At 38.0% G+C, this 144,179-nt stretch overlaps 1 pseudogene; it reads left to right on the top strand.

Moving 5' to 3' along the window:
• The first annotated feature begins 19,004 nt into the window (after positions 1 to 19,004).
• Positions 19,005 to 103,696, top strand: LOC149230739 (tubulin alpha-1 chain-like; annotated as a pseudogene).
• Positions 103,697 to 144,179: the final 40,483 nt, after the last annotated feature.

Consider the following 144,179-nt stretch of genomic DNA (forward strand, 5'->3'; position numbering starts at 1 on the left):
TAAAATAATATATATATATATATATATATATATATATATAAAAGAGAGAGTTTTCATATATGTTAAAGAATATAGTGCAAATAATTACGAAGGAAATTATTTTTTTCATTTAATTTTAAATTCCACTTTTGTAACCTATAATGTCATAAAAACTTGTGAAAAAATTCTGGCAATACTATTGATAGTAGAACAGAAAATGAAATGAAATCCACTTTTGTAACATATAATGTCAAATTTCTGGCAATACTATTATTGATAGTAGAACAGAAAAGGAAATGAACCGATTCCAGTCATCCACCAAACGCATGGTATTGAAAGCGAGGATCTCGTGGTGTGAAAGACAGTACAAAGTGAGGTGAGGGGAGAGTGATCTGTGAACAAATGATGGCGGGGAGCAGCAAAGTCCACTCAAATTGAAATTTCATACTTTACAAAAGAATACAGTACCATAAACCTACATGCATCGACCATGCCGGGACCGGGCAGGGCAGGGCAGAATCCCGCCCCCGCGGTAAACAAGCATGGAAATTTACAAGAGATAGATGCAGGCTCAAGAGTTAGAAAGAATGGTACGATCACTAAACACTAAGTCTGATGAGCTCTGGATTTCGGCCTGATCAAATCAAAGCTCTTGCAATGATTTGGTCTTTCATAAATGGTACTTGCTTTTATCAATTTGCAGAATTTTCCCAACATAATCGCTCACTGCTGAATGGATGCGAGCTGGGATCCCATCATGTCTCTCTCGAATTTTTTAATGGATTGAGCAACAGCTTTCATGGTGCCATCATATACATACGGAATGCCTCCCACCCAACTCACGTTCTTTCTCATCGATGATTTCACAAATTCCCTGCACGGCTCTCCTCTACTGGTGATGGTGTCATGATAATGATAGAATCTCATCAAACCCTCTGTCTTGTGCTGTGTTTTCCCCATCACATTCTCAGACATGTGAACGCCAGTTGTGTACACATTTCTTGCCTGCACTGCATACTTGCGATCTCTCCTTATGCCTCTCTTCACATCCCTGAATAATAACTTTTCAAATCCCCATTCCTTGCGCAACAGAATTATCACATTGAATTTCAAACCCCAAAAACATATTCGAATTTTTTCTTCGGATTAATAGAAACCATAATGACTATTACCTGGAATAAGTACTGTTAGCCGAGATGCTGTGCAGTTTATTCTGCAAGCAGAGCTTGTTAGACATGGAATATTGCTCAATGGTGAATTGGGTATAGCCAGAGAGCTCATTCAACACATATTGCAGTGTTTTCCGCCGAGGAATATATAGATACTCATCTACATCGAAGAAAAAAGTCCAATTCGCCATGAATTTGTACCTGTGTAAACAAACGTTCACAATGAGGAACTGATTATGGTAATACCCGTCATATTGTTCCTGCTCTGTTACATCCTGTTACATCCTGCAACGTCACACGACCTGCTCGAATCCATGGCTCCAACACCTTTCTAACTTGGGAATGGACTCCACCAGCATCGTGAAAAACAAAGTGCGAACTAGGGCCAAAGAATTTGGCATGATAAGCCATCCACTCTCTCATTCTCTGAGGATTCAGGTCACCGTACAGCGAGGAACCACAGTAGAGGTAATCATATGGGGGAGCCTGACTGTAAACAGAGGCATTGTAGGTACCTTTTTGTTCTGTGAGAGCAACGATTCTCTCAGCTTTCCCAAATTTGTTGCCATGGAGTGCATGAAGAATGGGCGGTATAATCCAAATAAGAACCGATGTTCCTCAGATCTGAGCCAATCCACCGAGCATTAGTTTGATTCCAACTCCTCCGAAGCCTGTGGCCTTGTTATAACAGTGAACTCCTGTGAGGATATTGGCTTGACCTGTCACTGTAATCCCCACAGCAGCCGAAAAGATGACAACGTCCGTTACAACGTTGTGGTTGCCCATGAGGCTTATGCCCACGCCGCTGAATTTCTTCTCGTCCGGGCTTCCACCGGCGGTATTGCGCTGCCCCAGGAAGTAATTCTGGATATATGTCTCGTGCCCGCCCTGAACCATGATGCCAGACGAGCAATTATCGATGTTCAAATTTTGAATTTGGGCCGGGCGGGTTCACCAGTTCAAACTTCGAATTTGGCGGGGCGGATTCACCAGTTCAAATTTTGAATTTGAATTTGAATGGTTCGGTTAACATTCAGATGCCCCGTCCAGATGCATAGCATAGCATGGTATCAGCGCGTCACATCTCAGATGCCCCGTCCAGATGCATAGCATGGTATGGTCATGCGTGGTATGATTTACCGGAAAGCGCTTGTCCAGAAATAATCCGGGGTGTCAGCGTGATTGTACTACCGTCTATGCCCACGGAATGACAGTGATGTAAGGGAGCATTAATAATGCTATAGTCCATGAAATAGCACTTGCCACAGGAATATGGCCCGAGAGCAAGAGCTTCAGCGATCATGGCATGGAAGGGAGAGTGTGAAAGGAGTTGTCTATAATGCGACTTTTTGAGATTCCGGTGACGGAATCCGGCGGAAGAAATTGAGATGAAATCATGATTTGTTGCAGTTAAAATGGTTTTTTAAACTTGTAACAGTTGCATTTTTTTTTTTTCCGAAGGTGGTAAAACCTATCAACTCAGGTGTCAAACCAACAGTGAGGACAACCATCTCTGGCTGCTATCCGCGAATGTTGGGTTTGACTCATCACTGTTAAATAGGAAAACCACGCCACCTGGCATAACCCTGCTGGTGGTCCGTAATCGGGAGCAGGCTCTCACTCCTGCCAGATGCCTCTGGGTCTTGGGCCGTTAACCTGTTACTTGTCACATTTGTCATCACAATTTTTTTACTGGCTATTTTGCAACAGTATATTTTCATTTTACGGGCAATTGGTTTTGACAATTTTCGAGCACGAAGAAGATAATGGAGTGAGTTAAGTCTACAATAATTGGAAGTTGGAAGAACCAAAGAAGCGACTCCTTTCAGGGTCAGTCGCTTCTTTGGTTCTTCCAACTTCCAATTATTGTAGACTTAACTCACTCCATTATCTTCTTCGTGCTCGAAAATTGTCAAAACCAATTGCCCGTAAAATGAAAATATACTGTTGCAAAATAGCCAGTAAAAAAATTGTGATGACAAATGTGACAAGTAACAGGTTAACGGCCCAAGACCCAGAGGCATCTGGCAGGAGTGAGAGCCTGCTCCCGATTACGGACCACCAGCAGGGTTATGCCAGGTGGCGTGGTTTTCCTATTTAACAGTGATGAGTCAAACCCAACATTCGCGGATAGCAGCCAGAGATGGTTGTCCTCACTGTTGGTTTGACACCTGAGTTGATAGGTTTTACCACCTTCGGAAAAAAAAAAAATGCAACTGTTACAAGTTTAAAAGCTGCGAGCTTGACACCTTTGTGTACATGTCTCTATGTGGTTTCCGCCTTATATTTTTTCTCATACAGTCATCTTTAATTCGATTGCAAATTCCTGAAATATTCGGGTCATGTTCGTGGGATTCCTTAATATCCCGTAATTCTGCAATCGACTTAACCTCACGGCCTCTAATCTACCTTTCGATACGTATGGTTTTGACGGTTGATCTTTCTCATAAAACTTGACTTAAATTCCAATGAAAATTAAATTTCATACAAATCATTATTTATACTTTATAAATAATATAAAAATATAATTCATTGATAACTCAACAATTCTAAACAACCTCTACATATTTTTTATATATTATATCAAGATTTATTGATAGCATAAATAAGTTCTAATTTTTCCGAGGAAAATAAAAATTTCTATTCACGTTTAATTTTAAAATTTAATTATATATATTTTTATAGATAAATAAAAATTAATAAATTTAATAAAAGTATAATTAATAAAAAAAATCTCTACACTAAAATAAATAAATTATTGAATAAAAGGTATATTTTACAACCAAATGAAAATATGTGTAATATTTTTATGTTCAAAAATATCTTTTTAAAATAAAAATAAAATATTCACTCAATACCAAAAATAATGGTGGCATATTTGGTAACTTTTAATTCTGCCCTAAAAGGTTACTCTATAAAAACAACTCCCATTTGCCACTTTGTCAATTTGTAAACGTCGGATCTTATATGTTAAGCGATTAGAAGATTCCCTGCCACTGAATGATTTCAAGCGGTGGTGGAGAATGTTGCGGTGGAAGGTTGTTACAATGGAGAATGTTACGGTGGAAGGTTGTTATAAATCACCACACTGATAATTGATCTCAAAAGAGTTCACAAAGCAAACACCTCCTATGGATCCCTCTAGGCCACTGTGGAAAATTCATCTTAGAAAGTGGAAAGTGGTGGCACAGCAGAAGCACGCGTTACCATTCATTCCAACCCAGCCTCCCTACGTATTCGGTCTCTGCAATCAACAGAACAAAAAACCTCTTCAACAACACTCCTTAGTCGGCTTACCTCTGTGAGGTAACACTATTCTTAAGTTGGTTCGCTTTATCTGGTGTCCTTTCTCTCCATGAACTAGGAGTTTAGCTGTTTTTCCAAAAGGGCTTTAGAGTTTTGTAACTATGGCCTCGACCATTGTCCCGAATTTCAATTTCTGCTCTGTTGTACATGTCCATGGCATGCAACCTTGGAATTATTGACTATTAATTGTAATGTTGGAAACTATAAATTTTATTCCTGTTAAAAGATTGTGTCTGCCCTCTTAGGTGGCCGTTGGTTTTTGAAAAGAATCAGTGTCACCACTTTGGGTATTTTCTTCTGATTGAATTTAACTGAAAGGCCGACTCTCTGGGTGAAAGTGTATATAGATATATATCGTTGTTCTTTTTACTAAACAACCAACTTGGAAAGAAAAATCATTATGTTGAACTAACATCTCAAAGAAAGTCTAGTGGTAAGTTATGAACTCTCCAGAAATTCTTTTAGTACTTTTGAGTGTTTCAATCTACTGCTCATAGCTAAAATTACATTGTTTCAGAAAGAGAGTGAAACGTATTTGGAAATGGAGATAGTGCTAATTGTAACTGATTCTAATCTTGCGATAGGCAATGAACTGGAAAAATTGAGTGAACTATAGAACTTCTCTGTAACACCTTATGTCAGACAACAGAGTGAGAGATGTTAAAAAGCCTCTGTGTTGATCTTAATTGAGACTCGAAAACATTGATTTTGCTGTTGTTCGAAAGAAAGGATGAAACAATTGAACTACAAAGAATACAATCAATAAAACTATGTAAACTGGTCACATCCGAAGATTTGAAAATAATTCATAGATTTAACAATTTTATCGTTCGTGCTTACTTATCAGAGAGGAGAGAGAGTCTAACCTCTGAAGACAATTTTACACATGTCGGAGAAGTCGGTGCCATTCAAATCTCGGCACAACACAAGAAAGGAATTGTTGAAATTATAATTTCAACTGCAGTGAACAGAACAACAGCAGCTACTTTATTCATTTGTCGTGATTCGGCGCCCCACATTTTCTCCCGATCTTTTATGTCACCGCCATTACCATCTTTTCACTCTTTAATTATTTTTGAGTTCCCAAAGGATGGAGATCAGATACAGCACTACATCATTACTTCTCAACAACCATATTAATGAGAAGAACGGTTGAAAGAGAAAAGAACCAGCCTCGAGCCGACGTAGCATTTATCAGTCATAGATTTCATCACCACCGACTCAAGAAATACAACAAAAGATCAAATTTGTTAATCATGAGCAGCAGAGACTTCATCAGCAAGTTAAAGCGGTGAAGACCCTTTCCCGTACTATAAATAGAAACAGAAATAGAAGTAGAAGACAGAGGAAATAGATTGAAAGTCCTTTTGTAACACACAACAGTGTAGAACAAGAGAGTTTTTTCTTGTATTGCACAGCAGTGCTGAAATTTTCTGAGATAGTTGTTTTGTGGAACTGAAGCGTTCCTGTTGTAATCCCTCTGTCAAGAGGAAGATGCTTTTCAGCATAGTTTGGTGAATCCCTCTGTCAAGAGGAAGATGCTCTTCATCATAGATTGGTGAATCCCTCTGTTGAGAGGAAGATGCTCTTTAGCATAGATTGGTAAATCCCTCTGTTAAGAGGAAGATGTTTTGTAATAGAAGTTGTGAAATCCCTTTGTGTGAGGAAGATGAACTTATATCAGTTGGTTTACTATTTATGAATACAAGTTAATTTTTCCTGTTGCTGTTACACCGTAACTCAAAAAATACTTGACGTCAAAAATTTACGTTGCTGCAACACCACGAACAACGTTGCTGCAACACAAGTTACAGCAACTAAAAAAAAACTGTGTTGCTGCAACAGCGTTTCCAGAGAACGAATTTTTCTGTTTTTCTGAGTTAAAAACAGAGTATTTTTCTGTGTCAAAAACAGAGTATTATTTTGATCAGTTTTTGATCCTGAGGCAAAGTAGAGTATTATTTTATGCTCTGTTCTTGTGTTTTTGAATTATCAAAAAACAGAGTATTACTCTCTGTTCATATTTTTGTTGTTTCGGAATTTATCAGAAAATTCTCAACAGTGGAAACAGAGGATTTTTCCACTGTATTTTGTTTGGAATAACCAGAAATTCCCGACATGGTATCGGAGCTTGTCCAGGCTCTTTGAAGACATCAAAGAAGCTGAAAGAAGATTTGTTGCTGCAGTAAATTATCCAGTAGAGCGAAAAATCTGTCAAGGTATTTTTCAGATTAGTTTTTGTGTAGCTGTTGAAGACAATTAAGTGATTTTTTTACAGTCAAGTATTGCAAGAATGGCCAGCACCAGCGTGGGTATGTTTAATACCCAGCTCCCATAGTTCAATGGGAAAAATTATGACTACTGGGCAATAACCATGAGAGCAAGGTTTGCCTCACAAGATTTATGGGAACTTGTTGAATATAGATTTGAAGAACCAGCAAATGAAGAAGAGTTTATTGGATTAACTCAGGCATAGAAAGAGCTGTTGAAGAGCAATAAGAAGAAGGACTCAAAAGCCTTTGTAATTTTATATCAAGCAGTGCATGAGAGTGTGTTTCCGAGGATAGCAGGAGCCAAGACATCCAGAGAAGCATGGCAAACTCTCAAGACAGCCTATCAAGGCATGGAGAAAGTGAAGACAGCAAAACTACAGTTGCTGAGGAAATATTTTGAGAACCTGCGTATGAAGGAGTCAGACAATATTGACTCATTCTTCACACAAGCAATTGGTTTGGTCACACAGATAAGGTCTCATGGAGAAACTCTTGAAGAAAGGAGGATTGTGGAGAAACTATTGAGGTGCCTACCCTCAAAGTTTGATGTGATTGTCACCACCATAGAAGAGACAAAGGATCTCTCAAATTTTTCAGTTGATGAACTTCATGCATCACTGATAACACATGAGCAGAGGTTGAGTAGAAATGAAAACTCATCTCTTGAGCAAGCCTTCAAGACCGAGATGTCATTTGGAAGAGGAAGAGGTCAAGGCAGAGGAAACAAGAGAGGAAGAGGCAGAACCCAATACAGAGGCGGAAAAAATAGTCCAGCAAACGTTCAAGGAAGAGGCAGCAATCCAAATCAGAACCAAGGCCATGGCAGCAGTCAACAAAGTGGACAACATCATGCTCAAAGACAAAGGTATGAAAAATCCAATGTCCAATGTTATTATTGTAAAAAATATGGGCACTATGCAAATGAATGTAGGAAGAAGCAGCATGATATGAGTAATAAATCTAGTGCAAATATCACTAGAGAAAATATCAGTCAAGATAATGTGTTGTTAGTTTGTAATATGGCTGAAACAAACAGTGAAGATATATGGTTTCTAGATTCTGGTTGCAGAAACCATATGACAGGAAACATAACCCTGTTTTCTGTTTTAGATCAGAGTGTGCAATCACAAGTCACACTTGGGACTGATAGTAAAATTTCTGTTATGGGAAAAGGAGAAGTTAAAATATTTACAAAGAAAGGTGAAAAGAAAACCATAGCAGATGTCTATTATGTTCCTGGAATGAAGTGTAATCTCTTAAGTATTGGACAGCTTGTTCAGAAGGGTTACAATGTTTTCTTTAAGAATGATGTATGCACCATCATGGACAGATTACCCAGTAAACATTGTATTGCTGAAGTGAAGATGACAATGAACAGGATGTTCCCTCTCAGAATAAAAGCAGATTTGAAAAATAAAGAAGTAGTTGCAGCAGTGACACAAGAGGCTCTCCAAAGCGTACCAAAGGATGAAAATTGGTTGTGGCATTTGAGATTTGGACATCTCAACTTTGGAGGTCTTAATTTGTTGAGTAAAAAAGGAATGGTAAGAGGATTACCATTGATAGAAAAGCCAGATAGCCTTTGTGAAGGTTGTATATTGGGAAAACAACACAGAGAAAGTTTTCCAACTGGGAAAAGCATAAGGGCAAAAGCACCTCTAGAAATTGTCCACTCAGATTTATGTGGACCGATGCAAGCTCCATCACTTGCAGGCAACCAATATTTTCTAACATTTATTGATGACTTTACTAGAAAGACTTGGGTTTATTTTCTGAAGAATAAGAGTGAAGTGTTTGAAAAATTTCAAAATTTCAAAGCACTTGTAGAAAATCAGAGTGGGCTGCGTATCAAGGTTTTGAGAACTGACAGAGGAGGTGAGTATATCTCCAAAGAATTTTTACGTTTTTGCAGAGAAAATGGAATTCATAAGCAATTTACAGCAAGTTACACCCCGCAGCAAAATGGAGTTGCTGAAAGGAAAAACAGAACAATCATGGATATGGCGAGAAGCATGTTGAAGGCAAAGCATTTGCCAAATGATTATTGGGCTGAAGCTGTACACTGTGCAGTATATATTTTGAATAGATGTCCTACAAAAGCAGTGATGAACAAAGTGCCAGAAGAAGCATGGAGTAGGAGAAAGCAAGGAGTCACCCACATGAAAGTTTTTGGTTGTGTGGCTTATGCACACATTCCAGATCAGCTAAGGAAGAAATTGGACAGCAAAGGGGAGAAATGTATTTTCATTGGATACAGTGAAGAATCCAAAGCTTACAGATTATATATCCCATCCACCAAGAAGTTTTTTGTGAGCAGAGATGTTCAATTTATTGAAGAGGAAGCTTGGGATGGAAGCATAGAGAAAACAGTTAATGTTAACAACTATTTGTCTCATGATGATGATGAGGAGGAGTTGGCTGAAACACATCCCCAAACAGCAGCGCCAACAACAGAACAGCAAGAGACACCCTTAAGGAGAAATGAGAGTGCTTCTCCAAGCACACCACAAGGAGGAAATTCAAGTGCATCTACAAGCACTTGCACACCAAATGAAAGAGGTAAGAAATTCAGAAATTTAAGTGATATTTATGATGAAGGAATGAATTCCCTGTTTTCTTTGTATTGTCATGTTGATGACCCTGTTCATTTCGAAGATGCAATTAAAGATAAGAAATGGATAGAAGCTATGGATGAGGAGATGAATGCCATAGAAAGAAATAAGACATGGGATTTAGTTGATCTACCAAAAGGTAAAGAAGTCATTGGAGTTAAATGGGTCTACAAGACCAAGAGTAATGCTGAAGGCAAGATAGAAAGGCATAAGGCAAGACTTGTTGTCAAGGGATACAAGCAGCAATATGGGAGAGATTATGAGGAGACTTTCGCACCAGTTGCAAGAATGGAAACAGTAAGAGCAGTGCTGTCCATAGCAGCACAAAACAAATGGAAAGTTTACCAAATGGACGTGAAGTCAGCATTCTTGAATGGGGTATTAATGGAAGAGGTTTACATCGAGCAACCTCTAGGCTATGAGAAGAAAGGCCAAGAGCACAAAGTCTGCAGATTGAAGAAAGCTCTTTATGGGTTGAAGCAAGCGCCAAGAGCATGGTGCAGTAGGATAGATTCCTATCTACTGGAGAACGGATTTGAGAAGTGTGAGGGAGAACCCACTGTTTACATCAAAGAAAAAGACTGTAAAATTTTAATTGTTGTGTTATATGTTGATGATCTGATTTTTACAGGTAATGATTACTACCTCATTGAAAATTTCAAATCAGTCATGACAGAAGAATTTGAGATGACTGACATGGGTTTGCTGAGATACTTCTTAGGAATAGAAGTAGATCAAAATAAAAATGGAATTTTTATTTCACAGGCAAAATATGTAAATGAAGTGTTGAGCAAGGCAGCAATCACTCCCACAGTGATGGGATTAAAACTCAGCAAAGAAGACAGCAGCAAAGATTTTGACCCTAGTGTGTACAAGAGCATAGTTGGCAGCCTCATGTATTTGACTGCAACTAGGCCAGACATAATGTATGATGTTAGTTTAATTTCCAGATTCATGGAGAAGCCAAAAGAAACACATTGGCAGGCAGCAAAGAGAATTCTGAGGTATGTTAAAGGTACAAAAAGGTATGGCATATTTTATACTGTTTCAGAATGTTCAGATTTAGTTGGATACACAGATAGTGATTGGGCTGGAAGTGTAGATGACCGGAAAAGCACATCTGGTTACATTTTTCACATAGGTTCAGGAGCCATTTCATGGGCTTCCAAGAAATAGCCAATTGTGGCATTGTCTATAGCAGAAGCAGAGTATGTGGCAGCTACAGCAGCAGCATGTCAAGCGGTTTGGATGAGGAGAATGTTGAGAAGTCTATGCCAGGAGTAGGCAACAGCAACAGTTATTTTTTGTGACAATAGCTCAGCTATTGCATTATCCAAGAACTCTGTATTCCACAAGAGAACAAAACACATAGACACAAAGTTTCACTACATCAGAGAATTTGTGAATAATGGAGAAATCATTTTACAACATTGCAGGACTCAGGAACAGGTTGCAGATATTCTGACAAAGCCATTGGATCAGAAAAGTTTTGAGTTTTTAAGGAAACTTCTGGGTATGACTGATAACCCAGCAGTTGAAATTAAAGGGGAGTGTTGAAATTATAATTTCAACTGCAGTGAACAGAACAGCAGCAGCTACTTTATTCATTTGTCGTGATCCGGCGCCCCACATTTTCTCCCGATCTTTTATGTCACTGCCATTACCATCTTTTCACTCTTTAATTATTTTTGAGTTCCCGAAGGATGAAGATAAGATACAGCACTACATCATTACTTCTCAACAACCATATTAATGAGCAGAACGGCTGAAAGAGAAAAGAACCAGCCTCGAGCTGACGTAGCATTTATCAGTCATAGATTTCATCACCACCGACTCAAGAAATACAGCAAAAGATCAAATCTGTTAATCATGAGCAGCAGAGACTTCATCAGCAAGTTAAAGCGGTGAAGACCCTTTCCCGTACTATAAATAGAAATAGAAACAGAAGTAGAAGACAGAGGAAATAGATTGAAAGTCCTTTTGTAACACACAACAGTGTAGAACAAGAGAGTTTTTTCTTGTATTGCACAGCAGTGCTGAAATTTTCTGAGATAGTTGTTTTGTGGAACTGAAGCGTTCCTGTTGTAATCCCTCTGTCAAGAGGAAGATGCTTTTCAGCATAGTTTGGTGAATCCCTCTGTCAAGAGGAAGATGCTCTTCAGCATAGATTGGTGAATCCCTCTGTTGAGAGGAAGATGCTCTTTAGCATAGATTGGTAAATCCCTCTGTTAAGAGGAAGATGTTTTATAATAGAAGTTGTGAAATCCCTTTGTGTGAGGAAGACGAACTTATATCAGTTGGTTTACTATTTATGAATACAAGTTAATTTTTCCTGTTGCTGTTACACCGTAACTCAAAAAATACTTGACGTCAAAAATTTACGTTGCTGCAACACCACGAACAGCGTTGCTGCAACACAAGTTACAGCAACTAAAAAAAAACTGTGTTGCTGCAACACCGTTTCCAGAGAACGAATTTTTCTGTTTTTCTGAGTTAAAAACAGAGTATTTTTCTGTGTCAAAAACAGAGTATTATTTTGATCAGTTTTTGATCCTGAGGCAAAGTAGAGTATTATTTTATGCTCTGTTCTTGTGTTTTTGAATTATCAGAAAACAGAGTATTACTCTCTGTTCATATTTTTGTTGTTTCGGAATTTATCAGAAAATTCTCAACAGTGGAAACAGAGGATTTTTCCACTGTATTTTGTTTGGAATAACCAGAAATTCCCGACAGGAATTATCATTCATTTTAGCCATTGTCAATGGTTTTTGAGAACATAAACTATCATGTTGACATGCCACCAGTATGTGCATCTCTACAAATCATTCAATTGAATTTGTAATCTACGTGTGGTTTGACATAGCCATGCTCTCTAACTTCTGGAACTAATGTTAATTTTGTAATATGGATGAAAAGTGAAGGTTTGACTCAAGAGAGGTTACAACTCATTTCCAATGTAAGTGGTTCCCCAAGAAGCAAGAAACATTTGCTCGCATCTCATGGTACTGTGAAAAAAATGATATCCACTCTCCAAATGTCAGAGTCTTTGAATCACTTATGTATTCTGCATGGCTCCGTCTTCCTTGCGAGGTTGACGAGAAAACTAGAATGGTTGGTCTAAATTTCTCCCATTCGCATGCAGTTCTTCGGAGTGAAAATCTTATTAATGAGACTATGCAAGCAGCTTTTACTCACAGAATTTTGTTTCTACAATAAGTGCGGATGTTTGTGGCAGAAGTCATGGAGCTTGTAGAGCTCACTCCTCTAAGAGATGCTATTGTAGGGCTTCTTGGAGTGACAGGGATTTCTATAGAGCAAAGGAAGAGACTTACCATAGCAGTGGAACTAGTTGCCCATATTAATCGGTGCTTCAAGATTAATATGTTCACATTGTTCATGAATTTATATGAAACAAAAGTTATTTGAGAATTATTGTCAATTTGGTTCTCTCTGAGAGGTATCAACAATGCCTGTTCCATCCAATAGCATTTTTCCAAATGTGTTGATTTCTTTATAAGTAATATGATGAAAATCAGAGGACGATTGAAACGAGATGCTAATGTATCCAAAAAATTCAAATTATTTCTGCACAATCATTAGTTATGATAGAAACTAAAAATATTGTAGTGACAATTTATTAGATCAAAGTCAATGCCTTTAATATAATCATTCTAATGTTTTTATGGAAGTGGAAGTCGACAACAAAATCTTCAGCAACAAACTTTTCACATGGTTGGATTTGTAATTTATTTTGTGAATATTGGCTAACTTTATCAAGAAATATATGACACACAAACAGGCTTGCTTCACAAATAAGTTTTCACTTAAGAGGAGGATTACATGCCTTTAACATTTTCACTTAAAAGGAGGATTAATACCTTTAACATTTTTATCGAAGTGGAGATCGACAATAAAATCTTCATCACCAAACCCTTCACATGGTTGAATTTGTAATTTAGTTTTTGAATATGGACTATTCTTATCAAGAAATATATGACACACAAACAAGCTTGCTTCGCAAACAAGTTTTCACTTAAGAGGAGGATTGCATACTTTTAACATTTTTAAATCAATTGAACGAGAATTAATACCGCAATCAAGACTTTTTACTTTATTTTCCATTATGTTTTTTTTTCCAGGTGATGAATAAATGAATGGAAATACATTTTTATATATGATATTTATAATGGTTTTTATTTAGATGTCACATTGCACGAAGGGATATGTGAATTATATATATCTAGATTTGTTAAATGGATAAGTATAATGATATAAATACTATAGATCAACATTACTCTGAAAACATGGGCACGAAAAATTCTTTCGTCTTATTGAATAAAATAATCCCCTCACAGTACTTATATTTTTATATTAGGAGCACTGTCCAAAGAAATAAGATCTGTTTTTTCTGGAAATAAAACCTAAAAGGTACTCGATTGATTCGTGCAGAACTATCATTTTTCACCTATGCAAGTGTCATTGGAAATACCTAGGCTATGATTTCTTACAGACAGTTAATTCTAAATTCCGCACTAGGCTTCTCAAGATCTTCAAAACAAAAGAGGAGCATTCATGTAGCATGCAAGGAGGGGTGTCACGCCCCTACACCTGCGGTGATCTTCCAACAGCTTGTAGCGAGGTGCGGCACCACCGAGCGCTTTCTTTTTAACAATACTAACACCCGTAGACTACGCCTATTTCAACATGAACATACTTAACTTATGTCTTACAACTGAATAAAGCTTTATCCTTTATACTTTAGTGAAGACCATTCTCAATTATTAACCATGAACAATAAACCAAGAACATCAACAATAATCAAGTACAAAGGGAGGGGCAACTCCCAGAAAGTCTGCCCAACAATGTATTATAACAGCTTTTCTTCAATAGTACAAATACAAGTGATGCTTGACAATCTTGAAGCCAACACTTAGAATAATTTTACAACAAGGCATAAACCAGCCTTCTTACAAATTATGTGCACCTTTACACAAAGTGAAACGCTCACCCGAGCCTCCTAATTCACCTTGCCAAATCCTGCACACAATTGCCTGTCCAATCTCCACCTCTCAACCCGAGTCAAAATTCCATCTCCACACAAGGGAGGAACTACACATAAGACATGTGTATTCCCCTTTTACCCCTGCGCAGCCTTTTTACCCCTTTCGCTGATTTAGAAGTGTGAAGATTGATGTTTCAAATGAGGTGCAGCCTTCCTCATTTATACGCTTGCCATCATGTTACATAACCATGGGCCGACATGTTAAATAACATCATGAAGCTCTCACGTCATATCTTTTAAGATGTCGGCTTGGTATATGTTTATGCTCCATGTTTAATTCTTATAAACCTTCACATATCGTTATAACACATGCGTACAAGTGTGGAATGACACTTAGTCATTTTTCCACATGCTCCATAATGTCGCATGTTTTCGTCGCATTGTGTTGCACATCCACCGCCGCTCGTCGCAAACCCGTCGCACAATCGGTTGTCGCGCGCCCATCGTGCGCCCGTCGTGCGCCCATGCCCGGTGCCCGTCGCACAATCACCCGGAGGCCTTACATTCTCCTCCACCTGAAATCGTTGTCGTCCTCGACAACATACCATCTCGGTAGCTCTCCACCAAGATCATCATTCATCCAGGATGTCGACCTTTCTACACAAGGCAAACATCCTTGCAACATATGTAGAGACTCTTTCTCCACTATGTCTCGGCCTAGTGACCACTGCCACCAAGCTCACCATACCAAAGTATGTATCTCCATAATCCATGCTCAGGTCCATGGAAACTCCATCCATCTCATCTGCAACATGTCACGATGCTTGATGCCAAGCCATCCCTGCATCATCATCATCATTGTAACTTCATCACCTCAAAGTGCCTCTTATCGATCCTCTACATCAAGTCACTCTTCCAAGCCATGCCCATACATGCACTTTGAAAGTATGCATCCCATACTGCATCAAAGTCACCTGACCTCAGCTCCTCAATGCATCAGATCTTCTAAGTCCACTGTACATGAAGTCCCTAAAAGTCACAACAATCTCATGTCATCATGAGCTCCATGAGCCATCTCCAACCAACACCTCAACAAGCATACAATATGCCTCAGCTCCCCATGTAGTAGGAATGCTCCATAGCTGCTCACAACTCCATCCAAGTAATCAACTCTCGATGTGCCCCATTCAGGTCCATGAAGTCCTCTTCATCATCTGCAATGTGCCATCCTCAAGTCCCCATGTCACACTAGCAAGTCCTCCTGCATAACATTCCTGCCCTAGCACTCCTCTTTGGATGTCCCTTGACATCTCTACAAGTGCTTCCACACAGTGTCCTTGCATAGGTTTGCCATGCTCCATATCTTCAAGTCTCCAACCTGATGTCCATGACTAAGTTGGCCATGTAGTCCAACCAAGTACACACATCACAACATATGGCCATCCCATCCAAGTCTTCAACTTTCGGTTTAGTGAACTCGGTCACCCAACCATCTCATCATCATGTCATGAGTCCCTTCATCATAGCTCCTCCACCAAAGTGTCCACCAAGACTACCTCTTGGTCTCGGCCATGAGAAGTCCACCCAAGCATCATCAACCCCAAGAGTGTGCCCTCTAATCTGTCCATGAGTCATGCCGGGCACTTAGCCAATTCTCCATGTGGCTAAAGCATGACCCAATCATCCACAACGATCATCAAGTTCCATCCTTGTTCCGGGTCCTTGCACCTTTCATCACAAGGTCACAAGTAACCCCAACAAGCTTTCCAACAACTGACAATCCTTGCTCTTCCATACAAGGTTCCATCATAGTCATCCATGGTAAGATGTCCTCTTGCCTTGGAAAACTGGCTTTGCCCTTCCCTGCACATGGTCCATCTCCCAAATTCCCAAATGAAACACAAGTATCATCACTTACTTTATCATCATGAGGCTCCTCCATGTGAGTGACCTCATTCATACATGTTGACAAACTGCACGATCCTGGTTCAACTTGATCATCTTCAAGTTCATCCTCCATCGTAGTCATGCCTGCAACATCTTCCTCTATCATGGCTTCCTCTTCCTTGTTGGCACAATCTGCAACTTCACCTTGCTCCATTGCCCAACCGGGTTGAAGAAGCTCTTTCTCAGCTTCAGCCTTCTTCTTCAAGGCTAGGAGATGCCTCTCAAGAGCTAGGCAATCCCACTTCTTTTGGTTCAATTTCTGTCTTATCTTGATCTCCTTGAGTTCTGCTTCAATCAAGTCTACTTCCTTTGCAAGTCGAAGAGCTTCGTCTCTATTCTCATCAGAAATCCCTTCCTTAACCAAGGCACGAAGAGCATCTTTTGTTTCAAACAACCTTTTGCCCCATTCTACAAATCCTTGTTTTACTCCTTCTGACTCTTCATGTAGACTCCCTTCGAATTCTTCGAAGGATGTATAACCAAATTCCTGCAAGATAGACATCTTCACCTGCAACCTGAACCAGCCCTTGTCTCACTTCGTGTGAAACGGTCTCCTTCACCTACAAGTACCCTTGTCACTGTCACGAGCAACCTTTGCTCACCAGCTCCAACCAAGCTCCGATACCAACTGTCATGCCCCTACACCTGCGGTGATCTTCCAACCGCTTGTAGCGAGGTGCGGCACTACCGAGCGCTTTCTTTTTAACAATACTAACACCCGTGGACTACGCCTATTTCAACATGAACATACTTAACTTATGTCTTACAACTGAATAAAGCTTTATCCTTTATACTTTAGTGAAGACCATTCTCAATTATTAACCATGAACAATAAACTGAGAACATCAACAATAATCAAGTACAAAGGGAGGGGCAACTCCCAGAAAGTCTGCCCAACAATGTATTATAACAGCTTTTCTTCAATAGTACAAATACAAGTGATGCTTGACAATCTTCAAGCCAACACTTAGAATAATTTTACAACAAGGCATAAACTAGCCTTCTTACAAATTATGTGCACCTTTGCACAAAGTGAAACACTCACCCGAGCCTCCTAATTCACCTTGCCAAATCCTGCACACAATTGCCTGTCCAATCTCCACCTCTCAACCCGTGTCAAAATTCCATCTCCACACAAGGGAGGAACTACACATAAGACATGTGTATTCCCCTTTTACCCCTGCGCAACCTTTTTACCCCTTTCGCTGATTTAGAAGTGCGAAGATTGATGTTTCAAATGAGGTGCAGCCTTCCTCATTTATACGCTTGCCATCATGTTACATAACCATGGGCCGACATGTTAAATAACATCATGAAGCCCCCACATCATATCTTTTAAGATGTCGGCTTGGTATATGTTTATGCTCCATGTTTAATTCTTATAAACCTTCGCATATCCTTATAACACATGCGTACAAGTGTGGAATGACACTTAGTCATTTTTCCACACGCTCCATAACGTCGCATGTTTTCGTCGCATTGTGTTTCACATCCACCGCCGCTCGTCGCAAATCCGTCGCACAATCGGTTGTCGTGCACCCATCGTGTGCCCGTGCCCGGTGCCCATCGCACAATCACCCGGAGGCCTTACAAGGGGCATCGAAAGCAAAAAAGTGAAAGTGGGTCTATATTTCTTTGCTCCATGATCTTGGTTTCAAAGGCCAATTGGCATCAAGGATGGGCTACATAACACCTCATTTTTCATTGTAGCAGGGGACATAATGAATCATGCTTACTTATTATAGTTAGTGTGTTTAAAAGACATATAAAATTTAGTTGCAACTTACGACGTTTCTTGATGCAAGTGCTAGTTAAAACTATATCATTTTCATTGTGATAGTTATTGTTGCTATTACAACCCATTATGAAGTAGATGTCTAATTCCTTCACATTGAGGTCACTCAATTCACTTGTTCTTGTGCCCAAAGGTGCATTCTAGAGCCCAATATATGTGTAGTTTCTTTTATGGTCAACCTTGAGTGGGAATCTGTCTTTTAAAAATAAAAATAAAATATTCTATAAATAAAAAGACAATGTCAATTATACGAGGAAAATGATTATACAATTAGCTTCAATCAAAAGCATTATAAAACATCAATAATGTCACTCTCAAAAGATGTAGTAAAAATATTTCACTCACACTTTGAAGCATAAATAAATTATTTCAGTGTAGATGATAAGTGACACAATTTTATATGAACTTTAAAGAGGGATAAATTAATTGAAAAAACAAAAAGGAATCTTCATTTTTTATGTCAGTTGTACAATTCTAGATTCTTTAATATATATATATATATATATATATATATATATATATATATATAGCGAGAAAGAGAGAGAAAGAGAGAGAGAGAGAGTTGCAATGGTCACTTTAAATAAAATAGTATTAGCATATAAATAATCCATTCCTTAAAAGCACAATTCTCTCTGCATTTGGCTTTGCCATTGATTGAAATAAATGGATTAAGGAGTTAATCTCTTCAACCTTCTTCAATGCTCTTAAATGGGCCTCTCATTAAACATTCTCTCCTTCAAGAGGAATCCATCAAGCAGATTCCCTATCACCCTTCCTTTTCATTCTTGCAATTGAAGGATTAGGTCAAGCTCTGAAGGTAGTAGTTTCAAAGTATAAGTTGAAGGACATCAAGCTATTTAGATAAGACCTTCCCATTTCTCACGAATAGTTTGTGGATGACATTGTGTGTATGGAGCCCCAATGGTTCAAAAAGCTCGAGTTATTCACAAAGTATTAGAGGATTTCATGACTATCTCAGATATGGATATCAACCATACTAAATCTCATATTTTGTTTGTCAACACTTCTCTTATGCCCGAGATTTTTTTATTTTTTTTTGTTGATAATACTTTTAATATTTAGGTAAATATTAATGTTTAATAAGTAATATTAAATTTTAATAATTTTATTAATAATATTAATAACTCAAAAATATTATTTAAGCTTTAATAAATTTATAATTACGCCGTAAGGCATTCCTTTGAGAATAAATTCCCTCCCATGCCACCTGTGTTGTTGTGCGTTGTTGTTTTGGGTGTTAGACGATAGAAACAACACCTGCCATCGAATTGATTCCTCGGATTTAGAACGGTATTAGTCAGTTATAGAGCTTATATCAACAACTTTTTCACCCAGAGAAGCTGACCAGTGGAAAATAAGATGTTGCCAATAACTTTGCTTATGGCCATTATACCAGTAAGTTGATTCCCTCCTTATTCAACATTATCATTTCATCTTGTTCACTTGAATTGAAAATACATTAAGACATTTTTTTTTGTTAACAGTTGGTAAGGAAATTGTGAATCTGTGCTTGGATCGAATCCGGAAGTTGGTGGACAATTGTACAGTCCTGCAATATTTCCTAATCTTCCATGTAGTGGGAGGCTGTACCGGATCTAGTTTGGGGTCCCTTCTATTGGGGAGCATTTTTTTTTATTATGGAAAAAAATCGAAGTTGGGTTTCACTGTATCCATCTCCACAGGTTTCCATATCTGTAGTTGAACCCTACACCAACATTGTGTCAACACACTCATTTCTATCATGTGGTCGTGTTGTTGGATAATGAGGCCATCTATGACATTTGTCGTCGTTCCCTAGACGTCAAGCGTCCTACATACACTAATCTTAATAGACTTGTATCTCAGGTAAGTTGGGGTTTAGTTTCATTTGAAGTTATGTCTAATGGCTTATGTTATTTGAGTTTTGATGGTTACCTTATGATATTATAGGTCATATCTTCCCTAACTGCCTCCCTATGTTTTGATGGTGCTCTGAACATTGATTTGGTCTAGGGCCCCTTCTGTTCGAGAGGCTTTCTATTGATTATGGAAAAAATTCCAAGTTGGGTTTCATTGTGTATCCATCTCCACTAGTTTCCATATCCGTAGATGAGCCCTACAATAACGTGTTGTCAACACACTCATTGCTAGAGCATACTAATGTGGTTTTTTTGTTGGATAATGAGGACATCTATGATAGTTGTCGTCATTCCCTAGACATCAAGCATCATATATACACTAACCTTAATAGACTTGTATCTCAAGTAAGTTTGGGTTTACTTTCATTCCATCTAATGGCTTCTGTTATTTGGGTTTTGATGGTTACCTTATGATATTGTATGTCATATCTTCCATGACTTCCTCCCTGCATTTTGATGGTGCTCTGAACATTGATGTCACTGAATTCCATACAAACTTGGTGTCGTATCCTCATATTCATGTCATGTTTTCCTCATATGCCCTAGTGATTTTTGTTGAGAAGGCATACCATGAGTAGCTATGAGTGGGTGAGATTACCAACATTTCCTTTGAGCCACCGTCCATGATGGCTAAATGTGGTCCACACCATGAAAAGTACATGAATTGTTTTCTCATGTACCGTGGGGTCATTGTGCCCAAGGATTGAACATGATAGTGGATACCATAGAGACGAATAGGACCATTTAGTTCATGAATTGGTGTCCGATTGGCTTCAAGTGTGGTATCAACTATAAGCCTCCCATTGTGGTTCCTTGTGGGGACCTTGCAAAGGTCTAGAGGGTTGTCTGTATGATTTCCAACTTGACCAATGTAGCAGAGGTATTTAATATATATTGAAACTCAATCCAATCCTAATGGCATGTCATTCATAATCCTAAGTATTTTCAGTATACAAAAGATCTATTTTCGTAAATTTGATCAGAGTTCTCATCTAGAGTAATTGTATCTACGAATTGGGATATGAGCATTAAGAGAGCAGTCATAGCCCTAATTTTCCTATGAGAGTTTAAGGAGCATATATTTTGTAAAGGATCCTATGATAATTAATAATTAATATTTACTTTTTCCAGTAAAATGAGAATTCAGAGTTCATTTGTTGCTAGATTTTGTAGTTCCATGTCTATGTTTTGAATGTGAAATTTCTTGTCTAAGCAAGCTAAGTTTAAGATAAGTTCATCCATCACACCAATTGTGTGTGAATGTGAAATACACGTTGTGATTTAACCTGATTAATTATATATACACACACTGAAATTTAGTCTATAAAAATGAAAGGTGGTTAAAATGAGTATTTGGTCATAAGACAACTAGAAGAGAAACAATATGATGCAATAACAAGGGAAATAATTTTCTCAATGCTCCAATTGAGTTTTTAATCATTTTCACATTGGAAAATACTCGACATGTCTCTATGGTTGTTATGCCTCTTTCACCAAGGCCACTGGATGAAAATTCCATTGGGCGTATCTGTTCAAGTTAATATTGCTAGATGGAATTATGTTTCCATTCTAGATCTCGATAAAAGTTTTCTAATATATGCTATCAATAATGTGTGGAGGGTTGAAAGGAAATCACTGATATTATATGAGTTATTTGAACTGTAGTTATCAAGATCCATTGCGAGATGATGAATTCAATTAGAAAAATACTTTTTCTCATGGAGGTAAGTGAAAATCCCAAAAATGTCTTTTAATACAATCACTGGCACTCACTAATGGTAGATGTAATTGGTATTGTTTTTATTCCTTTTTTTTTGTAGAATTTGGAGGTGGTAGGGCAAGATATTGTGTCATTCAAAGAGGTATATTCAAGATTAGAGGTTGGGTTATATCAATAGGCTTTTCAAAAGTGTCCTAACTGAAAAATCTTTAAGTATTCAGGCCTAATATCATGTATTTGAAATTGGCTTTGAATGAAATTCCTTTGCATTATAGTTTCCATTATGATGCTTGGAATCAAGTGATGTTAGGACTATGTTGCTTTATATTTTTTAAATCATACTTGGCTCCGTGTGAAGTGTTGTGTCACTTTTATTTTGATTTCAGATTGGGGATTTGGTAGAGGAATGAGTCTTGCATGGGAAAGTGGAAAAGATTGAGAGAAATATGTGACAGATGATAATTGATGCTTGAGATCTTGATTTGGATGCAAGTTTTGGGTTCCCCTCTAGTTAATTTAACGAAAAGTTTGATTTCAAAAGTCAATATGTTCTTCAATTTCAAATTCTAAATGAACGTGTTAATATTTTGTACAACAGAAACATGAACAAAGTTAGTGTTTAAGCCTAATATGTATTTGAAATTGGCAACTGGATTTGAATGGAATTCCTTTGCACTATAGTTTCCATTATGATGCTTGGACTCAAGTGATGTTAGAATTATGTTGCTTTATATTTTTAAAATCATACTTGGCTCCATGTGAAGTGTTGTGTGACTTTTATTTTGATTTCAGATTGGGGATTTTGTAGAGGTATGAGTGATGCATAGAAAAGTGGAAAAGATTCAAAGAAAGATGTGGCAGATGATAATCGAGGCTTGAGTTCTTTCTTTGGATGAAAGTATTGGTTTCCTATCTAGTCACTTTAACGAAAAGTTTGATTTTAGAAGTCAATATGTTCTTGAATTTCAAATTCTGAATTAATGTGTTAATCTTGTGTGAAACATAAACATGAACAAAGTCAGTGTTCAAGCCTAATATCCTATATTTGAAACTGGATTTGAATGTGTTGGCTTTGTGGGGCCTGACTGAGGTTCAGGATTAGTTAGCCAAACAAATCCCTACACTATTGGCCCTTTTGACATCAGCCCATAGAGCACAGACCGAAGTCTCACCATAAGCAGTATGGGGGGATGCTGGAACCAAGTTTCTGCACCCTAAGATGGTCATGATGTTAGTTTATACCCTCTGGCCCTACTTTCGCGTAGGTCGCTAAGTCTTAGGGTTCTGTTAGTCTACCATTTATTCCATCCTTCAGTACCTCCGCGATGGTGTACGATTGACCTTCGTGCAGCCTCAACCTATGGTCTAGGTACTTTCGCACACCTATGACACTGTATTGTATAGGGTCCCAAGTTATCTCAAGTGTTTTACTTATCTTATTAATTAATCATAGTTAGTGCCGCATAAACTGATATCCTTAATTGCATTCAATTAACCAATACAATCACATATATTCACGCATCACATGAACATTGTAAATTAAACCCAAAACGCAATATAATCAGATGCATTAACAATAACTTAATACAAATAATTTTCAGAATACTTCTCTTTATTGATATCTTCCAGTTTAATACAGACTATGTCCACCTTGGGCACACAACTGCAAGGGTCTGCGCACTCAGCTGTGGACTTCCACCTTAGGCCTCTACACACTCAACTGCAGAGCCTCTACCTATGCCAAGACCCGAAACACTTAGACTTATCTACCAAAACTCCAATGCTTCAATCTTTGCTACTTAGAGCTTACTTACTTAGCTCCTTTTTATACAATCCCATGGTTCGCGGACCATGGGTGGATCTTTACAGCTGACTTGACACTTCACAAAATAAAGGTGGACAACCTTTTATGACTCTTGACACCTTCGCGCTCCGTGACCACAAAATGCGGAGACTTTACAACTTTATTACAAAATTATCCCAAAATTGCTCTTGGGGGAACTTGTTCCCAACAGGCCCCCAAAAAAAACATGGTGACTCATCCTCGAGTCACTCCGTAGGCGCGGAGATCTTAGCGTGAAGACCTCCCAACTCAACCTGTATGCTGGCAACCTCGGCAATGCACTGTGCGGCCACTTGCTTCACTTCTTCAACCAACTGCTATGTCGCCGGTCCTGAATTGTCAGCCTGAAGCTTTTGTTGAGTCACTTGTAGATTAGCAATCTTTCCTTCAATAGAGGGTATGACTGAATAAGCCTCATCCAACCAGGGCTTCAAGCATGCCTTCAACATTGCCTCGTTGTGGTGTGCTGCATCTACTGTTCTTTTAATGTGTTGGCCTCCTACATCTTCGCCAATCTCTGTGTGAGAGTGACGGTGTGTGTTGTACCTTTTACTTCGTCATAGCATTGTTGTATTTCTCATGCCTCTGTCTCAAGCCATTGTACATTAGGATCCTCTTGCAAGCTCGTTAGGACCTCGAACGATTGTTTAAAAAGCTGTGTGCAGTCTGCTACTGCACTATCTACCACTGTTATCGCCTCTGTGATAGTCATTGTGCACTACTCCTTTACTTCCAGTGGAGTTGAAGGTTGGGCCTTCAACTGTAAATCTGCAATCTATAGGTTCAGCTCCAGTTCCAACATCCCCCCATATTGCTTCGGGTGAGACTTCAGTCCGCGCTCCTTGGGCTGATCCCAAAAGGGCCAGTAGTGTAGGGATTTGTTTGGCTAACTAACGTTGAACCTAGGTCAGGCCCCACAAAGCCTTAGGGCTCTGTCAGTCTACCCTTTATTTTGTCCTTCAATACCTCCACGAAGGTGTACGATTGACCTTCGTGCAGCCTCAACCCGTGGTCCAGGTACTTTCGCACAGCTATGACAATGTATTGTATAGGGTCCTGTTGTGCTATACAACAACCACCCCATTTCAAACTTTTCTTCATTTTATGCTAAGATGCTAAATAAGAAATAGGGTCCCTTTAGTTTGTCAAAAAGCAATAAAACTTTACATAGAAATGAATTTCTTTTTTTTCTTTTTAAATAAAAAAGTGCTTCAAAAAACCCTCTAAAGAAGAAAATATCACAAATCGCATTCACTTTAAGCTAAGGAACATTCAATCCAAATATTCATGTTGCGATGTGAAGTTACTGCAAAAAATCTTAAATATAGAAGATTCTTATAATAATCCATTAACAAACTTTGCGATGTGATATCAATTCTCGCATTTCGCATATCGCGATTCTAAATGACATGTTTTAACATTCTGTTGAAACACGACACGATATTGTTCTTTCATTTCGCATATCGTCGAAAACTAAAAGAAGTTAGCCCAGAAAACTTGTGATGTGATATACAGCGATCGCATATCACAATCCCAGCCGAAGAAAGTGATACTTACCTCAAGGATGCACGATGCGATGTTAAAATATAATAAAGTGGTTCAATAATAATAAAGAGAAAATGTGACTCAGGCGAGTTAAATGAAGAATTATCCAACTCCATATGTCAAGTCATCACTTATCGCAATCGCGGAGATTTGAAAGACTATGAGAACATGATGCTTATAACTTCCAACTTGCGATATGCGATCGCTCTTTACATATTAAAATAATATATCAAAATCGCTCATCGTAAAACTAGAAAGTTTATGGCACACATTCTCATAAAACCTTTACAAACCTGCGTTACGATCTATTTATCGAGCATTAAAGATTCATGTCGCTAGGTTATGACAAAGCATTAAAAAATAGTTATGACCACGGTCCTTTGAAGATTTCGTCCTTCGCATTAATATCAAGTTATAATACGAAATCTTTCGCATCAAATGCGCCTGTTCCTATTTTCATCTGTACTTCTTTCAATACTATCTTTACAAAGCATTTAGTTGCTCCGAAAGTTTCAGCCTATTACTATCTTCTGTTTCATTTTCGCAATTTGAATATGGAAGTATGTAGCCAGCTAAAATGTCAAAGAAAGCCCGAAAGATGAAAGCTTCCCCTGCAGTAGCAGAAGGACCGGAAAAAGTTGTGTTGATCTCAGATACGACATGCCAAGACTGTGGGAAAATTTCATGGGAAGGCATATATGATATGTGGGAAAAGGAAAAGCCTAACGTAATTGAAGGACATGCAACAGCGGATGGACCTGCAGAGTCTGAGAACACACTTGGTGATTTAGCCGACTCTTTTCTTCATAGAATAGCGGCCTGACCAAATATTGTTCCATATAATGACATGGTAAAATGGGTAGTTGAGAGCATCAATATAACGGACAGGATGCCATTCATAGCCGATGGAAGAATGTTTGGATCCTTCAAGCCTAAAGACTTGAAGAAAATGTATCAAAACCAGCACGTTGATAGATCAAGCAGTGAATTCCAGGTTGGAATTCGAAGATGCAGATGACAAAATTATAGATTACATCTCTTGGCAGAACACAGGAAAGGGAAGGGCTACTAAATCACCAGTAACTGAAGAATCTCACAAAGAGATATTATTTTCAGAATGGGAGACACAGCTGATCAAAGTAGAAAGAGAAACTTCTAGGGCTAGGGCAGTGAGGAATAATATCATTGAACTGATAAATGATAACTTACACAATGCCAATTTAATTTTTGAGTGTTCCCCAGAAAACCTTCCAAAAGCAAAAGTGTTGGAAAAACAATGGAAGAAAGATTTGAATACCAGGGAGGAGCAAATCAAAAAATTAAAAAGTCTCAATTGGGATGCACATTGGTTCTACTTGGTCAAACCACATAGCCAACAAATGACAATCAAATGTCTTGCTGATGCAGCCGAGCACATGATGCCAGAACTCTCGGATGTAGTGTACACAGGTCAGTTGCATGCTAGGATGAGTCATCCACCAGAAGTCCAAACTATGCTCGAGATTTGTCAGTTGAAGCCACAGGAGGAATGACAAATGCAATGCATCTTAGCAAAAGTTATTGCAATTCTATTTTGAAACATGAAACCCCATATTTTGGGAAAGGCTGTTCCAACCACTTTAAGCACTTTTTACAAACAATTGGTTTTATTTTTACTATAAAGACCCTTTCATGTCATTTTAGAAAGGGTCTGAAAATTGTATTAAAATAGATTTAAGAAGATAGCACTTTTGCACTTCTGGAGTTATTTTTGTAGAAGACAAGGATCAAGGTTCAAGCTTGTTATAAAGGAGATTTCAAGAGGACTTGCATTTCTGTATCTTTTTGGAGTTTTTGGAAATAAGAAGAACGAACCAAACTTTTATTCTCGTAGAAGGATTCAAATACATATTTTACTTTTATCAAATGTATTTTTGTTACATGTTATGCAAATACATAGTCTTTTGATTCGACATTGTTGTTATATGTGAATGTTCATATAGTTCTGCATTACATCACTTTTGAGTACGTTAGAATTGATATTCTATAAACACATATGCTGACAATTAATGTTATTATATGATTTGATATTTTTTATATCACTTTGTGATCATCATTCATGCTTAACTTTTTGTAGTCAAGTGATTTATCTTTATTAACATTCGATTACCAGAAATCATTATAAATCACATTGATATTGTATTATGCAGGTTATTTATATATAGATTTATTTGTATATTTTAATAATTTTGCAACTCAAACCATCTATCATCTCATTATATACTTAAAACACTCATTCATCAAAACACATTTGATTAGGAAACTGGTCCCATATTATTCAGTCGGAGCCACCATCCCAAACAGAAAAGGAACTGCATTAAGGGCCAGATCGAGTGGTTATCCCCAATGTTGGTGCAATGATTTTAGAGGCATCAACATTTTTGGCGCTAGAAGGAGGGCTTGAGTATGAATGGCGAGTAAATATAAATATATAGGCCATTCTAAGAGTAAAACTCCCTCACCATCACCTCCAACTTCTCTTTTGCATTCCAAATCTCCTATTTTTAAGTGAGAGGTTGAAAATAAAAATACAAAACCCATTGCTGAAATCCTAAACAAGCCAGATAGTCCTTCTTCTGAAAACCCTGAAGTACAATCTTTGATCCACAAATTGCAGGGGATTTCAATATCTCAAGAAGAGTCTGAGTTATCCCAAGACAGTGTCACTTCTCAATATATTCCATCACAACCGCTAACTAGAGCAAAGATTGAAAAACTTGGAATCCCACTAGTTGAATTCCCTTTACCGAGACCAAAAAGGGCTAGGAAGACACCATCAGAATCTGACTGCGAGATTATATCATCATCATAATCTATTCCATCCATACCATAGCAAGATCACACACCCACTCCTCAACTCCAGATTGTGATTCACACAGGTACATGAGCGTCACTATCCTCTACCCAGTCACTTTCAACCGCTTCTTCACCGTCTTCTACTAATAGCTCAATAATGGCACATAATCAACCTCAACCAAGGCCATGGACCAACCCAGGAGCTGTTAGAATGCCTGCACCTTTGACCCAATTGCCATCACATCCAGAAAAATGGTTACCTAAATTCAATCCTGATAATGGCCTGTTAGCGGAAGAACATATAAATAATTTCATGTTGTCCATTAATTTGAATGGAGTAACAGAAGATGATGCAGTTGTAAGGTCATTCCCATATACATTATAAGGAGGAGCTAGATCATGGTACTTCTCATTACCATCAGGCTCGATTAATAGCTGGGACGCTTTTCAAGAGCAATTTTTAACTAAATTTGGAGATGATAGGTCTACAACAACTTTGATAAACGACCTCTCCAATTTGAAAGCCGAACCCAAAGAACCCATAAAGGATTTCAACTCAATTTTCAATAAGTTATTGAATAAAACACCTATGACATCTAAGCCTAGTGAAGAGGTTTGAAATGAATGGTACATTTTTGCTCTACCTTCAAACACATCCATCTTTGTTGATAGAGCTGCCAAACCGACGTTAGCAGAAAATATGAAAGAAGCAATAGTTGTTGAAAAATGTATCTTGGCCTTAGAAAATAAAAATGCATTAGAGGAAAGAAAGTCCAAGAAAGTAACTTTTAGAGATGAGTCAAAAAAGAAAGTAACCAAATATCCATATGACATGGAAGGCCTGCAAAAAGTTCTTAAAACTATGTCTAATGAAATGGTAGAAATTAAAAAGCAGGTAGTTGAAACTTCATCAAAAAACCATTTAGGAATTTTAAAAGAAATCAACCAACTGATCCTAAACCACCAAATGCTATATCAAATGCTGAATCTGATTTAGATGATGATGAAGAAGAAGATACAGCTTTATCAGCTGAAGAAATAGAGGAAGAAGATATAGTTGAATGTCATGGAATGTGGGACTTTATTTTACCCAACTCTGATAATGAAAGTGAACAGGAAGCCTTACCAGTAAACACTAGAAGTAAGAGTATTATAGAACCTAATTAGTCAACTCAAAAGAAGAAAAACTCAAATCCTATCACTAAAGAGAAAGATCCCACGAATAAAACTCCCATTGCATCTCCTCAAACAAAACCATCTTCATCCAATCCTTCATCATCATCAAAAACTCTAGTAGTTTCAGATTCCATGGATTATAACATAGTTTAAGATATGAAGAAGACTCGAGAAAACATTTCTCTGCATGAAATTAGCAAGCTCAAACATCAACAAAAGTTGTTGCTTAAGGAATTAAATGCAGTACCTTCTTGTCCTCTTCCAACTAGTGTATTATCCAAGGCTGCCAGAGGATTAGGTAAGCCACCATCTGATAAGGTGGATGCTACCGATGCCATTTTAATGGGAGATAGATCAAATTCTCATACTCCTTTTCTTTTGACTTATGAGATCTACAATAGAAACTTGCATAACTTCTTGATTGATTCAGGGGCTTCATCAAATATAATGGCTGCATCAGTTTGCTCCAAATTAAATATTGAACCCCAGAAGTCTGAAGTTCATATTGTTCAGTTAGATCGGACTAAGGTTCAAGTTTTAGGGTAAATAAATTTAGTTACTATTAGACTATCTGTTGATCCAAGGGTCGTTCAAATAATTGATATATTAATTGTTGACATCCCTGAATTTTATGGTTTAATTCTTAGCAGAGATTGGTCTGAGAAGCTTCACAGTTATATTTCAACTAACTAGTCTCACATGTGGCTTCCTTATAATGGGAAGCCAAATCAAATTAGAATCGACCGTGAAAAGCATATCACTCACACAGTAACTGAATTTGAAGAAGAAAATGAACCAGTAGCCTTCAATAATAATATTCTTGGAAAATATTCAGCTGGATCATTTTTTGGGAACTTCAATGCTCAACAATCACCTTTCTCAACTAGTAATGTCACCTCACAAGTTGAAAAATTTTCACAGACCGATACTTCTAAGTGTGTTAATATTGTAGATAAAATTGTAGATAAACATGTAAATAAGCCTTTATTTTGGTCTTTGTATTTCGATGGATCTAAATCCAATGACGGTGCAGGAGCAGGATGTATTTTAGTCAGTCCTAAAGGAGAAAAAACTATTTTATCATGTAGCTTATAATTTTAGTGTACCAATAATACTACAGAATATGAAGCCTTGATACAAGGTCTTTATAAAGCAATAAGTCTTGATGTGAAATATCTGAAAGTGTTTGGTGATTCTGAAATAGTGATAAAACAAGTAAGAAATACTATTCATTGTCTTTCAGGAAACCTCAAACATTATCAATCACTTGCTCAAGATCTTATTTCTCATTTTCTGGCATTTGATATCTCTCCTATTCCTAGATCACAGAATGCAGCAGCAGATCTCCTGGCTAATGTAGCTTCTAATCTCCTTCCATCTGAGGATTATAGTCCAGATAGATTTTCTATTGAGTTAATTTTTAGACCATCTATCCAAGATAATGTCACCAATTGGCGTGTATTCAATCATGATGAGGATATCTTAAATTTCTTGACATCTGAAGGATCTTATGACAACCAAATCATCGATGAAAGCGATCATGATCTTCAATTAAAGTAGAAACTCAATGAAAATCCATTCCTAAATTCGTGGTTAAACTGGAAGATCTTTATGATATCGAGGATAGGTTCAGAAAGGTTACTAATTCAAAGCTTCAAAGTTCCACTTTAAGGTTAGAATTAGTAAATCTTGGTACCGATGCCAAACCACAAAATGTCAATTTAGGACTTGGACTTTCACCTGATGAAAGATTTTCTTTCATCCAATTACTAAAAAAGTACAAGAATGTTTTCGCTTGGAATTATGAGGATCTGAAGACTTATGATACCTCTATTATTCAACATACAATCCCAATGATTTCTGATGAGAAACCTGTACAGCAAAAATTAAGGAAAATTCACCCTAATCTTGAAAGTCAAATCAAATCAGAGTTGAATAAACTCCTTAAAGCCAAAATAATTTTTCCTATCAGACATTCGAAATGGGTCTCAAATTTGGTACCTGTCAGGAAAAAGAATGGCGATATTAGGATTTGCATAGATTTTAGAAATCTCAACAAAGCATGCCAAAAAGATAATTTCCCATTACCAACAATGGATCAGATACTTCAATCAGTAGCTGGCTCAGAATTAATGTCTTTTCTTGATGATTTTTCAGGATATAATCAGATCTTGGTTCATCCAGATGATAGATTAAAGATTACATTTAGAACCAAATGGGAACATATGCCTTTTGGATTGATAAACGCAGGAGCTATTTTCCAACGAGCCATGGACATAGCTTTCAAAGGTTTGATCAACAAAACGTTCATTGTTTACTTGGATGACATAACTATCTATTCTAAAAAAAAATTCAACCATTTGCATGATTTAAAACAAATCTTTGAACGTTGCAAACAGTATGGGATCTCCTTAAATCCTAAAAAATAATTTTTTGCTCTAAATGAAGGTAAACTCTTAGGGTTTATTGTATCAAAAAATGGCATATATATTGATCATGATAAGATAAAGGAGATTCCTGATATCCCTTTACCACATAATAAAAAATCTATGCAATCATTCTTGGGATAGATAAATTTTGTAAAAAGATTTGTTCCTTATTTTTCTCACATTGTTCTACCCTTGCAATCCATGATTAAGAAAAATTCAGTCTTCAAATGGGGGCATAACGAAAAAGAAGCTTTTGACTCAATCAAACAAGCAATCATTAATGCTCCCACATTGAATACTCCAAATTTTTCTAGTCATTTTATTTTGTATACTTTGGCCACTCAATCAACTTATGTTGTTATTTTAACAAAAATCAATGATCAACAGGTGGAGGCACCCATATCTTTCTTTAGTTCCAATTTACAAGGTGTTGAGCTTAATTTTTCAGAAGTCGAAAAACAAGCCTTCGCTGTATTTAAATCTGTTAAACATTTTAGACCTTTCCTCCTGAAAACACATACAAAAGTGATAGTCCCATTCTCTACAGTGAGGCAATTGCTAATTCAAAGAGAAGTAGGAGAGAAAAGAGCTAACTGGGTAACAAATTTACAAGAATATGATATTGATATTAAACCAACAAAAATTGTTAGAGGACAAGGTTTTTGCAGGTTGCTAGCAGGAGCTTCCAATATACCAGATTATGAAGATTCATGTAGTACTGCACAACTAAATGAGGTAAGTATGATTGATTATGAATCTGAATATGCTGATCTTCTTTTTTACTTGAAAAATGGATATGCCCCCCCTGATTTCAGCTACAAAAACAAATGTGTCCTAAGGTTAAAAGCCAAACACTATGAAATCATTGATGATGTGTTATTCAGAAGAAACTATGATTATGTCCTGTTAAGATAATTGAAAGATATGAAGCGCAAACGGTTTTACAGGAACTTCATGATCGCCGAGCTGGCGGACACTTTGGAGGAGACACTACAACACACAAAATACTGCATGCCAGGTATTATTGGCCGACTTTGTTCGAAGATACACATGACTATGTGAGGAAATGTAAGATATGCCAAACTGCTAGTGGGAGACAAAGGAAACCAACCTTTCCTTTACAACCAGTTAACATCGAGCGAACATTTGAACATTGGGGGCTTGATATTATAGGAGAGATTATTCCTCATTCTTCCAAGCAGCACAGATACATCCTTACAGCCACGTACTACTTCACTAAGTGGGTAGAAGCAGTTCCACTAAAGGTAGCAAATGCTGATGCGATTATTGAATTTATTGATCATTTCATCATCACTAGGTTTGGTTTACCTAATGTGCTCATCTTTGACAATGCATCTTATTTTTTTGGAAATAGTATAGTTGAATTTGCTCTTAAGAGAGGTTTTAAGTTAAAATACTCTGCAAATTACTATCCCTAAGGAAATGGCTTAGCAGAGTCAACTAACAAAAATCTCATAAGGATAATTAAGAGAATTGTTGATCAAAGTGAAAAGAATTGGCATAAATCCTTAATATTCACACCATGGGTAGATTTATAACTCAGAAGGCCTCAATAGGTACTTCTCCTTTTAATTTAGTGTATGGGAAAGAAGTTGTCATTCCACCAAATCTAGCCCTCCCATCACTAGCCCTAGTACAATTCATTGAAGAAACTCCTTCTTCCTCTATTCAATTAAGGTTTGATCAAATTCTTAAATTAGATGAGGAAAGAGAAAAAGCCAAGATTACTCATGTTAAACATCAGCAAGTCATTAAATCCTCTTTTGATGCAAGTTCAACCGGCTCAAAAACATTACATATTGGAGATCTCGTTTTGAAATGGGACAAAGCACATGAAGAAAAAGGTAAGCATACCAAATTTCAGAAGATGTGGCTTGGACCATTTCAGATCGTTGAAAAGATAGGCTTATCAACATTTTTACTGCAAGACTTAACAGGAAAGAGAGATTCTCTTCCTGTGAATGGGATTATCTTAAAAAAATTCTTTCCCTGAGGAGGTAACCCCTTCTTATCTGTACATATTTTTTATGCAAATTTTAGATTTCTTTCAGAAATAATGTTGTAAATAGTATACCATTGGCTTTCTACTATTGAATCTCTTTGAAAACATGTTGTGAATATCCACTTTTGAAAAATACAAACTTTCAAGGAAATGTTTACAGTTTTGGGAAATTAGAAAAACATCATAAAACTCTGAGATGTTCTTTGGAATTGCGAAATCTTTCGAACCAAGAAAGCATAGTGAATCATTTTAAGTTTTATCAGTTACGAAAGGTTTTTTTTTTTTTTGAAAAAGTAAAGACTTTATGCAACTAAGCATCTACATCTCTATAATTGTCATCCAATAACTCTTAAGGAGTCAAAGATTCACCCCATCCACTAGGTTTATGATTTTTTAGAGTCTAATTCTAAAATATATTTGATTTAAAAGATAAGAGGTCTCATTATGAACCTGCTTGCCATGATCATAGGGAACTAATCAAACTGACATTACCAATACTGCATACCAAAATAGAGTAATGGCTTATAATCATAAGACAAGGGGTCTCATTACGAGCCACCTTGTTCAGTTCAATTACAACCAGTGAATGGAATTGTCATCTTCTCGCTCCCAAACCAGGACAATGGCTTTTATCCAGAAAAGAAAAAAGAAGAAAAAGTAAAAATAAGAAATGAAAAAATATATAGATATATCTTTCTAAATTTATCTTTAAAATATTACATTCTTAGATGGATGAGATAATGTTAGGCCCCTATACTACTAGTGTAACCCCCTATTGTTGTTAGTATAACCCACTTATTATATTGATGTACCCATGTAGTGCCCATATTGTTACTATTGTGCCACATAGAAGCCCACTATTGTTATTATTGTGCCCTTACATTATTATTGTTATGTCGGCTCTGATTATGTTATAACCCCTTAGACTGCTATATATAGAAATGAGGTCTTTTCATTTGTATCATCCAAGAATTGTTCATTTATGTAATGTAAAGGAGGTTGCCCCCTCAAAGAGGCTGAATTCTAAGGCGTGGATCTCTCTTTTCTATCTTTTTGTGAGCTGGTTTCATAACATTTGATATCAGAGCTTTGGATTCTAGGGTTTCGCTGCTCCAAACAGGTCATCGTGGAATTTTCGCTATAACTTATTTCCTGTGACGTTTCAGAAGTCGCAAAAAAAACTCATTTGAGAAGAAATCGCGTTGAACCTTCGGTCTGAATTTCAGATCGTTTCGTGCGATATTTGCGGAGATATGCTCTGAGGAAGTTGGTCTTTTTACAGACTCCTGAATTACATTCAAAACAGGTGACCTAGGGAAAATCGTCATAACTTTCTCTCTGGGGATCGGATTGAAATTTCATAAGAAGGTACAGAAAGAGGACGGACTGTAGTTTTCTTTTATATATTTTTTAGAGTCAAAGGTTGAAACAGTGACACGTGGAACTTCATACAAGTTCGCTCTACTGAACTAGTCTATAATCAGGTCATCTTGGGAGATTGTGCATAACTCTTTCTTAGAGAATCCAATTTGGATCAGACTGGTGGCATTGGAAAGAGGACAGGGAGGGCTACTACAGGTCACAATTTTAGAACTTAAAGATCCAAAATTACAAAGTTACAGTTGTTTCAAGGTAGAGCTCCTAAAATCAAGAAAAAGCAAGATGAGGAAGTTTGATGGCAAGGATCCGGTAAATTGGATACTTCAGATGGAGAAATATTTTGATCTACATGGTGTACAACTGTTACAAAAGGTATGTATTGCATCTTCATATTTAGAACCAGATCAATTTTTATGGTACAAAGGGCTTTGTTCTCGTAAACAACTTGTTACGTGGTCAATTTTCACGGAGGAAATGATAGCACATTATGAGGATACAAAGAGCAACACCTTCTTTAGAGAAACACCACAAAAATTGGAAAGAGTAAAAGGGCTTTGTGACATAGTGGAGAGAAAAATTATGGAAACAAGGAAGTGTACCCCTCACAACTATAAAGATGGAAGTGTTTTTTCTCCTAGCTTTCCACAACCTACAAGGGTTACACCACAACAATTGGAAGAAAAAAGAGAAAAAGGGCTTTGTTACAATTGTGATAGCAAATGCACTAAAGGTCATAAGTGTGCTGAGAAGAAATTATTTTACATAGAATATGAAGAGGAGGAAGAAAAGGATCAAGGAACAACAAAAGAAGAAGATATACGCCAGGACCCCACCCCAGAGAAAGAAGAAATGAATCAGACGATATCTTGTAAAGCATTGGCAAGAATTACCGCTCCTCAAACTCTCAAGATAGAAGGACATATCAAGAAGAAAAAGGTGCAAGAAGTGAAAGATCACATGGAGAAAGAAGAAATGAATCCAACCATACCTTGTAATTCATTGTTCGAAATTACCACTCCTCAAACTATCAAGATAAAAGGACATATAAAGAAGAAAAATGTTCAAGAAGTGAAAGATCACATCGAGCATCAAGAAATGAATCTGACCATATCTTGTAAAGGATTGGAAGAAATTACCACTCCTCAAACTCTAGAGATAGAAGGACATTTCAAGAAGAAAGAGGTTTAAGCAGTGAAAGATCACATCGAGCATCAACAACAAGTTCTCCAACTTTTAAAGGATAACGCCACTTCGGTGCAAAATCAAACGAAACAACAGGTAGATCAACATCGTATTGAAAAATGTTTTGATGTAGGTGATTGGGTATTTTTACTGCTACATCTCAAGCAAGCTATTTATGAGAAGGAAATGTTGGCAATATTACATGCACTTAAAAAATGGCGACCTTACCAAATGGGAAGACTCTTCAAGAATGAGGATGTGGAAGCATTGTTTTGTGCTATTTATATTATCCAACCAGATTGGATAAACGAAGCAAGGGATGAATGGAAGAAGGATGAAGAAGTATGGCCACTTATTCAAAAGTTGCAAAAGATCCCAATTCAAGCAATACTGTCAGAAATTGAAGAGGAAGGAAAAATCATATTGGAACCTGGAGCAGTCATAGAAACAAGAACCCAACAACTACGAAATCGATCAATTTCAGAGTATTTCATCAAGTGGAAGAACGTACCCGCTGAATATTCCACATGGGAGGACAAGAATTTTATACAGAAGCATCAACAACTACTCAAGCATTGAGGACAACGCTTTTTGAAGGAGAGGGGCATGTTAGGCCCCTATACTACTAGTGTAACCCCCTATTGTTGTTAGTATAACCCACTTATTATATTGATGTACCCATGTAGTGCCCATATTGTTACTATTGTGCCACATAGAAGCCCACTATTGTTATTATTGTGCCCTTACATTATTATTGTTATGTCGGCTCTGATTATGTTATAACCCCTTAGACTGCTATATATAGAAAGGAGGTCTTTTCATTTGTATCATCCAAGAATTGTTCATTTATGTAATGTAAAGGAGGTTGCCCCCTCGAAGAGGCTGAATTCTAAGGCATGGATCTCTCTTTTCTATCTTTTTGTGAGCTGGTTTCATAACAGATAATGAGTAATTGATGGTTAACAGGTAACCCTGTCGAGACTATAGATGTTTGTTGGCAGTGATAGCTCTATCTATGACAAAGGAGTAAATATTCAAAAGCTAATTTGGAGAAGCCCCCTACTTTATCTTTAACAACCAATCAAGGCTTAAAGAAACTATAAATGTTTTCATTGATAATAAGGGTTTGTAAAGAAATTTCAAAATTGATCAATTTTTCTTATTCAGAGTAATTTTGTTTACCTAACTAATTTCAAGATAGTTTTCTTTTCCTCAATTGTTTGTACTTGAGAAAGTGTTAGAAATTTCATTATTTTACTCAAAGATAACTGGTTCTTTCAGTGAATCGCCAATTGTTGTGCTATACAACACCCCCCCCCCCATTTCAATTTTTTCTTAATTTTATTCTAAGATGCTAAATAAGAAATAGGGTCCCTTTAGTTTGTAAAAAAACAATAAAACTTTACATAGAAATGAATTTCTTTGTTTTTTCTTTTTAAATAAAAAAGTGCTTCAAAAAACCCTCTAAAGAAGAAAATATCGCAAATCGCATTCACTTTAAGCTAAGGAACATTCAATCCAAATATTCATGTTGTGATGCGAAGTTACTGCAAAAAACCTTAAACGTAGAAGCTTCTTATAATAATCCATTAACAAACTTTGCGATGCGATATTGATTCTCGCATTTCGCATATCGCGATTCCAAATGACATGTTGTAACATTTTGTTAAAAATTTGCGATGCGATATCGTTCTCGCATTTCGCATATCGCCAAAAACTAAAATAAGTTAGCCCATAAAACTTGTGATGCGATATACAGTGATCGCATATCGCAATCCCAGCATAAGCAAGTGATACTTACCTTAGGGACGCGTGATGCGATGTTAAAATATAATAAAGTGGTTCAATAATAATAAAGTGAAAACGCGACTTGGGTGAGTTAAATGAATAATTATCCAACTCCATATGCCAGGTCATCACTTATTGCAATCGTGGAGATTCAAAAGACTATGAGAACATGGTGCTTATAACTTCCGACTTGCGATATGTGATCACTCTTTACATATTAAAATAATATATCGAAATCGCTCATCGCAAAACTAGAAATTTTATGGCACACATTCTCATAAAACCTTTGCAAACCTGCGATGTGATCTATTCATTGAGCATTAAAGTTTCACGTCGCCAGGTTATGGCAAAGCATTAAAAAATAGTTATAACCGCGGTCCTTTGAAGATTTTGTCCTTCACATTATCAAGTTATAATATGAAATCTTTCGCATCAAATGCGCCTGTTCCTATTTTCATCTGTACTTCTTTCAATACTATCTTTACAAAGCATTTAGTTGCTCCGAAAGTTTCAGCCTATTACTATCTTCTGTTTCATTTTCACAGTTTGAATCTGGAAGTATGCAACCAGCTAAAATGTCAAAGAAAGCCCGAAAGACAAAAGATTCCCCTGCATTAGTGGAAGGATCGGAAAAAGTTGTGTTGATCTCAGATATGACATGCCAAGACTGTGGGAAAATTTCATGGGAAGGCATATATGATATGTGGGAAAAGGAAAAGCCTAAGGTAATTGAAGGACATGCAACAACGGATGGACCTGCAAAGTCTGAGAACACACTTGGTGATTTAACCGACTCTTTTCTTCATAGAATAGCGACCTGACCAAATATTGTTCCATATAATGACACGGTAAAATGGGTAGTTGAGGGCATCAATGTTATATACCTAGGGGGGATAATATGGGGTACCAAGGGAGGTACCCAAGGTAATAATGTAATAATGGGATGGGCCATAGTAATAAATAAGGTGGTTAACCCATGTCATGTAAGGGACCACAAGTAGTTAATAATAATGTAATGGGCCCATGGTATTAGTTGATGGTATGGGGGAACCATGGTAATGACCCATGGTATTGTATGTATGAGGCCTATATAGAGGCTAGAGACTCCACATGGAGGGATATGAAGAGAAGGAATATTGTATGAACAGGCATATGGCTTGTGGACTGTTCTCCTTCCTTAAGGAGTGATTGTATGGTGTTGCCCTACCATAAGGGTTTTGGTCAATAAAGAATCATTTCATATTATTTCTGGGTTTCTTTGCATTATCTTATGTTTTGATATCAGATCTATAATATTTTTGGGTTAGATCTACAACAAGTGTTATCAGAGCTACAACAATTGGTATCAGAGCTAGAACAATTGGTATCGGAGCTACAACAATTGGGTTATTTCTATTCTCATAATATTTTGGATCAGATCTACAACAATTGGTATCAGAGCACTTTCTTGCGCAAACCGTGGAGAAAATCTGATCCAAAATATTATGAGAATAGAAATAACCCAATTGTTGTAGCTCTGATACCAATTGTTGTATATATGATAACATAAATATATTGTTGTAGATCTGATCCAAAAATATACGAGAACAGAAATAACCCAAGAACAATAAGATTGAAATAGATAGAAATGATTCTCTTTATTGATATCAAACCCTTAAGGTAGGGCAACACCATACATTCACTCCTTAAGGAAGGAGAGCACTCCACAAGCCATATGCTTGTTCATACAATAATACTTCTCTTCATATCCCTCCATGTGGAGTCTCTAGCCTCTATATAGGCCTCATACATACAATACCATGGGTCATTACCATGGTTCCCTCATACCATCAACTAATACCATGGGCCCATTACATTATTATTAACTACTTGTGGTCCCTTACATGACATGGGTTAACCATCTTATTTATTACTATGGCCCATCCCATTATTACATTATTACCTTGGGTACCTCCCTTGGTACCCCATATTATCCCCCCTAGGTATATAACATTCCACCCCCCTAAGCATGTTTCGTCCCCGAAACATGGGAAGAACACAAATAATAAGATCTACTCAAAAGAGTAGTCCATTGATACCATGCACGTGCATCTAGCCATCCAAGAGAAAGGTGAACCCTCGATCTCGCTGGTGCCTCGCTCGCTTGAGATGGAAGTTGACCGTGGCAGCTGTTCTGTGTTGATGTGCAGTGGGTGGATCTTCTCTCCTCGCGATCCGTCATGTGACGACTTGGTTTCCATCTTGATGGTTGTCTCGCTGGGTGATGTGGGTGATGATATGTTGAAGTTTTAACCCACGATGGCTGTTTCTTTACTTCACCCTGCTGTGGTGCCTGTTGTGGTGTCTTCTTTTTCAATATGACTTCAACCACTGAGCCCTCCTCTGATGTATCATCACCTGTAACCTTTTCTTCTGCAGCCTCTGTTTGTGTTTGATTGTCGATCATCAAAGGCTCATCATCTGATATGTCAATCCCTTGAACATCTTCTGCTTCAGCCTCCATGTGCTCTACCTGTTTATGGATGGAAATATCCTGTAATGTAATTTTCTTCTTTTTATACCATAGCTTCAGGAATTTCTTTTGCACATTAATATTGATAGTACCCACGGATTCCATCCAAGGATATCCCAAAACAACATCCATATTATCCATCTCTGAAGCATAAAAATCACCATGCAACACATATTTATCCAAAGAAAGCTTCAAATCCTTATAAATTTGAACATCCTTATCATCAACCTGTGTATGTTCAATTTGTTTTGCTGGGACTTGCAATTTTTTTGCCAAATTAACACTGATAAAATTATGTTTACAACTAGGATTGATAGAAACAATGATCTTCTCTTTCTGAATCAATCCATGAATCTGCAATAAGGATATACTAGTAGGAAATAACCCTTTAGGTTCCATGGTTTCCTTCTTTTCTGTAAAAATAAAATCTTTGCTATGCAATGTGACCTGACGAGCTACCTGGCAAGCCTCCTTCCACGTGGGAGGGTGGTGAAGTAGAACTTGAGCTTTGATGGCTTCTTTAAGACCGCTGATAAAACATTCCTTGAAGAATGTATCTGTGAGACCCTTAGTGCGGAAGGCTAAGGCTTCAAAAGTGGTAATATATTCCTCCACTATACCAGTCTGTCGGAGCTTAGTGAGATGACCCAAAAAAGAGTCTTCCTGTTCAAAGCGATCTAGGCCCGTCATCACAAAAATATTGGCAAAAAATTGAAATGGTCACAGATCCGTCAATATTGCTCAGAATCCCTATTATAACCTGTTTTTAGAAATGGAACAACTATTCCGCATCTGCCCATGTGATAGAAATCCTGATTCAGACACTAGAATTTTAGATCTGTGCTGCTACGCTCCCGGCGTCACCCAAAATTTCTACAAAAAGAGCTAATTTTAAATCAGCGATATCTCCCTCATCCGGACTCCGATTCGACTGAATTTTTTTTTGAAATCATGTGCGTTTTCACAAAGATTCTAGATCTATAATTAGATCTTGCAGATCTTGCACCAAGAATTCTAGATCTGCGCCGCAAAACTCGCTGCCCTGAAAATTGTCTGCAACCCCATTGATTTTTAGATCAGCGATATCTCCTTCATCCAGACTCCGATTCAAATAATTTTTTTTTTTGAATTTGGGTATTTTTTCACAAGGAATACAGATCTGCAATTAGATTCTATAGATCTTGCACCAAAACGTACAGATCTGACCTGCAACTCGCCGCCCCAGAAACCCTGCAAAAATGAAAAAAAATTCTCCACGGTTTGCCCAAGAAAGTGCTCTGATACCAATTGTTGTAGATCTGATCCAAAATATTATGAGAATAGAAATAACCCAATTGTTGTAGCTCTGATACCAATTGTTGTACATATGATAACAGAAATATATTGTTGTAGATCTGATTCAAAAATATACGAGAACAGAAATAACCCAAGAACAATAAGATTGAAATAGATAGAAATGATTCTCTTTATTGATATCAAACCCTTAAGGTAGGGCAACACCATACATTCACTCCTTAAGGAAGGAGAGCACTCCACAAGCCATATGCCTGTTCATACAATAATACTTCTTTTCATATCCCTCCATGTGGAGTCTCTAGCCTCTATATAGGCCTCATACATACAATACCATGGGTCATTACCATGGTTCCCTCATACCATCAACTAATACCATGAGCCCATTACATTATTATTAACTACTTGTGGTCCCTTACATGACATGGGTTAACCACCTTATTTATTACTATGGCCCATCCCATTATTACATTATTACCTTGGGTACCTCCCTTGGTACCCCATATTATCCCCCCTAGGTATATAACATCAATATAACAGATAGGACGTTATTCACAGCCGACAGAAGAATGTTTGGATCCTTCAAGCTTGAAGACTTGAAGAAAATGTATCAAAACCAGCATGCTAATAGATCAAGCAGTGTATTCCAGGTTGGAATTCGAAGATGCAGATGACAAAATTACAAATTACATCTCTTAGTATAACACAAGAAGGGGAAGGGCTACTAAATCGCCAGTAATTGAAGAATCTCACAAAGAGAAATTATTTTCAGAATGGGATACACAACTGATCAAAGAAGAAAGAGCAACTTCTAGGGCCAGGGCAGTGAGGAATAATATCATTGAACTGATAAATGATAACTTACACAACGTCAATTTAATTTTTGAGTGTTCCCTTGAAAACCTTCCAAGAGCAAAAGTGTTGGAAAAACAATGGAAGCGATATCTGAATACAAGGGAGGAGAAAATAAAAAAAAATAAAAAGTCTCAATTGGGATGCACATTGGTTCTACTTGGTCAAATAGCATATCCAACAAATGACAATCAAATGTATTGTTGATGCAGCCAAGAACATGATGCCAGAACTCTTGGATGCAGTGTACACAAGTCAGTTGCATGTTAGGATGAGTCATCCACCAGAAGTCCAAACTATGCTCGAGATTTGTCAGTTGAAGCCACAGGAGGAATGACAGATGTAATGCATCTTAGAAAACGTTATTGCAATTCTATTTTAAAACATGAAACCCCATATTCTGGGAAAGGCTGTTCTAACCACTTTAAGCACTTTTTACAAACAATCGGTTTTATTTTTACTATAACGACCCTTTCATGTCATTTTAGAAAGGATCCAGAAATTGTAATAAATTAGATTTAAGAAGATAGCACTTTTGCACTTCTGAATTTATTTTTGTAGAAGACAAGGATCAAGGTTCAAGCTTGTTATAAAGGATATTTCAAGAGGACTTGCATTTCTGTATCTTTTTGGAGTTTTCAGAAATAAGAAGAACGAATCAGACTGTTATTCTCATAGCAGGATTCAAATACATATGGTACTTTTATGAAATGTCTTTTTGTTACATGTTATGAAAATAAACATTCTTTCGTCGATATTGTTGTTATATGTGAATGTTCATACAGTTCTGCATTACATCACTTTTGAGTAAGTTAGAATTGATATTCTATAAACACATATGCTGACAATTGATGTTATTATATGATGTGATATGTTTTATATCACTTTGTGATCATCATTCATGCTTAACTTTTTGTAGTCAAGTGATTGATCTTTATTAGCATTCGATTACCATAAATCATTATAAATCGTATTGATATTGTATTACCCGGGTTATTTATATATAGATTTATTCGTATATTTTCATAAGTTTGCAACTCAAACCATCTATCATCTTGTTATATAATTAAAACACTCATTCATCAAAACACATTTGATTGGGAAACTGGTCCCATATTATCCAGTTGGAGCCACCATCCCAAAAGGAAAAGGAACTGCATTAAGGGTCGGACCGGGTGGTTATCCCCAATGTTGGTGCAATGATTTTAGAGGCATCAACAAGTCCCAAGTTATCTCAAGTGTTTTACTTATCTTATTAATTAATCATAGTTAGTGTCGTGTAAACTAATATCCTTACTTGCGTTCAATTAACCAATACAATCACATATATTCGCGCATCACATGAACATTGTAAATTAAACCCAAAATGCAATATAATCAGATGCATTAACAAGAACTAAATGCACAGAATTTGTAGAATATTTCTCTTTATTGATATCTTCCAGTTTAATACAGACTCTATCTACCTTGCGCACACAACTGCAGGGGTTTGTGCACTTAGCTGCGAACTTCCACCCTAGGCCTCTGTGAACTCAGTTGCAGAGCCTCTACTTGTGCTAAGACCTGAAACACTTAAACTTCTCTACCAAAATTCCAATGCTTCCCTCTTCGCTACTTAGAGCTTACTTACTTAGCTCCTTTTTATACAATCCCATGGTCCGTGGACCATGGGTAGATATTTACAACCGACTTGACACTTTACAAAAAAAGGGTGGATAACCCTTTATGAATCTTGACACCTTCGCACTCTGCGACCAAAAAATGCAAACACTTTACAACTTTATTACAAAATTATCCCAAAACATGGGCTTTTAGCCCCAAAACTGCTCTCGAGGGAACCTGTTCCCAATAGAATGGCATTCTTTTGCATTATAGTTTCCATTATGGTGCTTGGACTCAAGTGATGTTAGAACTATGTTGCTTTATATTTTTAAAATCATACTTGGCTCCATGTGAAGTGTTGTGTCACTTTTATTTGATTTCATATTGGGGATTCAGTAGAGGCATGAGTCATGCATGGGAAAGTGGAAAAGATTCAGAGAAAGATGTGATAGATGATATCAAGGCCTAAGCTCTTGCTTTGGATGCAAGTGTTGGGTTCCCCTCCAGTTACTTTAACATAAATTTTGATTTCAAAAGTCAATATGTTCTCGAATTTAAAATTCTTAATGAACGTGTCAATCTTGTGTGCAGAAGAAACATGAACAAATTCAGTGTTCAAGCCTAATATCTTGTAATTGAAACTATCTTTAAAAGACATTCCATTGCATTGTATTTTCCATTATGATTCTTAGACTCAAGCGATGTTAGAACTATGTTTCTTTATATTTTTAAAATCATACGTGGCTCCATTTGAAGTGTTGTGTCACTTTTATTTTGATTTTAGATTGGGGATTTAGTAGAGGCATGAGTAATGCACATGCAAGTGAAAAAGGTCCAAATAAAGATGTGATAGATGATATTGATACCTGAGATCTTTCTTTGGATGCAAGCGTTGGGTTCCATTCTAGTTACTTTAACGTAAACTTTGATTTTAGAAGTTAATATGTTCTTGAATTTAAAATTCTGAATGAATGTTTTAATCCTGTGTGCAACAAAAACATGAACAAATTAAGTGGGGCCTTTATTGAGGTTTTGATTACTTGTAGTCAATTTTATCAATGAGGATGAGGTCCAAACTTCATAGATCCTAATTTTAATATTTCAAGAAACATATTGGGATTATTTTCATTTATATGTACTGTGGAGTTTATTATTTTGGCCAAAAATAATTCCCTTCATGATAAAAATTAAACTTAGAGATGCTTCACTATGTATATATGTTTTTGAATAAGTTGAATTCGATGTTTTTTCTATTTCTATTCCTGTCCTTGCATTGAATTATCAGGTCCTTCTTTTACTCTTCAAATGTTGTAATTAGATGTCAACATTGCTCTGAGAGATCGGAAGAAAATATTTTTGAACGGTGTGTATCCAGGTAGGAAAACCTACTCTACTCTTATAAAAGGGCTCTTGGAGAAAAATCGTTAGGAAGAATCCTATGCTTAGCTTGAGGAGAAGGTAGAGAATGAGATCTGGCCTTCTTCTAGAACATACGATGAGATGAGGTACTATATTTTGAAAGTAGGCAGAGAGGATTGAGTAGATGTTTTTTAGAAAAAATGAAAAAACTAATGAAAGAGCAACAATGAAGTTAGTGATAAATAAAGTTGACATTAATTTGCAGAAAGAACTTTCAACTGTATCTAACAAAAAAAACTATATGATTGGGCATCACATTTGATGGGAGAAATATGCTCTCTTGGGAAAGCTTGACATGCATGTCTAAGCATGAGGATGCATCACCATATAAATCTCCACTTTTGTGAGGAATGCAGGGAAATCTTGGTTTAGTTCGTTATTTGATTGTTAGGCACACCTTTTTCTCTTTGAACATTATGGATTGTACAAGAAACATCAAGTTTCTTTTCTTATCTAGCAATAAATGAAGGAAACATATGATTGCTACCTCAGATGTTCATAATGGTCAGAAATTCAAGGAAAGTAGGCCAATCAGGAGAATAAGATTTAGGCAGGATATTAACTTTATCTCTCCTGAAGAAGTAAAAAAAAACATGAATTGGATCAAGTTGTCTCCCACATAACTGTCTTGAGAGGAATTTAATTTTTTATGTATTGAATTAATGATGAGAATAATTTGTTGGAGTGAAAGTCAAACAGACATATCACCCAGATTCCATGGAACAATTTACATGACACGAAGGAGACAGTGAGACAACTATATTTTTGTTGGATGGAGACACCGATACAACTCCACTTTGGTTGGATGGAGGACTATTGGAAAACACTAGGATTAGAAGAGGAAGGTGCTAGTGAATTTCAAATTTGTAAAATGATTAGTTTACTCCATGAAAAAGTGGGATTTCAACATATCCACGCATTATAAAGTAAGATTTAAACATGACTAAAAATGAAATAACTTTTCTTCACAACTTTTTGAACTACACACAATTTCACATCCACCCATGCTAATTTATAATATTTTCTATTTTTCATTTGGAAAGAAAAAACTCATAGGAGACAACTACATCACGTTAAAGTTGGGTGATCCTAGAGGGAAGCTTTTGTACAAATACTTATGAAAATAATCTAATTCTAAAGCTTGATTCAGATGGAAGATTCAGACAAAATTGCAATGAAAAACCATTACACAATAAGGAACAATTCCCTAGAAATGTAAAAGCAGGTGCAAACAACTATACTAGAAAACCAGTATTTGTGTCCAACTTATCTACAAAGATATATCCTTCATTAAATATTCAATGAACCAAATCTTTTTGCATCTTCTCCTACTGCTACGAGTTTGAAATATTAACTACAGTAAATGCTCAAGGAACCTTCAGTAACATTTTTCATAGATAGTGGAAATTAAACTTGGGGCGATAGATTAGAGGAGAAAAGTAAGGATAAGAAAAATGGTATTTGATGTATAGATTAAATTAAATGAAACTACTCATGTGTTCACCAATATGATACAATCCCAGTGACAAAAGCCTAAACTCATAAATTTTAAAATAATAAGAAAAAAAGAATAGTTTATTAATGTAAAAATTTGAAGTGTTGTGCAAAATATTTTATTCAAGGCATAATTAAAGGAAAACTCTTAAACAAGGGTTTTTGTTTTCCGTCAATTAAAATTTTAGCCTTATCATAAGAAGTCAATGTCTCATTAGGGATTTGAACCCAAGTAACAAGATTGCACAGTGAGGCCCCTTTGGATCCAGTGTTCTCCAAATGACATCATCAAGCCTAAAATCAAGCCTAATATCAGGGATGAGGATGCATTTTTCCTATTGGAGTCAAAGCAGTGGAAAACCTTATGCCATTAAACATAAAAAATGTTTTGTTCCCATAGTTTTACAACACTTGAATATGTAATAAAACCGCTAAAATATTTAAGCATTTCAAAAATAGAGACAAGTGAATAGTGTCACAACTACCTTGGCCAAATTTAGAATTGTGTAAGAATGACCTAGACGGGATAATTTGGCCAACACATTGGGATCACAGGCTCTGTGTATCTTATTTGGAATGTTTGGAAGTTGATTTTAAATTTGGACAACTGACTTATCTGAAAGGACAATGCAAATTGTGTTTGTTGTGTGGGGTTTTGCTAATGTATTTTAAAGATATGTAGTTGAAAGATTTAACAATGTGAAGGAGGGTTATTCTCATTCATGGCTCTACGTGCCAAGATATCTTCAACCATTTCCTTGTTCTATTTTTTCTTTTACTATTGATTAAGAAGAACTTGTTATATACAGTATTTCATGTTGCTAGATATTTTACCCACATCTAGCTTCTCCAAGATAAATATTGCTTGCATGGTGTTGCATTTTGTGGCTTTATTATTGTCGTTCCATATTCATTTCATGGGATCTATGTTATGCTTTTTCATTCTGCTAGCACTCACTAAGTCGAGCATAGCTTGATTGTAGTAGTAGCAATTTTAAGATTTATTCTGGTGAGCTAACCATTGCAATATCTATGGTTGTTAAGAGATAATCCATCTCAACAAATCTCTATTGTGAAATTTTTAGGTATCATAGCATGTGCAATGCAACAAATCTATGTTGTTATACATCAGATTTCAAGACCTTATTGAATAATATTAAGATTTCTCTCACTCAAATTGTAACATATCACATATGTATTCATCTATGTTCTTTCTCCATATGTTATCAACTTATGGTGTTTCCTTTGCAACATATGGTGCAATTGCTAGTAATATAATAATAACAACACATTAATACATTAATATATGAATTAAAACATTAATAATATATTAATTTAAACATAAATGGTTCATGAACATGATTGACTTGGTCATACATAGTCAACATGAACATCATGTTCAACCATGACTAAGGATAAGAAGCATGTTTAAGATGCCTATAATTAACCATACACACATATCCTGAGTGAACATGATGACATGTTCGAACATAGTTAACTTTTGTAGTCATCCTTTACAGTTAATGTTTAAATAGTCAACCATAGTCAACCTTAATCAACCATATGTTTACCATAGTCAATGATAGTCAACCTTGTTCACTCATAATCAGTGGTTAAATTTGAGGAGTATTTACTCGTATTTCACTTTTTTAACCATCATTTACCAGGGACTTTTAAATTTGCATGTCATTAGTGACATTCAATTATTTTTTTTAAATGACAATTTGAAGGGTATATTTAAAATTTACCCATGTCTATGTGTAGATCCAAATAAATAGTAGTTCCAACTCTTAAAATTGGAAATTTAACTTGCAGTATGGTCCTTTAAATCTTTAAGATATAAAGAATTTTAACATGAATTTTTTATTTGTCCATAACAAAACAAAGAGTTTTGATTTTTATATAAAATAATAAGTATTTTTTCATAATTACTAATATAATTTTTTATTTTTCCATAGCTAATTATGCATTCAAACTTTGTGGAAAAATATAAATCCCATATGAGTATCTAATGGAAGTGTAATCCATCTCTATATATCAATTTAGTCAAGAAAAATACACCACCTTGATGCTAAATATGTAAGTTTTAATCTTTTCAACTGGTTTAGATTTTCTTTAATATAGATTTGTTTTTCCAAGGATTCATCTATTTTGATTCAAATTGATATTATTGAATTATATTTATTGATTGTAGGTTGTTATAATTATAATTATATTTATGTGTGTGTGTAGATTGGTAACATTGAGTCTTCCTTTTTAATCACATGCCTCTTAGCTGTTAGCTTACTATTTTCCACACTTTTATTTTTACCATTGTAACCTTTACTATAGATTGAATTATATTAAAATAGTAAATATTATACAATTCAAAGTACAATTTATAATATGCCACGAGAATAGAGAAGACGGTTACAAGGTGTTCTGTTGAGGTACTATGTGGGGCCAAGGTCACAATTTCGTATCTCCCTGGGTGAAAATCCATCCATGCTAAGTATTGGTGATTTGGACGGCTTAGATGCCCCTGGGTCACGGGTTTTTGGCCATAGGTCAGGCGTGCCAGTCATATCAAGACTCACTCACATTACCTAACAAGCAAAAAGAAAAAATACAATCTATAATATATTATATTTAAATATTATATATGTAAATATATATGCAATTGAGTATATATCAATCTATATAATAGTACTAAATTTTATAATTAACATCTCACACTTTCCAAACTTGTTCTTACTTCGCATCTCATAGGTTCCAAATTGGTTCAGTATGTCTCGTAGGTACTTTTTCTAGTATCTTTAGTTTATGACCATAATAAGAAAAAATGTATCCAGTATATAATATTGAAATGATGGGAAAAAATAAAAATCAACGCCACACGAAGGGAAATTTTAAAAAGAAACTTGTCACAAAAAAAAATACTTGACAAGCAAGAGTGCCTATCAAATTTATACCCTGCTCATAATCATTATCAGTTAATCTTGGTCAACTATATTCTACAGTGGTCAACCATAATCAATTTAGGTCATCCATGGTCAACCTTACTTAACCATAGTTAAGGATTAAAAATGTTTAATAATTTTAATATTAATATGGCTTAAAACACTTTGTTTCAATAGTGTGGTTGACTATATTCTACTATGTCTAACTATGTTTGATAGTCAACACTCTTCAACTTCAGTTAAACATGATCATTTATTATTACTATTAATTAATATTAATAGTCAAACATAGTCAACCACATTAGTCAACATATTCCAACAAAGTCAACATTTGTAGTCATTGTTTAAATACTTGACCACAATCAAACTTGGTCTACCCTACATTTACCATATTTAACAATAGTTAACCTTCTTCACTCATAATCGTCCTTAGTCAATGTAACTCCACCATATTCAATTATGTTCAACCATGGTTCACTTGAAGTCAAACATTGTCAGCCTTAGTCAATGAAGGTCATCCTTGTTCAGTCACAATCAAGATTTAAAAATGTTTAATAATAACAATATTGATATTAATAAATTTGACTACTTGAACATAAATGTCTTGAACAAACTTGGTGCAAGAGGCATTCTCTGGTCCATGAGGTTGGGGGGGGTGGGGGGGTGGGGGGGTTCCGGAGGGATGGAACCCTGCGGCTAGGTGCGAAGGGATTTTCTATGTTTCCATTTCTCTCATTGTGCTTCCTTCTCAACAATTAGTGGTAAATTAGGTTTTTACTAAGGTTATTTTCGTAATGGAGGTTCAAGGCATGGATGAGTTAGTATACTTATCCCTCTATCCAAAGGGTCTTGTTCTTGGAAAATTAGAAAGGCAGTAAATATATTTTTGATCTTCATAATTGCTTGTGATGATACTTATTATTACAATTTTTTATATCTTCTTTCTTTAGTTCATCAATAAATTACACAAAGCAGAAACACATAAAATAATGAACACAAGATGTAGGCACATACCAAGGCAAAACCCCCCTTCCTTTCAATAGTATTCCTTGAGAATCTTCACCATAGACCTTAACCAGAATTTCTCTCCACATCAAGTCAGCATTCAGAAGAATGATCTCTTTCCAAAAACTTCAACTATACAACAACTTTCGGTAGCTCACGGCTTTCGACAACAGTCCAACTTAGGAGAATTCATTCTCCCAATCCAGAGCTCAAAACAGAGAGAGACCATCACCAAAATTTCAATTTTCCTTGACTTCTTAGTCTCCCCAAAACTCGCATTCACTTCACCTTCCCGCCAACAGACTTTCCCAACCTCCTACTTTGCACTTCTGCTCGACAAACATATTTTCACACTTCTTCTCAAAAGAGAGAGAATGATAAGTGATGATCCAAATGATTTTGAATTCCTTCCTTTCATAGGCTTCTTGTGGGTTCAAATGGGTCCTTATGACAACATGATGTGGAGGTTTCATAATTCATATTTGACTCAATACTAAACCGATATACATGATTCAAAAGACCAAGAAGCGTCTCTTTAAATGTACAATAATTCTATAGACTTGGAATAAATCCTAGAAGTCCTCAATGGGGACTTTGACCTAAAACATGGTGACCCAAGCATGAAACCCATGCTTTAATAAGTCACAATAATAATAATAATAATTGTTTTCTTTATTCTTTTGACAAGTACATTACATAATGACTCGAGTACATTTAGAAGACCGAACATATTTGCATTTCCCAATGCTCCCTGTTAACTAGGGAGGTATTCATAATGTACATATACATTGGAATATATCAAACTATATGAACCATGAAGAACTTTAGGCACTGCAATGCCATGGACTAGATTCCTAACCAAGGAAATCTATCCACCCAATCACTCAACAATTTAGGCACCGCAATGCCATGGACTAGATTCCTAACGAGGGAAACCTATCCAACTAGTCACTCAAAAATTTAGGCACTACAATTCCGTGGACTAGATTCTTGACCAAGGAAATTTATCCAACCTGTCACTCAAAAATTTAAGCATTGTAATGCCATGGACTAGATTCCTAACTAGGTAAATCTATCCTGGTGGGACTAAGGTGGACTCAAGCTTTAAGCCCCTCTAGGTACCATCGGGTTTACTTGCTAATCACCAACCCAAAATCCAAGTGTGTAACCAAAACAGAGCTTAATAATCAACACTGTCTTTCTAACTTCGGGGACTAAGACATTAACACAAATTGTCAACTAGATGTCTCCCCAGGAAATGATTCACTCGCAAAGCCTCAATACCCCTTGATCCAGTAGATCAATAATAACCAATCTCTCCCAATCAAACTGATTGGTAACCAGCATGACTTCCTTCGAGAGATCCATCTGTACAAACACAATCCCAATCTTTCACATGTACATCATCAAATACAAACTTTCGGGGTCTTATAGACAACAAATTTTGCTTCTCATCTTTTCATAGTAGGAATATCAACCAAATCTTTGACAGAAGATTCTTTGATCATATATTTTACTTCCTAATTCAAATGAATTAACATATTCTTCAATGGGATCTTTCTTTCCTTGTTTCAGGATCACTATAAAAATGCATTCTCAAATTTCCTTTTCCTACTCATGGCCTTCACTTAGACTTACAATTGTTATTCCTAGTCTAGTGCATGTCACATGAAGGAGAGAACCATATATATCACTCTGTCTCAATGAGGAAGGACATATTTATCTGGATTCCCTCTTAATCTTAGGGATATATTCTTCTATTCATGCTTCCTTGGGGAGATCAACTTCTTCCTTTCAAAATCGGAGAATCTTTTATGGCTTCCAACAATTTCATCAAAGTTATCATCATCCACATCATGCTCATCACATCTTCACCAAGTTGAAGATTGTGTATCAACACAACTTGCTTGTCACTTCAAGCATCTTCACCAAGTTGAATATTATGTACCTTCACATATTTCTTGTCACATCAAGCATCTTCACCAAGTTGATGATTGTGTACCTGCACAACTTGCTTGTTACATTGAGCATCTTCATCGAGTTGAAGATTGTGTACCTGAACATCTTAAATAGCACAAATACCCAGACTTAATTATAAATAAGAGACATATACTCTTCAACATCTTTCTGGGGACTTTTTCATATACCCTAGACTACTTCATAACAACACTTATTCCATCTAGGGTTTCAATATGTCTTCCAAAGGTATGACATACCTTACTACAACATATAGCAAACCCTAGAAACCATTCACATAAATATGGATATATAAATAATCTAGCAACCTTCCAAAATACACATGTTAGACTTCTCACTAGGGATTCATACAAAACCTATATTTCATATGAAAGAATCAATCAAAGTCAATCACAGCTTAGTCATTAACCTGACTAGCTTCCACTAGGGTTAGATCCAAACCCCTAGATTCAATCTGACACTGACATGACCAACTACTACTAACATTAGTTGCAAACCCTATATTTCCAAGAAATTATCATACTCAAATAAAAATTCAATGTTCAACAATTTCTCCACAAATCTCAAATTATCATATAGTCAACATTCATCATAGAGTTTTATTTCAACTAAGGTTCGACTCCAAAACCCTAGAATTCCATTTTCACAAATTAAACAATCTTATACAAATCTCAAATCATCACATTCCAAAGATTTTACTTTGACTAATGTTTAATTCCAAAACCTTAGATTTCCAATCTCAGCAATCATTACATGCATAAATATCATATTGTTATAGTTCATACTAGCAAATGTCACTACTAGGGTTTAACCGCCAAACCCTAGATTTTCGTTTTTCAACAATCATCTAACAGATTTCAGATTTTTATATGACACATACTAAAAAACTTTTAACCTCACTAGGGTTTAGCTATAACACCCTAGATTAACATCCTAGAATCTCAGACAAGGACTTCATTAAATCCTAAGACTCATGACTGTCAATGACGAGGTCAATACACATATCTAGGAATTCATAGCCATACATAAGAATATCATATGTTCAATAACATTAATACGTCTAACCTAGACCAAGATAGGGATTAAACCAAAAGGAAATATATCTATATGCCTATATTTCATCATCATGAAACATACATTTCATATCACATGTTAGTCAAACCCAACTCCATGACAATATCAAATAGGAGTTAGACACATAATCATTTTGATTACACTAGGGTTTGATTGGACAACACACACATACCAGGAAAATAAAGTATAAGACAATATAAGGTTCTTGCTCACACATTCCACCAAACCCTAATGAGTTGGGGTTCCAATGTAAAACACACATTCCACCAAACCCCAATGAGCTAGGGTTCCAATGTGGAACACACATTCCACCAAGCCCCAATGAGATAGGGTTCCAATGTGGAACGAACATTTCACCAAACCCCAATGAGCTATGTTTCTAATGTGGAAATATAGAAAACCCTATATTACCAAAACTTCAAAGGGTTCTAGATTTTAGATCTTATCATTCCCTCCTAACAAGTTAGGTTTCCTGATCATACCAAAAACCCAAACATGAAATCATCAATAAATACTTTAATTAGAATTTCAAAATATCCCTAATTAGTTTAGGCTTTCAAACATTTACAACATCATACCCTTCGGTTTGGGTTTTCCAGAACCTGCCTAGGGTTCTACCAAATCAAATAAGAGTGGGGTGGGTAGATTTATCAAAAGATGAATCACCCAAACAAGAATCACTAGGATTCAATACTGCTATTCATAACAACGTTAGTAATAGATCATTAAATGAATATTCAATCAATGAATTCAAAGCATACCTTTGTTTCTTGACTAACCTTGTCTTGAGAGATCCTCTGCCTTGCGGATGTTTTCCCTAATCAATACAATAAAGGGAGAATGGTGATTAGTATTTAACATAATAAAAAATAAATTAATGCATGAGCCCAAAACCGAAAATACATGAGATAGTTATCTTTTTCTGGAACAATATCATTAATGGCCAAGAAATCATCCCAGAGTCTAACTATCTTCACAAATAAAGTTTCCACAGTATCTTCTTTAGTCATCTTCGTAGCCCTCAACTAATTTTTCAAACTTTCTACTTGACCAATGTTCTTAATAGTGAACAACTTCAACAAGGCTTCATACATCTCCTTAGCATGATCGATGTTAGCTATGAATGGGACAATATTGTCTTTTATCCCTTCTACCATCAAAGTCATATCCACCAATTCTAGATCCATAAATTTCACTTTGTTGACATCATTGGCTTATTCTGTAGGCTTTTTTTACAATTTCTTTTACCAAATCCAATACCTTGTTCTTCTTGAGCATTAGGTCAATCCTCTTCTTCTAGGATCTGAAGTTAGATGCTCCTTCAAGTTTTTTCTCACCCTTGATTGAGTTAGACATTCTCCTTGAATATAATAGACTCCTTCCCTGAGATAGTTCCTATGAATGGATCTGCCTTTTTCTTCTTTCTTCACCAAATCTTTGATACCATGTTGGAAATTAGAAAGGCAGTAAAGATTTTTGTGATCTTGATAATTACTTGTGATGTTACTTGTTATTATGATTGTTTATATCTTCTTTCTTTAGTTCATCAAGAAATTACACAAAGCAGCAGCACATAAAACAAAGAACACAAGATGTAGCCACATGTCAGGGAAAAACCCCCTCGAGGGGAGAACCCAGTCAAATTAATTCTTCCTTTCAATAGTATTCCTTGAGACTCTTCACCCTATACCTTGACCAGACATTCCCTCTTGTTGGGATGGGGTCCCTGGGGTTAAATTTTGTAATTCCTTTTTGCAAAATGTAAAGTCTCTGCGATTTGTGGAAGTAGAGCGGGAAGATAGTAAGAGTCAAAGGGGTTGTATTCCCTTAGGTTGTTAGGTGTTAAGAAGGTTTTTAGACCTACCCATGGTCCGCGGACCATGGTATTGTAAATGGAAAGGCTATAAATAGAAGAGTCATAGCGAGTCTGTAGAAGCATCATAAGATAAAAGATCATTGTTGGGGCAAGTAAGCTAAGGTAGGAAGTATGCTTCTTGTACTTAGGAAAAGGGGAAGGCTCTTGTAGCTAAATGCGTGGAGACCTTCGAAAGTCCGCATGTTGAGTGTGTGGGTCCTTGTAGCTAAGTACACAAGGAAGGAGATTTTTTACTTTAAAGATCACATCTAATAAAGATAGTTTTTAATCCATACTTTTCTTATCTGTTCAATTGTATTTACTTCTGCTATTTATATGGTTTCGCTCTGCATCTGAAAATATATGAATTAATGTTTATATAATGTGCAAAAGAGGTAGATCAATATAATTTATGCATGATATGACTAGCTAATAGCCTTCGCGAAAGTATAATAAATGTGTATAATATTTATTGTTATTAACTATTTCGGAAGGGTTAGAGTTCGCGAAGAAAGAAATAAACCCTAGAAGCCGTAGGAACCCATCATAGAGACATCTGCATGCTGAAAGCTAGTTTTGTCATCCCCCAATCTTACTTTGGGTGAGACTGTAGCTTACGCTACGCGGGTTGTTGCCAAAAAGGCCAGTAATTTAGGGTTTTGTTGGTTGGCGCAGCTAATGTTGAACCTGGGTCAAGCCCCATCATGCCAACAAATGGTTCCATTATCGGGACCATGATCTTTTTGAGGAATATATGATAAGTTGTTCCCCACTAAGAAAGAAATTGAAAAGTGGATCGATCGAAAGCTGCACACATTTGCATCCCAGGAGAATAGAAATCCATGCTTGTCGAAGGAAGAGTGGCTGAATAGATACCTATTCACAGACGAACATGAAATATTCTTCTGATCTTTCCCCTATGAATTTCATGAGTGGTTGTCCAAATTGGCAGATAGTCAGGGTACGTGGAAGATTGATGACCCTGTTGTGTGGAACCCAGAACTGGTGAAGCACTTGGATGCTTCAAATAATAACATCACATGGGCTGTCGACCACTAGATTGATCGTATTCTAGGAGGATTCATCACCAAGTTCATGATCGATACATCCACCAACTACAATGAAGCAGAGCGCAGGTTCTTCAAAGGACTAAGAGGTAAGTACCTAAAATATCTAAAGACCTAGATTAAGATGCTATTGTGCGAAAAGTGGGTTATGCCTTTAAATTGATGTTTGGGACTATGCGAAGTGGGAGAACATTCAAAAGGAACAAAGAAGCAGGCTCTGAATATAGTCCACTATTAGGATCATATGATAGCGATGACGAAGGTAATATTCTGAGAATATCATGAAGTGCACTACAGATCGTAAGTCAGGGTATCGCAGGGATACCTCATCCTTCCACTCCACTTCCACCTCCACCTCCACCTCCATCATTTAACATGGCGTATGAAGATGCATGTGTTTAAGGGTGTGGGAACTAAATACCCCAAACAATTTTGGTTCATCACATATGTTGTATGGACGACACGTCAGATCACTAATGATAATATGAAGAAAGCGCAGCTAGTCACAACGTTGTAGGACAAAGCATTGAGTTGGTACATCAAATTTTGCATAGATAAACTCAACGCGACTATGCTATAAACCTAGCAAGCATTGAAAAATGAGTTCAAGAAGACCAAATCTTAGGCACAATCTGTTACAGAGCTCAAGGAGATTCAGTAGAGGGTAAATGAGTCCGCGTGGGACTTTTATCAAATATTAAAATGTCTGATTCAGTAGGCTAATATGACCATTATAGATACTCAGCATAGAGACTGGTACATTGCTTCGCTCCTACCTCATATGGGATTACCATTTTTGCAGCCGAAAATAGGAATGTAAATAGAAGCAGTGGAGATCACCATGAGATTAGAATCTTCACCCATGAAGGATACAAATATAGGGGTACAGGAGATTCAATTGCAGCTGGAAAGCTTGCACATGGAATTCAGAGCTTGAAGAAGGGTAAGGAAGTCTAGCCTGAAGTGCGCATAGAAGTTTGGTGCTTGAAGTGTAAAGGCCAGGGTCATGCCAAGGACCACTGTCATGTTTATCAAAGTTACCTTATTGGGGGAGGTCATGTTCCTCTAAAGCCATAAAATATCACTGGATCAAGCGCAGGGGTAGTGTTGTGGTGCGCTATTTGTCAGAAAGATGGGAAGCAAGATTGAAAATTGTCATCTCCTACAGAAGTTTGTACGACAACATTTGTTTTTTACTTTTTGTAAATCAGTAGAGCATGACGAGCACAACTTCTGAAGCTACGAACTGATGATGGAGCAGACCCCTACATATAAAATGCAGATGGAAAATTAGCCTCAGGATCAGGGTGCGGATGCAGCGTGCAGAGGATTCTAGGGCCGAGGAAGAGGACAAGGAGGAGGGGCTGGAAGGGGTCACAGACAAGTCATTTTTTATAATTGTGGAGAAGAAGGTCATTTTGCGCATGACTATCAGAACCCAATGCATCCCTCCTATTAGTATTTCCAACAATTTGATCATGTTATAGAAGATTGCCCAGTACTAATTGCCAAGATTCAAGATAAAAAGGCTCAAACACCTACACAGAACATTTAGATGATGAGGACAGAGCCTCATGAAGAAGAGCCTAGCATTAATATAGTGACACGAAGTGGTTATGCCACTGGAGAAGATAAAGTAACTGGAAACTGAAGGTTGGGTACACAAGGCTATTGAGAGGGAAGTGGGATTCAATCTAAGTTGGGCTAAGGAAACCTTTATGGAAGCCACAAAGAGCTTCGCTGAGGCCTCTACCTTAGGAAGTCAGGAGAATTTGGTGGAAACAATGAAGTGCAGGACGTAGATCCTTCACTATTAGCCACCTTTCTGAAGACTTGTATGAAGTTGTTACAGGATAGAAAGGTGGTAGAAGGGCTCCAAGAGTTAATTGATAACTGTACAGGTAAGGTTAAGATTCCTCTAGAACAACATGTTGTACAAAAAGTGGGAAAAAGCAGGAAATGAACAGGTCGCGAAATGAGGTTAACTACACAGATTGGAGAGTACAAAATGGATCAGGTAATTCTCGATCTAGGATCTGATGCAAATGTGCTACCAAAACAAACTTGGGAAATAATGGGAATACCTATGCTACAGTGGTCTCCTATCTAGCTACGCATGGAAAATCAACAGAAGATCATTCTGATGGGGTGCCTGTATGGGGTTACGGTGGATATCGAAGGAGCAAGTGCTCTGGCTGATTTTGAAGTGATCACGATAGTGGATGATAATAATCCTTACCCTGCGCTATTAGGCATTGATTGGGCCTTTGACATGGATGCGGTAATTAATATTAAGAAGCGCAAGATGACCTTTGAGAGGAAGGCACTTTGAGTTGTTGTTCCATTGGATCCAAATGAAGGTGCGTGATACACAGAACCAGTCCATGATTATGAAGAAGAGGACGATATGGACTAGATATATAAGATCACTACACATGATTAGGACTGGATCAATCCTATAGTAGATGGATGAATTACGTGGGATATGTAGAAATTTTGAATAATTTAACACATATTCAATGGAGATTATCCTGATCATGTACTATTGCGGAAAACATACACAATACATAAGCTCCTCTATGTTGATCATCAATATAGCAGCATCAATAACAATAAAACATCAAGAGCATTCACACATTAACACAGTATGTATCCCGGGGAAATCATCTCGCTAAAAACCCCAACTATCTGTATATTAATGATTGAGTCATGTAACATTACACAGAATAATACTTCTCACAAGTATCTCCACCTCTGTTACACACAATACAGCTCAGATCTAATCTCCAAATCTCTTCCACTGCTTGCCTGCCTCCACTGCTCAATACCTGCTCAAGAACTGAAGAGAATGGCTCACCAAACTTGTTTTTCACTTGCAAAATAGTCACTCACACTTTTTTGGATGTGATCACAAGCTATAATGTGGCCAAATACGTGAGCAAACTCATTGGCATAATCAATCCCTTGATTGTGCAAGATATGGTGCACAACTATAGTCACAACTGATAGCAATCTGATTCTCTACCACCTGTCCCTGTTGAACTGAACATGCACTGACATGCAACTGAGTTAACTGATGTATTCATTAGTTGTATTATGAGTTAATAACTTGTGAATTAATTAATAACTAATTCACCCAACTCATCTCTAGTCTATTTTCCAGTTAGACTAAATACAACCAGTTTAACAAAGCTAAACTGAACACAACTCCATCAACTCCACAATCAACTCCACCAAACTCAACTGATTGAGTTCTAACTAAAGTCATGCATGCAACAACTCAACTGACTCATAAGAAAAGCGTATTTCCTTCTGACAGCTGCATGTGCCACCTCTGTAGCTCAAACTGAAGTGCTCCAAGAGAATAAGATTAAGTTTATAGTCCAAATATTATTGTGAGATAATAATATTTGACTTTTCTATTTTTGACAGCCAGTCTAAAAATAGACTTTGATCACTCACACTGTGATCACTCACACTTTCATCAAAAATAGAAGTCCATCTATTTTTCCCAACTTGATCAATCATCCATAAACAGCAACCTGCAATCCATAGACATGATCCATATGTCTAAAAATAGACATAGTCTAAAAATAGACTTGCGCCAAAAATAGCCTGCGGGCCCACTTAGTGAAGGCGACTCTTTTCACTAAGCTCCATCATCTTGTTGCAATCTCAACAGGATAGAGATAGCTCATGCACCTCACATTCTAACGAAGAGCTTGAGCATTGGCAGAATAGATTACACAAAGTCTCCTCGTTGCACTGCAATAGGTTGACAAAATCAGTTCGCTTCGTATCCATGGAGGTAAGAAATCTACCTCACTATCATGTTTTAGATGATGTTAATTTTGTTTTTGGATAAGTTCAAAAGTGAGGTTCTAAAAGAACATCGGTTCTAGGCACTTGATCTAGCACTGCATGGTACGCCTACCTAATGGTGGGGTACGCATAAAGACAACTTCATCAACTAGAAGGAATACTGGTGAATGATGAAACTGAGGTTCAGATATGTCAATACTCGTATAACAGAGAAGTACATTGGAAAAGATGATCTGTGCAAGCATATGGAGCAGTGGACTAAAGCATGGGGAGATAAAATATCTACCTGGATGGGTGCACATCTTTTGTCACACTTTGGATACCATTACGATGAATTGGTACCTAGAAACTGAGCTACACCATGGAATGACTGAGTGGGATATCCTTTAGTAAATTTCCCTGTTGACCTTCAGATTTGAGGATGGCTTTGAATGCATTGATGATGCGCTTCAAGAAATAAAGGTTACAATCTTTAGAATGCTTGAGGAACTGGTAGAATGGGATCAACCAAAATGGAATATACAGTTGTGCCATGTGATGGAATGCTATAACGTGACTGCAGAAGAAGAAGAAGATGACCCTAGAGATATCAACATTCTGGAGTCTAAGGGACAACGCGTAGTTGAAGGACCCAAAGCAACAATCCTTAACATTGCAGAGCCTTTGAAGACTAGATAGGTAAACATTGGATTGGATGTGAAGCCAAAGTTTGCGAAGATAGGCGATGATTAGGATGAGGATACAGTTGATAAAGTTGCGGAACTGCTACGCAAATACCAAGACAATTTTCCCACCATGTTCTTAGATATGAAGGGGATAGTAAGGGACCTGGGCATAATGAAAATTACTTTGAATCCAGATGTGAAACCCATAAAACAAAGGCCCTACTGTTTGAATCCCAAGTACAAGGAAAAGGTGCACAAAGAGTTGGAAAAATTGCTAGAAGCTAGGATCATTGAGTCGGTGGAGGTGTCAGACTCAGTAAGTCCTATGGTAGTCCAGGAAAAGAAGCAACAAGATGATATTTGGATATGCGTCGATCTGAGAAAATTAAATGATGCGGGTGTCCATGACCTGTTTCCAATGGTTTTTACATATGAAGTCCTGGAAAATGTTGGAGGGCAGGAATCTTACTCGTTCACTGATGAGTTCTCAAGGTACCATCAAATCAAGATTTCATTGGAGGATAACAGCAAGACCACCTTCGCTATAGAGTGGAGGTGTTTCGAATACATGGTAATGCAGTTTGGACTGAATAATGCTCCTACAATCTTCTCAAGGGTAGTAATTTCCACTTTTACGGAATTTATCCATAAGTTCTTAGAAGTCTACTTTGATGATTGGACTATATTTGGTTTGGTAAAGCGCGACATTGCTAGTTTGCGCATTATGTTGGATACCTGTCGCAAACATCAGATCACCTTGAATTTGAAAAAATGCATCTTCTATGTTCCCTATGGAATATTTTTGGGTCATGTGGTTTGAAAGCAGGGTTTGATGGTAGACCCCACAAAGATAGTTTTTATTGTCAATTTGGAGGCCCCGAAGAACGTAAAATAGTTGTGCAAGACATGATGGGTGGAAGCGCAACTGGAAAAGGATTGTAGTGGAGATACTATTGCAAAGTTTATTTTTGAATTGATCTTGTCCCAATTTGACTGCCCTAAGATATTAATGAGTGACAAGGGCACGCACTTCTTAAATGAAACGATTTCCCCGATGATTGAATAATTCTAGGTCTATCATCAGAAGAGTACACCCTACCACCCTCAACCTAATGGTATAGTTGAAGCCTTCGACAAAATCCTTGAGAGCGCTTTGATGAAGGTTTACAATGCGAAGCAGAATGACTGAGATGTGCACATAACAGCAGTCCTGTGGGTGTATAGAACCACTTGTAAAAATTTCACAAGCCAAACCCATTTCAAGTTGGTCTATGGGCAGGAGGCTGTGATTCCCATGGAATATATTGTGTCGAGTCTGCGGATTGCAGTGCTGACCAATCTGGTTGAACTTGATATTACATAAGAGCGTCTCGCGAAGATGATGGAATTGGAGGAGGATCAGGTTTTAGCTGGATTTCACTAATAGGTGCAAAAGGAGTGTGAAAATGCATGACATGATCAACATATAAAGCCGCGCACCTCCCAGGTTAATGATTTGGTATTATTATATGACAAAAAATTTATAAAATTTCCTGGTAAGTTTCAAATGCATTGGTTGGGACCCTATGTGGTAAAAGAAATTACAGATGGTGGCACAGTTCAGCTCGCGAAGCTGAATGGAGAATTGTTTCTAGGCATAGTCAATGGCATTTGATTGAAGTTGTACAAGGGTGATCCTGCCCCTGTGCAATGACTATATGATGGTGGGATAGTCTTAGTACTCCAGGCAACTTCAAGGAAGTACGAGACTATAAACTACATTGCCCAAAAATTTGAAAGATGAAGTAAGAGGGTTGCACAATGGAAGAAAGTAGGGTGCCAAGGGGAATTGTGCCACGAAGGTTGGAGTCGCACAGCCTGGTCAAAAAGTAGCCGTTGGAAGCATTGTAGGTGTTTGGATGGAAAAATTTTCCATTCGAAGGAGCAAGGAAGGCGCATTTATGGGGAAAATCTTTCGAAATATGACACCAAAGATGCATTAATGATAGAAATTTGGAGGGAACAATTGGATGCAAATTCAAATTCACCTATAAATCTGACAGACCACCTCATATTATAACACTTTGCTTCCAACAAGTTTGCCTTAAAATTTGTAGAAATTCCCATTGTAGATCACTTGGTAATGCAATGTACTAAAGAAAAACACTTGATCTACTTCTACAACAATTGAGCGGAAGCTTAATCAAACATGAGAAACATCAAGCATGAACAGATATAACTGAGAATGAGAAGTAATCAACCATAACACAGAAGATATATCACTAGGGAAAGCACCAGCCTAAAACCCTAACTCTGTATTATCATACAAGTGGAAATCTTGTTCAAGTTACAAAAAGAATTAGCTCTCAAGCTATCATGATCTCTCTTCACTCAAACAATATTGCTCATAGACTCGATAGACATAGAATATATCTTCCTCAAGCCCTCCAAGCCTTCTATTTCCTTGTGCAGTTTTGATTGGGGTCCAATGGTATCAAATGTGTGAATTGGCCTCATCACACTCACTGTAACCTTAGGTCCAACTGTGAAATCCATAAGGAATAATATTCCTTCTGCATGCAAGGAATATTCACCAAGGAATATCCTAGCAACTAATAGTACACTGTCCCTCCATCTGATTTGAACTGGGTCGCTAACTGAACTGACATGCATGAGTTATCCATGAGTGAATACTCAGTTATCTAAAATACAGTAGTTACATGCATGCAAGCATTAACTAACTGAACTCTCATTAATTTAACAAACTGTTAAATTAATCTAACTGGACTTGACTAAGTTAAACTAAGTCAACTGATTACAACTCAATATTACAACTCACTCTTATCTCTTTAACTGAAGGTTAAATTCCTCAATCAAAGGAGAAATTGTTGCATGTCCTCACATAGACTTCAAGTTTGATTTTCCTTAACTAATTAACTCAAGATGAATTAATTAATTAATTTTCAAATGGCTGTTGATATCAAATTCGAATTTTACTTCCTATGTTTAGTCCAGGGATGTTATGAAACCAGCTCAAGAAAAGATAGAAAAGATAGATCAACGCCTTAGAATTCAGCCTCTTCGAGGGGGCAACCTCCTTTACATTACATAAATGAACAATTCTTGGATGATACAAATGACAAAACCTCCTTTCTATATATAGGAGTCTAAGGAGTCACAATATAATCCAGCCGACCTAACAATAATAATATAAAGCCACAAAAATAACAATAGAGGGATTCTATGGGGCACAGAAATAATAATATGGGGGTAATAGGGGCACAACAATATAAATAAGGGGTATAACTACAATAGTAATGGGGTAATCACTAGTATTATAGGGACCCAACATGCCCCTCTCCTTCAAAAAAAGTGTTGTCCTCAACGCTTGAGTAGTTCTGGATACTTTTGCATAAAATTCTCATCCTCCCATGTGGAATCTTCAGCGGATAAGTTCTTCCACTTGATAAGATACTCTGAAATTGATCGATTTCGTAGCTGTCGAGTTCTTGTTTCTGTGACTGCTTCCGGTTCCAATATAATTTTTCCTTCCTCGTCAAGTTCTGGCAATATTGTTTGAACTGGGAGCTTGTCGCCTATAACCTTCTTTAAACATGAAACATGGAAAACTGGGTGCAATCGAGAAGCTGCAGGAAGCTCCAATTTGTATGCCATAGTACCAATCTTTTCCAACACCTTGTACGGACCATAATACTTTGGTGATAATTTATTATCCTTCTTAGCTTGCTTTAGGGACATTTGCTTATATGGTTGTAGCCGTAGGAATACCCAATCACCTACATCAAAACTTCTTTCACTGCGATGTTGATCTGCCTGTTGTTTCATTCTATTTTGTGCCAACACGAGGTTATCCTTTAAGAGTTGGAGGACTTGTTGTTGATGTTCGATGTGATGTTCCACTGCTTGAACCTTAGAACTTTCTCTTAAATATGATGTGATTGATGGTGGTTGGTACCCATAAAGTGCCATAAATGGGGTCATTTTTGTTGCTGTATGGAAGGAAGTGTTATACCACCATTCAGCCAGAGGCAACCATTTGACCCATTATGTCTATTTATCAGATACAAAGCAACGAAGATATTCTTCCAAACATTTGTTTACTATCTCAGTTTTCCCATCAGATTGAGGATGATAAGATGAGCTATGAGCTAACTAAGTACCCAGACAAGAAAATAATTCTGTCCAAAAATTTCCAGTGAAAATGGGATCTCTGTCACTTACAATAATCTTTGGGTTTCCATGTAGCTTTTGAACTGTTTCCATAAATGCAGTAGAAACTGTACTGGCTTTAAATGGATGTGATAATGCACAAAAGTGTGCATACTTGGTAAGTCTGTCAACTACCACCATGATGACACTCTTTCCCTCAGACTTGGGTAAACCTGTGATAAAATCCATTGAAACCTCCTCCCAACGTTGGCTTGGAATGGATAAAGGTTGTAATAGACCCGGTGTCTTAATTGTTTCAACTTTATTTTGTTGGCAAACCAAACATTCCGCCACAAACTTTTGAATATCTGATTTAAGGCCATCCCAAAAAAATTCCTTCTTAACCCTGTGGTAAGTTTTTAAAAATCCTGAGTGCCCTCCTAAGGGAGAAGTGTGCAATTCCATAAGAATCTTTTGTTTTAGCTGGGAATTCTTACAGAGGTATAAGGGATCTTTGTACCATAATGAATCATTTTTCCAACTAAATGTATCAGAAGTACTGGAATCTTGTTGTAGCTTTCGAATAAGTGCCCACACTTCTTCATCATTCTTCCATTCCTCCTTTGCTTCGTTTATCCAATCTAGTTGGATAATAGAAATGGCACACAACAATGCTTCCATATCCTCATCCTTTCTTGAGAGTGCATCTGCCACCACATTTTGCTTCCCTTTTTTGTAGATGATTTCAAAGTCATAACCCAACATCTTTGTGACCCACTTTTGTTGCTCTTCAGAGGATAATCTTTGTTCTAAAAAGTATTTAAGGCTATCATGATCCGTTTTTACCTTGAAGTGTCTTCCCATTAGGTAGGGTCGCCATTTCTTAAGTGCATGGAGTATTGCCAACATTTCCTTCTCATAAATAGCTTTGCTTAAAAACTTTCCCTTGATTGGATGACTTTCAAAAGCAATGGGTCTTTCATCTTGCATTAGAACATCACCAATTCCATTTCCTGAAGCATCACATTCTACAATAAAGGTTTTTGTGAAGTCCAGTGTAGCTAAGACCGGTGCTTGGCACATTGCCTCTTTAAGATGTTTAAAGGCCTTTGTTGCTTCCGGAGTCCATGAAAATGAATCTTTCTTCAATAATGTTGTTAGAGGTGCTGCTATTCTCCCATAATTCTTAACGAACTTGCGATAATACCCTGTCAACCCAAGAAATCCTCGCAGATGCTTTATGGATGTGGGGATTTCCCATTCCTTAATGGCTTTAATTTTGCTAGGGTCTACCTTAACTCCTTCATGAGATACAATATGACCCAAATATTCCACCTCCTAGACTCCAAAGAAACATTTGGATCTTTTTGCATATAATTGTTTCTCCTCCAATAGTTGTAGCACCTTGTCGACATGTTCAACATGATCCTTCCAAGCAGGTAAAATTTTAAGAACCCCCCCTAAATTTATAAATATAATAAATGGGCGAATCTCCATGGTATATAGGAAAAATGGAAGGCGATTTTATCAATAATATAATATGTATATATAATTTTTTGGCGAATCTCTCACCAGGCATGGCGAATATTTTACTGAATTATAAAATCTTGTAAGATCTTGGCGAGTCTTTCACTAAATAATAAAACTTTGTAAAGTCCTAGTGAATCTTAGCATATGCTACATGCTGGTTTAATTCCCCCATTTAAATAGGCTACATTCCAGGTGAATACCATGGGTCAATACCATGTGCCATTTTGGTGAATACCATGGGTCAATACCATGTGCCATTTTTATTTTTATCAATTCTAATATTAGGGTTAATAATGGTTTTTTGCATGGTATTAATAACAATCTAGTCCATGGTATTTGTCCCATAGTATTTTGGCCATAGGTTTCACCTAAATATAACCCATTTTTTGAGTGTTCGTAAATATAAGGTGACTTATGGAGTAAATATAAAAAAAATGTTTTATTTGTTTACCATACCTCTCGTTTATTTATATTTTTATTAATTTACCATACCTCTTTTACAAATATGGTATTTGGCCCATAGGATTCACTTAAATAAAACCTCTTTCTTGAGCCTTCATAAATAGAACGAGGGTTATGGACTAAATATAAAAAGAGGTTTTATTTATTTACGATACGTCTAGTTTATTTATATTTTTATTTATTTACCATACCTTTTGAGTAAGTATAAAAAGACGTTTTATTTATTTACCATACCTCCACTTTACTTATATTTTTATTTGTTTACACCCTTACATGTATATAAGATGACTTATGGAGTAAATATAAAAAATGTTTTATTTATTTACCATACCTCTCATTTATTTATATTTTTATTAATTTACCATACCTCTTTTATAAATATGGTATTGGGCCCATAGGATTCACTTAAATAAAACCTATTCTTGAAAATGGGCTAATGGATTCACTTAAATAAAACCTATTCTTGAAAATGGGCGAATGGAAGGTTGTAAGTCCTAATTTCAAGGGCTAAATTTACCTTTTTTACCCTCTCCCTTAAAATAAGGTGGGCTATTTGAGGTGATTTGTAAAAATGTACTATGATACAAAATATTCGCCCACTAAAAATTTAAAACCCCTTAATTTCGCCAAAGGGCGAACATTCGCCCCTAAAATTATCCTTGCTTCCAAGACTTGCTGTAGATTAGTATATCATCAAAAAATACCAACACAAATTTTCTAAGGAATGGTTTGAAAATTGAATTCATCAAACCTTGAAATGTTGAAGGTGCATTGGTAAGGCCAAAAGGCATGACCAAAAATTTATAATGACCCTCATGAGTTCTAAATGTCGTTTTTGGAATGTCTTCAATCTTCATTCTGATTTGATGATATCCCGAACGAAGATCCAGCTTGTTGAAGTAAATTGATCCATGCAATTCATCCAGTAATTCATCAATGACAGGAATGGGGAACCTATCTTTAATAGTGAGCTTGTTGAGCTCCCTATAATCTGGACACATGCGCCATGATCCATCCTTCTTGTGCACCAATACTACTGGAGCTGAGAAAGAACTTTGACTCGGTTGAATTATACCAGCCTCTAGCATTTCTGCAACCATATGTTTAATTTCACTTTTTTTGACATATGGATATCTGTACGGCCTGATGTTTGGAGGAACACTTCCTGGAATCAAATGAACAGCATGATCACGATCACGCATAGGTGGGAGACCTTTGGGAGTGTCAAATACCTTGGAATGATTGTCCAGGACTTTTTGGAGATCTAGAGAAATAGATGATTCCAATGTCGAAACATCTAGCGAACATAATTGTGCAATTACACCTCTTTGCTCCTTTTTTAGAAGCTTTGTCATGCCATTAGAGCTGATTATCTTTCATGGTTTCCCTGTAATACCCCTTAATTCAACTTCCTTTCCTTCCACAGAAAATTTCATGAAAAGTTCTTGAAAATTAAAAGCTATTGTACCCAAGGATTGTAGCCATTGGACTCCTAGTACAACATCAGCACCTCCCATTGGAATGGAAAGCATTGGGCTAGTCAATACATATTCTCCCATGGATAGCTTGATATTATGGCACTTTCCAGAACAATTTATTGTTCCTCCATTTGCAATCATCACTTGACACTCTGGTGCTGGATATAGGAAGCAATTCAATTCTTTTGCTACCCTACAATGAATAAAATTGTGGGTGCTTCCTGAATCAATCAACACTATTACCTTTTTCTTCTTGATTTGTCCTTCTATCTTGATGGTTTGAGGAGTGGTAATTCCCGCCAATGCATTACAAGATATGGTCAGATTTATTTGTTCTTCATCTAGGCTTTGTTCCTGGAATATATTCTCTTCTTTTGACCTTTCTTTCTCCTTTTCTTCTTCCTCTTCACAATCTATGTAGAATAAATTCTTCTCAGCACACTTATGACCTTTTGTGTATTTTCTATCACAATTGTAACAAAGCCCTTTTGCTCTTTTTTCTTCCAATTGTTGTGGTGTCAACCTTGTAGGTTGTGGAAGACTATGGGCAACAACACTTCCGTCTTTATAGTTGTGAATGGTATGCTTCCTAGTTGCCATAATTTTGCTTTCCATTTTTCTTGCTAACCTGAATGCCTTCTCTAATGAATCAGGTTCCCAAAGGCGCACATCATGTTGGATATTATCCTTTAAAGACCCTATGAACACATCAATCCTATGCTCCTCTGGAATATCTTTTACCCTTATGTTCAATTTTTGGAACTCCTCAATGTGCTCCATTATTGAACCCTTTTGTTTGAGACTTATCAATTGGCTAAAAAAAGTGTTGCTTTTTGTATCCTCATAATGTGATAACAATTCTTCCGTAAAAATTGCCCAAGTGATAAATTGTTTACGAGAACAAAGCCATTGATACCATACAAACTGATTTGGTTCCAAATATAAAGTTGCCATACGTACCTTTTGTGTGTTTTGCACATTATTGAGATCGAAGAATTGCTCCATCTGTAATATCCATGTGGCGGGATCCTTGCCATCAAACTTCCTCATATCGATTTTTGGAATGTGGTGATTCTTCGATCCAACATTAGCATCTATGGAATCATGATCAACATTTCTTTTGTTCTCATCATGAGTTTCCTTTACTACCTTTTCACCATTAGCAAGTATTTATTGTAGAAAATTAGTCAAATCTGTCTTCAAATCTGCCATGCCTGTCTTCAAATTTGTGTTCAAATCTATCTTCAAATTGTCCATCTTAGCTTCCATGCCATTCATCTTAGCTTCCACGCCATTTATCTTAGCATCTGTTAACTTTTGTGAGCGTGACATTTGTTGCACTTGTTCTTGTAATTTTGATATATCATGTAGCATTTCTTCCTCTTCTTCATGAGTCATGCTAGAGCTTTCAGGTTCCTTACTAGGTGTTTGCATTTTTTTCCTTGGGACATCAGTTACCGATAATAATTCTCTACTATGCCCTTTGAATTCCTTCAAAATAAATTTTCAAACCAAGCTTAAGCAAAAATTTAAAAAAATCTACACACCTTTTTTCACTTTGTAGGAGCTCGATATTGCCTCTGATGTATCTCTGTACTTTCCAGTCATCTAGTTCTAAAATTTTGACCTGTAGTATCTCTCTGTGTCCTCTTTCCAATGCCACAAGTCTGACCCAAATTGGATTCTCCAAGGAAGAGTTATGAGAAATCTCCCACAGTGACTTGATTATAGACTAGTTCAGTATAGCTAACTTGTACGACGTGCCTCGAGTCACTGTTTCGACCTTTGGATCTATAAAACATCCACAAGAAACTACAGTCCGTCCTCTTTCTGTACCTTTTTACGAAATTTCAATCCGATCCTCAGAGAGAACGTTATGATGATTTTCCCCAGGTCACCTGTTTTGAATGTAATTCAGGAGTCTGCAAAAGGACCAAGTTCCTCAGATCATATCTCCGAAAATATCGTGCTAAAAGCTCTGAAATTCGGGCCCAAGGCTCAGCGCCAATTCTTCTCAAATGGGTTTTTTTTGCGACTTCTGAAACGTCACAGAAAAAAAGTTATAGCGAAAATGCCACGATGACCTGTTTGGAGCAGCGAAACCCTAGAATCCAAAGCTCTGATACCAAATGTTATGAAACCAGCTCAAGAAAAGATAGAAAAGATAGATCAACGCCTTAGAATTCAGCCTCTTCGAGGGGGCAACCTCCTTTACATTACATAAATGAACAATTCTTGGATGATACAAATGACAAAACCTCCTTTCTATATATAGGAGTCTAAGGAGTCACAATATAATCCAGCCAACCTAACAATATTAATATAAAGCCACAAAAATAACAATAGAGGGATTCTATGGAGCACAGAAATAATAATATGGGGGTAATAGGGGCACAACAATATAAATAAGGGGTATAACTACAATAGTAATGGGATAATCACTAGTATTATAGGGACCCAACAAGGGACTAACTAAAATAAGAAGGGAGCTCAAAATGCTATTTTTAGAAAAGCTATTTTTAGCACTTTCACTTTTCACCCATTGTAGCTAAGACCTCCAATGGCTGAAATGTTATTTATAGCCCGGTAGTGCTATTTTTAGAAATTTCTATTTTTAGCATTTCTTGTTGCACACTTTTCAACACTCCCTCTCAACAAGAAAGGGATTATGAGCAACCCCGATCTTGTCTCTGTGGAACTCGAACTTGCATTTTGACAATGCCTTTGTCAAAATAGCTGCATCCTGCTCCTCGGTCGAAAAATACTGCAACATCATGATCCTCTTGACCACACAGTCCCGTAGATGATGGTAACAGATATCTATATGCTTGGACATGTCATGAAACACTGGATTCTCAAAGAGTTTTATGCAACTCTTATTATCACAGTATATCTCTATAGGATCCATCGTCTGACCAAACAATCCCACTAGAATCTTCTGCATCCAAATGGCCTCACATGCTACCTGACTTGCAACCATGTATTCAACCTCTGATGAGCTAAGTGCAACTGATCTCTATTTCCTGCTATACCAAGAAACTGCAGCTGAACCAAGGTTGAAGATTCCTCTAGAAGTGCTCTTCCGATCTGATGGACTACCAGCCCAATCTGCATTCGTGATGCCTTGTAGCTTCACTCCCTCTGTCCGTCTGTACCATAATTTGTACTATGTGGTGCCTCTAAGATATCTCAGCACATGTTGTGCTGCCTTCCAAAATAGCTTGGTATGCTGAACCATAGCTTGACTCAGTTGGTTCACTGCAAAGCATAAGTCAGGTCGTGTGTTCACCAGATACATGAGTGAACCGACCAGCTGCCGATAAATAGTAGTAGCCACTACCTCACCAGAAGTAGCATCCTCCTTCCTCCAGTTCCTAGCTAGAGGAGTCTACATGGGCTTGCACTTTTCCATGTGAAAGTGCCTAAGTATCTCATTGGCATACTTGCCTTTAGACACAAATACTTCCCCATCTTTCTGCCACAATTCAATGCCTAGAAAGTAGCGCATGAGGCCCATGTCCTTCATCTTAAACTCTCTTGCAAGGTCCTCCTTGCAAGATTTGATCAGCTGATCATCACCTATCAAAATCAGATCATCGACATAAAGTACAATAATCAATGGCTTACCTTCTACCATGATGTGGTATAGGTTTGCATCTGCTTCACTCTTGGTGAAGCCCAACTCGGTGAAATAACTATCGATCTTGGTATACTAAGCACGAGGTGCTTCTTCATCCCATATAGTTCTCGCCTGAGTCAGCAGACATGCGAATCACGATTGAAGGTCTCAAATCCTTCGAGTTGCTCAATGTATACCTCTTCCTCAATCTTCCCATTGAGGAACGCCGTCTTCACATCAATTTGATGGATCTTCCAACCCATCTGATCTGATAGAGCTAGCATCGATCTGATATATGAGTACCTTGCCACAGGAGCAAAGGTCTCATCGTAGTTGATCCCCTCAACCTATGAGAAACCTCGGGCAACAAACCTTGCCTTGTGTTTCTCAACGCTGCCATCAGGTGCCTGCTTTACCTTGTAAAGCCATCGAGAATGAACCACTGACTTGTCCCGAGGTCTAGGGACAACATCCCACACACTGTTCTATATGATAAAATTGTACTTTTCTACCATTGGATCAACCTAGATTGGTTGCTACACTGCCTCCTGAAAAGAAGAAGGTTCAGTCGCTACACACTCCCCAACCAGGGCCATGTAGCCAGTGTATCTCTCGATAGATCTCTGCTATCTGCGCTGAGAGGATGGCTGCCCCACATTCTCTCTCACATCCTGCGTTAATAGGTCAGCTTCCTGCGAGCATTTCCGCCCGTCTCTAGAAGACTCTCCAGCAGTGGTGGTCTCCACTACTGGATCCTATGCATGTGGCTGATCCACATCATTAGGAGGCTCCTCCTCCTTTGGAACTAAAAGTTCCTGATCACCATGCAACTTGAGCTCCCTCTCAAGTGACACTCGCATGGCTCTCTGCTCATCGAACTTCAGATCCTTGTGCACTACGGTCCTCTGACTAGCAGGCAGAAACACGCGATAGTTATAGGGTGTATCTGTGTACCCCACAACTATCCCCAACTCTATTGTTGGGTCTAGCTTCTTCCGAGCATCTTTGGTCACATGACAGAAAACTAGTGATCCAAAGATGCGGAAGTGACTCACATTTGGTTGCTTCCCCGAAAAAGCCTCCATAGGTGTCTTCATCCCCAAAATACGATGAGGACTTATGTTCTGAAGGTACACTGTTGTATTGCATGCCTCAGCCCACAGATGAAGTGGTAGGCTTTGGTAATGCAACATCGCTTGAGCTGCTCCCACAATAGATCTATTCTTCCTTTCGGTCGCCCCATTCTGTTGTGGGTTATGAGGTGCCGTCAGTTCCCGTTTAATTCCTTCTGCAGCACAGAAGTCTTTAAACTGCTGGGAGATATACTCTCCACCATTTTTGCTACACAAGGCTTTTACTTTCTTCCCAGATTCTTTCTCTATCAAGGCTTTAAACTCACAAAACCTCAAGAAGGTTTGATCCTTCATTTGCATAAAGTAGATTCATCATCTACGAGAAAAATCATCAATGAAAATAACATACTACCTTGTTTAGTGGTGGAGGTTGTAGAGAATGGTCCACATACATCTGAGTGAACTCGCTCCAGGGTTGCTCCAGCTCTACTATCCTGATCCTGAAAGGAAGCTTTTGCATACTTACCTAGGGTGCATCATTTTCATGTGTCTGTCTGCTTCAGTTTTCCCTTGGGTAAGTCGGTAGAAATTTGCTGCATGATCTTCAAGGCCCCGTGATGCAAGTGGCCCAATCTTCTATGCCACAGCTCACCAACATCTTCGCTTTGCACCACGTCTGCTTTGGAACTCAGTGCAGCATAGTCATCTACCTCCAACTTGTAGAGATTCTTTACTCAAATCCCTATTCGCTTGGTCTATCCGGTGCAATATGCCTCAGGAACACTTTTCATTTACCAAAGACTACATCATAGCCTTTATCTTCTAGCATAACAACAAACACACGATTCTTTTTTCAAACCTGGTACATATTTAACAACAGATAAGGTGAGAGGAGCACCATGCTCCCTCTGAAACACAATCGTACCTTCACCTGAGACACGGTATTTTCTATCATCACCCATCTCGATCCGCATCTGGAGATCCTTCTCCTCCAATGTACTGAAAATATTTTTGTCACCTGACATGTGGAAAGAAGCTCCACTGTCCAGGTACCAAACACATCCCACCATGGATGAAACCATGCATGCGATAAGCAAGAAATCCAACTCAAATTGTGAAGCTAGTACATCACCATTAGATCCCTTTGAGGAACCCTTCTTGGATTTCTTCTGTGGACAATTCATAGCATAATGGCTGACTTCATGAAAGTGAAAGCATCACACCTTCAACTTGTCAACCTTCTTCCCACCATGAGAAGATTTGGATTGTGACACCTTCCCTTTCCCTTTCTTAGCTTTACTCGCTAAAGCTAGATTTTCTTCATCATCTTGTTTTGATGAAGATCCATCCCTGGTGCTTCGCCTTATCTCCTCCTGCATTAGGTCTGACCAAAGTCATGCCCAATCTAGTAGTTTCTCTCTTCCAATAACTGAGTCCTGGTAGCTATGCCAGCTCTTTGGAAGACTAAGGAGTGCTAGATTCACCATGTCATCATCATCTGTCACGACCCCTACACATGCAAGCTCATCCCTGCAGGTGGTGAGCTTGTTCAGGAACGTAGATATTGTGTGGCCCTTTTTGCACTTGATATTTCGAATTTTGTCCTTCAGTGCCAGCTTTCTCTAATCGCTGCTATTCTGATAAATATCTTTCAATGTTTTCCACATTGAAAACGGAGTCTCCTTCCCATGGAGGCTCGAGACAATGTGATCTCGAACTCCCTCCAGGAGGATTCTCCTTGCTCTAGCCACATACTTTTTCCATTCCGCCAGTTGAGTAGCATCAGTCAGCTTCTGGACTTCTTGATCAATGAAGTCCTTTAGGCCGTTATCTTCCAATATTGCCTCCATGCGATCCTTCTAGGCTATATAATTCAAACTTCCATCAAGGGCATATTCGAGTCTTAAACCAATGAGCGTTATCGATGAAATAGATGTGATAAGAACTCAATTTAGTATTCAGAAACCAAACTTTGAACTTCTCTTGCTTGTATATTGTTCTTCCTTGATCACCTTTGCTCCGATACCATGTAGAAATTCCCACTGTAGATCAGTTGGTAATGCAATGTACTAAAGCAAAACACTTGATCTACTTCTACAATAGTTGAGCAGAAGCTTAATCAAACATAAGCAACATCAAGCATGAACAAATATAACTGAGAATGAGAAGTAATCAACCATAACATAGAAGATATATCACTAGGGAAAGCACCAGCCTAAAACCCCAACTCTGTATTATCATACAAGTGGAAATCTTGTTCAAGTTACAAAAAGAATTAGCTCTCAAGCTATCTTGATCTCTCTGCACTCAAACAATACTGCTCACAGACTCAATAGACATAGAATATATCTTCCTCAAGCCCTCCAAGCCTCCTATTTCCTTGTGCAGTTTTGATTGGGGTCCAATGATATCACATGTGTGAATTGGCCTCATCACACTCACTGTAACCTCAGGTACAACTACGCAATCCATAAGGAATAATATTTCTTTTGCATGCAAGGAATATTCACGAAGGAATATCCTAGCAACTGATAGTACACTGTCCCTCCATCTGATCTCAAATGGGTCTCTGATTGAACTGACATGCATGAGTTATTCATGAGTGAATACTTAGCTATCTGAAATACAATGGTTACATGCATGCAAGCATTAACTAACTGGACTTGAATAAGTTAAACTAAGTCAACTGATTACAACTCAATATTACAACTCACTCTTATATCGTTAACTGAAGGTTAAATTCCTTAATCAAAGGAGAAACTGTTGCATGTCCTCACATAGACTTCAAGTTTGATTTTCCTTAACTAATTAACTCAAGATGAATTAATTAATTAATTTTCAAACTGCTGTTGATACCAAATTCGAATTTTACTTCCTATGTTTAGTCCAGGGACTGACTAAAATAAGAAGGGATCCCGAAATGCTATTTTTAGAAAAGATATTTTTAGCACTTTCACTTTTCACCCATTGTAGCTAAGACCTCCAATGGCTGAACTGCTATTTATACCCCAACAATGCTATTTTTAGCAATTTCTATTTTTAGCATTTCTTGTTGCACACTTTTCAACAAAATTTACTGCCATGATGAGTGTTGTATGTCTGAGAAGGTTTGGGAGGAAATTCTAGCACAGTCGGAGTTCACTAAATTGCTTGATTGGCACCGTGAGATCATATTTTGAGAGAATGATAGTCACTCCCCCTTCAACATAAGAAACACCCTCTGAAGCCGCACCCTCAGTTGAAGCAACACCCTCTGTTCCTACATGATTTTCGACTACGATGCATAGGTCTCCTATACCTAAGCCCTCTGCAGCTAACAAGAAATAGAACAAACCACAATAAGTTCTAGTGAGGTAATCACTGTGAAAAATTCCCACAGAAATCTGCCATAACGGGAAGGTGGTGTTATCACTCAGGTTGTCCTTGAAGGTTAAGAAAGGGATACGGCCGAGGTAACCAAAAACCAACTTTGGACTGCAGGTTCTAGCTAGCCTGCAATCAGAGAGGGTTCTCTCTTTTAGATTTAGCTTTGTTTGAAAGGATTTTAGGCTAGGTCTTGGGTCCAGAGGGTTTTTTGTTTTGTTTTGGTGGGAAAATTGACACTTTCAAGTAGAGAGGCAGAGTATAGCCTGAATGTTTCAAACCATTGGGCGTGGAGTCGAGGAGGGGAACTGCTGGTGCGTTTCCTTAATAACAGTGAGGGAACATGGAGCAAGATAGCTGAGCTTGAAGCAATTTTTAGGTTTAAAGGATGAAATGAATGCTAAAGAAAGAGAGGCAGTTAAGAATCTCTCCAACAGATTAGCAGAGAAAGTAACAGGGCGCTACCTAAGGGCAGTTAAGAATCCCTAGATAATTGGCCAACACAGGTGAATTGGGGTAAACATGAGCCAGAAGGAATTCAATATTCATAACCAATTCATTTAGAGGAAAACATCAAGAAACAACAGAAATTGAGCATAGAGAGTATTTAAACTAATTCTAGGCTATTCTTTTTTCCTGCTATTTATATAATGGCAAACACATAAACAGAGATAAGAGGCACTTATTGTTTTAAGCCGCAGCACAATAATTCCATCTTCAGTATCCAAAACATTCATTAAGCAACAGACAGTTCACTCTCCAAGCTTTCGGCAATCTTTGATTACAGAAAAATTCAGGTATACACAACGAGTCTCTAGTGAAGAATTCTCAATTTACCAACCCTTAAAACTATACAGAGGGTGGTATATATAGGGCAAAACTTTCTATCTACTGCTTTTATTACATCTTGACCTAATCAGGTCATAAAAAATAATTTATTGACCTACTCCTATCTGAAATAAATGCATGAAAATTCTCAGGCTGTACTTGGGCGGCCGTAAAAAGAAAATGAATAAATGATGTAGTCCTGGGTGCCTTGGGGCAATGTCTTCTGAAATAAATATGCATGGGTTTCTGCTTCCTTGTTGTCCTGGTGCTTTGAATGCCTTAATGGTGATTTGAAGGCAAGGATGGGCTGATGCTTATTGATTTGACTTTCTGGGGGCTTCATCAATGTTCAGGTTCTTCGAGCCCCTAAACAAATCTTTGCTAATACTCTTTGGCGTCTTTTCTTCCACTGATACTCTTTGACAAAATCTGGACTGTTGATCTGATGTGTTGTGAGTCTAATCACCAGTAAATGGCCGTTGTTCGGCCTTTGTATCATCTGGAATCGTCTTCTGCTCCTTTTGGTATGCTCTGTGAAGAAAACGCGTCATTTTTGCGCCTTTTCGGGCTTCCTGGGGCCGCATGATGAGAAGTTTCCCTAAAGATTCCCTGAAGATTCTCCATTTCGGCCTAAAAAATCCTGCGATGCCTCAGAATTGGATTTCGGGGCTCCGAAGTGCGACTTTCGCGCCTCTACGCCCAAAAAAATGCTGATGACGTCAACATGACATCAGCATGATGTGACATTGTACAGCGGGTAACGTCAATAGGGCGACGTGGCGGGATGACGTCATCACGTACAGACGATGACGTGGCATGTACGGTGGCGGGGACACGTGGCAGTGACATGGCAGGAGGCCACGCAGGCAGGTGACTCATTGGGTGACTGGACAAAGGGGTGACGTAAGCAGGGACTGTGCAGGGGTGACGTGGGGTGTGACGTCATGGGTGGTAAGCGGTTTTGTGGCGCATCGCTTTTCGGGGATGGTGGTTTCGTGAGGGGGACTCCGCCACACCCCAAAGCTTGACGCGTGGCAGGAGTACGACGGCAAAACCGCCGAACTCCCAGACGCTAAAGCTCGGGCATGTTGCATATAGAAAAGCCCGCCCACTGTAGATCTGTGGCGGGCCAGATCTAACGGCTAGCGGTAGATGGGTAGCGACGGCGGGTTAGTGGGTGGGGATATTCGCAAGAATATTCCCTTTTTAATATATCGTGGCGGTGGGTTTAAACATAGGGAATGGCGGGATTGGCGTGTTGTATGAATATTATGAGCACGGGTTGGCATATTTACACTTGGGTTTTAGGGATAGGGGCGAAATATGGGTTTTTGCCAAGCGGGGTTAGTGTTTTATGCACAGGACTTGGGCAAAAAGTGCAAAAATGGGTTTTTTTGAAGGTTTTTGAGGGTTTTAGAGCTAGGGAAGCGGTTACTAGCTGACCTGATGTCAGACTAGCTCCTTAGTGACTCGGATGGGCTAAAGACAGCCCCAGATGGACTGTGATTTCCCGGACTTATAGGAAATATGGCTATATTGCCAGGGAGGGGTATTTACATAGGGGAGTTTTATATACATGATTTTAATAGGGGAAGGGGAAAATTGTTAGGGAGTTATATAATAAAGTTAATAGTTAATATGGAAATGAAAAGAGGGCGCTAAGGTATGAGACCTTAGGCTATGTTGGGAAAAGAAGGCTCACAGATGATGAGTGAGCAGTCCTTGAGTGAAGCAGATCCTCACCAAGGTGAATGTCATGGAAATGATGAAACTGAGGGGCTCAAGCAGACCTTGACCCCTTGGGGGATGTTAGTAAGTGACTTGGGGGAAATGAGAAGAAGGGGAGGTTAGTGAGTTCTGGCTTGAGTACCTCCTTTGAATGCAAAACTACCTGATAACTATGATCTGAAAGGATAAGACATTGTGAGATACAAAATTGATCATCAATTATCATTCTGCCACCAAATAGCTACCTACCCAGCCTACTGTCCTAACATTTTTTCTTCCTTTTGTTTTGGGTGCACTTAGACTTGCAGACCCATGTTTGCAGATTTTTTTTTTTTTTTTCTATCTAAATCTACACTTATTTCTGCCAGGGCCCAGATTAAACAGTTGGGTCCCGTAGTTTCTTTACCTATCTACAAATCTGCCAAGCTTAGACTGTTTGGACAGATATCATTCTCTATATTCTACAACAGGAAATTGAAACCTAGGGAGAGCAGGATTAGACTGTTTGGACCTCCCTTTAAGAAATTCTTCAAAATTGGAACAACTCATCAAAATGGAATGCAGCAGTGTCATTTGGATCAGCATACTTCATGGCTTCTTCTTTGGTCTCTTCTGGAAATATGGAACACTGCAGCTTGCAAAGTATGACATATTTGGCATGTAAAAATGTCAATCATGAAAGATGATACCTTGTTGCAATAGGAGGCTAACAGTGGCTCCACTTGGGGATGGATTTTCCTTGTGAAAAGTCAAGAACAGCAAGTCAGATTGCCTTGATCTTCTGTTTGTTGTTGTTAACTGTGAATTTCTTCTTTGTTGTGGTTGTTTTTAGATATGAAACTTTGAACTATGACCAACTTCTCCTCAACCGAGCTTTCTGTGAGTTGTACAGCAACGTCTGCTTTCTTCTGCGCGCTTGATCTTTATGTACAATGCTTGAGCAACTATGCTGATATAAACTGAAAGTTCTTGCTCTATTTTGATGCTTTTGAGATTGAAGAATTTGCATCGGCTGCGTCCTTTCCAAGTTTACTGCTATTCCTTAACAATCAGCTTGTTTACAAAATTTAAACTGAGCGCTGATATATACAAATAATTTTGTACAAAGATAGTTACAGAACTTGCATTGTTTCAACAACAAGGATCGTGATAATGTTTCAACATCCTGCCATTCACAGGGCCTTCTTCAACAGTGTTGTCCTCCATAGATCTGAGGAAATAGGTGTTGTTTCCTTGAACAGCAGAAATTACAAATGGACCTTTCCACAGAAAGTCAAACTTGGCATGTTTGCCCTTGTCTTCTCTTATTGAATCCCACTTCAAAACTTTGTCACCAATACTGAAATCTTCAGCTTCAGCTCTCTTATCAAACATCTTTTTGAGATTTTCCTATAAGATTTGTGCTCTGTCATAGACTTGTTCTCTGGTTTGCTGAAGGTGAATTGTCTGATTAATTCTCCTTTGAATGTCATTTGGTTCAGCCTGAATTTCCTATAACAGCTTGATAGTAGGAATGCCCAGGGATGAAGGAAATCTAGCCTCCATGCCATATACTAGCTCATAAGGGCTCATTCCAATTGATCTTTTTCTTGAAATTTTGTCTGCCCATAGGGCGTTCACCAGCTTTTTGTGCCAGTTTTTCTTGTTCTCTTCTAGCATTTTCTTTATGATGTTGATGAGGCTCTTGTTAGATGATTCGGCCAATCCATTACCTTGAGGTAATATGTTGTAGAGTGGCCCAGGGTGATATGAAACTTATGACAGAAACTGATCATCTTTTTGGACTTAAAGGTAGCGGCATTGTCAGTGATGATTTTCTCAGGGCAGCCAAATCTGGAAAGGATGTTGCATTCAAGGAATTGGATAATGATGGTATCATTGGCTTGTCTACAAGGAATGGCTTCAACCCAATTGGTGAAATAATCGGTGGCTGTTAGGATCCATTTGTGCTGGCCTGAGGAAGAGGGATGAATTTCTCCAATGAAGTCAAGACCCCATTGTTGAAAAGGTTTTTCGGTGGAGATGGGTTTAAGGGGCAGGGGCAACAATTTTCTCTTGCCTTCAAAAATTTGGCACTTGTGACATGTCATGGAAAACTTTTTTATATCTGCAAAAAGAGTGGGCCAGTAGAAACCAGCCCTCAGGATTTTGTCTGCTGTGGACTTCCAGTAGAGATCTCCTCCACAATCACCTGCATGGAATTCTTTCATGACATTGTTAGTTTCATTCATGGTTAAACAGTTTAACAATATACCTTCATGATTTCTCCAAAATAATGCACCATCTATAACACAAAATCTCAAAGCCTTCATTTTTAAAAATCTTTTCTTTGTTCTGGACAATCCTGGGGGAGCACACAGGTTTAACAATACAAAGCAAATATCAGTGTACCAGGGGCATTGCAAAAATATTTCACTGATCTGTGGAGTCGCCAGCTCCGGTTCATTGTCCAGCTGGTTAATGTCTAAGGCCTGAAAGTTTGTTTCGGACATCAGCTTGGCTAAACCTTGTCCCTTTATCAGCTTGGTTGGTTTTATTTCAATGTCATATTCGAGGATACTTGCGATCCACTTACCTCTTTTGCCTTCTAATCCGTCTTGAGTCAATATATCTTTAACAGCAGCGTGTGGGACATAGGCAGTCACGTGTGAATATAAAATGTACATTCTGAAATCCTTGATGGCCTTAACAAGTGCGTAGGCCTGCTTTTCCATTATTGGGTACTTCAGAGGGGCGTCTCTTAAGGCTCGGCTGAAAAAAACAATTGGCTTTTCAGCTCCCTGCTCATCCTTTTGCAACAGGACAACAGCAATTGTGTGGTCTGATGCGAACGAAAATATGATAAAATCCTTGTCAAACTGTGGACTGGTTAGAACAGGAGTTTGGGTTAATGCAGTTTTGATACTCTCGAATGCCTGCTTGGCCTCAAGGGACCATCTTACCTTGGCATCCTTCTTTAGCATGTTGCTTAACAGTCTTATTACTTCAGCTAAATTTGGAATAAATCTTCTCAAAAAGTTTATTTTACCAAGGAACGCTTATAGCTCTTTTATGTTTCTCGGATGTGGAATTTGTAGGATGGCATGTATTCTTTCAGGATCAATTCTGATCCCATCCTTTGATATAATATGGCCAAGTGATTTTCCTTCTTCCAGGCCAAATAAGGACTTCTTTGGATTCAAGGAAATGCCATATTTCCTGCATGTCATGAAAATTTGTCTGAGATGTTTGAGATGTTCTTCATCAGATTTGGAAAATGGGGTTAAATCATCAAGGTACACAACTAGGAAGTCATGTAATTTTTTGGCGAACGCAATGTCCATTGCTCGTTGAAAAGTAGCACCAGCGTTTTTAAGTCCAAATGGCATCTTTACATATTTAAATGTTCCCCGGGGTGTGGTAAAGGCAGTTTTGTCTTGGTCATCTGGGTGAACAAGTATCTGGTTAAAACCTGAAAAGCCCTCTAGCAGGGAAATTCTAGATGCTCCCACTACTCTCTGCAATATGTGGTCCATTTTGGGCAGGGGATAATGGTCTTTTAAGGAGACTTGATTTAAATTTCTGAGATCTACACAAAGTTTGATTTCACCTGTCTTTTTTCTCGTAGGCACTAGGTTGGACACCCACTCAGAGAATCTGATAGGGGCTATAATGCCTGCTTCCCACATCCTTTTTACTTCTTTTTCAATCGGGGGAAGCAGCACAGGGTTGATTCTTCTCAAGTTCTGTTTGAAGGGCTTCTGATTGGGCTTCAATGGGATCGTGTGCTGAATCACTGATGTATCATAGGATTTCAAATTCTCATGGCTCCAAGCAAATACATCTAGAAATTCTTTAAATAAGTCAATGTACTTGGGCTTTTGATCAGGTGGCAAATTTTTGGACAGTTTGATCATTTTTGGGTTCCTTGGTGTTCCAATGTTGTGTTCTTCAATTTCCGTGTTTATTGGTTGCAGTTTTGGTTTTCTGGGAACGTCATTAGAGTCAAACATGTCTTCCAGTGGAGTTAATCCTACAGGCAAAAAATTATCTTTCAAGTCAATGACCTCTGCCTCTATTCTGTCTACTTCTTCTGCCTGTGTTTGTTTCAGCTGTTCAATGTTTTCATTGTCAAAAATGGTTGGCTTCAGAATATGTTTGGCTGTTGCAGCGGTTAGAACTTGCTGACTTGCATTTCTCTGCTGTTCATAATCTGTCATGGCATCCATGTCAATGTGAACATTTGAAAATTCATACTCAAGGGTAAGGAAATTATTAATCTGGGCATCATTCTCGAATACTTGCCAGTCTCTGACATTATTTGGGATGGTGGGCCTATGTTTTATTTCGGCTGTGAAGTGATGATTCGGGTCAAACGAGAGCTTGCATGTACTCAGGAAGGTGGCTAGGCTGTGTGCATGAATGTTGTGATTTCTGGAAATCTTGTCAAGCTTGAATTCAGTGAATTCCTGGAGTACGTTAGTAGCAGCAGTTCTATAGGCTCTCATTCTGTTGTCATTGGTAACAAAATTACCTTTCATCTGTTGAATAACTAGATCAGAGTCACCTAAGATAGACACTTTTACAGCACCTAGAGTTTTCAGCAGTTTAAGGCCTAACAACAAAGCCTCATACTCTGCCATGTTATTTGTGCATTTGAGATTCAGTCTATAGGCATGTCCTTCTGCATGGTTATCATGTGTATTGTGAATCCAGACACCTGCCCCTGCTCCTAACTTGTTGATAGAACCATCAAACTCTATGAACCATGTGATTTCTTGCTTGTTGACAATGCTAGGAGTGTCATCTGAATCAGGGTTGGGCAGATTTAAAATTTCAGTTTGGGGAGGTTCTTGTAACATGCTGGTTGCATTTACTGTTTTGACAATTTCTCTATTATGGGCAACCGTTTCTTCATTGATGTGCACTTGTTGTTCTAGAGCCAAAGGCTCCTTATTAGTGGGTAGATTTGAATCATCATTGAATAAAATGAAAGAATCCATATAGGAATGAATCGAATAAATGGGAAAATTTTCAGGCTTGCTTTCACTACTTACTACATATTTCATCAGCGTTTCTCTGTACAGTCTCTTTGGTTGCCCAAAGACTAAAATGGTAGCGTAGGAAAGGTCTAATTGAAGGGATCCTTGGAGCTTTGCTCCCCATGATCTCGAGAGGAGCATACCACACTTTGGTGGGATGTCAGCCACTACTACATCCATGAGGATGGTCTTGTTGGGATATTGAACTAAGGAGACACATAGATCTTTAATGAGACCTAAACATTTCACTTGACTGGAGTCAAATGAGTATAAATCTTTGTAAGGTCTTGTGATTTCGAGATTCGGTTTTTCCATAACTGCTTTGGGCATAAGATTGTGCGATGCCCCTGAGTCAAACATAGTGTTGTGTAAAACTTTGTCATGTATATGCAGACTGACATAAAAGGGTGGGACAGGTCCTTTTTTTGACTTTCCATTAACTGCTGGCCCAAACAATAGTTCAGGGGAATCATCCAAAACATTTACATCATCTTTGTTTTCTGGGAGTTGCAGTGACCTTTGAATCTGTTGCCTATATACATCGTGTCTAGCCAATTCTGAAAGAGGAATGGCTATCTTGAGTTTTCCAATCTCTGTTTCTAAACTAAAAGGCTTCTCCAATGGAGTCTTAGTATTGGCATTGGCAGTTTTTTCCTTTTCACTTGAATTTTCAGCGACTTTCTCTTGTTTATCAGTGCTATGGGGAGTATTTGCTTGCGGCTTTGCAACTTCAGGAGTACTTTTTGGGACGCTGTTTGAATTTTCTTTTGAGAAAGGAGGTGGCAAAGGCCGATCTTTGGGAGGCTGTATTTCCGTTATATCTTCTACAGTCACTTGATGTGGGTTTGGGATAGTCATATCAGCTGGTTCTGTTACAACAGCTTTGTTTTTAATCTTGTTGGGATGTTTACTTTCCTTTGTCTTGCTAGGCTCAGAGATGTCAATGGTCCTAGTTCTGAGCTTATACTGTTTGTGTACTTCATACACAGCAGTATCATAACCTTGTTTAAAATCAAAAGACTCACCAGATTTAGTCTGAAATTGATTGCAGTCATGCTCATTTTGGTCTTCTTGTGTTAGGAAAGTTTGATGTTCACCCTTTAGATCCATTAAATTCATATGATCGTCTTCTATGGGTTGACTAGAAGTAGATCCTTCTACATAGTTATCTTGAAAAGGGGGTATTATGTCATGGTCTTGGTTAGACCTACCAGCATTTGTGTTCTGCGTTTTCTGAAATTTGGGTTTCTTATGGGGTTAGACTGATGTCCTTCCCATGATGCCTTTCTCTCCACATTTTCTACCCTCTCTCCTAGTCTTTGCAGGCCATTGATGATAGCATCAAGCTTCTGGTCGAAGGCTGAGGGTTCTTCCTTAAAGGTGGTTCTCTTTTCCATTCGGGCTCTATTTCTTTTGGCAATTAAGTTGGCTTCTACCGTGACAGAAACCTTTTGCGTGTCTTCAAGGGTCTCAGGAGCTCTTTCTTTCAACTGATATGCCATATCGGGGTCAAAACCATCAGGAAATTTGTACAAGGCAAGGTCGGGTGGAGAACTTAAGTTCTGTGGTATCGCATTATATACATTGTTGAATCTTGCACAATATTCTAAAACGGTCTCTTCAGGACCTCGTTTAATTGTATCATATTCAACTAGTATGTGCAAGGGATCTTTCTTTTTCTCCCATCTGTTGGTAAAGGATAGGTAAAGCTCATCAGGAGTGGTTATGGAATTTGCAGCGAGTGATCTGAACCAAGTTCTCACATCACCTGTTAGACTCTGAACAAAAATTCTCATTCTCACACTGTCATCATCTATTTCGTAGTTCTCAAAATAGTCTTGCATCTTTTTGGCATGTTGAATGGCTATGAAAGGACCAGTGGAATCAAAATATAAAACTTTCGATTGGTAATCTTGGGGTAAAGCCGCAGCGTTAGCAGGTAGTTGCAGGGGAGCATATCTATTAGCCATATTGGCCGGTATAAGTGGAACAACGGGGATGAATGGGACAACAGGGATAACAGTAGTGGTAATGGGAATATGTGCAATGAATGAAGGTGTGGAAGGAGTGCTATGAGATGTGGATGACGAACAAGGGGGAGCAGGGGTAGACCGGAATAAAACCTTGACAGGGGTTGGAACAGAGCTAGGGTAAGCTATTTCAGGGGTTTTATCAGCAAAATTTTCCTGTCTTTGTTGCTTCCTAAGGATTTTAGGGACTATGTTAGGGTTTTCAAAAACAGCTGGAGGATCTGGGTCTGGGTTTGACCTTGTATATCGTGAACTTTTCTTGGGAGCCAGCTTCCGCACTTGTTTTTTTTTTGGAATATTTTTTGTATTCACAAGGGCCAGATAAGATTTTGGAATGGCTGTGTATATCTTAAAACTAGCATGAAGATTGACTGAAGCAGCTTTTATCTAAACCTGTTAATGTAAAACAAAAACAGTTTCAAAGGCTTCCTGGCTGACATTCAGGCTTCATCTGTAGTTTTAGGAAATATACAACAATTAGAAAATCGATTTCTACAGGGGATTTTTAACCTTCTTCGTGAAACTTTGTAAAATTAACTGAGGAAAGTCCCCAGTGGAGTCGCCATTATGTTATCACTCAGGTTGTCCCTGAAGGTTAAGAAAGGGATACGGCCGAGGTAACCACAAACCAACTTTGGACTGCAGGTTCTAGCCAACCTGCAATCAGAGAGGGCTCTCTCTTTTAGATTTAGCTTTGTTTGAAAGGATTTTAGGCTAGGTCTTGGGTCCAGAGGGTTTTTTGTTTTGTTTTGGTGGGAAAATTGACACTTTCAGGTAGAGAGGCAGAGTATAGCCTGAATGTTTCAAACCATTGGGCGTGGAGTCGAGGAGGGGAACTGCTGGTGTGTTTCCTTAATAACAGTGAGGGAACATGGAGCAAGATAGCTGAGCTTGAAGCAATTTTCAGGTTTAAAGGATGAAATGAATGCTAAAGAAAGAGAGGCAGTTAAGAATCTCTCCAACAGATTAGCAGAGAAAGTAATAGGGCGCTACCTAAGGGCAGTTAAGAATCCCTAGATAATTGGCCAACACAGGTGAATTGGGGTAAACATGAGCCAGAAGGAATTCAATATTCATAACCAATTCATTCAGAGGAAAACATCAAGAAACAACAGAAATTGAGCATAGAGAGTATTTAAACTAATTCTAGGCTATTCCTTTTTCCTGCTATTTAGATAATGGCAAACACATAAACAGAGATAAGAGGCACTTATTGTTTCAGGCTGCAGCACAAGAATTCCATCTTCAGTCTCCAAAACATTCATTAAGCAACAGACAGTTCGCTCTCCAAGCTTTCGGCAATCTTTGATTACAGAAAAATTCAGGTATACACAGCGAGTCTCTAGTGAAGAATTCTCAATTTACCAACCCTTAAAACTATACAGAGGGTGGTATATATAGGGCAAAACTTTCTATCTACTGCTTTTATTACATCTTGACCTAATCAGGTCATAAAAAATAATTTATTGACCTACTCCTATCTGAAATAAATGGATGAAAATTCTCAGGCTGTACTGGGGCGGCCGTAAAAAGAAAATGAATAAATGATGTACTCCTGGGTGCCTTGGGGCAATGTCTTCTGAAATAAATATGCATGGGTTTCTGCTTCCTTGCTGTCCTGGTGCTTTGAATGCCTTAATGGTGATTTGAAGGCAAGGATGGGCTGATGCTTATTGATTTGACTTTCTGGGGGCTTCATCATTGTTCAGGTGCTTCGAGCCCCTAAACAAATCTTTGCTGATACTCTTTGGCGTCTTTTCTTCCACTGATACTCTTTGACAAAATCTGGATTGCTGATATAATGTGATGTGCGTCTAATCACCAGTAAATGGCCGCTGTTCGACCTCTATATCATCTGGAATCGTCTTCTGCTCTTTTTGGTATGCTCTCTGAAGAAAACGGGTCATTTTTGCACCTTTTCGGGCTTCCTGGGGCCGCATGATGAGAAGATTCGCTAAAGATTCCCTAAAGATTCTCCATTTCAGACTAAAAAATCCTGCGAAATCACTCATCAAAAACTGCCTCAGAATTGCATTCCGGGGCTCCGAAGTGTGACTTTCGTGCCTCTGCGCCCAAAAAAGTGCTGATGACATCAGCATGATGTGACATTGTACGGCGGGTGACATCAGCATGACGTCAGCAGGGTGACGTGGCGAGATGACGTCAACATGACGTCATCACGTACGGACGATGACGTGGCAGGTACGGTGGTGGGGACACATGGCAGTGACGTGGCAGGAGGCCACGCAGGCAGGTGACTCATAGGGTGACTGGACAAAGGGGTGACGTAAGCAGGGACTGTGCAGGGGTGACGTCATGGGTGGTAAGCGGTTTTGTGGCACACTGCTTTTCGGGGATGGTGGTTTCGTGAGGGGGACCTCCGCCACACCCCAGAGCTTGACGCGTGGCGGGAGTACGACGGCAAAACCGCCGAACTCCCGGACGCTAAAGCCCGGGCGTGTTGCATATAGAAAAGCCCGCCCACCATACATCTGTGGCGGGCCAGATCTAACGGTTGGCGGTAGATGGGTAGCGACGGCGGGTTAGTGGGTGGGGATATTCGCAGGAATATTCCCTTTTTAATATATCGCGGCGGTGGGTTTAAACATAGGGAATGGTGGGATTGGCGTGTTGTATGAATATTATGAGCGCGGGTTGGCATATTTACACTTGGGTTTTAGGGATAGGGGTGAAATATGGGTTTTTGCCAAGCGGGGTTAGTGTTTTATGCACAGGACTTGGGCAAAAAGTGCAAAAATGGGTTTTTTTGAAGGTTTTTGAGGGTTTTAGAGCTAGGGAAACGGTTACTAGCTGACCTGATGTCAGACTAGCTCCTTAATGACTCGGATGGGCTAAAGACAGCCCTAGATGGACTATGATTTCCCGGACTTATAGGAAATATGGCTATATTTCCAGGGAGGGGTATTTACATAGGGGAGTTTTATATACATGATTTTAATAGGGGAAGGGGAAAATTGTTAGGGAGTTATATAATAAAGTTAATAGTTAATATGGAAATGAAAAGAGGGCGCTAAGGTATGAGACCTTAGGCTATGTTGGGAAAAGAAGGCTCACAGATGATGAGTGAGCAGTCCTTGAGTGAAGCAGATCCTCACCAAGGCAAATGTCATGGAAATTATGAAACTGAGGGGCTCAAGCAAACCTTGACCCCTTGGGGGATGTTAGTAAGTGACTTGGGGGAAATGAGAAGAAGGGGAGGTTAGTGAGTTCTGGCTTGAGTACCTCCTTTGAATGCAAAACTGCCTGATAACTATGATCTGAAAGGATAAGACATTGTGAGATACAAAATTGATCATCAATTATCATTCTGCCACCAAACAACTACCTACCCAGCCTACTGTCCTAACATTTTTTCTTCCTTTTGTTTTGGGTGCACTTAAACTTGCAGACCCATGTTTGCAGATTTTTTTTTTTATTTTTTTTTTATTTTTTTATTTCTATCTAAATCTACACTTATTTCTGTTAGGGCCTAGATTAAACAGTTGGGTCTCGTAGTTTCTCTACCTATCTACAAATCTGCCAAGCTTAGACTGTTTGGACAGATATCATTCTCTATATTCTACAACAGGAAATTGAAACCTAGGGAGACCAGGATTAGACTTTTTGGACCTCCCTTTAAGAAATTCTTCAAAATTGGAACAACTCATCAAAATGGAATGCAGCAGTGTCATTTGGATCAGCATACTTCATGGCTTCTTCTTTGGTCTCTTCTGGAAATATGGAACACTGCAGCTTGCAAAGTATGACATATTTGGCATGTAAAAATGTCAATCATGAAAGATGATACCCTCTTGCAACAGGAGGCTAACAGGTGGATATAGCGTAGGAGCCACATGAGCCCCTTGATTTGGATGAAGAATAATTGCACGAAGGCATCAAGGAGATGGATGCTGAGGAGGATGAGCCTATGACTTGGCTCCCAAAGTATATCCCACTGTGCAAGGGCACAACTAAGGTGCCTAAGGACCCAGACAATGCCAAATTTATGGTCTCTACACCACTGCTGCTGGAGAAGGTGGTGTTTGAGGGCGCGCTATTGGGACGCATTCTGATGCTCAAGCTGGAGGATTGGGATTTGGGAGATCATGAGAAATTTCCTTAGCTTGCACCAACCAAATACCTATAAAAAATCCCTTATGATGAAATCATATTTACGCGATTGGAACCTATGAAGTGGGTCGCGGGGGTTGAGAAAGCGAGCCTCTTGAACATGCTATGGGTGCCGCACTTCAGTCGCACCATCATTAACATTGTATGTGTCTGACAATTACTCACTTTGGTGCACGATGGGTGTCTCTAGCTGGGAGAACCCATCCCAATTATAGATATGTTGATCCACTAGATCACTTTGCTACCCTATCAAGGTGTGGATCCAACAGAAGAATTTGGAGGGAAAACAAAGGAGAAGCAACTCGCAGATCAGATGAAGAGCGATTTTGGATTGGTTAAAAAGTGTTATGAAACCAGCTCACAAAAAGATAGAAAAGAGAGATCCACGCCTTAGAATTCAGCCTCTTCGAGGGGGCAACCTCCTTTACATTACATAAATGAGCAATTCTTGGATGATCCAAATGAAAAAACCTCCTTTCTATATATAGGAGTCTAAGGAGTCACAATATAACCCAGCCGACCTAACAATAATAATATAAAGCCACAAAAATAACAATAGAGGGATTCTATGGGGCACAGTAATAAAAATATGGGGACAATAGGGGCACAAAAATATTAATAAGGGATACAACTACAATAGTAATGGGGTAATCACTAGTATTATAGGGACCTAACATGTCCCTCTCCTTCAAAAAAAGTGTTGTCCTCAACACTTGAGTAGTTCTAGATGCTTCCGTATAAAATTCTCATCCTCCCATGTGGAATCTTCAGCAGATAAGTTCTTCCACTTGATGAGATACTCCGAGATTGATCGATTTCGTAGCTGTCGAGTTCTTGTTTCTGTGACTGCTTCCGGTTCCAATATAATTTTTCCTTGCTCGTCAAGTTCTCGAAATATTGTTTGAACTGGGAGCTTGTCGCCTATAACCTTCTTTAAACATGAAACATGGAAAACTGGGTGCACTCGAGATGCTGCAGGAAGCTCCAATTTGTATGCCATAGTACCAATCTTTTGCAGCACCTTGTATGGACCATAATACTTTGGTGATAATCTATTATCATTCTTAGCTTACTTGAGGGACATTTGTTTATATGGTTATAGCCGTAGGAATACCCAATCGCCTACATCAAAACTTCTTTCGATGTGATGTTGATCTGCCTATTGTTTCATTCTATTCTGTGCCAACATGAGGTTATCCTTTAAGAGTTGGAGGACTTGTTGTTGATGTTCAATGTGATGTTCCACTGCTTGAACCTTGGAATTTTCTCTTAAATATGATGTGATGGATGGTGGCTGATATCCATAAACTGCCATAAATGGGGTCATTTTTGTTGTTGTATGGAAGGAAGTGTTATACCACCATTTAGCCAGAGGCAACCATTTGACCCATTGTGTCTGTTTATCAAATGCAAAGCAACGAAGATATCCTTCCAAACATTTGTTTACTATCTCAGTTTGCCCATTAGATTGAGGATGATAAGATGAGCTATGAGCTAACTGAGTACCAAGACAATAAAATAATCCTGTCCAAAAATTTCCAGTGAAAATTGGATCTCTGTCACTTACAATAATCTTTGGGTTTCCATGTAGCTTTTGAATTGTTTCCATAAATGCAGTAGAAACTATACTGGCTTTCAGTGGATGTGATAATGCACAAAAGTGTGCATACTTGGTAAGTCTGTCAACTACCACCATGATGACATTCTTTCCCTCAGACTTGGGTAAACCTGTGATAAAATCCATTGAAACCTCCTCCCAATGTTGGCTTGGAATGGATAGAGGTTGTAATTTACCCGAGGTCTTAATTGTTTCAACTTTATTTTGTTGACAAACCAAACATTCCGCCACAAACTTTTGAATATCTGATTTAAGGCCATCCGAAAAAAAATTCCTTCTTAACCCTGTGGTAAGTTTTTGAAAATCCTAAGTGCCCTCCTAAGGGAGAAGTGTGCAATTCCATAAGAATCTTTTGTTTGAGTTGCGAATTCTTACAGAGGTATAAGCGATCTTTGTACCATAATGAATCATTTTTCCAGCTAAATGTGTCAGATGTACTGGAATCTTGTTGTAACTTTTGAATAAGTGCCCACACTTCTTCATCATTCTTCCACTCCTCCCTTGCTTCATTTATCCAATCTGGTTGGATAATAGAAATGGTGCACAACAACACTTCCACATCCTCATCCTTTCTTGAGAGTGCATCTGCCACCACATTTTTCTTCCCTTTTTTGTAGATGATTTCAAAGTCATAACCCAACATCTTTGTGACCCACTTTTGTTGCTCTTCAGAGGATAATCTTTGTTCTAAAAAGTATTTAAGGCTATCATGATCCATTTTTACCTTGAAGTGTCTTCCCATTAGGTAGGGTCGCCATTTCTTAAGTGCATGTAGTATTGCCAACATTTCCTTCTCATAAATAGCTTTGTGTAAAAACTTTCCCTTGATTGGACGACTTTCAAAAGCAATGGGTCTTTCATCTTGCATTAAAACAACACCAATTCCATTTCTTGAAGCATCACATTCCACAATAAAGGTTTTTGTGAAGTCTGGTGTAGCTAAGACCGGTGCTTGGCACATTGCCTCTTTAAGATGTTCGAAGGCCTTTGTTGCTTCTGGAGTCCATGAAAATGCATCTTTCTTCAATAATGTTGTTAGAGGTGCTGCTATTTTCCCATAATTCTTAACAAACTTGCGATATTACCCTGTCAACCCGAGAAATCCTCGCAGATGCTTTATGGATGTGGGGATTTTCCGTTCCTTAATGGCTTTAATTTTGCTAGGGTCTACCTTAACTCCTTCATGAGATACAATATGACCCAGATATTCCACCTCTTGTACTCCAAAGAAACATTTGGATGTCTTTGCATATAATTGTTTCTCCTCCAATAGTTGTAGCACCCTGTCAACATGTTGAACATGATCCTTCCAAGACTTGCTGTAGATTAGTATATCATCAAAAAATACTAACACAAATTTTCTAAGGAAGGGTTTGAAAATGGAATTCATCAAACCTTGAAATGTAGAAGGTGCATTGGTAAGGCCAAAAGGCATGACCAAAAATTCATAATGACCCTCATGAGTTCTAAATGTTGTTTTTGGAATGTCTTCTGTCTTCATTCTGATTTGATGATATCCTGAAAGAAGATCCAATTTGGTGAAGTAAATTGATCCATGAAATTCATCCAATAATTCATCAATGACAGGAATGGGAAACTTATCTTTAATAGTGAGCTTGTTGAGCTCCCTATAATCCAGACACATACGCCATGATCCATCCTTCTTGTGCACCAATACTACTGGAGCAAAGAAAGAACTTTGACTAGGTTGAATTATACCAGCCTCTAGCATTTCCGCAACCATACGTTCAATTTCACTCTTTTGGGCATAGGGATATCTGTATGGCCTGATGTTTGGAGGAACACTTCCTGGAATTAGATGAATAGCATGATCATGATCACGAATAGGTGGGAGACCTTTGGGAGTCTCAAATACCTTGGAATGATTGTCCAAGACTTTTTGGAGATATGGAGAAATAGATGATTTTGATGTGGAAACATCTAGCGAACATAATTGTGCAATTACATCTCTTTGTTCCTTTTCTAGAAGCTTTGTCATACCGTTAGAGCTGATTATCTTTCCCAGTTTCCCTGCAATACCCCTTAATTCAACTTCCTTTCCTTATGCAGAAAATTTCATGAAAAGTTCTTGAAAATTAAAAGCTATTGTACCCAAGGATTGTAGCCATTGGACTCCTAGTACAACATCAGCACCTCCCATTGGAATGTAAAGTTTTGGGCTAGTCAATACATATTATCCCGTGGATAGCTTGATATTATGGCACTTTCCAGAGCAATTTATCGTTCCTCCATTTGCAATCATCACTTGACACTCTGGTGCTGGATATAGGAAGCAATTCAATTCCTTTGCTACCTTACAATGAATAAAATTGTGGGTACTTCCTGAATCAATCAACATGATTACCTTTCTCTTATTGATTTGTCCTTCTATCTTGATGGTTTGAGGAGTGGTAATTCCAGCCAATGCATTACAAGATATGGTCACATTCATTTCTTCTTTATCTAGGCTTTTTTCCTGGAGTATATCCTCTTCCTTTGACCTTTCTTGCTCCTTTTCTTCTTCCTCTTCACAATCTATGTAGAATAATTTCTTCTCAGCACACTTATGACCTTTAGTGTATTTGCTATCACAACTGTAACAAAGCCCTTTTGCTCTTTTTTCTTCCAATTGTTGTCGTGTCAACCTTATAGGTTGTTGAAGTCTAGAGGTAACAACACTTCCATCTTTATAGTTGTGACTGGTATGCTTCCTGGTTGCCATAATTTTGCTTTCCATTTTTCTTGCTAACCTGAATGCCTTTTCTAATGAATCAGGTTCCCAAAGGTGAACATCATGTTGGATATTATCCTTTAAATTCCCTATGAACACATCAATCCTATGCTCTTCTGGAATATTTTTTTCCCTTATGTTCAATTTTTGGAACTCCTCAATGTGCTCCATTATTGAACCCTTTTGTTTGATACTTATCAATTGGATAAAAAAAGTGTTGCTTTTTGTATCCTCATAATGTGTTGTCAATTCTTCTGTAAAAATTGCCCAAGTGATAATTTGTTTACGAGAGCAAAGCCATTGATACCATACAAATTTATTTGGTTCCAAATATAAAGTTGCAATATGTACCTTTTGTGTGTTTTGCACATTATTGAGATCGAAAAATTGCTCCATCTGTAATATCCATGTTGCGGGATCCTTGCCATCAAACTTCCTCATATCGATTTTTGGAATATGGTGGGTCTTCGATCCAACATTAGAGTCTATGCAATCATGATTGAAATTTCTTTTGTTCTCATCATGAGTTTCCTTTACTACCCTTTCACCATTAGTGACCATTTCTTGTAGCAACTTATTCATATTTATCTTCAATTCTTCCATGTCTGTCTTCAAATCTATCTTCAAATCGTTCATCTTAGCTTCCACGCCATTCATCTTAGCTTCTCTGACTTTCTTTAAACCATCCATCTTAGCTTCTACGCCTTTTATCTTAGCTTCTACATCTTTCTTTAAACCATCCATCTTAGATTCTGTTCCTTTTTGTGCAAGTGACACTTGTTGCACTTGGTCTCGTAATTTTGATATATCATGTTTCATTTCTTCCTCTTCTTCATGAGTCATGCTAGAGCTTTCAGGTTGCAAACTAGGTGTTTGCATTTTCTTTCCTTGGGGCATCAATTACCGATAATAATGCTTTACTATGCCCTTTGAATTCCTTCAAACTAATTTTTCAAACCAAGCTTATGCAAAAATTAAAAAAAAACTACACACCTTTTTTCACTTTGTAGGAGCCTGATACTGAATCTGATGTATCTCTGTACTTTCGAATCATCCAGTTCTAAAATTGTGACCTGTAGTAGCCCTCTGTGTCCTCTTTCCAATGCCACCAGTCTGATCCAAATTGGATTCTCCAAGAAGAGTTATGCACAATCTCCCACAGTGACCTGATTATAGACTAGTTCATTAGAGCGAACTTGTACGATGTGCCACGAGTCACTGTTTCGAATTTTTCCTCTGAAAAATATATACAAGAAACTACAGCCCGTCCTCTTTATGTACCTTCTTACGAAATTTCAATCCAATGCTCAGAATGAAAGTTATGACGATTTTCCCCAGGTCACCTATTTTGAATGTAATTCAGGAGTCTGAAACAAGACCAACTTCCTCAGACCATATCTCCGCAAATATAGCGCGAAAAGCTCTGAAATTCATATCTGAGATTCAACATGATTTCTTCTCAAATGGGTTTTTTTTTTAGCTTATGAAACATCGCATAAAAAAAGTTATAGCGAAAATTCCACGATGACCTGTTTGGAGCAGCGAAACCCTAGAATCCAAAGCTCTGATACCAAATGTTATGAAACCAGCTCACAAAAAGATAGAAAAGAGAGATCCACGCCTTAGAATTCAACCTCTTCGAGGGGGAAACCTCCTTTACATTACATAAATGAGCAATTCTTGGATGATTCAAATGACAAAACCTCCTTTCTATATATAGGAGTCTAAGGAGTCACAATATAACCTAGCCAACCTAACAATAATAATATAAAGCCACAAAAATAACAATAGAGGGATTCTATGGGGCACAATAATAAAAATATGCGGACAATAGGGGCACAACAATATTAATAAGCGATACAACTACAATAGTAATGGGGTAATCACTAGTATTATAGGGACCTAATAAAAAGTCGCATGACTATTCCATCCACTCCATTTCATATCCTGCAGTGTAGTTCACCTCGTATATATTGGCGTGCAAGATCATGTGAAAGTGTCACATGGACGAGGTCCTGGCGCCCGTGATCTCTTTGGCTGCATAGTGTGCCAAAGGAGTCTAGTACAACTGGGCTCAATACCTATGCAAGGAGTTCTTGGAGAATTTTTGAGAGGCCCAGGATGAGGGAAAGGCATTTCATTATGTCTGGTTACTACTTTTGATTGCATTAGTCACATGGAGGACGCCGGAGGATAGCCAGTTTCCTCCCCAAGAATCTAACCTCCTAGAGGCAATGAATTTCGTTTCGCTTTTGGAAACGAAGGACCCTACGTAGGTCACAAAGACCAAGATGTTCTGGGTACTGGTGGAGATGGATCTGTGCATGGTGATCAACCAAAGGCCGAGGTTGTCGCCTACCTTATATGAGCAGTATGAGCCTTATGCTGATTTCAAGGTTGACTTTCATAATGTATCTGTTCATGCCAGAAGGGATCCAAAGAAGATATGGCACAAGTTTCCTTATCTTGTTGGTGAGGCGGATGTTACAGAAGTTGTAGGTAAATGACCAGGATAGTGGCTTTACCCATCAGATCTAGGCGCAGGAATGAGCAAGGTAGCAGAAGGTGCCACCACGCAGACCTCATCAGCAACAGACAAACTAAAGGAAGCCCAGAAGACTGCAGCTCGGGAGAAAGATGTGGAATAGAAGGAGGTTGCTGCTAAGGAAGCTGTTTCAAAGGTAGTTGCTAACAAAGATTGAGCATCCTAGGAAACCGTACTCTCAGCACACATGGGACCAAGAAGGGTTAGATGTCGAAGGGGGTGGGGGCGTGGAGCAGGGAACCCCTTTTGTGGTCAGGAAAAGAACAAAGCAGACAACCTCAGGGCTGCAGAAGAAACAGAAGTTAGATAAGTTCACCCATGTTGATCCATTAGTCCTCACTGAAGGGGACTTAGATGAAATTGGCGACAAGGTCTAGGACACTATGAAAAAATTATGGACCCAATTTGAGCAGTAGTCCTATCAGGCGCTGGGAAATGTATAGAAGGATTTGTGTGATCTGCAGATCCAGACAGGCCAACTTCAAGTGAGTAGGATTCAAGCGAGCCTACATCAAGCGAGCATGATAGTATTGGACACAGATTGGACTTTGGATTTCCATGTGATTTAGTGGTCAGATGGGACCCTGCACGCTGAATCAAAAGAGGCCAATGCCTAGCTTTCACAAATCAAGAATCTGGGCATCAACCTCACGACACTCCATATCTAAACCCTACATGAGTTGCACCAAGGAGTATCATATGAGATGAGGTTCAAGGAGAAATAGGCCATTCTTATGGCAAGAACACAATCTTGGATAGAGGAGGCCAGTCAACTCACTTTGTCGGTGCAAAGTAAGCTAAAGGGCATGCAACAAACTCAAAGGAGAATGGGCCTCGTGGTGGAAGGACCTACTACAGAGAAATTAGTCGAGGAAGTGCAGTAGGAAGCTACGCAGGGAACAACTTATCTGCACGTTCTGAAGTTGGAGTTCTGCTAACTCCAAGAGAAGATTGAAGTGCCAGCTAAGTGACTCGAGGACGAGTCACCAAATTGTGTTGGGGACCTATTGGGATGGGGTCCCTGGGGTTAAATTTTGTAATTCCTTTTTGTAAAAATGTAAAGTCTCTGCGATTTGTTGAAGCAGAGCACAAAGATAGTAAGATCCAAAGGGGCTATAGTCCCTTAGGTTTTTAGGTGTTAAGAAGGTTTTGAGACTCGCCCATGGTCCGTGGACCATGGTTTTGTAAATGGAAAGGCTATAAATAGAAGAGTCATAGTGAGTCTAGAGAAGCATCATAATATAAAAGATCTTTGCTGGGGCAAGTAAGATAAGGCAGGAAAGTCTGTTTCCTGTACTTAGGAAAAAGGGAAGGCTCTTGCAGCTGAGTGCGCAGAGACCTTGGCAAGTCCACAAGCTGAGTGCATGGGCCCCTACAGTTGAGTGTGTAGGGAAGGAGAGTTTTTTGTTTGTAGATAACATCTAATAAAGACAGTTTTGATCCATACTTTGTGTATCTATTCAATTGTATTTACTTATGCTATTTATGTGGTTTCGCTTTGCATCTGAAAGTATATGAATTAATGTTTATATAATGCGCGAAAGAGGTAGATAAATATAATTTATGCATGTTATTACTAGCTAATAACCTTCGCGAAAATATAATTGTTGTGTATAATATTTATTGTTATTAAATATGTCATAAGGGTTAGGGTTCGCAAAGAAATAACTAAGTCCTAAAAGTCACATGAACCCATCATATAGACCTCTAGATGTAGAAACCTGGATCTGTCATCCCCCAATCCCACTTTAGGTGAGATTGTAGCCCACACTATGCAGGTTGTTGATGAAAGGTCCAGAAGTTTAGGGTTTTGTTGGTTGGCGCAACGAACATGGAACATGGCTTAGGCCTCATCAATCCAACACCTCCGCACAAAGTCAGCCTCTATAAGATTGATCTCTTTTCAACAACTTTGACTATACAACAACTTGCAACAACTCATGGCTTCTAGTAGCAGTCCAACTTGGGAGACTTCGTTCTCCCAATATAGAGCACGAAACATAGAGATACCACCACCAAAATTTTTATTTTCCTTAACTCCTTAGACTCCCCTAAAATCACATTCACTTAAGCTTTACGACAATAGACTTTCCCAGCCTCCTACTTCACACTTCTTCCCAGAATAGATAGAATGATAAGTGATGATCAAAATGAATTCAAATTCCTTTCTTTTATAGGCTTATTGTGGGGTCGAATGGGTCCTTATGCTGACATGGTGTGAGGTTGAATAATTCATATTTGACTCAATACTAAACTAATTTACATGATTCAAAAGCCCCGATAAGGGTCTCTTTAAATGTACAATAATTCTGTATACTCAGAATAAATCCTAGAAGTCCTCCATGGGGACTTTGACCTAAAACATGGTGACCCAAGCATGAAATTCATACTTTAATAAGTCACAATAATAATAATAATAATTCTTTTATTTATTCTTTTGACAAGTACATTACATAATGACTCAAGTACATTATTGAAGACCGAACATAGTTAATTTTTCCAACACTTGTCTCCCTGAATGGTGAAATGACTTATTCGACATCAATCGTTGAGGGTTTTAGGACAGCTAGCATTACTAAATCGCAAGGTGGTTTTGTTTTTATAGGTGAAAATTAGTGGCTTAGTGAAAGGGGTAACTTCAATGGGAAAGTCATATGGATCTATCTTTTCATCCTTTGGCTCACAATGTCTACATATGTTGGACTCCTTGTGTTAGAACTTTGTAATTTCTTTTAGGTTGAGAAAGGATTTCAAAGGTAACCACATACCAATTTTATTCTATAATCTAGCCCTTCTATCCTTGGAGAGGGCTCTCTCACTAGATTTTCTTCTTAGTCAATTACCTAACTGAATGATCTTTGATCAGAGGCTAGTTATGAGGATCAAAAGAGAAGGCTTGATTTATTTTTTTGCAGGTAGGTGAGAGAAGATAGACCCATTCAACATGGATGTTAGTTTCCGCTAATGATTTCAAGTGAATAAGGGATGATAAAGGTGATTTAGGCAAGGGCAAGATAGGAAATTTTTTGGTATTCTAACTTGATTTTGTTGTAGGGAGGGTGAGTGTAGAATTATGAGAATGACATTTAGAGTATCAGGTCACAAGATGAATTCTATGTCCCATTAAGAGGAAAAAGAAACATAAACTATTAAGCTTACATAAAACAAAGCACAATACTGAATTCTGAAATATTTATTCTTAAGACAAACATGAAGACATGTATTTAAAGCATGGAATTGCAAGATATAATTGATAAATCAGAGAAACACATTACCACCAAAGTTTGACACATGAATCCCTGTCAAATTCCTTCTACATTCTTCTATTCACTTGAAAAGTTGATAAAGAGTACAAAATGTCAGCCTTGCTTCCTCACACTTACAAACATAATCGTTTTACTATGCTTTGTACATCTTATTAACATCATAAAATTCAAATTCCACCTTACATGGTCGAAATCCTTCAAGGGAAACAAAGTTTCTTTGCTACATACTGTTGTACTATGAAACAACACCCCCCCATTTATATATAGTAATAGCTAATGTTAGACATATAAATGGGGACCCCTTTTAATTTTTTTAGTCTTTAAAAAATAAATCCTAACTCTAAGAAATTGCCTTGAAAAACTCTTAGAACCACCCAAGTTTAGGATCCCCATCGCAAATCGCAAATCACATTTTTCCATGTGATGATCATAAAACACCTTAAAGAAATTCTGATATGCGACCAAACCTCCCACTGTGACATATCGATTAAAACCCCTTAAGAAATCACAATCGTATTTCGTTGGAGTCGCAAGTAAATAAGACCCACCACTATGTCATCCGCCAACAATTTGGGAAATTTGATATTGCGATAATCGCAATCGCATTTCACATTATGAGCAGGTAATGTTATATAACATTGTTTTAAACTGCAATGCATGAATAAAGTAGCAAGCATGGGAAGTAGCTGTGGTTTAATATAATAATGAGAAATTTGACATGGTAATTAATGTTTAGCGGCCCGAGGAGAGGTAATGATTTTGCAAGTTATGGCTAGTTAATGTTGAGTATCTCATTTGAAATCCTCCCATGATTCAAAGTCTTTTCACAAAGATTTCAGCCTTAATCACCCAATATTTTATGCGCTGATATATCTCGTCCATTTCAGGCAAGCTACAAAAGACATGTCATTACGGAAGGTGATGCAGAAACAGAAAAAGCAAAGCATTACAGAGTCTGAGCTAACAGAAATGTCTCCTATATTCTCTGATATGGTCTGCAGTGCTGATAGGGGAACAATAGCTTGGGAGGTCATATACAATAGGCTTGAGGACGAGCATCCCAAGATTACTGTCACAAGAGCAACAACTGACTCAATAAGACCTTCGGGACTCCAATTCAAGGATGATGCCTATTCTTTCCTTCATAGAATAGGAGCGAGAGAAAAAATCCTCCCATACACTGATATGATTAGGTGGGTGGTGGAAAACCTCGTCATTGAAGATAGGTAATTCAAGAATTTGAAAATGGAACTCATGGGGTCATTCAGAGCAGAGGACCAAAAGCAAATGTACCATATACCTGACCCTCAAGATATATATGATAAAACATATGTGGCCAACTTCGCAAAGAAGAACAAAGAACCCCTCAAGATGATTTAGGGTTGGAGAGTACTGGAGAACAAGTTCAAATTTGATAAAACGAGTATGTATCCTATAGCCTCTTCGACAAACCCCTACAACTATGTAGCTACTATGTTATGTAGGCTATACGGGTTACCTAATAATGCTAACTTTTCCATAGAATGGATTCCTCTAATTGATGCCTGTGTTAATTCCCACATTATGAATTGGGCCACCATCCTATCTAATAACCTAGCCACCATCATCACCAAATATCGACAGAAGAGATCCTCCTCTCCAGAGAACCTTCCTCCATTCTATTTCAGTGCCTACATTATGGATGCCATCTGTTTCTGCACTAAATTTCCAACCATGGGTTGGAAATGGACCTTGCAGGACCCCTACCTTATCCATCTCAGCGATAAACAAATTTTGGAATCCCATTATATACCCCATTTCTATAAAATATGTCATGCTGTTATTTTTCCATTGCATCAATTAATTTTCAATAAGAAATCCCCCAGGTTTTCTCAAGAAGCCGCTACGGACCTTCTGGCGATCGGAAAATATTTTGTTGAATAATGGTTCACCTACATTAGGGTTTTTGGTAGCACAACAAACCCACATGTCCTCCCTTTGTATGTCTATGATAAATTGTTAGCAAGAGAAATAGCCCATCGGACCGTGGGAAATGGCCTGACGAAAGTTCTGAAAGAAAGCAAGAAGTTATTATGGTCATCTTTTCCTATCAGGTGTAGTTCCTTTTCACTAGAAAATTTTAACCATGCGATAAAGGAGTCAGTAAGCCTGGGAAGTCCTAGGCTCCATACTTTGCCCAAAAGGCAATTTGATCAAGACAAGATAGCATATAACATCACCACTTTAGTAAATATCAAGCCTTATAACCATGAGGCTAATAATTTTGAAGACCTTTTACAGTCGGCTCAATCCTTCGAATAATCATTTGAATGGGCAAGGACAAATTTGAAACCTAGAGATTTTGAGAGCTTTCAGGAGTTCAGAAAAAAAATGCTCGAGGTAATCCCACTACATTTGTTGAAAATCAAGGACAAGCCTACCCCTAGTGTGACTGTCAACAGCGAGGGACCTGATTCTCGCATAGAGTCTCATGCAGATACAGGGAAAGCACTGAATACAGAGAAAGCCCAAGACATCGAGACTACTGCAGAATCCAACAAGAAATCAGCTGAAAAGCAGGGTATGAGTACCCCACCCAAAGATATTGTTTCGGAGATCAAAAGCAGCAGTCTAGAGCAGGAGTGAGATCAATTCAATAAGAAACTACAAGACACTCCCAAGACAACAGATGCCCAGGAAAATACGGAGTATCAAACTCCTCTGCATGTTCAGAAGAATACAGACTTTGAACCGATGGATGAGCAAGCGATGATGTCTCAGCAGACTGAAATCATCCCCGCTCTGCCCACATCAGAAATTGTCTTGAAGGTGACTGGAATCCCTCCCCTTGACGTGTTCTACAACCTACTGCACAAGGTTATATTAAGAAGACAGTGGAAAAGTAGAAGGATAGAAATACCCTAACTCCCACCTGGGAATGAGCATGTGGACATAGTTTGGAAGGACGTTCCTTCCAACCCAACTAAAAACTTGACTAGATTGTCATAGTTTACAGGAGCATATGCAACTTCTACCATGGACAAAGCTACCAAAATATTTGTTTTGTTGAAGGAAAAAGAAGAAAATATTGCACAACTCAAGTAGCAGCTCGAAACAGAGAGGGAAAGTGTGAACAGGTAGGCCGCTGAGCAGTTGGTCCAATTGTAACAGAGCATGGAGGTGTTGAAAATAAGCCACGAAGCAGACATATCAGCCAAAAACATGCAACTCCAAGACTTGCAACAAGCCATGGAAAGATATAAGGATGTTCCTATTGTCGAGGAATTCATCAAAGAGGAACTAGAGCTTAATTCTCTCTTATTGAAACACTAAGAACAATTTTTCCAAAAGATGTCACATATCGCTCCTTGTCTGATCATTAGTGACTAGCTAATGGATAAAGTAATTGACAAGAGAACTGAATTTACTGATTTGAACACAAGAATCTCAGAGTTCATCGAATGGAAAGAAACAGAAGAGGGGAGGAGAGCCAATCTTCCTGAGATCGAGGAGACACACAAGGACATTCTTTTCACGGATTAGGATGCAAGGATCAAACAAGCCAAACTAGCAATGGCAAGAGCGGATAGGGTGTCAAAGAATATAGTAAAGGTGATAAACCATACTTTGTTTGCCACCAACTTGGTGAAAAAAGGCAACCTGAAAGAATTGCCTGATCTTAAGGACTTGCATAACAGATGGAATGAAAGAGTGGAAACTCAAGGGGAAGAAATCAAAAAATGAGAAAACATTGATTGGGAGTCATATTGGCAATACCTCGTCAAGCCACATAGTCAAATCATGACCCTTAATTTCTCTCTCCATTCAACTTAGTAGATGTTGCCACCTCTCACAGATGCAGTTTTTGCAGGACATGTCAGAACACAGTTTGGAGAACCTCCTCAAGTCAAACTGATGCCTAATATATGCAATTTGAAAGACACCTAGCTGACTACAAATCATCATCATAGCCTTTGCTCATCAAGCCACTGTTTATTTTTAGAGTTAGTTAACTAGTTAGGAGGAAGGTTGTTTGAAACCTCCTCAAATTTTTGTATAATCTATTTTGAACATTAGTTAGAATAGTATTTATACCCTTCTCATGAATTTAGAGAAGGGTCTAGAATTTTATCAAAAACATTTGCAAAGAATGCACTATTGTAAGTTTGTGAATGCTTTGGTGAAATTATGGAACATGATCATTTCTTTTAAATATCAGACTACTTTCCTTTGTTGATGCACTTTTGTATACTTGGAATATAATTTGATCTGAAGAAAGGTGTTGATCGATGTCATTAATCAAATGAGAAGAACTTCACATACATGGTACTTCTATCTTATGTGATTAGCCATGTTTCTATTTAGTTAGTGACAACGCTTTAATTTCATGAATTGTATATGAGATATGTTTTTTCTATTAAAGCATTAATTGCACTATGGTATGATGCCTAGCTGAGATTATTTATTTTCATATATATATATATATATATATATATATATATATATATCATCACATATGTGATATATAGTTTATACATTTCTTTGACTAACTATTTAGTCAACGAAATTATCTTTACACATTATCATCTCTGTTTTATGCATGATTGATCTTTATTATCACATGTCAAGTAGATATCTTTATAGATCGTGTATTACATAGAAATACCTGGGTTTATATTAGATTAAGTTAGCTAGAGATTTTCATGATAGAATAGGTCATTTGAGTTATCATTATTGTATTGCAATCACTCATAAACCACCCACTCTCATTTTAAAACCCATACTAGGAAACTAGTCCAATTATCCCCAGTCGAAGCCACCACTTTAAACGGAAAATGAGTTGTCTTAAGGTCCAGACTGGGTGGTTATCCCCCATGTTGGAGTAGCATAAATCTGAGGCCTCAACACAAACACTGAAGTTTACTTACTATGCTAAAAAATAGGATCTAAATTACCTACTACCAATCCTTGCTCAATACATCATCCAAGTTTGAATATTTACAACAAACCACTAACCACACAACCTAAGGTTCTTAGACACCTATTATGATGATCAAAATAACTTCTAGAAATCAAATCCATGAGACAGAAATTCAAAAGCTGATGTAGGCCAAAAATGTAGCATGTCTGCCAGTTGCGCAATAGACTGTATTTTGTGTGTATCTCCCTAATGGTGAATGATGATTCCGATTGAGAGGAAATTTTGACAGAAAATTACTAACAACATACCTCTTCTCCACAAATATTTTGAGCCAAATCTAACTCACCAATCTCGAGAAAATCCAAAAATGGTTTTAGATGACAGTGGCTTGTTTCTCGAAACATGTGAAGCATTTTGTCTTGATACTTATTGTGTTTATTCATCTCACCCCCATGCATCTACTATATAATTTTCAGGGGTGGGTATAGGGTTAAAGAGATATGGTGCAAAGATGGTAACTTTGTGAACGTGCTACCCAAAAGTGCAATGCTCCAAGTTATCCATACCTCGGGTCTTTCTATGAAAGAATGAAGTTGATGGGTTATCTGGAAATGTCCCTAAGAAGGTTATGAACCCATGAAACAACTTTGAAACTTAAAAAATGCCTCTGAACCACTATCTTCCTTTTGCAACAAATGTGCAACAACATACGCAACACCTACAGTCATCTCCAAAAATTTGAGCCTATGGTGATTTCTCCTGAACCAAACTGCTTGAGGAAACACCCACCAACTACGACATCCTTATAACATCCCATAATATTATAAAAAACTTAAAAATTGCACTTTCTTCATCAAAATGAGAAGTCATGATAAATGCGAAATATGTCTTGTTGTGTTTTTGCATTCTTCATCGAAAGGCTAACTTGTGCAACTTTTATACAAAAAAATGACAAAATTCAAAGCTTGAGGCATCCACCTGATGAAATATAGTTGTGTGATGCTTCTGCAATTACGTATAAACTTCTATTCTCCTCCTTTAACCTTATTTTTCATCTATAGGGTATCCATAATTAAATGTGAAAGCTTTACATATTCCTCCAAAATAAAGTACAGTGGTTTCAAAAGGTAAAATCTGCAGCATGGTGGACATAGGACACATGCACAACGAGCAAAGAAAATGCGCAACAACAGTGACTAGGCTTTCTTTGGGAAGTGAAAAACAAGGATCTTGTCAGTGTTACTCATCCAAAATTCAAGAAAGAGGTATGTATGGCTCACAGCAACATTGAACATAGCAGAAGAATGGGTTTTATGCACAATGGGAGGTAGCAAGAGCTTTGCACAGGAGCTTGCATAGAAAAACACATAGCAGTCATAACTTAGGATGGTTTGAGAGAATTTGAAGGACTCTGATCAGTTTGACAAGATGAAATAGGGTACATAAAACATAAAAATTCTTAGAGAAACCCTTACTTTTGACTGGCTTGATTTTCCTTGAAATGTGTAGCAATTCTCTTAGTTACACAACATCCTCCCATTTGCACAACAGAACCCTGAATTGTCCAACATTTTTAACTTGTAGACATGTAATGTCCTTCTTCTCGGCCTCCAAATTGTTTCAGACCAAAGTATGTGCTTCGAATGAGAGAAATGAGGGTGAAGAAGCACATTTAAAACCTTCATACACTTCTAGGATCTTCTTTAGGGCAATGATGACTCACTTCTTAATGTAAAAAATAGATAAGTGGTGTTTTTTAATGATGGAAACATGACATGACTGACCATAACTAATTCCCATAGATGACATGACTCAGCTAACTAACTCATGATGACCAAAATATTTCATGACATGACCTTTTAATAATATTTCATGGTGACCAATGACCCCTTATGATTACCCTTTTAATGATGATCCTTCATGACATTACACTTTGGATTTTAGAAAATAGACCCTTTTGACTTAAAAACTTTACATGACACTCAATCCAAATCTAGACCTCTTATTCACAAAAGACCCCTTTAAACCATAATACTCATGAAATCAAGACTGACATTTACAAATTGACCTCAAATGAATAGAAATACTGAAATGACTAAGATCCCTATAATATAGGACCCTAACATTGGCTCCAATGGGGATGGAATCCTCCCTGTGAGGTGCCAAGAACACAACAGACCATGTGCCTTATCCATTGTGCACTTTATTGACTCTTCAATTTGGCTCTTAACTAAATAAGACTAACTTAATCAATTATGATTTTTCATTACATACGGCAATAGTTCATCAAAATCTTAGGGCCTTCTCCTCAGGCTTCAAACTTTTGTGACAACTGCCCACTCATGCAATCTGAAAAATAATACCAAACTACCAATATAAATTGCTGGAAACTGACACACCGCTGAAAAGGATGCTCAGAAGGTTGATATTATTCACACACTTACTCACTCAAACTAATCCACAAGCTGCTTGATCAGGAAAACTCAAACAAATAGTGTAACCACACAAACACTTTATCCACTGGTTGATTTCTATGCATGTTCTTCTTCATGAACAAAATAGAAAACCTACTCAATGAAAACTGCAATAAAAACTTGCAAACAAATTCAGTTTTGATAGGACCTAAGGACTTAGGCCCACTTGTTGACTTCAATAACACTGCAAAAGGATCCTCAAACGAATGAACACTGAAGTTCAGCTTATCCGACAGATTGCAATTCTGCTCTAGGTGGTCTACCATACCATGAATACAAAATTTAATCTGAATCCTTTCTTTAATGCAATTTCATCTTATAGTTGTCACGATAAGGCTGAAAATATTCATGTGACCTTTGTGATGAAACCACTGCTGGATAAGATAATGATGATGGATGCAAAACTAAGTCTTCATCACCCCTGTTTTCAGGTTCACAACTAGCTAAATGAGGATAACTTTGATTGTAGAAACCATCCAAGTAACTAGCTATTGGATTATTGTGTATTGGTTCCGAGGAGACTATATAATCTTTCATAGGCTCACCATCCTTTGCTTCAATGATAGTTTTAAAAAATTTCTTTAGGAACACAAATGAAACAAAACTTAAAGGTAGAGAGTTTCCATCAACAACCTCATTGTTTTTCTTATGTTCAATGTCACAACTATAATACTGCTGACCTTTAACATTATGAAATTTCTCCTTCGGTAATTTAAATGAAGCAAAACATAAGAGAAAAGTTTCTTCATATGATTTGGTATTTTCTTCATGTTCTTCATTGTTGTCATAACTGATACAGGCAGGATGACTGCTTTATTTAAGTTGTTGTAACCAAACATTATTTTTCTAAGAACATGTTGTTGGTTGCTCTTCATGAGTGTCTTCAAGTGAATATATAAAAAAATCAATTTCTAGCTCATGGTGACATGAATCAACAATATCTCCTTCTGCACAATTAGCTTGGAAATGAGGTTTTCTTTGCTGCTCTCTAACAACGGGTTTGTTTTGCAAAGTGAACTTTTCCATAAACCTTTCCATGGTTTTCACCAATGCATCCAACTTATGGTTTGATTATGAAGAAGGCTCCTCCTTAACCACTCCCCTTCTTTCAGCTTTCATTTTTTCCCTTTTGATCAACATACTCACCTCCACACCAACAACATTTTTCTGCATGTCCTCCAAGGTAGTTGGTTTCCTCTCTCTGATGCGATAGGCCATTTCAGCATCAAATCCATCTAGGTAATGAAACATAGCCAAACCTGGGAGAAGCTTTATGTCAGCAGGTATGAAATTGTAAATTTTATTAAATCGGGCCGAGAAATCCTACACTGTCTCACGAGGTTGCCTCTTTAAATTCCTATTCTCAGCCATAATATGAACAGGGTTATTTTTAACCTCCCATCTGTCAAGGAAAGTGTGCTCAAGCTATTGTAAATTAGCAAGGTTTCCAACTTTCAAACTTCTATACCACTTCTTAACCTCTCCTGAAAGGCTTTGATCTAAAAGCCTCAATTTGACATCTTCATTATCCACTTCCTCTAGATCTATGAAATAAATTATTTTGTCCACATGTTGTTGAGTTGTAATTTCTCTTGTGCCATTAAATTGAAGCAATATTTGACCATATTTATGTGGTAAATCATGTAAATGAGCTTTTAGATTTAATGGAGCATATCAGGTAGCACCCATCACTATGGTTTTGTGAGATGGACTTGTACTAGCTTGACTATGATTCTCATTTGGATATTTTTTAGGATCACCAATACAATAAGGAGATGCATTTGTAGCCTCAAAGGAATGATGTATAATTTTAAAAGGGGAATCATGTGTAGATCTGTAGTCTTCATTCCGATACAGTAGATAAACGAAAATCCTTTTGATATTTTCAGGATAGGACAAGAGGCAATTGATAAAACATAATATTATATCCTGAAGAAAATTCAAGTTTAAGAACCTGACTTTCATGTACTTTCCTTCCATGTTTTTGCTGAAAAGGGTTGTCTTCCAATGGAGTTTCCAAATCTGATTCAAACCATTGGAGTCAACAAGTGAATGGTTCAACCTCTTTGTTTCTGACTGTTGTCCACCATCAGCAGTGAAATCTGAAACTTTGATGATCTTTCCCAGCAGAGATGAAACCTTTCATTACCCGGCAATGCACCAAAATGTTAACACTCTGTAATTTCCTTTAGGCCAAGAAAGGATTACAAATGTAACCACATACCATTTTTAGGCTAGAATCTAGCCCTTCTAGACTTGGAGAGGGATCTCTCACTAGGTTTTCTTCTCAGTCAATCAGCTGATTGAATGATCTTTGATCTTAGGCTAGTTATGAGGATCAAAAGAGTAGGTTTGATTTACCGTTTTGCAGGCAAGTGAGAGAAGACAGATCCATTCATCATGGAATTAGTTTCTTCTAATGATTTCAAGTGAATAAGGGATGATAAAGGTGAATTAGGCAGGGGAAAGATAGGCAGTTTTGCTAGTATTATAACTTGATTTCATTGTAGGGAGGGTGAGTTCAGAATTATGAGAATGACATTCAGAGCATCAGGTCACAAGATAAATTCTAAGTGTCATTAAGAGGAAAAAGAAACATAAATTGTTCAACTTACATAAAATAGAGCACAATAGTGAATTCTGAAATATGTATTCTTAATCCAAACATGAAGACATGTATTTAAAGCATGGAATTTCAAGATATAATTAATAACTTAGAGAAACACATTACTACCAAATTCTGACACATGAATCCATGTCAAATTCCTTATGCCTTCTTCTATTCACATGAAAAATTGATAAAGAGTACAAAATATCAGCCTTGCTTCCTCACATTGACCAACATAACCATTTTGCTATGCATTGTACATCTTATATACATCATAAAATTTGATTTCCACCTTACATGGTCGAAATACTTCAAGGGAAACAAATTTTCTTGGCTACACACATTGAATTTTACTTACCATGCTGAAAAATAGGATCTAAATTACCTACTACCAATCCTTGCTTTATACATCATCCAAGTTTGAATATTCACAACAAGCCACTAACCACGCAACCTAAGGTTATTAGACACCTATTCTCATGATAAAAACAACTTCTAGAAATCAAATCCATGAGACAACAAGTCAAAATATGATGTAGGCCAGAAACACAACATGTCTATCAGTTGTGTAACAACTTGCGCAACAGATTGTATTTTGTGCATATCTCCCCAATGGTGAGTCCAATTGAGCTGAAATTTTTATAGAAAGCTACTATCATCATATCTAATCTCGAGAAAACATTTGAGTGAAATCTGACTAACGGATTGCAAGAAAATGCAAAAATGGTTGTAGATGACAATGGCTTGTTCATCGAAAACCGTGAATCATTTTGACATGAAATTTATTGATTTTATTCATATCACCCCCACGCATCTATTGTACAAATTTAAGGGAAAATGGGTATACGGTTTAAGAGATATGGTACAAATATGGTAACTTTGTGAACGTGCAATGCAAAAGCGCAACACTCCAAGTTTTGCATACCTACAGTCTTTCTCTGAAAGGATGAAGTTGGTGGGTTATATGGAAATGTCCTTGAGAATGTAATGAACTCATGAAACAACTTTGAAACTGAAAACATGCCTTTGAACCACTATATTCCTTTTGCAGCAAATGTGTAGCACCTATAGTCATCTCCAAAACTTTGAACCTGTGGTGATTTCTCCCGAACCAAATTGCTTGAGGCAACACCCACTAGCTATGACATCCTTATAACGTCCCATACGATTATCCAAAAATTCAAAAATTCCACTTTCTTTATCAAAATGAGGAGTCATGACGAATGCACAGCATGTCTGGCTGCATTTTTGTATTCTTCATCAAAAGGCTGACCTGTGCAAGTTTTATAAGCAAAAATGACAAAATTCAATGCTTAAGTCATCCAACTGATAAAATTTGGTTGTGTGTTGCTTTTGCAAGTATGTCTAAATTTCCCCTTCTCCTCCTTTAACCTTATTTTTGATCTTTGGGGTGTCCATAATTGAATGTGAAATCTTTACATAATCCTTCAAAATAAAGTATAGTGGTTTCAAAAGGTAAAATTTGCAGCACGGTGGAGATAGGACAGATGCACAATGAGTAGAGAAAATGCACAACGATAGTGACTAGGGTTTCTTTGGGAGGAAAAAAACAAGGATATGACCAGTGTTACTCGTATGAAATTCAAGAAAGAGGTATTTATGTCTCACAGCAACACTAAACACAATAGAAGAACGATTTTTATGCATAGGAGGAGGTAGTAAGAGCTTTGCATAGCAGCTTACACAACAAAACACACAATAGTCATAACTTAGGATGGTTTGAGGGAATTTAAAGGCCTATGATTAGTTTGATGAGATGAACTAGGGAACATAAAACATAAATAGTCTCAGAGAAATGACAAGAACCCTTACCCTTGACTCGCTTGACAATTCACTGAAATGTGCAACAATTCTCTCAGTTGTGCAGCATCCTCCAGTTTGCGCAATAGAACCCTGACTTGTGCAATATTTTTAACTTACAGACACACAATTCTCTTCTTCTCGGCCTCCAATGTGTTTTAGAGAAAATGATGTGCTTTGAATGAGATAAATGAGGGTGAAGAAGAACATTTAAAACCTTCGTACACTTCTAGGATCTTCTTTAGGGCAATGATGACTCACTTCTTAATGTGAAAAATAGATAAGTGGTGTTTTTGAAATGATGGCAACATGACATGACTGACCATAACTGATTCCCATAACTGACATGACTTAGCTAACTAACTCATAATGACCAAAATCTTTCATGACATGACCTTTTAATACTCTTTCATGGTGACCAATGACCCCTTATGATTACCCTTTTAATGATGATCCTTCATGACATTACACTTTGGATTTTAGCAAATAGACCCTTTTAACTTAAAAACTTTACATGACACTCAATCCAAATCTAGACCTCTTATTCACAACAGGCCCCTTTAGACCATAATACTCATGAAATCAAGACTAACATTTACAAATTGACTTCAAATGAATAGAAATATTGAAATGACTAATATCCTTGTAATATAGGACCCTAAAACCCCGCATGGTGTTGAGGCTTCTTCTCCCCTGATATCCCTCTCGATCCTGACTCACGTACTTAACTCCTCTACTTATATAGGTAATGTTCCTTTGATTGGTAGTTTCTTTGATGGTGTCTCTCATACTGTTGTTGTGGATTTTTTAGCTTCACTGGTTTTGGCCCCACTCTCTCAACAAAAGGAATTTTTGGGTTCTAATGGGTCTGAATTTTTTGGTAGGGTTTCCTCCTACTCCCCTTCCCTGGGTCTGCTACAAGTTACAACATTGTCTCCTACGACAACTTTGGGGTCATAAGTAGTGTTGGTACAGGGCCCCCATATGAGGCTGGGGTTTTGTCATCAGTAGAGGAATTTTTTTGCCTCATAGGTTTGGGCTCAGTTAGTGGGGCTTCCAAAGTAGAAAAGTGAACCATGGCTCCCCTATGAATTTATAGCCCCATCAATCCGCCCAATATTCTCTCAGGGTGTTACAAACCAATTTTAGGTTGATTATCTAAAGATTGTGTAGGAGGTAGAGTGTGAAACCCTAGCAGGATATTCTTCAAGAGATAGGTAGCCACAACCCAAAAGGAATAAAAGGATGTGTATCTACTCTAATACTAGGGAGTTTATTTTTGTGTTTGGAAAGGATGTCCACATCTAAGACATGAGGTTGAAATGGAAAAAAATCCATTGTGGGTCGAGCTCATGGGATATTTTTTTCAACCACTCTGATAAGGGAAAGCATATTGAAATATTGGTATATAGTTATTACTTTCAATCCTATTATACATACTCTCACTAAGGATTGGTTCTTACTAATTTCGCATAGGTGGAGGAGGAAAATTGAGCCCTCGAAATGCCCCGTTTCATTAATTTCGCTCTGGTTTTACTCAAAATATGGACTCTTGTGTTTGATACAAAGAGGGATAATTTGGATTCGGCCTTAGCTAGGTCTATCTCCCATATATACCTCGACAATAGTAGTCGAAATATGTGTTCAGAATGATTGGGAATGGCCTAGGAACTTTCCTGGATGTGGATATGTCATTCGAGGAGTATGAGTGTATGGATGTGGGGAGAATTTTGGTTAATATGGACACTAGGGATGGTCTTCAACTTGAAATAAAACTCTCCTTTATCGGATCATCGCATATGAAAATTTTGGATTATGAGTGGATGCCTTATCGATCCCGATGTTTCCATGAATTGGGTCATGTCTTAGAAGATTTTTGGTTGGCCTTGTAGAAGAAAATTTCCATCCTCTCTACAAAGGATTTGTTTGCTTAAAGTGCGCCTCCCTGATGCCAATCTAAATAGGAGGAGGGATCCCATTCCAAGTCATCTTTTGAAGAGCATGTACATCCTTAGAAGAAGTTAGTAACTTAGTGGCATATATGGAGTTGGATCATGGACTCTCAGGTGCCCCTAACATCATAATGAGCTCTTCTTATGCTCCTTTGGTCAGCGGGATCCCAGGTAACTCTCACCCCTCTTCCCCTATTTTTTCTACTCATGATTGTATTTTGTCATGTTCTTTATCAGTTGAAGTATTGACATGTTCTAGATCTGCTCCGTCTACCATTCCCCCTATCTCCATATCATGTTCTGATCCAAAATTAAACAGGAATGCAAAAAATCATAGATATAACCATAAATACAAAGATGCAACAAAAATAACACTTCATTTCATTAATATCAAATACTGAAATTTGCTTACCAACAGAATGGAAATAAACTAACTTGAGCGATGGAAGCTTATCTCTAAGAAGAGATGTGGTGGCTACATGCCTCTAAATTGTGTTACAATAAGCTCACGGGCCTATTTATTATTGAGAAACAATGGAAAACCCTAAACATCCAAAAACCTAACCATAGGATATGAAGCACCAAAACTATGGACCCCGTTTGGGTAAATTGATACATCAACTTCCCGAGGTCGTAACTTTGGCATATGATCTTCGTTTGACACACACAATACCTTGATAGAAATATCTATCTGAGGAATACAACTTTCGAAAGTGTGTATGAAAGTGGATTGTGTCTAAAAGTGTCTCACTGTGGTAAGCCATTGGATGCCTCTGCTAATTAAGAACTGCACTAATAGCATAGTCGAAGGTATTTGTCTTAATATCAAATGGTTGCTATAGGTTTGGTAATGTGAGCACTGGTGCATAGCAAAGGCACTGCTTCAACTCGAAAAATGCCTTTTGTTGGGTTTCAGACCAAAAGAAATTTTCTTTCGCTTCGCCCTTGGTGACTTGACTTAAAGACCAAGTGATATGAGAGAACCCCAACACGAAGCTGAGGTAGAAATTTGCAAGACCCAGGAAGATGCAGAGCTCTATCAGAGTGGTTGGGGCTGGAAAATCCTAAATGACTTGTATCTTGGTTGGGTCCACATGCACACCCTTCTCATCAATAATGTACCCCATATATTGGACCTGTGTCCTGCCAAAAGTGGATTTCTCCAAATTGGCACACAACTTGTGTTGTCGCAGGGTTTAGAGGATCTGTCGAATATGGTGGAGGTGCTCTTCCCAACTCTAGCTGAAGATCAAGATGTCATCTAAATACACCACCACGAATGCATTGGTGAAGGGTAACAAGATGTCGTCCATCAATCTCATTATGGTTGCAGGGGTATTCGTCAAACCAAAATGCATGACTAACCATTCGAAAAGACCCTGCTTGAATATGAAGGTAGTCGTCCACAGATTAGAGGGTTCTATAGGTACCTGGTAATAACTAGACTTAAAGTCAATATTGTTGCAATATTTGGCCCTATTGAGCTGGTCCAAAAGGTCATCAATCCTTAGGATTGGATACCTATTCAGGACAATGATCTTGTTTAGTGCCCGATATTCAATACAGAGTCTCCAGGTATCATCCTTCTTTTGTACGAATACAATCAGGCTCCCATAGGGTGATGAGATTAGCTTAATGTGCCATTTCTACAACAACTCCTGAATCTACCTCTTCATCTCATTGTTCTCTAGAACAGAGCGTCGATATATCAGTCCATTGGGTAGTGGCGCACTCGAGGTAAGATCGATGGAGTTCTTAACCTGACAGTGCAGAGGTACCCCCATAGGTGAGGCGAAAATGTCCCTGTACTCCTCCACGACCATATCCATCTGTTGTTGTTGTGTAGAGGAGCCATATTTGAAACTTATGGCCATAATATTCTTCATGTCTTGAGGATGAGTCATAAGGCAAAAACAATTCATGGTCTATGAAATGATCTTACTGCATTGCTTTGCAAAGATCAAATAGATTGAGGTAGGTGGGGCTACGTTTGGTATCTTGTACAACTTATTTCCCAAAGTAATAATCACATTGTGAGGTATAGACTCATATATAGCATGTTGCTTCCACAAGTATGGTTTTCCTAATAATACATCACAAATTTCAAGAGGAGAAACATCACACAGTAACTCATTTGTGAAGGGCTTGATGTTGTAGGGAAGACGAGACTGCTGGATGACACAGAGATCTCCTCCTTTGAAACCACCCGAGGTGTACGAATGTAGATTTGTTGTAGTCAGTAGACCTAACTATTTTATGACCTCTTTTGAAATGAGTTTGTTTTGGTTCCTGTTGTCAACAATTAACTGTAATGGATAACCCCTCACCCACATCTATGAGTGGAAGAGGCGTCGCCCCTCCTCTAGCTCCTCAAGCTCATTATTCTGGATCTTGTTGGTGGCCATGGTGGCACTAGACTCTACATCAATGATTTTCCTCCCTTTTTCATTCCCCTTTTTGGGTTTTGACTCAGAGTCAAAACATGTGTCTGATTCAGAAGCCTTCAACTTGACCACTAGTGACTGCTTGGCTCGACACTCACTTGTGTTGTGATTGGAGCTCTTATGGAACTCACACCATTTTCCCATGTCCTTCTTCATCTTTGGGGTGTTGTTATTTTCTTGCAACTTTGATAGGTTATCTTGGGTTGCCCCATCTTGGCTTTGTCCTTTGCTATGTGGTTTGGGGGCACCTTTCCCTTGCTTCTGATTTGCAGGTCGAAAATCTCGCTTCTTCTGTTTAAAATTTTGCTCAATATTGACAGTGTATCAGCAGGTCGTGTCAAGCAAGGAGATGTACAGGAACTTCATCTCATCCTCGATGTGTCTATGTAGATAGTCATGGTGCTTGAGTACCAAATGTTACTCAAAATACTTGATACCAAACTTTGTGCGAAGGGCATAAAAAACATTGGTAAAATTTGGCATGTTTTGGTCCCTTCCTCCTTGTAGAATTGTCCACTTTATGTATTTATCCTCATAGCTCCTGAAAGTGTAGTACTACTCCTTCATGGAGTCCTGGAATGAATTCCAAGTGGGTGCAGTTGAAAATTGTGAGGGTGTACTTTCCTCCTTCTTCTCACAGTAGGTTTCCCACTGATCCTTGACATGGAGGATGGCTTTGAGAAGTGTAAAAGTAATATTTTCTCGGTTGGAAAAATTATGAATAGATAAATATCTTTCTATCATATTTAACCATTTATCTACAATGTCCGCATCTATCTGACCTTCAAATATGGGGATTTCAAAGTTAAATTGTACCTTAAAGGACATGGTGCTTCCAAAGTAACTACTGGAAGAAGATGCGTCGTCTTTGGGTAGCTGCTGAAGGATCTAGGAAAATTTGTCCATCATCATGTTCCTTTGTCGCTCGAGGGCTTCTTCGAGCAATATTTTGAAAGGATCTCCTGCCCCCTCATCTTTCTTCTCTTTCACCATGGGAGGTCATCAGTATTTTCGAGTCTGGTCTTGCAAAGGTTTGACTAGTTTGAGCCCTAACTCCTTATATTCTGACCTCGTTGGGAAATGCAATGAAAAACATAGAAAGAGCAAACTGCTCTAATACCACTGATCCAAACTTAAATAAGAACACAACAAATCATATGTATATATATAACCATAAATACAATGATGCAACAAAAATAACACTTCATTTCACTAATATCAAACACTGAAATATGCTTACAAACAGAATGGAAATAAACTAGCTCAAGCGATGGTAGCTTATCTTTGAGAAGAGATGTGGTGGCGACATGCCTCTAAACTATGTTACAATGAGGCTCGCAAGCTTATTTATTATTGAGAAACAATGGAAAACCCTAAAAATTCAAAAACCTAATCCTAGGAGATGAAGTGCCAAAACTATGGGCCCCGTTTGGGTAAATTGGTACATCAACTTCTGAGGGTCGTAACTTTGGCATACAATCTTTATTTGATGCACACAATACCTCGTTAGAAAGATCTATCTAAGGAATACAAATTTAAAATGAAAACATCAATTTATGACACATGTTTGTCTATTTTTCCCAAAAAACTTTGTTTAGTGCCTCAAAAAGGCTCTGGAAGTTCACGACTTGAAAACCTACCAAAAATAGTAAATTGTGCTACAATGAAGGAAACTTAAAAAATATAAGAGTCAGTTTTGGGGGTCCAAGTGGAATAGGCAGATGGCTGCCAATATCCACCTAGATCATGTTCCCTCCCATTATCTCCTCCCTCCTCACCCCCTCCCATTCCCTCCTTTTCCCACTCTGATAGTTCTACCTCATCCCTGTCTCACTCTAGGTATTTCTTGCGTTCACTTTCCAGGGGTCTTGATCCTCCCCATTTTTCTAGACTCGTCCATAACTCCCTATCCAAATCATGTTGAGGTAGAGGCAGGATATCAAACATCTCAAATGTGAAATTTAAGGTTAGCATGGATGTGGTTGCTAGCTCCCAACAGACTATTGATGGGGTGCTTAGCGCTATGTAGGCCCTTGTGGGGTGTTCCCAATGAAAGTATTTTCCTTGAACTATCGGGGTTTGGATAGTACCCCCAAAAAACTAGCTCTGAAAAGGCTCTTTGGCTTGGAACAAATTGATGTTATTTTCCTATAGGAAACCCTAGGGTTCGAAGCACACATTATTCAAATTTTGGAATCCCTTCTCCCTTGTTGCTCCTTCATTGCCTTCGATGTTGTTGGTATATCTTAGGGTTTGGATTTGGGATATAATAAGAGGAATATCAGGCTAATTAGTTCTTAGGGTCTGGATTTGGTTATGGGAGATATTATTTTTACTGCATATCTGGGAATGGAACTCATATTAATAAACATATACGGTATTCATGGGGAGAGAGCTGAATTTTGGGATGCATTTTTTAAAATATATTTTATGAAGGGTGGAAACATTGTAATTAGGGGTGATCTAAAACTTTCCATGGGGATTTCTGAAATATGGCTGTTGTGGACCCATCCGAACCCACTCTTTTATTATTTCATCAAAAAACTAGAATATTTCCATTTTTGTGATGTGTATCTCACAAACCTTCTTCTTACTTGGAGAAAAAAGAGATCCGGGGAGGATCATATTGAAAGGAGGATCGAGAGATTTCTTCTCCATGAGGGGTTAAAAAAGGACATCCCTTTATTCCATCAATGGATCAACTCAGGAAGGGGATATGATCATGCCCCTATTTTCCTTGAATTAAAAACGGATATGGACAATCTAGGGCTCCCCTTCAAATTTAACTCCTCATAGGTAAAGGATCCTGAATTTAGAAGATTGGTGGTAGAGTGTTGGGACATTGTACCTCAGGAAGGAGAATTAGAGGCAGCTCGGTTTGTTATAAACCTCATGAATATTAAAAGAGGAAGCATAACTTGGAATAAGCAAAAAATACAAAGAGATGGGGATCATCTAAGGATCATTGGAGGGGAATTGGAGGATTTAGAAACTCCAGATGGAATTGGGTATCTAAACATGGAAGGTAAATAAATGATTTTCCAACATGAATGGGAAAAGAGAAATATTCTTATTGAGAGGGAGGAATAGTGGTGTCTGAAGAGAAAGGTGATATGACAGAAGAATGGGGACGATAATATGATTTTTTTTTTCAACAATTTGTGAAAGGGATATAGAGTTAGAATATGATATAGTACCTCAAATCCCCAAAAGGTGGGCATGTCTCTTCTTTCAGGAAGTTAGCAAATCTAGGAGTCTAGCATTTTTGAACCCTTTTTAGCCAGCCCCCTAAGAATAATATTCTTGTCATCCTCTCTTTGGCTATGCTTTTTACTAGATTTGTTGATGAAGAATATAATCATATAATGATAGAACCTATCTATGAAGATGAGCTTGGGAAAACTCTTTAGGGCTTTCATAAAGACAAGAGTCTGGGCAGTGATGACTGGACGATCAAACTCTTTATTGAAATGTTCAATATCATTGGCTCTGACCTCCTCAAGGTAGTATAATAATACCTTACCAAAGGTATTATATTCAATCCTATTAATGCCACCTTTATAGGTCTCATTCCAAAATCAGACTCACCCAAATCCTATGATAGATTTTGGCCCATTTCGTTATACAATTGTGTTGGAAATAATACTGAGAGGGGGGGTGAATCAGCATTATCAGATCAATCAAACTTTTTCAATGCTCAGAAACATATACGCTACTTCAGTTAGGTGAACCAGCGTGTACACGCTACTGTGACTAAATAAAACAGCGTATAAGAAGAAAACTCATAATTTAGTTAGCTTATTCTTCAGTTAAGTTCATCAGGACATTATTCACCACATTAACAGTAAACAGGTGCAGTATAACAGAACAGATCAAAAGCCACACACATGAACACCAAGATGTAAGGTGGAAACCCAATGTGGGTGAAAACCACCTGCTGCAAGTTGTCTCTATCTTTCTTTAATATGAAACTTCAGTTTACAATCTTTTGTACTGGTGCAGCCTTATACCAGTACGCAGGCTACAACCTGCAGAAGGCTACAACCTTCTCTCGTTCTCCAAACTTCCTTGGAAGGGAGCTCCAACCCCCTTTGCTCTTGTACTAGCCAAGATACTAGTACGTAGGTGCTGACCTACAATCTTCTTTCCTTCAGGTACCACCTTTCATACATTTTCAGACTGGATATTCCTGAAGCACAACATTGCAATCTGTAGACCCCAATTCATTCAATTTTCACAACAGATCATTGAAGCATAAAACAACCAAACTTTGAATCACTGAACCACTGAAACCTGTCAATCACCAGTTACCAGAACACAGAACAGACTACAGAACTCTGCAATAACAGTCAGACCCCACTGTAAACCCAAAATCAAGCTTCAAAAGATATACGCTACTTCAATGAGCAAAACCCGCGTATACACGCGCTTTTACCGAAGCCAACCTGCGTACAGATCTAAAAATAAACTTTCTCAATTTGCAGCTGTACCAGACATCAGTTAGACCCAGAACATAACATTGCGACAATATGTAGATCTAGAAATACGCATAATCAACCATATCATGATAGTGCATTTCAAACCATTAGATCCCGATCTATCCTTAGATCTAGTCTTCCATCAACCGATGTGATCTCTCCTTGGCTTAGATCAAGCAACCCAGAACCTGCATATCAGATCTCTTTCTCTCTTAGATATTCAAGCCTTGTCGAAAGATGATTTTGCCTAATGATCTTCTTCTCCTTATATAGCCTTAGGCCTTGCTCAATACCAAGAGCCAAAACCATAGTAACACAATACCATCAACTTCAAAACTAGGGATCGACACGCCCGTCGAGACACAATGGTCCGAAATCATAGGCACAACTTCCAAGGACTAACCACCATGGACCAAAGGTACTTTTCCACATACACGCTTTTTCTGAATCCAACTAGCGTGTACACGCGACTTGGGCTTAACGAACCTGCTTATATGAACTTCCTTGGCATGCTGTACTAAGATCTGTCTTCTGATTAAGTTGCCATCACCTGTACCAACCTCTGAGCACCTGTACCAACCTCTGAGTGAGTTGCCATCAAGGACAACACTTGAATCATAATGCCAACAATCTCCCCCTTTGGACTTGATGGCAACCACCACACCAAGTCACTCTCCCCCTTTGACATCAAGGGCAAAGGGCTGTGCTCCCCCTGAGGACATGCTGATACCTCTGCTTGGCTGTGCTGACTCATGCTCCCCCTGACAGTAGGCCAGATCTGCAAAAGATGTTCTTCAACAAGAACCAAGACTTATACACCATAAGGGACTTTCCTATCACCAAAAGACTCAATACTTACATCCATACTCCCTACCAAGAGGGGACATATCAGAAACAACCAATTACATTACAGAAGTCATCCCAGGCATAGTGGGGAAACCAACATAGGCCGTTATATGACCTTGACTCCATAAAAGAGATGACATAGAGACAACAGATCTAGACCAAGACTTATGAAAATCATCAGCAGCATATTATAAACATCTTTTTAGATCAGCAACCAGGATTTCTTTCTGAGCTCCTTTTCTTGAAATCAACAACCAAAACATCTGAATGCCAACAATGCTTTATGAGACTTTTAAGCTGCTCCCCCTGAACCTGTGCCTGCTGCACCTCCTGAAACCGTGCCTGAAGAATTCTGACATACCCACTGCTGTTCAGAACTCCAGAGTTTTCCCTTGTTGTTCAGAACTTCATATACGCGATTTCTCCTGCAAGAAAAGGCGTATGGACGCGGATATAATCTCTGCAACATGCGTACACCATACACGCGACTTTCTCAGCATAAATCCGCGTGTATACGCGTATATACCTTTCGTAACTTGCGTATACCAACTTTTCTGTAGAACAGACAAGCTTCAACAGCAGGATGAAGCATCAACTACTCCCAGCTTTTGTCTGAGATATTCAAAAGTTTCCCTGGGCAGTGGTTTTGTGAGAATATCAGCAACTTGTTCCTTAGAAGGAACATACTCCAACTTGACCTTCTGCTCAAGCACTTGTTCCCGAAGAAAATGGTACTTGATTGGTATGTGCTTGGTCTTTGAGTGCATGACTGGATTCTTTGAAATGCTGATTGCACTTGTATTATCACATAAGATAGAGACGGGTGGAGTGCAAGTGATTTGAAAGTCCTGCAAGGTCTGCATCATCCAAAGAAGTTGTGTGCAACAAGATGCTGCAGCCACATATTCTGCTTCAGCTGTAGATAAGGCAATCGAACTCTGTTTTTTGCTGAACCAAGATACTAATCTGGAACCCATGAAGAAAGCACCACCACTTGTGCTTTTCCTATCATCCACACTTCCAGCCCAATCTGCATCTGTGTAAGCATGAAGAGTGAGATCTGTATTTCTAGGATACCATAAGCCATAGTTTTGGGTCCCTTGAAGATATTTGAAGATTCTTTTGACTGCCTGAAGATGAGTTTCCTTTGGGTTGGCTTGAAATCTTCCAACCATTCCTACTGCATGTGTAATATCTGGTCGAGTACCTGTCAAATAAAGCAAACTCCCAATCATGGATCTATAAGTGGGTTGGTGAACTGCTGCTGATTCATCATTAGCACTGAGGCTGCATCCTGTAACCATGGGTGTACAAACTAGCTTTGACTCTTCCATGCCATACTTCTTCAAGATCTGCTTGAGGTATTTGGTTTGAGACAAGAAGATACCTCCTTCATTTTGTTGGATTTGCAATCCAAGAAAATATGTCAATTCTCCAAGAAGTGACATTTCGAATTCTTTCTGCATAACCAAGGCAAAGTTTTGACTCATAGTCTCTTCATTGCTGCCAAAAATAATATCATCTACATAAACAACAAGAATTAGCAATTTGTTATTTTCAACTTTTATATAGAGATTGCTATCTGCTGATCCTTTTGAAAAGCCTTGTTGGTGAAGATATTTGTCCAACCGATAGTACCAAGCCCTTGGAGCTTGTTTGAGTCCATAGAGTGCCTTTTTCAATCTGCATACAAGGTTTGGATAATTCCCAAGAATGAAGCCATCTGGCTGCTCAATATATACTTCTTCTTCTAAGTCTCCATTTAGGAAGGCTGATTTCACGTCCATTTGAAATACCTTGAAGTGTTGAAAGCTTGAGAGAGCAAGGAACATTCGGATGGCCTCTAGTCTTGCCACAGGAGCAAAGGTCTCTTCAAAATCTATTCCTTCTTGCTGTGCATACCCTTTACAAACAAGTCTGGCCTTGTTTCTAATTACTTCTCCATTTTCATTTAATTTATTCTTGAAGACCCATTTTGTTCCTATTACATTGTTATCTTTTGGTCTAGGAACTAATTCCCAAGTGTTGTTCTTTTCGATTTGCTCAAGTTCTTCATCCATTGCTTTGACCCAACATTCATCTTTGCATGCCTCTTTCACATTTTGTGGTTCAGTGGAGGAGAGTAGTGCCAAGTAGCTTGAAGCTTCTGCAAGTGTCCTTCTTGTTTGTACTCCTGCTTCTTTCTGCCCCACAATCTGAGTTTCTGGATGATTCTTTTGGACATATCTGGATGGAGTCTTCTCTTCTATTCTTGTCTGCTCCTCTGGTTCTTCTTGAGATTCTTCTTCTTCTTGAGGTTCTTCTTCTTCATCATTTCGCCTTTGAGAGTAACCTTCATCTTCTTCAATGTCTTCATGATGAACTTGCCTAGGAATATATCCCTTCTCATCAACCACTATATCAATACTGTCAACAATTCTGCCAAGTCTTTTATTGTAGCACTTGTATGCTTTGCTATGTGGAGAATAACCAAGAAGAATGCCCTCATCTGCTCTAGGTTCAAGTTTGCCAAGTTGCTCATCAGTATTCTTAATATAACATTTGCTCCCAAAGATTTTGAAATGCTTCACGGAAGGAGTTTTACCACTCCAAAGCTCATGAGGTGTTTGAGTGCTGTTTACTCGGACATTTGTTTTGTTAAGAATAATAACAGCAGCATGTGCAGCTTCACCCCAGAAGGTTGCAGGAGTACCTGATTCATCGAGCATAGCACGAGCCATTTGTTGGATAGTTCTGTTCATTCTTTCCACAACCCCATTTTGCTGAGGAGTTCTAGCTGTAGAGAATTCTCTTCTTATCCCATGTTCATCGCAGAAATCGAAAAATTCATTTGATGTGAACTCCCCACCTCTGTCAGATCTGAGGCACTTAATTTTGTGTCCTGATTCATTTTCAGCCAATGCTTTGAAGGATTTGAATTTTTCGAATGCTTCATCTTTGTGCTTCATAAGCCCTAACCAAACAAACCTTGAGAAATCATCAATGAATAATATCAGATATTCTTCTCCTCGAGGTGTCCTTTTCCTAAATGGACCACATACATCTGTATGGACTAGCTCAAGAGGCAAGCTAGCTGATCCTTCTTTCTCTGGAAAGTTAGTTCTGGTTTGCTTTCCAAACTGACAAGATTTGCATATGGTGTTGTCTGGAATTTTGATATCTGGAAGATCGCGAACTGCCTGATATTTGCATGCTTTCCTTATTTGTGAGAAGCTTAGATGTCCCAACCTTCGATGCCATAACCAGTGCTCTTCATCCTTGCTAAGATAGCATTGTTGTTGTCCTTCTTCAAATATGTACAGATTATTTGGAGTTCTTTTGCCTTTGAGAACTGTTTTACCTGTATCAAGATCACGAACAAGACATCCATTCGATCTGAAAATAACCTCGGTTTTTTGATCACACATCTGGCTGACACTTAGTAGATTATGCTTCAATCCATCAACATACAAAATATTTCCAGCCTTGACCTTTTCTTTCAAAGGAGCAATACCTTTTCCTTTTATAGTTGCAGGAGTATCATTTCCAAAAGAAACTTTCTTTCCCTTTTCTAAAGTAGAATAAGATTCAAGTTTTTCTTTATCACCTGTCATATGTTTCGAACATCCACTGTCAATGTACCATAGATTTTCCTGTCCTTCTGCATAAAAAGCTATCCCACATCTTTCTGTCTGAGGTTCCTTTATTCTCCATTTTTTGGTGCTCGTGGCTTGTTCCTTTTTCTCCTGAAACCTGCTCCTGCATTTAGAGTCTTTATGACCAAAATTATTGCAAATAGAACATTCAACTTCATTTTAAAGAACCGAAAAGTTGTTATAGGTCCTCTTTGTAATCCCTGTCATACTTCTTTGTTTTTGAGCTTCCCTAGTCATGATTGTTTTATATGCAACACACTGAGCTGCTTTGTGACCAAAGTTATGGCAAGAAAAGCATTGTCCATTGAAGAAGCTTCTGCGGTTATTGAATCTACCAGCCAACTGATTGTAATTTCTATTTTCATCTATTCTTGAGCCAAACTGAGAAGATTTTACCTGTGGTTGGTTGTAGCTTTTGTTCACCCTTAAGAAGGATTGTCCCTGATAGTTTCTGTTTGTAATTCGTCCCTGCTTTACCTGATTATCTTCATTGTTATTCTGCTCATTTCTTCTTGCTGCATCAAGATAACTTTTTGAGGTGGATGCTTGAGAGGTTTCTCCATTATAGCCCAAACCTGTCTTGTTTAGAGGAGACCGCTGCACATTGATAATCTCATCCAAAGTTTCAGATCCTTTGACAAACTTAAGATTAATAGCTTTTGTTTTCTCAATTTCTTTTCTGAGACCAACAATTTCACCTTCTAGTTTTTCAAGATGTTTTTCCTTTTCATCAATTTGAAATTGCAAAGTATCAATGATCACACTCTTTTCTTCTATGCATCTCTTGAGTCTAGTAATTTCATTATAGAGATTATCCACATCTACAGCATCCTCATAATCATCATCTTCAAATGCCATTAACAGCTTATATTTATTACCTTGTTCATCTTCATCACTGTTTGATAAGCCATCACTATCTTCATGGGTGTAGTAGCTTTTCTTATTTGCACTTTGTTTCTTGTTCCATCTAGCAGGTTCTTTTCCTTTATCCTTATAAGGACATTTTGCAGCATAATGACCTACTCTTCCACAAGCAAAGCATTTGAAAGGTAGCTTACCTCTGAACCTTCCAGAACCCCTTTGAAGATTTCTGACAAAATTTGATTCTTCTTCCTCTTCTTCTGGAACATGGCTTGCTTCATAGTAATCTTCTTTTCCTGATGCCTTAAAAGCAGCTTCCCTTCTGTCAGATGGACCTCCCTTTCTCATTTCATAAGCAGTTAGAATTCCATGTAGCTGAGACATAGTGAGAACACGGAGATTTTCTTTTTCTTCTATTGCAGATACTTTAGATTCAAACTTGGGGGATAATGATCTTAGAATCTTTTGAACTACTATAGTCTCTTTTATTTCTTCACCCAAATTTTTCATGCAATTAACAATCTCATCTACCCGAAGAAAATAATTAGCCACACTTTCATCATTATACATCTTGAGAGTCTCATATTGAATCCTGAGAGTTTGAAGTTTAGCTTGCTTTACCTGTTCATCTCCTTCATAGCTAGTGATCATTTTGTCCCATATCTCTTTTGCTGATTTGAAGTGCATGACCTTCATGAATTCTGTTTGGGATATACTTCCTAATAGAGTACTGACTGCTTTTGCATTTGTTTCATACTGCTTTTTCTCAGCTGGATCTGTAGGAGTAGCTGAAGGAAAAGCATAGCCTGTTTCTACAATGTTCCAAACTTCTGTACCAAGAGATTGAAGATATGCACTCTTACCTTCCAATAATTGAAATTTGTCCCATCAAAAATCGGTGGCCTGATTGATGCTTCTTTCTCGTAGTTGCTCATGATGAATGATCTACCTTCAAGCGATCAAGCTTCTCTGAAGGACCTGCTCTGATACCAATTGTTGGAAATAATACTGAGAGGGGGGGTGAATCAGCATTATCAGATCAATCAAACTTTTTCAATGCTCAGAAACATATACGCTACTTCAGTTAGGTGAACCAGCGTGTACACGCTACTGTGACTAAATAAAACAGCGTATAAGAAGAAAACTCATAATTTAGTTAGCTTATTCTTCAGTTAAGTTCATCAGGACATTATTCACCACATTAACAGTAAACAGGTGCAGTATAACAGAACAGATCAAAAGCCACACACATGAACACCAAGATGTAAGGTGGAAACCCAATGTGGGTGAAAACCACCTGCTGCAAGTTGTCTCTATCTTTCTTTAATATGAAACTTCAGTTTACAATCTTTTGTACTGGTGCAGCCTTATACCAGTACGCAGGCTACAACCTGCAGAAGGCTACAACCTTCTCTCGTTCTCCAAACTTCCTTGGAAGGGAGCTCCAACCCCCTTTGCTCTTGTACTAGCCAAGATACTAGTACGTAGGTGCTGACCTACAATCTTCTTTCCTTCAGGTACCACCTTTCATACATTTTCAGACTAGATATTCCTGAAGCACAACATTGCAATCTGTAGACCCCAATTCATTCAATTTTCACAACAGATCATTGAAGCATAAAACAACCAAACTTTGAATCACTGAACCACTGAAACCTGTCAATCACCAGTTACCAGAACACAGAACAGACTACAGAACTCTGCAATAACAGTCAGACCCCATTGTAAACCCAAAATCAAGCTTCAAAAGATATACGCTACTTCAATGAGCAAAACCCGCGTATACACGCGCTTTTACCGAAGCCAACCTGCGTACAGATCTAAAAATAAACTTTCTCAATTTGCAGCTGTACCAGACATCAGTTAGACCCAGAACATAACATTGCGACAATATGTAGATCTAGAAATACGCATAATCAACCATATCATGATAGTGCATTTCAAACCATTAGATCCCGATCTATCCTTAGATCTAGTCTTCCATCAACCGATGTGATCTCTCCTTGGCTTAGATCAAGCAACCCAGAACCTGCATATCAGATCTCTTTCTCTCTTAGATATTCAAGCCTTGTCGAAAGATGATTTTGCCTAATGATCTTCTTCTCCTTATATAGCCTTAGGCCTTGCTCAATACCAAGAGCCAAAACCATAGTAACACAATACCATCAACTTCAAAACTAGGGATCGACACGCCCGTCGAGACACAATGGTCCGAAATCATAGGCACAACTTCCAAGGACTAACCACCATGGACCAAAGGTACTTTTCCACATACACGCGCTTTTTCTTAATCCAACTAGCGTATACACGCGACTTGGGCTTAACGAACCTGCGTATATGAACTTCCTTGGCATGCTGTACTAAGATCTGTCTTCTGATTAAGTTGCCATCACCTGTACCAACCTCTGAGCACCTGTACCAACCTCTGAGTGAGTTGCCATCAAGGACAACACTTGAATCATAATGCCAACAAATTGTTATTACAAAATTATCACAAACTTCCCAAAGCCTTTATTCTCAAAACACATGTCTATGGAGAAATTCGTTTTTTTGGAAGGGCAACATATTGACAAGGCTATTAGGGTGGCACAGGAAGGGATCCACAACATGAAGATTAATAAAAGGAAAGGTGTAAACATTAAGGTATATTTATCTGAAGCATATGATAGGATGGGTTCGCTCTATTTACAAATGCTTCTAACCCATATGGGTTTTAACTATTTCATCATAAGTTGGATTATGGGGTGTATCACATCCACATCATTTGTTGTCTTAGTCATTGGAGTAGGCTCTCCATTTTTTAGGGCCCAAAGAGGTTTGAGATAGAGATTCCCCCTCTCACCTTTGTTGTTCCTCTTAGTGGTAGAAGGGCTTAGTAGAATGTTATTGGATGCTAAGAGAAGAAGATACCTTAGGGAAATTGAAGTGGTTGTAGGGTGTTTCATTACTCATCTTCTTTTTGTAGATGATGTCCTCCTTTTCTGTGATGGCTCAAGAAGAGATCTTTCCTCTATCAAGGAGGTACTATCTATTTTTGAAAATCCCACTAGTATGCTAGTCAACCGAAGTAAATCATCCCTTTTTATTTCAAATTTATCTCCTACGAATGAAGCCCTTCTCCTTAGATTTTTCCCATACTAGGCCCTTCTTATCGATGAAGGTCTAAAATATTTGGGTTTATCCTTAAATCCAAACTACTATAAGAAGACAAATTGGTTTTGGTTATTGGTAAAAATTGAAAATCACCTCAAATCTTAGAGCTTCAACTGGTCATCTTGAGCAGGACTAGTATTAAAAAATATGTTCTAGAAGCCATTTCAAGTTTTCTGGGCTTATTTATCATGGATTCCGAAAGACACTCTCACTAAAATCAAGAAGATATATTGCAGATATTTTTAGGTTGGTCACAAGGAAGGTGAGTTTTTTGGCTAGGTCAAATGGGATTGAATTTTACTCCCAAAATACTGGGGCCATTGGGGGTTAAAAAAAATCCATTTTTTCAAACAATCATTGGCTACAAAGATAGGTTGACACTTGATATCATCAAAGAGTCTGTAGACGAAAGTTTTCTCACACAAATACATCAGGCCTCTTTCTCTATTGGACTAGGTTCTACTAGAAAACAAGCCTAGCAATAACATTTCTATCATTTGGAAAGGGGTTATTCACACCTTCAATACCATAGAAATGGGTTTAGCATGGAAGGTAGGCATAGGTTAGCAGGTCGATTGGTCGAGGACCTGTGGCTTGGTTGTAGTGAGCACTTTCTTCTACCCCAAGACCTCACGGATCTTCTCTGAGAACAAGCCATCCATTCTTTTGTCTAGATTTCAAATCATGATCAATCTTCGATTTGGGGTCAACGCTGGAAGTCTTCCCAACAACTCTAGCTCCCTCAATACTTTTGGCATCAGTGGAAACTTTTTATTTATAAAAACACAAGTCTGAATTAGGGATAGATAGGACTTATTGGTTTGGACTCATGTGGCCAATGGAATTTACCACCAAAATCTTGGTTACTTATTTATCAACTCCCATTGGAAACCTGATCTGGAGTTAGGGTGGTGGAAGAAGATCTGAGGGGTCCCATCCCCTTCAAAGTCACAATTATTCTAGTGGTGTATTCTATAAAATAAAGTTCCTACCTTCGTCAATATATGAAAAAGGGGCTTTAAAGGCCCATCATGGTGCCCTATGTGCATCAATTCTGAAGAATTGTTATATCATTTATTTGTAGGATGATCATTCACCTCAATTTTCAGGTTTGAATTTCATTCTATTGTTGGCTTGGTTTGGGCTGACACAGGTTCGATCTATATTGCAGACCAACAAAACCCTCAATCACTGGCCCTTTCGGCAATGAATGCAAGCATATCACAACGTCACTCGAAGTGATTATGGGAGGATGCAAAACCAGGTTTCTGCAGCCTTGAAGGATGTGGAGATGTAGTATGATGATGGTTTCTTTATTCTTAACATTCATAAATCACTTCACCACAATACATTAGCCACTTGAACATATCATATAAATCCATAAATCATCATTGTGCTGAAAATAAAGTGCAACTGTAATAAACTGCTATGCTACAATAGATGGTAAGAAAATATACACATGAAGACACCAAAGTGCCATGGTTCACCCCAATGTGGGGCTACATCCACAAGAATTGTTACTAATACAATGATTCTTTGTACAACAAATCATTCTTGACCTATGCACTAAGTTGCAGGTCGTCTGCACACTCATTTGCAGAGCCTCGCCTCTTCTTCCAACTACAAATCACAATAATTCGACCATAAAAAAGATATGGATCATACAATTGACCTTTATTCTTATTATTTGACCTTATATATACTACTACATAGAAGGGTACATCATTACAATACCATGGTACAAATATCATGGACTCACTAATATAGGAAACTATGGTCCCAAAACCCATTGATCTTTTACATTATTACAAAAAGAAGTGGCTTCATTGTATCCTGAAGCCATTATACCACACAATATATTCAAAATGGTTCGTTGCACGCTCCGCTCTACAAAATGCACAGTCTTTTCCAAAAACTAGGCTAAGTTGGGTTCTGCCCAACAGGCCCCCAACACTCACATGTGACTCGTCCCGAGTCACTCAACTACTTTGCCTCTGATTTTTGCTACAATATTGTTATAAGTATTGTTGAACTACTGCAGAGTCTCTTCCAATAATGCTTCTATCATAGGTTATGTATCCTTTTGCATCAATGTTGTTTCCCTCTGTTGAATCTCTTGAAGCTTCTCGTCTACTACCTGGGAAAGTTGGAGAACCTCATCCTGCCATGGTTGAGTTCTCTCTGTCAAAACTTGTTCTTCCTTCCTCAGTTATTATATTTTCTTCTGGAGGGAATTTCTCTCATTGAACTTGGTGAGCTTCTACGAGATTGGTAAGGTCTTCACATTTGCTCAAATCTCTTCCAGCTGTTCCTGCATTTGCTGGAGTCTTCCTACAGTTTCCGCACATTTGGGTCTTCCTACATCAAAGTCCAAATCTGTAAGATCTCATCTAGAAGCTTCCCATAGTCTTCCACTACTGTGGAGATGCTGGCCAGTATAGCCTTTAGGCCGGTCTCCCTCTATTCTCTTACTTCCTACAGTGTGGTTGGTTGAAGCTTCATTTGCAGCTCATTGATCTACATTTCATATTTAAATTGTACTGTGGAAATTTTCTCCTTGTAACCTTTAACTGCAAGGCTAAGCTTCGCAACCTTGTCCTCCGCTGCCTCTTCTTATCGGATATCAAGGTCTAGACTCTCTCTCCATGTTGCTTCAACCATCTCCTTGATCTTTTGTTTTTGTTGAACTGCTTGGTCCCTTTTCTGGATCATCTGTTCGAGCTTTTGCTATTGTGAAGCCCATTCTCTTTCTACCTGAATGTTCAATTGTGAGGTGTGTTGTTTGCGCAACTCCAACTCCTCTATTATTTCCAAGTGTAGCTTATGTAATCTCTACAATGGTACTGTTGCGATGTTCATGTTGACATTCCTCCATTCTTTAGCCTGCTACTAAACCTTGGCAGAGTCAAAATGTAGGGCTCCAGAAGGTATCGATGCTAACCCTGCTGCAAATGTAGGATCTATTTTCCTTTCTTCTCCAATACTCTCCATGACCTGTGCTGGCTATCTAACTATCTGCGCCAATATTTGTAGTTCTGTAATCCACTCTTTAACACTTGTTAGAAGAGCGTCATAGCGATATTCTAACTTGCTCCATGATTCTGTCGTTGCTTCCTGTATCTTGTCCACGATTTGGTCTAAGTCCCCTTCAGTGAGGACCATAGTTTTTATACCCTTCATCTTGTTTGCCTTTTTCTTCTTTTTATTTCTTGAGGCAGCTTTGGAACCTGCTTCCTCTTTTCTGCGACAACGAGGTCTATCTCCATCTTTTCCAACTCCTTATTCTGGCCATCTCCTTCAGGAGGATCCTGGTGACCCTCGTCATGTTGGTCTTCTTCCTCTGAATCATGCTCATCCTTGTCTTTTTCCTTTCCACTTGCTTCTCCATGTTGCATTTTGTCCTCCTCTGTCGCACTATCTTCTTCTTGTGTTTCCAACGCAATCATCCATTCTGTGGGCCACTGTTGTACTTGCGCTAAGAGATCATCTTTTGTTACTAAGTATGGCAGGGGATGCCATTTCTTCTTTGTGTCCTTGTGAGCCTGTATATATACTTTGTGGAAATCAGCCTTAAACTTCACAACAACGCTATACTGCTCGTATAAGCTTGGAAAAAGGTGAGGATGTTGGTTCACTAACATATGTAAGTCCATATGATATAATACGAAAAACATCTTGTTCTCCATTGCTCGTGATGGTTGAGTGGTATACCACAACGAGGCATACCACGCAGCTTCACAAACATTTGAAGCTACCAGAGGGAACTGTGAATCCTCTAGCTCTCTCCATGCCAGCATTGTAATTATCAATATCAATCATGCATAATGGAATGTGGTACCCTTCTCCTGGACCTCATGGTAGTCATCTAGAAATTATTTGCAAAGGTATTCGACCCAGTTGTACTAAACCCCATTGGTGCACTATGCAGCTAATGAAACTACCATTGCAGGGACTTCATTATCCCGATGCCTTCTCATAATCTTCCCAACCAATATTTGTGTTGTGAAGTGAACCCCTTGGTCGTTGATTGAGTTTGCGTCATATCCTCGTTTCCATTTTGTGAGTCCAAACTTCTTCTTCATGCTTTCGGCTATGGCACGGTCCTGATATTTTCCAAAAAATTCTTTTGTGGGGTTCTGCCCTTGATATGGTAGTCTTGTGATTCTCTAGATCAACATTGGGTCTATAGGGATCCTCTTCCCCATCCATAGGCATCCATCGTGCACCAACATGAGCAACTATCGCCCACAAGCTATGCTCCCCGAACTTTTGCTGAAGTGCGGCACATTTAACATGTTCATCAATCCTGACTGTGCCAATCCATTCACCCACTATTGTGGCTCTAACTTCATCACACCACTGTTCGGGTAGTGTAATTTTTTTAGATTGTAGGAATTTATAGGGTAAGTTCCTCAGACATAACACTGAAGGACACTGATCACAAACAGATCATAGATCAATACATCAATATTGTTGACGTGGTTAAAACCCTCAAAGAGGGAAACAATCCACGGCCTGAGCCAACGTGGCCACTCCAGGCAATTTATTAATAAAATAATGAAAATTTACATAAGCTTCTCTCATGAATGGTTACCCCACAAATGACCCTCGATGCTCTTTAAATAGATATCATGGACCAATTTGGTGTTAAGCCACGGATCAAGTGTCGGTAATACCAAGGAGAGAATGAACCGTCGGATCACTGCATATCGTGACCGTCGGATTGTAAGTTACAGAAGTACATAGTAAAGAAACACATTGTACCTAACTCTACACTAGACCAAGTTATACTTAACTATTTCCTATGTGTCGGAATATCCTCACATCCCCCCTTAAGAAAAACTTGGGATAGGATTGAAGGATGTAAAAATATGGCACAATAGGAGAAGGAAGGATGCATTAGAGCCTATCCCCCCTTAGTGACAACTTCCTGAACTCCAACCATAAATCAAAGTTTAGTAAACTTCGCCTCTGTGAAAGCCTTTGTAAATATTTCTGCAACTTGATCATCTGTTGAACAATATTGTACTTCAAGAACATGGTTGTTAATGAGCTTTCTGATGAAGTGCATGTGCAATTCAATGTGTTTTCTACGCTGATGTTGGACTGGATCTTTGCATAGCTGAACGACACTTTGATTATCACACCAAAGTGTAGTCGGATGTTGTTGCTGAAAGGCAAACTCTGACACTATCTGACAAAGCCACAGGGCTTCCTTACTAGCTTCTACGACACCATGATACTTTGCTTCTACTGAAGAAAGAGAAATGGCACTTTGTTTCTTGCAAGCCCATGTAATAGGTCCTGAACCAAGAGTGAACACATAACCTGCAGTAGACTTTCGATCATCAGGGTCACCAGCCCAATCAGAATCAGTGAAACCAACCAATAGAGGAGATGCTTCTGCACTATAATGAATCCCAAACTAGACTATACCTCGAACATAACAAAGTATTCTTTTAGCTGCTTTCCAATGACTCTCATGTGGGTTTTGCATAAACCGAGCAATAAGGCCAACAAAAAAGGAAAGGTCAGGACGAGTATGGGTCAGATACAAAAGTTTTCCTACAAGTTGATGGTATAAAGTAGCATCACTTCAGGGGAAGTACAAGTGATTGAAAGTTTGGCTCCAGACAGAAAGGGAGAAGGGGCTGGCTTACAGTCTATGTGAAAATGGCGTAGAAGATCACAAGCATACTTGGACTAGGAAGGGGAAATACCTTCCTTGGATTGCAAGACTTGAAGACCAAGAAAATAATGCAAGTTTCCTAAGTCTGTCATTTCAAAATTCTTTTTAAGGCTAGACTTCACATGGTTTATAAGGTTGGGATCACTACCAGTGAGGATAACATCATCAACATAAAGAAAAAGAATGATAAGATACTTGCCCATTTTCTTGGTGTAGACAGTATTGTCAGAATGACACCTAGAAAAGCCAGTTTCTAAAAGAAAGCTGTCCATTTTGGCATACCGAGCCCAAGGAGCTTGCTTGAGACCATAAAGGGATTTCTTAAGCCGACATACAAGGCTAGAGTTTGTTTGTATGAAGCCAGTAGGTTGTTCCATATAGATTTCTTCATGCAAGTCCCCATGCAAGAAGGCAGATTTAACATCTATCTGATGGACTTCCCATTTGAAAGAGATCGCAAGGGAAAGAACAAGGCGGACAGAGTTCATTTTGGCAATAGGGGAGAAGGTTTCAGTATAGTCAATGGCTTCAACTTGTGAAAAACCCTTAGCAACAAAACGAGCTTTATGTTTATCAACTTTCCATATAGACCATACTTGGTTATGTAAACCCATTTGCATCTAACAAGTTTTCGACCCTTTGGTAGAGGAACAAGATCCCATGTATCATTTGCCAATAACGAATGATATTCTTCATTCATAGCTGCGTCCCAATCTGGATGGCCTGAAGCTTCTACAAAGGTGTCAGGATCATAATTTGTTGAAGCTTGAGCCAGTAAAGAAGAGGCTCTATCGAACTGAGAACGTGTACATCGCTGATCTGTAAGATCACCGACAAGAGTGCCTGCTGCATCCCGAGTAGCACGGACCCATTTTGGAAGCTGAGGAGCTGAAGAAGGATCTTGAGAAGGTGGGGGAGGATTTTCATCCTCGCTTTCATCATCTGAAGAAGAAATATTTTCAAAAGTAGAAGAGATAGAGAGAGGTGGCACATCTGTCGAACTAGGCTCGTAGGTCGATATATTTTTAGCAAACTTTACATCTCTTCTAATGCTAACATTTTTGGACTTAATTGGAATAAGTCTATATCCTTTGACATCTTCAAAATATCCAACAAAAATACATTTTTCACTCTTAGGTTCTAAATCTTTATGTTTCTCATCTGCAATATGGGCCCATGCTTCACTTCCAAAAACACGAAAGTGACTTACATCTGGTTTAATTGAGCTCCATGCTTCTTCGGGAGTGATATTCTTTAAAACCTTAGTAGGAGTGCGATTTATTATGTAATTTGCATAGTTAATTTCTTCTGCCCAAAAATTAAGACTAATTCCTTTAGATTGAAGCATACAATTAGCCATTTCCTTTAAAGTGCGATTCTTCCTTTCATCTCCACCATTTTGTTGTGGAGTATATGGAACAGTGTGTTGCATTTGAATTCCATTCTTAGTGCAAAAGTTGATGAATTTGTTGTTAACGTATTCTCTTCCATTATCAGATCTTAGCTTAAGAATTTGATGTCCAGATTGTTTTTCAACAAAGGCCTTAAAGGCCAAAAACATGTTAAATACTTCACTCTTGAGTTTTAAGAAGTATACCCAAGTGCATTTGGAAAAATCATCAATGAAAGTTAAGAAATACTTGTATCCATAGAATGAAACAATTGGAAGTGGACCACATAAATCACTATGCACAAGCTGTAAAGGGGCTGAGGCGTGCCAAGAGGCACGTTTTTCAAAACTATCTCGATGATGTTTTTCGAGTACACATCTGGAACAAACACCATCTCTACAAGATACCATTGGAAGACCTATCACCATATTTTCTTTACGTAGATTCTGAAGGGAGCGATAGTTTAAGTGACCAAATCACTCATGCCAAAGTTTGCTCACTTCATCATTATGAGCAACAAATACCAGGGGAAGATTTGATGACCCAAAGTTGTTAAACTTATACAACCTTGTAGAATCATTAGCAATGCCAGTGGCTAAAATCTGTCTAGGATCTCTTAGGTCCTTAATTACAACATTGTGAGGTCAAAATTCAATGATTTTACCTTCACCTGAATGAGTTATCTGATATATAGATAGAAGGTTGCAAGATAAGGTTGGAACACATAATACATCATTAAATTGACCATTGTCTATATGAACAGTTCCAGTTCCTTAAACACTAAGAGATCTATCATCACCAACATATATATTTTTGGTGTTACAATCATTTAAAGAAGAAAACATGGCTTTGTTTTTGGCCATGTGATAAGAAGCTCCATAATCAATGAGCCACTCATGAGAATTAGAAGAAGAATATATATTTAGTGCATATCCAGACCGAGATATTTGAAAACCACATGCAGAAAGTGCTATTCCTGAAGATGAAGATGAAGTTGAAGAGTCCTCCAAATGGATGTTATGCTTCTTCATTGCTGCTTCCAAGGCTTCCATCTTCTTAAAGCATTTGGATTCTAAGTGGCCATCTCGATTACAAAAGTGGCAATGTCTATCAGTCTTCTTCCCTTTGTTTTTATTTGCCTTATCATTTTTTTGAAATGATTTTTCATTTTGAGGCTGAAATTGCTTAGGACCCTTGTTTGGTTTAGGACCATTCTTTTTAGGATATGTCTTCTTAGGATTCTTTTAATTTGGTTGCTACTGGGCGGCTAAGGTTTTCTTAGAAGTGTTTCTAGGATTAAGAAGACCAAGGTGTAAGAGTTTTTCTTGTTATCTTATTAAAGAATCACAAAAGGAATCAAAGGAAGCGGACTTGTAGGCTTGTCCTTGAGAAATGAAGGCTTCTCTTGTAGAATGGAAGGTGGAAACAAACACAAAGCAGGCTGGTCCCAACTTCATAAGAATGGAATAGATAAGGTTACCATCTTCTTTCTTAACCTTAACACCTTCCAAGAGAAGCCTAAGGGTCTTGAACTTTGACAGAAAATCTTCAATGGAAGAAAAATTATTGGGGCCCAATGTAAGAAACTCATTTTCAAGTTGATGGGCTCTAAGTTCATTTTTAATTCCAAAAACTTTAGTGATCTGTTTCATTGCTTCATCAGGAGTATCAAGTTCTGCGATATGGAATCTAAGGTCTGGAGAAATAGACATCCCTATCAACCCACATGCTTGATCTTGCCTATTTTCCCATTTGGCTGCCCTATATTCATCTTTCAGTTTGGTTTCTTGGCTTGAGGCTATTCGGTAAAGACCTTTACTTCTAAGTAAATCCATAATGTAGGACCACCATTGGAAGTAGTTGGTGCTGTCAAGAATAACTTGGCATGGAATTTCCATTTTTAATAGAAACTAAAGCTATATATTCTAAAAATAAATGTTCCATTGGAAAGATCTCGAAAAAATAGGCTGATTGAAAAAAAACGGCTGTAAAAATGGCTTCCAGATGAAGACGTTATGGCTTTTTGAAGAAAAGTTGTTGAAGATGCCGACGAAGTGCGGGAATGTGTGGAAATGAATGATAATGTTATATTAAAAAAAATCCGCCCCCTTTCCAAACTTAATCTAATAAAGTAGCTTTGGACCAAGAAAGACTTGAACTCAAGACCTCTATTCTCATAAAGTAGCTTTGGACCAAGTGAGCTAGATTAAAAGGTTAGTAATTTTTGGAAAAGAGGAAGGGGGTTTTTTTTTTAGTCACTGAAGCTTTGGGTTGCATGCTTACTTGGGAAAGCTATTTTTCCCCTAAAAAAAAAAACACAAAACCCCACATGAACATACAAGAAGAAAGAAAAAAAAAAAAAAAAAACTTTACAGCTTGAAGTTAGCTTTAGCCGGAAACTATATATTTTCCTCAATGTTTCTGATTTTCCGAAATCACACTATGTTAGATCCCCATTAATATTGTAGTTGTATCCATTATTAATATTGTTGTGCCCCTATTGTCTCCATATTGTTATTATTGTGCCTCATAGAAACCCTCTATTGTTATTTTTGTGGCTTTATATTATTATTGTTAGGTCGGCTAGGTTATATTGTGACTCCTTAGACTCCTATATATAGAAAGGAGGTTTTTTCATTTGTATCATCCAAGAATTGTTCATTTATGTAATGCAAAGTAGGTTTCCCCCTCGAAGAGGATGAATTATAAGGCGTTGATATATCTTTTCTATCTTTTCTTGAGCTGGTTTCATAACATTTGGTATCAGAGCTTTGGATTTTAGGGTTTCACTCCTCCAAACAGGTCATCGTGGAATTTGCGCTATAACTTTTTTCTGCAATGTTTCAGAAGCTAACAAAAAAAACCCATTTGATAATACATCGCACAGAATCTCGGGTCCGAATTTCAGAGCTTTTTACACTATATTTGTGGAGATATGATCTGAGGAAGTTGGTATTTTTGCAGACTCCTGAATTACATTCCAAACAGGTGACCTGAGGAAAATCATCATAACTTTCTCTCTGAGCATCGGATTGAAATTTTGTAAGAAGGTACAGAAAGAGAACGGACTTTAGTTTTCTTGTATATATTTTTTAGAGCCATAGGTTGAAATAGTGACTCGTGGCACATCGTACAAGTTCGCTCTACTGAACTAGTCTATAATCAGGTCACTGTGGGAGATTTGGCATAACTCTTCCCTGGAGAATCCAATTTGGATCAGAATGATGGCATTGGAAAGAGGACACAAAGGGCTATCGTAGGTTGCAATTTTAGAACTATATGATTTGAAATTACAGAGATACATCAGATTCAATATCAAGCTCCTATAAAGTGAAAAAAGGTGTGTAGTTTTTTAAAATTTTTGCATAAGCTTGGTCTGAAAAATTAGTTTGAAGGAATTCAAAAGGCATAGTAAAGCATTATTATTGGTAATTGATGACCCGAGGGAAGAAAATGCAAACACCTAGTGGGAAACCTGAAATCTCTAGCATGACTCATGAAGAAGAGGAAGAAATGCAACATGATATATCAAAATTACGAGACCAAGTGCAACAAGTGTCACTTGCACAAAAAGCAACAGAATCTAAGGTGGATGGTTTAAAAAAAGATGTAGAGGCTAAGATGGATGGTTTAAAGAAAGGCATAGAAGCTAAGATGGATTGTTTAAAGACAAGCATGGAAGATTTGAAGACAGGCATGGAAGATTTGAAGACAGATTTGACAAAGTTTCTACAAGAAATGCTTACTAATGGTGAAAGGGTAGTAAAGGAAACTCATGATGAGAAAAAAAGAAATGTTAATCATGATTTCATAGACTCTAATGTTGGATCGAAGACCCACCATATTCCAAAAATTGATATGAGGAAGTTTGATGGCAAGGATCCCATAACATGGATATTACAGATGGAGCAATTTTTTGATCTCAATAATGTGCAAAACACACAAAAGGTACATATTGCAACTTTATATTTGGAACCAAATCAGTTTGTATGGTATCAATGGCTTTGCTCTCGTAAACAAATTATCACTTGGGCAATGTTTACGAAAGAATTGGCAGCACATTATGAGGATACAAAAGCAACACTTTTTTTAGCCAATTGATAAGTCTCAAACAAAAGGGTTCAATAATGGAGCACATTGAGGAGTTCCAAAAATTGAACATAAGGGTAAAAGATATTCCAGAGGAGCATAGGATTGATGTGTTCATAGGACTTTAAAGGATAATATCCAACATGATGTTCGCCTTTGGGAACCTGATTCATTAGAGAAGGCATTCAGGTTAACAAGAAAAATGCAAAGCAAAATTATGGCAACCAGGAAGCATACCACTCACAACTATAAAGATGGAAGTGTTGTTGCCCCTAGTCTTCCACAACCTATAAGGTTGACACCACAACAATTGGAAGAAAAAAGAGCAAAAGGGCTTTGTTACAGTTGTGATAGCAAATACACTAAAGGTCATAAGTGTGCTAAGAAGAAATTATTCTACATAGATTGTGAAGAGGAAGAAGAAAAGGAGCAAGAAAGGTCAAAAGAAGAGGATATGCTCCAGGAACAAAGACTAGATAAAGAAGAAATGAATCCGACCATATCTTGTAATGCATTGGTGGGAATTACCACTCCTCAAACCATCAAGATAGAAGGACAAATCAAGAAGAAAAAGGTAATAGTGTTGATTGATTCAGGAAGTACCCACAGTTTTATTCATTGTAAGGTAGCAAAAGAATTGAATTGCTTCTTATATCCAGCACCAGAGTGTCAAGTGATGGTTGTAAATGGAGGAACAATAAATTTCTCTGGAAAGTGCCAAAATATCAAGCTATCCATGGGAGAATATGTATTGACTAGCCCAGTGCTTTCCATTCCAATGGGAGGTGTTGATGTTGTACTAGGAGTCCAATGGCTACAATCCTTGGGTACAATATCTTTTAATTTTCAAGAACTTTTCATGAAATTTTATGCGGAAGAAAAGGAAGTTGAATTAAGGGGTATTGCAGGGAAACCGGGAAAGATAATCAACTCTAATGGTATGGCAAAGCTTCTAAAAAAGGAACAAAGAGGTGTAATTGCACAATTATGTTCGCTAGATGTTTCCACATCGGAATCATATATTTCTCCAGATCTCCAAAAAGTCTTGGACAATCATTTCAAGGTATTTGAGAATCTCAAAGGTCTCCCACCTATTCGTGATCATGATCATGCTATTCATCTGATTCCAGGAAGTGTTCCTCGAAACATCGAGCCGTATAGATATCCCTATGCCCAAAAGAGTGAAAATGAATGTATGGTTGCAGAAATTCTAGAGGCTGGTATAATTCAACCTAGTCAAAGTTCTTTCTCTGCTCTAGTAGTATTGGTGCACAAGAAGGATGGATCATGGCGCATGTGTCCAAATTGTAGGGAGCTCAACAAGCTCACTATTAAAGATAAGTTTCCCATTCCTGTCATTGATGAATTACTGGATGAATTGCATGGATCAATTTACTTCACGAAGTTGGATCTTCGTTCAGGATATCATCAAATCAGAATGAAGACTGAAGACATTCCGAAAATAGCATTTAGAACTCATGAGGGTCATTATGAATTTTTGGCCATGCCTTTTGGCCTTACCAATGCACCTTCTACATTTCAAGGTTTGATGAATTCCATTTTCAAACCCTTCCTTAGAAAATTTGTGTTAGTATTTTTTGATGATATACTAATCTACAACAAGTCTTGGAAGGATCATGTTGAACATGTTGACAGGGTGCTACAACTATTGGAGGAGAAATAATTACATGCAAAAAGATCCAAATGTTTCTTTGGAGTACAAGAGGTGGAATATCTGGGTCAGATTGTATCTCATGAAGGAGTTAAGGTAGACCCTAGCAAAATTAAAGCCATTAAGGAATGGAAAATCCCCACATCCATAAAGCATCTGCGAGGATTTCTTGGGTTGACAGGGTATTATCGCAAGTTTGTTAAGAATTATGGGAGAATAGCAGCACCTCTAACAACATTATTGAAGAAAGACGCATTTTCATGGACTCCAGAAGCAACAAAGGCCTTCGAACATCTTAAATAGGCAATGTGCCAAGCACCGGTCTTAGCTACACCAGACTTCACAAAAATCTTTATTGTGGAATGTGATGCTTCAGGAAATGGAATTGGTGTTGTTTTAATGCAAGATGAAAGATCCATTGCTTTTGAAAGTCGTCCAATCAAGGGAAAGTTTTTACACAAAGTTATTTATGAGAAGGAAATGTTGGAAATACTACATGCACTTAAGAAATGGCGACCCTACCTGATGGGAAAGCACTTCAAGGTAAAAACGGATCATGATAGCCTTTAATACTTTTTAGAACAAAGATTATCCTCAGAAGAGCAACAAAAGTGGGTCACAGAGATGTTGGGTTATGACTTTCAAATCATCTACAAAAAAGGGAAGAAAAATGTGGTGGCAGATGCACTCTCAAGAAAGGATGAGGATGTGGAAGCATTGTTGTGCACCATTTCTATTATCCAACCCGATTGGATAAACGAAGAAAGGGAGGAATGGAAGAATGATGAAGAAGTGTGGGCACTTATTCGAAAGTTACAACAAGATTCCAGTGCATCTGATACATTTAGCTGGAAAAATGATTCGTTATGGTACAAAGATCGCTTATACCTCTATAAGAATTCCCAACTCAAACAAAAGATTCTTATGGAATTGCACACTTCTCCCTTAGGAGGGCACTCAGGATTTTTAAAAACTTACCACAGGGTTAAGAAGGAATTTTTTTGGGATGGCCTTAAATCAGATATTCAAAAATTTGTTGCGGAATGTTCGGTTTGCCAACAAAATAAAGTTGAAACAATTAAGACCTTGGGTCTA

This window comes from Pinus tabuliformis, chromosome J (assembly GCF_031772625.1).
Source record: "Pinus tabuliformis cultivar Carrire ecotype Pingquan chromosome J, CPIR1, whole genome shotgun sequence".
In the NCBI taxonomy this organism is placed as follows: domain Eukaryota; kingdom Viridiplantae; phylum Streptophyta; class Pinopsida; order Pinales; family Pinaceae; genus Pinus; species Pinus tabuliformis.